Raw genomic sequence first — 143,439 nt, 5'->3', positions numbered from 1 at the left:
GTCTTATATTAGGTCATCTACTCCTTAGCACTGACAAAGTTTTGTTTGTTTAACTTAGATTCAGTTAGCCAACATCTAGTACATCATTAGTTCCAGATGTGGTGTTCAGTAATTCATCAGTTGCATATAGCACACAGTGCTCATCACATCACGTCCCCTCCTTATTGCCCATCACCCAGTTACCTCACCCCCCACCCACCTCCTCTCTAGCAACCCTCAGTTTGTTTCCTAGAGTTAAGAGTCTCTCATGGTTTTTCTCCTTCTCTGAGTTCTTCCCATTCAATTTTTCCTCTCTTCCCCTATGATCCTCTGTACCGTTTCTTATATTCCACACATGAGTGAAACCATATGACAATTGTCTTTCTCTGATTGACTTATTTCGTTCCTCATAATACCCTCCAGTTCCATCCACATTGATGTAAATGGTAAGTAGTCATCTTTCCTGTTGGCTGAGTAATATTCTACTATATATGCCACATCTTCTTTATCCATTACTCTGTTGATGAACTTGGCTATTGTGGACATTGCTGCTATAAACATTGAGGTGTAGGTGCCCCTTCAGATCTACATTTGTATTTTTGGGGTATATACCTTGTAGTGCAATTGCTGGGTCATAGGGCAGCTCCATTTTTAACTTCTTGAGGAACTTCCATACTGTTTTCCAGATTGGCTGTACCAGCTTGCATTCCCACCAACAGTGTAAGAGAGTTTCTCTTTCTCAGCATCCTTGGCAACATTTGTTGTTTCCTGTCTTGTTAATTTTAGCCATTCTGACTGGTGTGAGGTGGTATCTCATTGTGGTTTTGATTTGAATTTCCCTGATGCCGAGTGATGTTGAGCATTTTTTCATGTGTCTGTTGGCCATTTGGATGTCTTCTTTGGAGAAATGTCTGTTCATGTCTTCTGCCCATTTCTTGACTGGATTATTTGTTTTTTGGGTGTTGAGTTTAATAAGCTCTTTATAGATTTTGGATACTAGCCCTTTATCTGATATATCATTTGCAAATATCTTCTCCCATTCTGTAGGTTGCCTTGTAGTTTTATTGACTGTTTCCTTTGCTGTGCAGAAGCTTTTTTTTTTTTTTTTATTTTCAACTATTTTTATTTACATTAATGAAGTAAGGCTTGAGCCTGGGTAGGATACAATTAAATGTCTGGGGGAAGATCTGAAATGGGCTCTACCTGGTTATTTTCTAACTACCATGGTAGGCAGCATTTCTATTCAAAACCAATGGAAGGATAGACATCATTAGAGAAAGATAAATCTCATGGACATCCACATTATTCCAAATGAGTTCATAGTAGGCCCTTGCCTTTTTTATTCTGAGAAAACTGAAGCTGGGCTCCTTGAGAAAAATGATGAATCTAAATTCACCCACCATTAACTAAGGATTTGTTGATTTATACAGACTTGAAGGAAGATATTATCTCTTCTACTAACTTTGTTCTTGACAAGTTCTTAATCCTCAAGCCCAGAAAAAATGGAGTATCTTTCGAGTAAGCTTGGTATAAAATAATTCCACATCATTTTTTCCCACTGCTTTCCAATTTACAGAAAAATAAAGCCGAAGTGAAAGTAACGACATTTATCGTGTGCTTCTACTCTGCCCCGCACTGTGTTATGATGTGGATTCTTTTTTTTTCTTCCATATTTCATGGCGTAAATGCAGGTAAAGTAATTTGCCTGAGGTTCTAAATGCAGTGTGTGATGTCCAGCTCTCTTTTTTTTTTTTTAAATGATTTTTTATTATATTATGTTAGTCACCATACAGTACATCCCCGGTTTCCGATGTAAGGCTCGATGATTCATTAGTTGTGTATAACACCCAGTGCACCATGCAATATGTGCCCTCCTTACTACCCATCACCGGTCTATCCCATTCCCCCACCCCCCTCCCCTCTGAAGTCCTCAGTTTGTTTCTCATAGTCCATAGTCTCTCATGTTTCATTCCCCCTTCTGATTACCCCCCCTTTCTTTATCCCTTTCTTCCCCTACCGATCATCCTAGTTCTTATGTTCCATAGATGAGAGAAATCATATGATAGTTGTCTTTCTCTGCTTGACTTATTTCACTAAGCATTATCTCCTCCAGTGCTGTCCATGTTGTAGCAAATGTTGAGAACTCGTTCTTTCTGATAGCTGAGTAATATTCCATTGTATATATGGACCACAACTTCTTAATCCAGTCATCTGTTGAAGGGCATCTCGGCTCCTTCCACGATTTAGCTATTGTGGACATTGCTGCTATGAACATTGGGGTGCATATGGCCCTTCTCTTCACTACGTCTGTATCTTTGGGGTAAATACCCAGTAGTGCAATGGCTGGATCATAGGGTAGCTCAATTTTTAACTTTTTAAGGGACCTCCACACTGTTTTCCAGAGTGGCTGTACCAACTTGCATTCCCACCAACAATGTAGGAGGGATCCCCTTTCTCCACATCCTCTCCAACAATTGTTGTTTCTTGCCTTGTCTATTTTTGCCATTCTTACTGGCGTAAGGTGGTATCTCAGTGTGGTTTTGATTTGAATTTCCTTGATGGCTAATGATTTTGAACATTTTTTCATGTGTCTGTTAGCCATTTGTATGTCTTCATTGGAAAAGTGTCTGTTCATATCTTCTGCCCATTTTTTGATTTGTTTATTTGTTTCTCGTGTATTGAGTTTGAGAAGTTCTTTGTAGATCTTGGATACCAGTCCTTTATCTGTAGTGTCATTTGCAAATATATTCTCCCATTCCGTGGGCTGCCTCTTAGTTTTTCTGACTGTTTCCTTGGATGTGCAGAAACTTTTAATCTTGATGAAGTCCCATAAATTCATTTTATCTTTTGTTTCTCTTGCCTTTGGGGATGTGTCATGAAAAAGGTTGCTTTGGCCGATGTCGTAGAGGTTGCTGCCTATGTTCTCCTCTAGAATTTTGATGGATTCCTGTCTCACATCGAGGTCTTTCATCCATTTGGAGTTTATTTTTGTGTATGGTGTGAGATAGTGGTCAAGTTTCATTCTCTTGCATGTAGCTGTCCAATTTTCCCAGCACCATTTATTGAAGAGACTGTCTTTTTCCCACCGGATGTTTTTTCCTGCTTTATCAAATATTAGTTGCCCAAAGAGCCGAGGGTCCATTTCTGGGCTCTCTATTCTGTTCCATTGGTCTATGTGTCTGTTTTTGTGCCAGTACCATGCTGTCTTTGTGATCACAGCTTTGTAGTACAGCTCGAAATCCGGCATTGTGATGCCCCCAGCTTTGTTTTTCCTTTTCAACAGTTCCTTGGAGATTCGGGGCCTTTTCTGTTTCCATACAAATTTAAGGACTGTTTGTTCCAGTTCTTTGAAAAATGTCCTTGGTATTTTGATCGGGATAGCATTGAAAGTGTAGATTGCTCTGGGTAGCATGGACATTTTAACTATGTTAATTCTTCTGATCCATGAGCATGGAATATCTTTCCATCTTTTTATGTCTTCCTCAATGTCTTTTAAGAGTGATTTATAGTTTCTAGAATATAGGTCCTTTACGTCTCTGGTTAAGTTAATTCCAAGGTAACGTATGGTTTTTGGTGCTATTGTAAATGGGATGGATTCCCTAATTTCTCTTTCTTCGGTCTCGTTATTCATGTATAGAAATGCAACTGATTTCTGAGCATTTATTTTGTATCCTGCCACGTTACTGAATTGCTCTATAACTTCTAATAGTTTGGGAGTGGCTTCTTTTGGGTTTTCCATATAGAGTATCATGTCATCTGCAAAGAGAGACATTTTGACTTCTTCTTTGCCAATTTGAATACCTTTGATCCCTTTTTGTCGTCTGATTGCTGTTGCAAGGACTTCTAGTACTATGTTGAATAATAGTGGCGAGAGTGGGCATCCTTGTCGAGTTCCTGATCTTAAGGGAAAGGCTTCCAGCTTTTCCCCATTGAGAATAATATTTGCAGTAGGCTTTTCATAGATGGCTTTTATGAGATTGAGGAATGTACCTTCTATTCCTACACTCTGAAGGGTTTTAATCAGGAAAGGATGCTGTATTTTGTCAAATGCTTTTTCGGCATCGATTGAGAGGATCATATGGTTCCTGACTCTTTTCTTGTTGATATGATGTATCACGCTGATTGATTTGCGAATATTGAACCACGCTTGCATCCCAGGTATGAATCCCACTTGATCGTGATGGATAATCCTTTTAATGTACTGTTGGATTCTATTAGCAAGTATCTTGTTGAGGATTTTGGCGTCCATATTCATTAGGGAAATCGGTCTGTAATTCTCCTTTTTGATGGGGTCTTTGCCTGGTTTGGGGATCAAGGTAATATTGGCCTCATAGAATGAGTTTGGTAGCTTTCCTTCTGTTTCTATTTTTTGAAATAGCTTTAGGAGAATAGGTATTATTTCTTCTTTGAATGTTTGGTAGAATTCCCCAGGAAAACCGTCCGGGCCTGGAGTTTTGTTATTTGGAAGGTTGTTTATCACTGACTCAATTTCTTCATAATTAATTGGCCTGTTTAAGGAATCAATTTCTTCCGGTTTCAATCTTGGTAGTTTATAGGTTTCCAGGAAGGATTCCATCTCTTCCAGATTGCTTAGTTTATTGGCATATAGCTGTTGATAAAAATTTCTAATAATCCTTCCAATTTCAATGGTGCTCGTCGTGACCTCTCCTTTTTCATTCATAATTTTAATAATCTGGGTCCTTTCTCTTTTCTTTTCGATAAGTCTTGCCAGTGGTCTGTCAATTTTATTGATTCTCTCAAAGAACCAGCTTCTAGTCCTGTTGATCTGCTCTACTGTACTTCTGGTTTCTGCTTGATTGATTTCAGCTCTAATTTTGGTCAACTGCTTCCTCGTGCGTGGATTAGGCCTGTCCCTCTGTTGCTGTTCCAGCTTCTTGAGGTGAGAATATAAAAACTGCATTTTAGATTTTTCTATTCTTTTGAGTGAGGCTTGGATGGCTATGTATTTCCCCCTTAGGACTGCCTTTGCAGTATCCCATAGGTTTTGGACTGTTGTATTTTCATTCTCATTGGTCTCCATAAATTGTTTAATTTGATTTTTGATTTCCTGGTTTATCGAGTCATTCCTGAGCAGGATGGTTCTTAGTCTCCAAGTGTTTGAGTTTCTTCCAAATTTTTCCTTGTGGTTGAGTTCCAATTTCAGAGCGTTGTGGTCTGAGAATATGCAGGGGATAATTTCAATCTTTTGGTATTGGTTGAGACCTGTTTTGTGTCCCAGAACATGGTCTATTCTCGAGAATGTTCCATGGGCATTAGAATAGAATGAGTATTCTTTGGTTCTGGGGTGTAGTGTTCTATATATATCTATGAGGTCCAACTCATCGAGTATGGCATTCAAAGCCTTTGATTCTTTGCTTAGTTTTTGCCAGGGTGTTCTGTCTATTTCTGATAGTGGAGTGTTGAGGTCCCCTACTATTAATGTATTTTTATTTATATGTCTCTTTATTCTGGTTAAGAGTTGGCTTGTGTATCTTGCTGCTCCCCTGTTGGGGGCATATATATTTATAATTGTCATATCCACTTGTTGAATACTTCCCTTAAGAATAATATAGTGCCCTTCTGCGTCTCTAACTATAGTCTGTAGTTTAAAATCCAATTTATCTGATATGAGAATTGCTACCCCAGCTTTCTTTTGAGGTCCATTTGCGTGAAAGATGGTACTCCATCCCCTTACTCTCAGTCTGAATGCATCTTTGGGTTTGAAATGAGTCTCTTGTAGACAGCAAATGGATGGGTCATTTCTTTTTATCCAATCTGCAACCTTGTGGCGTTTATGCGATGGTTCAAACCGTTTACATTAAGACTGATTACTGAGAGATATGATTTTAATGTTGCCATGTTACCAGTAAAGTCTTTGTTTGTATTGGCTGTGACTTTCTGTTCTGTATCACTCTTGGGGCCTTTTTACTTTTATAGAACCCCCCGTAATATCTCCTGTAGGGCTGGTTTCGTGGTTACAAAATTGGTTAGTGACTGGCGATTCTGAAATGTCTTTATTTCTCCATCAATTCTGAATGACAGCCTTGCTGGATAAAGGATCCTTGGCTGCATGTTTTTCTCTGAAAGAGCTTTAAATATGCTCCCCCAACCCTTTCTCTCATTCCAGGTCTGTGTAGACAGGTCTGACGTAATTCTGATGCTTTTGCCTTGGTACGTGAGAAATTTCTTTGCCCTGGCCGCTTTCAATACTGTATCCTTGCATCTAATATTTGCGAATTGCACTATGACGTGACGTGGCGTAGGTTTGTCGTGGTTGAGCTTGGGAGGGGTCCTCTCTGCCTCTTGGACACGAATGTTTGTTTCCCTTGCTAGATTAGGGAAGTTTTCAGCTACAATTTGTTCAAATATCTCTTCTAGACCTCTGTTTTTCTCCACCCCCTCGGGGATGCCGATGATTCTAACATTGGATCGTTTCATTGAGTCAGTAATCTCCCGTAACCTACATTCGTGGGCGTGGATTTTTTTAAGACCATCTTCTATTTTCATTTTTTCCTCTATTAACCCATCCTCCAATTCACTAACCCGTTCCTCTGCTTCTGCGACCCTGGCCGTCAGTGCCTCTAGTTTTGCCTGCATTTGGCTCATAGAATTTTTAATTTCTGTCAGATTCGCTCTCATTTCTGTCCTTAGGGATTCTATATTCTCAGTAACCTTTTCGTTAATAGTTTTTTCAATTCTACTCATCATTTTGACCATCGTTACTCTGAATTCCATTTCTGATAATTTGGTTACATCCATATCCATTATTTCTGTGGCAGAGGCCACAGAATCACTGTCTTTTCTTTGCTGGGGGGGGCTTCTCCTTCTTGTCATTCTGATGAAGAGAGGTTGCGGGGTTTCCAGAGCCCAAATTATTGACTGGGTCCCAGGCCGTGCCCCTTGTTTTATAGGGATCTTAGGGATGTGGGCTTCTTTAAAGATTTTATTTATTTATTTATGTGGCAGCCAACCAGCGAGAGAGGGAACAGAAGCAGGGGAGTGGGAGAGGAAGAAGCAGGCTCCCAGCGGAGGAGCCCGATGAGGGACTCCTTTCCGGATCGCCGGGATCACGCCCTACGCCGAAGGCAGGCGCTCAATGACGGCGCCACCCAGGCGCCTCGGGCTGTGGGCTTCTTGATTTTTCAGCCTGCCTTCTGGGGGAGGGGCCTGCCGCGCCGATACTCAGGCAGCCCTGTTTGGGTAGAGTCTCGGCGTCCCCTGCGAGGGGGGATGGGGATGGGCACTCCCTGAGCCGGTATTTCCAGGCTTTTGTTCTCTGGCGGCTTTCCCTGGCGGTTTGCTGTGCCTCTTCTGAGAGTCAGAGCAGCAGCGGCCAAATTTCAGCCTCTGTCACAGAACAGAGGGATTGCGGCCCGTTCTCTACTAATGTTCTGGCCACTTTAACTCTGTTTCTGTTGGTGCTGCTCAACCCTGCAGCGTCCGGGATGTGCGCCCCACACCCGGCGTCCCAGCCCTCACTTCCAGGGCCGGCGCGTCTCTGTCCTTTGTGTTTCTAATGCCGCCAGCCGCCAGCTGCCCCGCGCGCTCCCGGATCTCCCGGTCTCAGTCTGGATCCAGTGAGCGCACCGGGATTCCGGTGTTCCTCGAGATGCCTGGTGGCGCGCGCACCCGGCTCACGGTCTCAGTCTGCTGTTTTGCGGGTGCCGTCCGCGAGCCCCGCCCGCTCTCCCGTGCAAGTGGCTACCGCTTCCCGGCGCCCCGAACACGGCGGCTCCCTCCCCCTTCCGTTTATCTTCCGATATCTGTGCACAGTTTCATGGCTCCCCGCTTCGTACCTCAATACTCAGCGCTGGAGATGTTCATTTGTAGAGATCCAGATGCGTCTTCCTGCGTCTCAGGCTGGTTCCGTGGTTGTTTAGGCTGGTCTGGTACCTATCCAGCTCAACTCGGAGGACCGGCTGAAAACGGTGTCTCCTACTCCTCCGCCATCTTAACTCCTCCGATGTGCAGAAGCTTTTTATCTTGATGAAGTCCCAATAGTTCATTTTTGCTTTTGTTTCCCTTGCCTTTGGAGACATGTCTAGTAAGAAGTTGCTGTGGCCGAGGTCACAGAGGTTGCTGCCTGTATTCTTCTCTAGGATATTGATGGATTCCTGTCTCACATTTAGATCTTTGATTGGAGTTTATTGTTGTGTATGGTATAAGAAAATGGTCCAGTTTTATTCTTCTGCCTGTGGCTGTCCAACTTTCCCAGCACCATTTATTGAAGAGACTCTCCTTTTTCCATTGGATATCCTTTCCTGCTTTGTCAAAGATTTGTTAACCAGAGAGTTGAAGGTCCATTTCTGGGTTCTCTATTCTTTTCCATTGATCTGTGTGTCTGTTTTTGTGCCAGTACCATGGTGTCTTGATGATGACAGCTTTGTAATAGAGCTTGAAGTCTGGAATTGTGATGCCACCAGCTTTGGTTTTCTTTTTCAACATTCCTCTGGGTATTCAGGGTCTTTTCTGCTTCCATACAAATTTTAGGATTATTTGTTCCAGCTCTGTGAAAAATGTTGATGGTATTTTGATAGGGATTCCATTGAATGTGTAGATTGTTCTGGGTAGCATAGACATTTTAACAATATTTATTCTTCCAATCCATAAGCATGGAATGTTTTTCCATTTCTTTTTCTTTTCTTTTCTTTCTTTCTTTCTTTTTTTTTTTTTTAATTGAAAGAGAAAGAGAGTAAGTGAGAGAGAGTACAAGCCAGGGGGAGAGGCAGAGGATGAAGCAAACTCCCTGCCACGCAGGGAGCCTGACACAGGGCTTGATCCCAGGACCCCGGGATCATGACCTGAGCTGAAGGCAGATGCTTAACCGACTGAGCCACCCAGGCACCCCTGTTTTTCCATTTCTTTGTGTCTTCCTCAATTTCTTCCATTCTGTAGCTTTTAGAGCACGGATACTGTACCTCATTGGTTAGGTTTATTCCTAGGTATCTTTGGTTTTTGGTGCAATTGTAAATGGGATTGACTCCTTAATTTCTCTTTCTTTTGTTTCATTGTTAGTGTTTAGAAATGCAACTGATTTCTGTGCATTGATTTTATATCCTGCCACATTGCTGATTTCCTATGAGTTCTAGCAACTTTGGGGTGGAGTCTAATGAGTTTTCCGCATAAAATATCATGTCATCTGTGAAGAGTGAGGATGTGACTACTTCTTTGCCAATTTGGATGGCTTTTATTTCTTTTTATTGTCTGATTGCTGAGGCTAGGACTTCTAGCAATATGTTGAATAACAGTGATGAGAGTGGGCATCACAGTCCTGTTCCTGACCTTAGGGGAAAAGATCTCGGGTTTTCCCCATTGAGAATGATATTCACCTTGGGCTTTTTGTATATGGCTTTTATGATACTGAGGTATGTTCCCTCTATCCCCACACTGTGAAGAGTTTTAATCAAGAAAGGATGCTGCATTTTGTCAAATGCTTTTTCTGCATCAGTTGAGAGAATCATATGGTTCTTGTCCTTTCTTTTATTAATGTGATGTATCACATTGATTGATTTGCAAATGTTGAACCACCCTTGCATCCCAGGAATAAATCCCACTTGGTCATGGTGAATAATCCTTTTAATGTACTGTTGCATCCTATTGGCTAGTATCTTGGTGAGAATTTTGGCATCTATGTTCATCATGGATATTGATCTGTAATTCTCCTTTTTGGTGGGCTCTTTGTCTGGACCAAGGCATTGCTGGCCTCATAGATCGAGTTTGGAAGTTTTATTTCCATTTCTATTTTTTGAAACAGCTTCAGAATAATAGATATTAATTCTTCTTTAAATGTTTGGTAGAATTCCTCTGGGGGGACGCCTGGGTGGTACAGCGGTTAAAGCGTCTGCCTTTGGCTCAGGGCGTGATCCCAGCGTTATGGGATCGAGCCCCACATCAGGCTCCTCCGCTATGAGCCTGCTTCTTCCTCTCCCTCTCCCCCCGCTTGTGTTCCCTCTCTAGCTGGCTGTCTCTATCTCTGTCGAATAAATAAATAAAAAAATCTTAAAAAAAAAAAAAAAAGAATTCCCCTGGGAAGCCATCTGGCCTTGGACTCTTGTTTGTTGGGATGTTTTTTATTACTATGTCAATTTCCTTGCTGGTTATGGGTCTGTTCAGGTTTTCTATATCTTCCTGATTCAGTTTTGGTAGTTTTTAAGTTTCCAGGAATGCATCCATTTCTTCCAGATTGCCTAATTTGTTGGCATATAGTTGCTCATAATACATTCTTAAAATTCTATTTCCTTGGTGTTGGTCATGATCTCTCCTCTTTCATTCATGATTTTATTAATTTGGTGTTCTTTCTCTTTTCTTTTAATAAGTCTGGCTAGGGGTTTATCGATCTTATTAATTCTTTCAAAGGACCAGCTTCTAATTTCATTGTTCTGTTCTACTGTACTTTTGGTTTCTATTTCATTAATTTCTGCTCTAATCTTTATTTTTTCTCTTCTCCTGCTTGGTTTAGGCTTTATTTGCGGTTCTTCCTCCAGTTACTTTAGGTGTAAGGTTAGCTTGTGTATTTGAGACTTTTCTAATTTTTTGAGAAAGGTTTGTATTGTTATGTCCTTCCCTCCTAGGACTGCCTCTGCTGTATCCCAAAGGTTTTGAACAGTTGTGTTTTCATTTTCATTTGTGCCCGTGAATTTTTTTAAATTCTTTAATTTCCTGGTTGACCCATTCATTCTTTAGTAGGATGCTCTTCAACCTCCAAGTGTTTGAGTTCCTTCCAAATTTCCTCTTACGATTGAGTTCAAGTTTCAAAGCTTTGTGGTATGAAGATATGCAGGGAATAATCCCAGTCTTTTGGTACCAGTTGAGACCTGATTTGTGACCCAGTATGTGATCTATTCTGAAGAATGTTCCATGTGTACTCAAGAAGAATGTGTATTCTGTTGCTTTAGGATGGAATGCTCTGTATATATCTGTGAAGTCCATCTGGTCCAGTGTGTCATTCAACATCCTTGTTTCCTTATTGATCTTCTGCTGAGCTGATCTGTCCATTGCTGTAAGTGGGGTGTTGAAGTCCCCTACTACTATTGTATTGTTATCAATGTGTTTCTTTACTTTTGTTATCAATTGGTTTATATATGGCTGCTCTCAAGTTAGGAGCATAAGTATTTATAATTGTTAGGTCTTATTAGATAGACCCTTTAAGTATGATATGGTGTCCTTCTTCATCCCTTACTACAGTCTTTGGTTTAAAATATAATTTGTCTGATATGAGGGTTGCTACCCCAGCTTTCTTTTGATAGCCATTGACACGATAAATGGTTTTTCACCCCCTCACTTTCAATCTGAAGGTGTCTTTAGGTCTAAAATGAGTCTCTTATAGACTACATGTGGATGGGTCTTGCATTTTTATCCAGTCCGATACCCTGTGTCTTTTGATTGGGGCATTTAGCCCCTTTACATTCAGAGTACCTACTGAAAGACATCAATTTAGTGCCATTGTATTATCTGTAAAGTCCCTGTTTCTGTAGATTGTCTGTTTCTTTCTTGTCTATGTTACTATTGGGCTCTCTCTTTCCTTATAGGATCCCCTTTAATATTTCTTGCAGGGCTGGTTTAGTGATCACAAATTCTTTTAGTTTCTATTTGTCCTGGAAGCTCCTTATCTCTCTTTCCATTCTGAATGACAGGCTTTACTAGATAAATTATTCTTGGCTGTATGTTTTTCTGATTAAGTACCCTGAATATATCATGCCAGCCCTTGCTGGCCTGCCAGGTCTCTGTGGATTGGTCTGCTGCCAGTCTAATGTTCCTACCCTTATAGGTTAAGGAGTTCTTGTCTCAAGCTGCGTTCAGGATTTTCTCTTTATCTCTGAAATTTGCAAGCTTCAGTATTATATGTCAGTGTATTCATCTATTTTTTATTGATTTTGAGGGGGTTTCTCTCTACCTCCTGGACTTGATCGCCTGTTTCCTTTCCCAGATTTGGGAAGTTCTCAGCTATGATTTGCTCAAATATACCTTCTGTCCCTCTCTCTTCTTCCTCTGGGACCCCAATAATTCTGATATTGTTTTACTTTATGGTATCGCTGATTTCTCAGAGCCTCCCCTCATGGTCCAAGCGTTGTTTTTCTCTCTTTTCCTCAGCTTCTTTCCTTTCCATCATCTTGTCTTCTATGTCACTGACTCTCTTTTTTGCCTCATTTACCCCAGCTGTTAGAGCATCCAATTTAGACTGCATCTCAGTTAAAGCATTTTTAATTTTGGCCTCATTATATTTTATTTCTGTACTAAATGATTCTCTAATCTTTTATTCTTTTTGCAAGCCCAGCTAGTAACTTTATAATCATTATCCTGAATTTCAGCTCTGACATTTTACTTATAACCATATTGATTAGATCCATGACAGAGAGTATTACCTCTGGTTCTTTCTTTGATGTGAATTCCCCCTTCTAGTCATTTTGCTCAGAGAAGAATGGATGAACGAGAGAACAAAATCAAAAATACCAACCACGACCCAAGTGAAATACACCCTAGATGAATCCAAGTCAGAAACCAAAAAGAAAAGGAAAAAAAGGGGGGAAAAGACAGAATGTAATATCCCATGTGGACAAAATAGGATGATCCACTTGCTCTGTGTGTATTTTGGTCTGTTTGTTAACAGACACTGAATCCCAAAATTGTAAATAAAGCAAAACATACATATACAAAAATAAAATTCAATACAGTGAAAGGAAGCCAAAAATGAAAAAAAATCTATGAAATGTAAATGTAAGAATGAAAGTTAAAAAAAGACTTAAAAACAAAGAATTGATAAAATAAAAAACTAGTTGATAAGGGAAAAAAGAAAAAAAGAAAAGGGAAAATTTAAACTGAAAGATAAAAGAATCATGAGAAAAAGCCTCGAATTCTATATACTGTTTTCCCTCAGCACTGGAGTTTTGCAGTTCTGTGTCCTCTGTTAACTTGGTATCGCCTGATGTTGTAGCTGATCTTCCCAGGGAGGAGCCTGCTGCACTGATTCTGAGGTGCCTTTGCCTGGGCGGAGTTGCACCACCCTTTGCCAGGGGGCCAGGCTCAGGGTAAGCTGCTTGGGGTTGCTCTACGTGGCTTTTGTTCCCTGAAGGCTTTCCATTCCACTTTAAAGGATGAAAATAAAAATGGCTGTGCCCCGACCCCCCAGTCCCAGAGCTAAAAGATCATGGCCCCCCTCTCTTCAGTAAACCCTCAGGGAAAAGCAGTCTTCACTTTTGTGTGAACCAAATTCTGCAGACTCCTGTGGTGCACTCCTGTGCTGATCCTCCCAGGGGAGGGAGGAGGGTTGCCCCAGGCCTGCTGCTTGCAGGGCCCCTTCATGGAGAGCAGTCATCCGATTGTGCCATGGTTCATGGTTTATGGCAAACAGAGCTAAGACCCCCCTCCTGGGCTCGCTGACTGTAGCTGGTTTCCTGCTCCAATGCTTGGGAGCTCTGCTGGCTCAGGCACCCCCGTTCTTTCCGTGACCCTGGGGATCCTGTCCCCTAGGATTCTATCCCACTTCATCACCTCAGCACCTTTCAGGCAGGGATGTCTCTCACTGGAGCAGACTTCTAAAAGTTCCAATTTTGCACTCCAGGGCTTTATCACTTTCTGGTAGCTGGCTTATGGAGGCTCCCTCCCCCCACTGTTTATCTTCTGATATATCCCTTCTGATTCACTTCTCCACACCTCCTACCTTGAAAAAAGTGGTCGCTTTTCTATTTGTAGAATTCCAACAATTCTTTTACATCTCAGGTTGAATTCATAAGTGTTCAGAATGATTTGATAGCTATCTAGCTATATTCAAGGGACCAGATGAAATGAGGTCCCCTACTCTTCCACTGTCTTGCCTGCCTCCCTCCCTACTGACAAAGGTTTTGAAATTTTGAGTCTTTCTTCCTTTTCTATTTTAAGTGAAGGTGAGCTTTATATTCTAACTAATATGAATTATGCCATGCTCCCATAGAAAGAAGAAGCGGTTAAAGTCATTTTTATTTAAAATATTTTTCACCCCACTATGCACATTATTCTCTTCATTATTTAATTAAGTAAATAAATAATGTGCACCTATCAGTTCCCAGGCACAGAAAATAGGTATGAGAATACAACAAAGAACAACAAAACATGAGAAAGTCCCTTCCCTCATAAAGTTTACATTCTAGTGAGAGACAGACAGTAAACAGATGGGCAAATTATATAATTACAGTCAATGGTAAATGCTGGGAAGGCAAATGATCTCAGGTAAAGAGCTAAGAAATGATGGTACCATTAGTTTAGATAGGATGGCCAGGAAAGGTCTTTTAGAGAAAATGAATAGATTCCAGAATAAGGCGAGGAAGGGAGCCATGCTCACTTCTTTCAGTTAGCAAAAGAACATTTCAAGTAAGGACATAGTAAGTCCAAAGGCCCTGAGTTGGAGAGGGCCAAGGAACAGCAGGTTGGGCAGAGTTGGCACACATGAGAGATAGCAAGAGTATGTGTGAAGACACTGCAGAGGAAACCCAAGCCCAGAGCACATAGGGTCTTGCTGGCTAAGGACTTGGATTTTATTTTAAGTGTGATGGAAGTCATTGGAGGGTTTCGTGTAGAAGAGTAACAAGATCTGGTTTTATATTTTATTTTTTTATTGTTGAGACATATTTCATATACTGTAAAATTTACCCTTTTAAAGTATACAACTCAGTGGTTTTCATATATTCACAGGATTGTGCAACCTTCACCACTGTAATTCCAGAACATTTTGTGACCCCAAAAGAAACCTTTTTGCAGTACCATTAGCAGTCGTTCCCTTCCCCAGATCCTTGAAATGCCTAACATACTTTCTGTCCTTACGGATTTACTGATTTTGAGCATTTCAACTAAATGGTGTTTTACAACATGTGGTCTTTTGTATCTTTCTCATTTAGCATATTCTCTGGCTTCGTTCATGTTATAGCATGCGTCAATTCTTCATTCCTTTTTCTAGCTGAATAATGTTCTATTATATGGACACACCACATTTTGTTTGTTCATTTATCTGTTGATGGATATCTGGGTTATTTCCAATTTTTGACTATTATGAATAAAGCTGCTATGAGCACTTGTGTATAAATTTTTGTGTGTATGTGTGTTTTCGTTTCTCCTGAATATGTAGCCAGGAGTGAAATTGCTGGATGTGTGGTAACTCCACATTTCACCTTCTGAGGAACTGCCAGACCGTTTCCCTAGCAGTTGTACCAGCAGTATGAGGGTTCTAATTTCTGTCTTTTGATTATAGCCATCTAGTAGTGTGTGTTAAGGGTATCCCATTGTGGTTTTGATTTGCATTTTCCTAATAACCAATGAAGTTGAGCATCTTTTCATGTGCTTATTGGTCATTCAGATATCTTCTTTTGAGACATGTCTACTCAAATGCTTTCCCCATTTTTAAATTGGATTGTGTATTTTCACTGTTCAGTTATAAGAGCTCTTTATATTTTCTCAGTACTAGGGTCTTATCAGATATGTGATCTGCAGATTTTTCCCCCATTTATACTATCAAGATTGTCTTTTCACTGTCTTGATAATATCTACTGAAGCACAAGAATTTTTTATTGTGATTAAGTCCAGTTTATTTTTTCTTTGTGCTTTAGGTATCCTAAGAAGACATTGCCTAACCCAAGGACATGAAGATTTATATTTATTATTATGTTTCCTTCTAATAAGACTTGTATAGTTTTAGCTCTTTATTTAGGTCTTTGACCATTTTGAGTTAGTTTTTGTAAATGTTGTGAGGTAGGGTCCAAATGCAGTCTTATGTATGTAGATATCCAGTTGTCCCAGAATAATTTGTTTAAAAGGCTGTTTCTCCCATTGAATGATCTCTCTTCTGTTGTTAAAAATCAGTTGTCCATGGATGTATGGGTTTATTTCTGGATTCTTACTCTATTCCACTGAGTATATGCTTATCCTTAGGCCAGTACTACAATCTTGAAAACTGTAGCATTGTAGTAGGTTCTGAAATTGGGAAATGTGAGTCTTCCAACTTCGTTCTTCTCTTTCAAGATTTTTTTGGCTATTTGAAGTTTTTTGAAATTCCATATGAATTTTAGAATCACCTCATCAAGTTCTGAAAAAAAACTAAGTAGGATGACTTATGTTTTAAAAGTAACACAATGGCTGTACCGTAGAGAACATATTGTAGAGAAATCAGTTAAGAGGCTATTTTAGTAGTCTAGGTGAAGGATAATATTGGCTCGAAACTAAGTATTAGTCATAGAATTGGTAAGAAGTGGTTGAAATTTGAATATATGATTCCCTAGGTTTGCAGATGAATTGGATATAGGGTGTGAACAAAAGAGAAAAACTAAGGTTAATTAAAGATTTTGACTGAGGTAGCTAAGTGATCACTGTTGCCATTTATTGAGATGAGACCCCTGAGGAAGAGTGGGTTAGGGGACAAAAATCAAGAATTTGTTTTTGGATGTGCTTAATTTTAGATATCTATTAAAAATCCTTATGAAAATGTCAAGTAAAAAAAACTATATATAAGTCTGAAAGAGATCAGAGTTGAAATAAATGTGAATGTACAGATGATATTCAACATCTTGGGACTGAATGAAATGAAAGAAGGAAGGAGTATGCATAAACAAAGGGTAAGTCCTAAAGACTGATTGTGGGGTGCTCCAACCTTTAAAGGTGGAAAATGGAAGAGGAGGCAACAAAAGAGAGGCTGATAGCAGCAAAACCAAGAGCACATGGGTGATATCTTGGGTAAAAAGGAGGAAAAAGTGTTTCAAGATGGAGGGAGTAATTAACTGGTTACAATTTGAGGGTCAGTGAAAGGAAGCCTGAGAATCATGCTGTGGAGGACATTGAAGAGCATGGTTTCCACAATGTTGGGGACAAGAGATTGAAGTGGATTTGAGAAAGCATAGGAAGGAGTGAAGTGGAAACAGAGAAAACTCTTGAGTTTTCTTTCCTTTTTAAAAATTTTTTCTCTTAATTTGTTTTATTTATGGACATTTTCATGAACAAAAATAGCAAGAATAGAGCCTTTCAGCCAAGATTGAGTAACAGGGACTGTATTTACTTTCCCACATGAAACAATTTAAAAATGGGCAAAATACATGAAATAGTGGTTTGAAAGACTGTGAGTGACAAAAGACAGTTATCCTTGAGAGGTAAGAAACAAATCGTGTGAGCCACATGACTGCTGCAGCTTACTGCCATGAGAGAGTTTTGGGGCCTCAGCACAGGAAGGGGGACAGAGCCTGGTGGGGCCCTTGAATTGAGGATGTGGAGCTGAGAGTCTAGGGAGACTAAGGTGACTAGACATCACTGGACAAAATACTGTAGAGGAGAGAGCCACAGAGAGAGAATTTCAAAGATCTGCAGAAAGTCTCACTTTATTGTTAGCTGAATACACACCAGCACATGGTCCCTTTAAAAGGATTAGCAGAAATAGTGTCTGGTGCTCATACAGTGCTGGGAATGGTGTCTTTTTCCTCCAGCCAGAGTGGAATGCAAGATTCACATGGCATTTGTTATGGTACTTAGAAGATTTTGCCTCAGTAGTGAGATTAATTAGCCATAGACTCTGCATTTTTGCCTAACATATATTAAAAGCAAGATCCGAAAAGGTCAAGTCATTGTAACTTAATATCCTAGGATAAAGCTCAAGAATCATTATAGGAATATAAAAATACCCAGTATCCTTCAAGGAAAAATATGTAATGTCTGGTATCCAATAAAAGATCACCAGGCAAGAAAATACTCCTCGTGATAAGGAGATAAGTCAATTGGTCCAAAATCAGCTCAGAACTGACACAGATGTTAGAATTAGCAGACAAAGACTTAAACATGATTGTTATGTCTCTATTGTATATGTTCAAAAATTTAAATAGAAATATGGAAGATAAAAATATACCCAAATACTTATAAAGATGAAAACTACAATATCATAGATTAAAAACATACAGGATGAGGATAAATAGCAGATTAGACACTGTAAAAGAAAAGATTAGTGAACCTGAAGACATAACAATAATGAAACACACTAATGAAAGGAAATAATTATAAAAAATAATAGTGTATCAGTGAGCTGTGGAAGATTTTTGAATGGCCTAATAAATATCTAATTGGGAGACAAGGCTGGACAGAAAAAAATTTTGAAGAAGTAATAATAAGCAATTTTTTTCAAGTTTAATGAAAACTATAAACTCACAGTTTCAAGGCACTCTCAACAAGCCCAAGTTCAAGAAATATGATGAAAATCACACCAAAGCACATCATGACCAGACAGCTCAAAACTACTGATAAAGAGGTAATCTTAAAAACAGAGTAAAAAAGAGGCATATTACGTACAGTAGAACAAAGATAAGGATGACAGTAAATTTCTTGCCAGAAATAATGCAGGTGATAAGACAGTGGAGCAATATCTTTAAAGTATTTTAAAGAATTTAAAAGACTGCCTAGAATTCTGTACCTGGCAAAACTATCTTTGGAAGATGAAATTGTGACAAAGATTTTTTTCAGATATACAAAAGCTGAAGGAATTCAGCACAAGCAGACTCACACTACAAGAAATAATAATGGTAGTCCTTCAAAGAGGAGGAAAATGATAATAGATGGAAACGTGGATCTAAGCAAAGAAAGAAAGAGCACCAGAGATGGAAACTGCATAGGTAAAAATATAAGATTTTTAAAAGTATTTAAATATCGTTAAAAGATAATTGGCTGTTTAAACAAAGATAATAACTATGTACAACATATATAAAACTAAACCATGTGATAATAATAACAAAAAGGTTGGGAGGGGAGAAATGGAGGTATGTTATTTTTAGGTTCTTTATCCTTGTGCTGACTGTTATAGAAAAAAACCTCTTTATTTGCAGATAATATGCTTATCTATCTGGTCTTTATTGTAACTACTCAACCTTACCACTGTAGTGCAAAAGCAGCCATAGACAATATATCACCAATGAGTATGCATGCATTTCAGAAAAACTTTACCTAAAAATCAAGCATCAGATCCCATTTGGCCCATGGGCCACTGTTTCCTAACCCTTGGTCTATGTAGAAAATCCCGTAGAACCTACAAAAAATTTCTAAAACTGATGAGGTTAAAAAGGTTACAGGACACAAGACCAATATAAAAAAATTTGTTTTTATTTAATGACAAAGAACAATCAGGGTAATTACATATATTATTATTAATTATACATATGAAATATGTAATTATTCATTATTATACACTACTAAAAATTGTACATTATTAAACTGTACATATGACAGACATACGATTTACTGTGTTTCAATTATAGCTTAATAAACTTTTCTTGTTAAAAAATGTAGCAAGAATAATGTAACATACATACTCCCATTAGTCCACTTCAGTAATTTTCAGCATTCTTCTGTTCTCTTTCAAAGACTTTTGTCGTAAAGGGGAGCAGAGAAATGGGCCGTATCTAGAAGGGATTATGGGATAAAGCGAGGATTTTTGCTTTTTATTAAGTTGGGAAGCGCTACAGCCTGTCTATAAGCGGATGAGAAGAGAGGACAAATGGAGGCATAGGGAAGTGGACCTGAGTCCTCGAGTGGGCGTGTGTCCTGTGCTCAAGGAAGGCACGGGCCTCGGAGAAGAGCATAGCTCCTCTGTAACACACAAAGACGGATAGGACTTGCTTAATATGCCACAGCGGCTCTTTGTTAGTCATGATGATAATACCAACAATTACAGGATTGCGAGTCATTGGGAGGCCTTTGTATTCATTAATAAAATGAGTCACACAAATTCAGCAATCCTTGATTTTCTTTGATGAAGTTTTCAACCAGCATGCTGAAGAGTACCTTACAGGTACAGATTTCTAGAGGTCTCCAGCTAAGAAAGAATAATGCCCGCAACCCCAACTCTCCCTTGAAGCAATGCTCACTTGGTCTAAATTGGAGGAATCCATTGATAGGGAGGATGGAAAATCCTCTGCCTGTGTATTCAGTGTAGAGTTATATTGCCATTCAAAGTTTGCAGTACTTGAAGTATTTTCATGAACAAAAACCTCTGTCCCTTTCCCTGTTCCCTTGTCAGTCCCACCGCCATGAGTCCCATCACTGTTACTCATGCAGGAAAAAATAGCAGTAGCTTCCGTTTATTAAGTGGTAGTAGGGGCCGCTACCTCACCCCCCTCTTCACAATAGCCCTGTGCAGTAGACAGTATTACTCAAGGAAAATGAGGCTTACAGAGCTTAGGTCAGGGTCTCAAGTCACATCTCAGTAGTACCAGAGCCAGAATTAAAATCCAAGCCCGCGTGACTCCAAAGTCTTTGCTCTTGACAAGGATTGTATGCTATGCCACCTGCCCTTCTGAATGAAAAGTTTCACTCGTGTAGATATATGCATGTTTCCCTCCAATTCTAATTTATCGTAAGGACCACATTTTGACATAATAGAGGGTAAAAATAATTCACGGTTCCAACATCCTGTTGTAGCAACTGTTCATTTTTCTCCATTTCCTTTTGATCTTTACCCATATGTACATGTTTTACATAGCTGTAGATATAATTTTGTATTCTGCTGCTACGGTTAATATGATACCAGGCATCCTCCTTGCTGCTCTTTGGTCTTCAATGGACGCATAATACTCCATTTTGTTAAAGTACCATGATTTCATTAACCAATCCCCACAACGGACAAAGTTGTTTCCATTTTTTTAGGTTGTATAAACTACACTGCAGCAAACAATTTGATCTCCGCCCCTCCATCTTTCTTAATTGTTTTAAGGAACAAATTCCCAGGAGTGAGATTATGAAACAAGAATTGGAACGCGTTTATGGCTTTGACACTTTAAAAGAGAGTCAGATTAAGAAAGTTTGTACCTTCGGTGATAGTAAATAGATATCCTGCCCCACAAGAACAGATTAACTACATGAATCATGGTTTAGGGGGACCAAATTAAAGACAGATAGGGAGTGATTGCTCATGCATACAGGGTTTCTTCTCAGGGTGATGAAATGTTCTGGAATTACATGGTGGTGATGGTTGCACAGGTTTGTGACTATACTAAAAACACGGAATAGTATGTACACTTGAAAAAGGTGAATTGTACGTTGTGTGAATTATATCTCAATAAAGCTGCTATAAAGAATTAAAAAGAATATTTCCAATATTCCAAGTAACAGTTTCAACCATTGCTCTCAAATGTGCTATGTTCGTTTTTATATTTGGAAGCAGCACATCACAGTGCTTGAGTGTCAGACTGCCTGGGTTTGACTCATGGCGTCACCACTCAGCTGCCGTGTGACCCCCCGGCCAGCGCTATAGAAGTTGGGTCCTGCAGAAGCCCACGCTGAGACAGAGTTTGGGGTACAGGATATGTATTGAGGCTCAGCACTTACGAAAGCAGGGCAGAAGCAGGGCTGGGCAGAAGGGGTAGGAATGACACGCAGGTCTGAGACAGCTTCAGTCAACCCTGCGGGGAGCTCCAGGCGGTCAGTGTCCTTCACTGAGCTGCAATGGCCTGACCTTTATACACCGACCTTGTATGGAACTTGATGTGTGTCACCAGGAAGGGCAGGACTGCAGGCCAGGCGTGCTCTGCATCTGTGACCAGCCCTGGGGGGAGCACCCGGCAGGAGGCTGACTGCTCTGCTCCAGCCCCACCACAGGTGAACCACAGGACCAAGCCTCTGGGTGGCATATCTCCATGTCTGTCACAACACGGGGCCCTAACCTCTTGCCTCAATTCCCTCACCTGTAAAATTGGGACAGTAATAGTACCTACCTCTTAGGATTGTTAGAGAATTAAATGAGAAAATATATGGGAAACACTTAGAAGATATATGATATGATATCTGTTCATATGATAACTGTTCAGAAAATTCTAGCTGTTGTTATTTTATTATTATCCTACTGAATAATAAAGTCTGTTTTGCCCAGGATAGCTGAAGAATTTCGATGCAGCATGTATACTGAGAAGGTTCTGAAGACTTCTTTTTTATCGACTCCAGTTTTTAGAGCATTTTCATGTTCATAGCAACATTGAGCAGAAGGTGCAGAGTTCCCATATACTTCTGCCCCTCCCCCTCCTGACAGCATCCCCCACTATTCTGAAGACTTTTAAGAAAAGGAATAATACCTTTCTGTGGTGGCTTGTTTATATTTTGAGGCCAGAATGGGCAGAACCTGCAAGGAATGAGTGGAATGATATTGTGAAAGCTTCCCTGCCCCACATCTCCCCATTGTCTGTCTACTCCGGACTAATATTTCTATCCCGTTCGATCGTTCTTGGTTATTAACACCTCTGTTTGTCAAGCGTGGGTTTAGTAGATCCTTCCTGCTATGGCAACCAGCCGAGAGCAGAACCTCATGTCAAGGAACTGACTTTCGATAAATAGATGAGGGTTATAGCTGTAGAACGCACAAGCTCCCCAGTGCAGGAATCCCAGGGCAGTGGGCCTGGATGTTACCCATAGCAGATCCTGTGCACTTGGGAGGAGGGCAGCATGAGCCCATGGGCACCCTGCTTGCAGGGTTGCAAGAGAGGATCAGGCAAGGAGGGCAGATGCTCAGAAAGGGAGTTGGAAGGGAAAAAGGAGCCTTTGCTTAGTCACGATGTGACCCTGGGTACGGTTTTCCTAGAGAGGAAAGACAGCTTAGACTTTTCAGTTTCTGATTTTTCGGTCAATTTCAGTTTTTATCCATATCGGATGGGAGAAATTTTTTAAGGGTTAAAACAATTTTTCTTCTTTTCCCCCTCCCCCTCCTCCCCCACTCTCCTTCCTCCCCCCCACCCCCCTCCTCCTCCTCTTCCTCCTCCCTCCTCCTCCTCCTCCACTTCCTCCTCCTCCTCCTCCTCTTCCTCCTCCTCCCCTTCCCCTCCTCCTCCTCCTCCTCCTCCTCCTCCTCTTTCTTCTTCTTCCTCTTCTTCTAAATCATCAGAGTAAAATGGACTTTTTGGGGGAATACATTCTGTGAACTTTAACATGTATAAATTTAGGTAGCCACCATCACAATCAGGATACTGAATGATTGTACTACCACACGAAATTTCCTGTGCTATGTCTTTGTAATCACACTAATCTCTGGCAGCCACTGGTCTGTACTCCATTACTATTGTTTGAGACAGCGCTGCTTTTAATAATCTAATGTCTTATCCTCACGGAGTTTGCAAAGATCGTGGGCTTTGGAGTGGGAGAGAAATGCTACCTCTTCCATTACTAAGCATGCAGTTTGGGGAGGTGAACTTCATGAGACATGGAAAGAAAGGTAATGTATCTATAGGGTCACCTCTCCCACCCAATGAGGATAAGCCCATCTTCGCCATCTTGGTAATTGGGCCCCACCTGATAGATCAGGGTAAGAGTAAGGGGCGGGGAGGGTCCAGACTAAATGAGATAATATATATAAAATACTCAGAACAGTGTTTGTCATATGAGAAATGTCCAGAAAATGCTAGCTGTTATTTTATTCCTCTACTGAATAACTCAGTCAGTGTTGTGCAGACGACACCAAAAAACTGTGACGCAGCATATAAACCAAGAAAGCTCTGAAGACTTGTAAAAATAGAGACTTTATTTTTTAGAGTGGTTGTAGGTTCACAGCCAAGTTGATTTACAGTGGAAAGGGCAGAAAGTTACTTGGGGAAAGAATGGATTTGGCAGGGGAAATGGGAGAGGCAAAAAGAAAAAAGAAAAAAAAAAGTCAGCACAGGCTGTGTTTGAAGGGAGAGTTTTGTTTGGTTTTCTTTTGGGGTGGGGAGAGGTTGAGACATAGGCAGACAAAGATGGGACAAAGATGGGAGGTAGTTGCGGGCTTTGATCTGTAGGGCTTTAGGCAGATTCATGCTAGATGAGAAGAATATTACAGACATTTCATTGTGTGTTCTGGATGAAATCCTCCTTGGCATTTTCAAGGGATGATATAAAGATTTGAGTTGCTTTTAAATTATTTGTGGGTATAATTTATTGACATCTTCTATTGTTGTGCAGACCATGAAGCAACACAGCAGTCTTTTCTATATTATTATGTTTAATTAATGTGATATATACATATATATACATTTTTAAATGTGATATATAGACATAGCTTAATATATGTATACATGCACTGTTCAAGTTGCCTTATCAACACTATCTTACTTAACCCTCACAACAACCTGTAGAGGTAGGTATTGTTATTATCATTCCATTTTTCAGAACAGGAAACCCAGATTTAGAGAGGTAGAGTAACCACTCAGAGCTGTTAAGTCGATTTGAATATAGGCTTATTTTTTTAAAGATTTATTTATTTATTTTAGAGAGACAGAGCGTGTGGGTGGTGGGAGGGGCAGAGAGAGAAGGGGACAAGCAGACTCCCTGCTGAACAGGGAGCCCGACTACGACTACACAGGGCTTGATATCAGAACCCTGAGATCCTGACCTGAGCCGAAACCAAGAGTCGGGACACTTAACAGACTGAGCCACCCAGGTGCCCCTGGAATACAGGCTTTTTAAAGGCAGAATCTTTTCTTCTAAGCATTATGCTAATCTGCTACTACTCTGAGCCTCAAATTTCTCATCTGTAAGATAGAGAATAATTCCTGACTCATAAAAGCATTCTGAGGATTAAATGAGATCATTATAAGCTACCTGAAGGGATTTATTTTTATTCTTCTTTGATCCCAATTGTCTGCTACCCTGCCTCGCACATAGGAGAGATTCAATAAAAGCTCTACCATTTTATGACTAAGCATATTCCATGCTGACGCTAGGTTTTATGCAGGACAATTTGGAGTTAATCATCACTGTGCTAGCACTGGAGATACAAGGATGAATAAAACAATCCTTGCCCTCAGGAGCTCATAATCCTGTGGGTTAAAAACATACAAAGACATCATTCCCGTAGACGGGGGGTAGGTGCAGTTACAGAAGCAGTACAGATGTACTGTCTGCCTGAAAGTTGTTTGAAGGGATCATTTGGAGTTGAGAGGGCAGGTGAGAAGAAAAGGATAGGTATAGGAAGGCAAGACACAGTTTGGCGAGTGGAAAACCACTGGTACTCGGTGTTTGTTACTGAGGCATAAAGTGCTGGGCAAGAAATGGCCAGAAATGAAGTTGGAGAGATAAGCACCCTGTGTGCCACGTGGAAAAACCTGAACTTCATCTTGTTGGCCCCTCTTCCCAAAACATCTCTTTTTCCCCAGGCTTTTCAAACGTTTTGCCATATCCGTGTTGTCACTGTAATATTATTTGTTTGATATTAACATCAGCTCACTTTTTACTTGATCTTGCTTAGTGTAATGTCCCTGAAATCACAGTTTCGTTATGATAGTTTTATTTTTCTGATACAGTTTACTTTGCAGTTAAAAATTTAGAAAATATTTATCCACGGATGACTTAAAATCATCTCAGATACTACCCAGGGTATGTGTATCATAGTTAGATTTACTTTCTTTATAAAAAACAGAAATTTAAAATGTTTTCTCAGGAGACGGATGAGCACATTGTTATTTCTCATTACAAAATGTCTTCTTTAAGACTTAGGGTTTATACTTCCCTCTTTCTACTCTGGCTCCCAGACAAAAACTAGTTGGTCAAGTTAAGCCACAGTACTTCTTTTAAGAAGGTTTAAATGGAGCATTTGTTTATTTTTATAAGCAAATACAAGCATTGTGGAAAAACCATTTTATTTGTATGATTTTGTGAACATATTGTTTTTTATTTTAAGAGTTTTCTTTTTTCCCTCTTACTCCAATTCAATCTTGTTTTATAATCATGCTTCTAAAGTAAAATCTACAAAACAAAGTATATTTGAAGAATCTAATTTCTACCTTTCACTTCTAAGCGGTTCCTTCAATTCACTCTATAGGGAGTCATTTTGTTTATTAGTTTTGTGGTTTACCCTTCCATTTAAAAGCATATATAAATTGCATTTCTACCTTGCTTTTTTCACATTGTTTTCTGGGAATCACTCCACGACAATGTAGAGAGATAGTCTTCATTTACAGTGTAGTTTTGAGGAGAAAAGTATGCAATGCAGAAATCCATACATGGTAAGCTTTCTTATCACATACAATTAAAGTATAAATCAATAACAGAGATATCTGGAAAAACTTTAAATATTTGAATATTAATCAACCCTGTCTAAATCACTTATGTTAAAGAAGAAATCACAAAGATGAGGAAATATTATAATTTAATCAATCAATTAAAATTATAACATAATTATAATATGAATGAATGATATGCTATATATATATAAAATTTCTATGATACAATTAAAGCAGAGCTTACAGGGAAACTTATGGCATTAAAAGCTTATATTGGAAAGAAAGTTCTCGAATTATTAACCTAAGCTTGCACCTTAAGATAAAGCCTATAAAGCAAGAACAAGTCAAATCCAAACCAAGCAGAAGAAAAGAAATAATAAAAATAAGAGCAGAAATCAATGTACTGGAAAACAGGGCAGCAAATAGAGAAAATAAATAAGACAAAAAAACTGTTTCTTTGAAAAGATCAATAAAATTGATAACCTCTAGCCAAACTGATAAAGAAGAACAACAACAAACATACAAATGAGCAATATTAGGAATGAAAGAGGGGCATCACTACAAGTCCTGCAGATATGAAAAAGATTTTTTAAAAAAGAAGTAATGTGGTCAACTTTATGCCAATAACTTTGATAGTTAGATACAATGGACCAATTTATTGAAAAAAAGAAAAAAACTCCACAAACTATTAAAGTTCACTCAAGAAAAAAACAACCTGAACAGCCTTCTTTTAAGGACTTGGACTTATAGTTAAAACTTTTTCACAGTAAAATTCCAGACCAGATGACGTCAGTGATGAATTTTACCAAATGTTTAAAAAAGGAATAGTATCAATTCTACATAAATTCTTCCAGAAAATGGGACAACATTGCACTCATACCAAAATAGGAAAAAGATGTAAAAAAAACCCTAGAGATTAATATTTTTCGTCAACACAGATGCAAACATCCTTAACAAAATATTAGGAAATAGAATCCAGCAATATGTAAAAGGAATAATATATCATGACTAAAGAGGGTTTACCTGAGGAATGCAAGGCTCTTTTTTTTAAGTTTATTTATTTATTTTTAAGTAATCCATACACCCAACATAGGGCTTGAACCCATGACTCCTGAGATCGAGAGCTGTGCTCTTCCAGGCACCTCTGCAAACTTCTTTATTTAAATGGTTGAAAATCAATCCATGTAATTCATTTACCAACAGATGGTAAAAGATAAGCCATATGGTAATATGAATAGAAGCAGAGAAGATGGTTTACAACATTTAGCATCAATTTATAATAAAATAAAAAAAAATTCTCAGGAAACAAGGAATAGACTATAACCTCCTTCATCTGATAAGGGACACTAAATTTAACATTATACTTAAGGGTCAAAGTCTCAGTGCTTTACTCTCCAAAATGAGGACAAAGCAAGGATGTCAGTTCTCACCACTTCTGCTCAATATTATTATAGGTCCTGCCCAGTACGCTAAGGAAAGAAAATGATAGTAAGTGCATATCAGTTTGAAAGGGAGAAGAAATAATGTCTTTGTTCACAGGTTATAGGATCACTTGCATAGAAAATCCCAAATAATCTACAAAACCTTCTAGAATAAATAAGTGAGTTTATCATGGTCACAGATGGCAAGGTTATAAACAATTGGATATTTAAATAGAGAAATCATTTCCCATACCTTTTAAAAAGGAAATACTTGGGAGTAAATTTAAGAAAAAAGTAAGACATACACAGAAAATTACAAAATATTGCTCAGATTAGAGAAGGCTTAAATAATGTTCATGGGTTAGAAAACTCAATATTGTTAAGATACAAATTCTGACCAAATTGATCAATAGATACAATACAATCCCAATAAAAAGTCCAGCAGGCTTTTTGTCAAAATCAACAGGCCGATTTTATATCAGATGCAAAATACCTAGAATAGCCACAATGATTTAGAAAAGGAGGGATAGAGAAGTTAGACTACCTGACTGAGACTTATTATAAGTTAGAGTACATAAGACAATGTGGTACTGGCATAAAGGTAAGATATAGATCAATGGAACAGAGCGAAGAGACCTGAAAGAGACCTATACATATATGGTTGATTGATTGATAAGGGTACTAACATAATTTAATGGGGAAAGGGTGGCCTTCTCAAAAATGGTGTTCAAACTATTGGACATCCATAGGCAAAGAAATAAACCTTGGCCCTTACCTTGCATCTTATGGAAGTTAACTCAAAATAGATGAGAGGCCTAAATATAAGAGCTAAAACTATAAAACATCCAGAAGAAAACATAGGAGAAAATTTTTGTGACCCTGGCTTTGGCAAAGATTTCCTAGTAAGAAAGAAAAAGCAAGAATCATTAAAGAAAATAAATCCAGAAATTGTACTAATCAGAACTGAGAACTAATCAGAATTAAGTGTCTTTGAAAGACCCTGTGAAGAAAATGAAAAGTCAAGCCATAGATTTGGAAAGAGTATTTGCAAACATGTATCTAATAAAGACCTTGTATGTGAAATATAAAACTCTCAAAACTCAATAATCAAAAGACCAATTTAAAGAAATGAGTTAACGGTAGATACTTCACTAAAGAAGACAAAGGGATAACATATAAGTACATTAAATAGATTCTCAACATCACTAGTCATTAGGGAAATGCAAATAGAAACCGTAATGAGATACCACTATATACATACTAACATGGCTAAAATTTAGAAGCCTGGCAATACTAAGTGCTGAGAAGGATTTAGGGTACCTAGAACTCTCATTCATTGCTGGTTGGTATGCAAGGTTATATAGCCTCTTTGGAAAACCAGTTTGAGAGATTCTTAAAAAGTCAAACACACACATACATTTTCTATATGACCCATAACCCCATTCCTATATATTTATTTAACCAAGAGAAAGGAAAACATGTATTCATACAAAGACCTACATGTGACTATTTCTAGAAGCTTTATTCACAGTAGCCCCAAACTAGAAACAATTCAAATGTCCTTTATCTGGGAAATGGATAAGCCAGCAGCGGTGCGTCCATGCAAAGGAATATACTCAACCATAAAAGGGACCAAGCTATTCATACCCACAGCAACATGGATGAAGTCAAAAGCTTTATGTAAGTGAAGGTAGCCAGATGCCAAAGGTTATACACCATGTCATTCCATTTACGTTACATTATTTATTTTTTTATATTGCTAATTCTGTATTTTTATTTTCATATTTTTTATCTATTTACATTTTATTATTTTTTTATAATTTTTTTATTATGTTAGTCACCATCATTTACGTTACATTCTTTAAAAGGCAAAACGATAGAGGGAAAAATCAGACTAATAATTGTCAAAGTCCAGAACCAGGAAAGGGCTTGACTCATAAAAGGTCAAGAAGAGCTTTTTGGGGTGCTGGAAACTACTGTATAATTTGTCAAAACTCATCAAACTGTACTGAAAAGGGGTGAATTTTATTTTTATATATTATACCTTTATATACGTGACTTTAAAAAATAAAATAAAGGTAAAAAAACGAACAGGGGAAAGAAAAGAGTGAAGGCAGAGAGACAATAAGAGGACAGAGGGAGATACAGAACTTAAACCAGGACAGTCATTGTTAAGCTAGAGGCATAAGGTTTGTAACCCCTGGTCTTTGTAATTGGAGAAACCCGAGCTTGAATATTGGCTTTGCCATTTAATAGTGTGTGAACTTGGACAAGTTGTTTATCCTCTGTAGCCCTATTCATTCATCTGTAAAATGGGGTGATAATAGTACCCATCTATGAATGCCTAGTGTGATGTCTACAGAAGAGATCACATATTTTTTGAGTAGTGCTTAAAACGTTAAAGTGATCTGATGTTGACAACTGAAGTGATTTTGGAAGTGAGGGAGTAGAGGGAGGTAAGGCGGGTGCACAGGTTTGGATTCGGGGGCGATTGACGGCCGCCAGCTGACCTACAGATGGGGAGGGCAGACAATGAGTTCAGGTTTAAAGAGCCTCTCTGACAGACATCTCGGTGAGCATTCTGCTGAGAGTTGCATATAGGCACCCAGACCTCAGTGAAAGTGAAAGGCTGTAGTCCGTGTGGATCTCACTTTCAGAGCAAAGAGATTAAAAGAAAAAATTCACGAAGTAGAAAACGAGTTACATTTTTAATTTGGGCTCATATGCGTCTTTGGGGTTCCCACTAATAGTCCAGGGGTTAATTTTATTAGGCTGATACACCAACTTTTGCGATCATAATCCCTTGTGTCTCTGTGCTGAAACATGGTAGGCACTCAACAAATATTTGTTGAATGCATCTGTTGAACATTTCCAGTTGCAAAGTATTGGAGGCTTCTGGAGTCCCTGGACTCGGACTGCACAGAGGCAGCTAAGACCCCTTTAAATTCACGGAGTCGCGTGGAAGGATGGGAGGAGCTGGTGCTACTTGCTACTTGGAGACTTTGCACCAAATTGATGGTTTCTTTTTGTCATGTCTTCCCCCAATTGTCTCTTAAATGCAGCTGCAATTCTGCTTTATGCATTCATTGCATTTTTTATTGCACTGGCAGTTGGAACTATGCAGGAAAAGACTGGAACCTTCTCTGATTTTTTTTTTAACGTTCCTTTTGTGACTTTGGCCACAGGTCCTGGAAGTGTCACAGGGAGAAGAAGTTTGAGCATCATGACTTTATGGCTGAAAACCATTTCAGCTCATTGTTACCAGCTCAGTCCGCCTTGGGCACCAAAGTATCCTGTTCCCAATCCTGCAGGAGCCTGCAAATTCAATTAAAATCTGGTGTGACTTCCTGAAAATCACCAGTTAGGATGACTGCATTCCCTTAATTGAGCAGGATGGCTCATGTCCTAAAACTTGCTGCTGTATCTTATTAGTAGTTATTTCTTACTCCCCACGGTCCAAGGAAAAAGTCCTTGCTCTGTGGTCATCATTTCTTCTGTGGACCTTCAGCTCTCACTGTGTGTTTTCTCAGTATCTTGTGCATGGAGCGGGTTGCCTTTGAATGTCATAGTTATTGAGCAAATTTGAAAATAAGTGGGTTTGTAGGAGTCAGAGTGAGAAGTTAACGGACTGTAGGAGGCATGAGTCATAGCTGCTCTGAGCTTCAGAAACAGCTCAGCATGGCCAGCTGTGGGCACTTGCCTCACCGTTTTAGCAAGTGAATCTATCCGTACTCCCCCAAAAGGGGTGGGACAGGAGTGAGTTGGGAAGTCCTGAATAGGAAAGTCCACGTTTAAAAACTGTACCTTAGTATCTCAGTTTCACTCAAGGACAGTCTTTGAGGGCTGGTCAACCGTCTGAGCTCGCAGGAGTGACCGGAAGCAGGAACTACAGGTCATGGAGGCTGGAATACAGAGTCTCACTTTTTCTGGTAGAGGTGCCCTGAAGGGTCTGCTGGTAGCGCATATTAAAAACTGGGACATCCTTCATGCTTCATCCTTTTTCTTAATTCCGACATCAGAAAATTCACATGTTACGTTTACACACCATGCCCTCAAATGTCTTAGGAGGAAAAAGTTTGTAATAGAAAGAAGCTGAAAAAAGAGGCATAGCCACGGGGTGAGGTTCCATTTGTACCATAATGATCGCACCAGAAAGAAGTTCAGACATGTCAGAGATGCAGAGAGAAGAAAAGGCAAGCAGTTCCAGGTTGGATCCACCATTCGGCACAACAAGGGCATCTTCAAACAGGAGTTGTCGCAAGAGACTCCTGGATTTCGTAGCTCCCTGAAGAATGCTGTGACCGGTGATCTTGGTGAGGCTTGGAGGCTAGGTATAGAGCAGGGGAGTAGATGGAGGAACGTTCCTTTTTTTCTGCTTCATTGCCCTCCTTCTTTTCTGTGTCCTTTTAGCATACCTTACAAGGATCCCAAATCGTCACTCCCTTTATGGTTGAAGCACTGACTCTACTATAAAAGGCCCTTCAGCTCTTGGACAAGTGCAGTAAGTACGCATGCCTCTGAGTCACAGCTCTGTGTTAAGATATTTGCCCTTGGGATCCCAGTGTCGAACTCTGGGAACTGTGCGGGCTCTCATACCCCTGTGTCTAAGCTGCTTGGCACTAAAGGTACATAGATAGATACTAGCTAGCCCTCACATGAGAAAACCCAGCAAGGTTGGCTTTATCAGGCCCATATCTAGTTTCCTGTGAACATTACAGTATGACAAGTCCCAGGGTCTCTTCTTCTGAATAAGAGCCTCAGGGTTGGGACAAGGAGAGAGAAGGAGTCAGCAGTAGCATCTCCGTGCACCAAATCCTCTGTGTAACCTTGCATCCCAGGCCCCAAAGGTCACCTCCGTCAAGGACATCATGGTTTGGGGGAAAGTAAATATTTTTCTGAAAAGTTGCCACTTGCCACCTGGGTCTCATCTGGGAGGAGAAAAATTAAATTGATACATACGACAACCCAGTGGCAAAAACAAGACCTTGACATTTTGTTTCTATTCTATCTTTATGACAGAAACAAAAGCAAGACAGCGGGTTTGAATAGATAATAGAAGATCATGGCAATCATACCCATTATGTCTGTTTTCTAATTCTAGAACCTATAACCATTACTCAAATATTCCTCCAGAACACAACTAAATACCATTGTTTTACACTTAGTGTTAAAAATATTTGGTGCAAGTATTTGGAATGTAACCAACTCTAGTGTGGTCAAATCCTAAACAATTTGAAAAGAAAAACAAATGTTAGCCTAGCAATGATCCAGGGTCTAATGGCCACCAGAATGGAAATGCATGGATAGAAAAGGACACAGGGTATAAAGGATATCTGCTGGGACCTCTCTCACCCCATTGGTTTCACTAATCTAGCTTGCCAAGTCAGGTTTGGTTCAACTAATCTGGCATGCCAGGAGCATACACCCTTCCCCGCTCTGTGGGTGCCCCTCCCAGAGCGGTGTTACAACCTTGCAGCCATGTATTTTTAGAATTTGAAGGAAAGACTTGGACTTGGACAGAAGAAATTTTATAAAGGAAATCCTCCCTAAAGTTATGGTGTTCACTAATTACTTCATTCAACGAACAAGTTATCGTCCATCCGCGATGCATACCGCTTGTTTGTCAGGCATTCACTTCCAGATGTTGACCATTCGATAACAGCACAGAAAAATCCACAAACTTTTCCCTCTCGTTTTGCCTGGAGGGAATGAGGGCTTTGCACTCCCCCTGCATGCAGGTGTTTCCTTATTCAGAAAGAGGGCTGAGGGCTGCTCCAAACATCATCGAGCTTTGTCATCTCAAGAACAGCCTTTTTTTTTTTTTTTTTTTTTTTTTTTTTAGAGCAACGCTACTAACTCCTTGTCTCTTTCTTCTCACATTCAAAACTGACTCTCTAGGTCTGGGGCTTAATTGGAGAAATATTTTAAATTCCACTGATAGGTGGCCCTTCACTGGTTCTTGGAAGTGGAAAATGCTTTGCTTTGGTTTTGAAGTAGCTCCAGGGACAATGCAGGACATTCAGCCTCTTGCAGAGAGTTGTCAAACAGCTGGAGGTTATTACAGGAGCCGGAGAATATTCTGTGTTTCAGCTGAAATCTGTGCACATGACAGCAGCTGCGGAAGCCACTATGCATCAGGGGAAAGGGGCTCCCACGAGTGAGGGCCTGGGAAACGCTAGGCACCGGGACCAAGCCCTCCTACTGTAAGGCAGGGTGAAATCTGCCTGCATCCCGCAATCGTTCCATGTGAAATCTCTAATTAAATTTACTTATTTGGGTCTCCCAATTTTCTTCTCCAAGCAAGCACAAGGGTTTGCTTGCCATCCGCCTACTCTTGCTTTTGCAAAAGCCTGTCACGCGAAGAACCATAACTATTAATGAAGATACTCACGAAACAAAGTAATATATATTTAGAATATTCATCCCTGCTGAACTTTCCTCCATTAGCATCAAAATGGTTGGAAAAGAGAAAAAGCCGTAAGAATTCCAGAGAGGGCTTTAATCCTAAAGCACAGAAAACCAAGTGAATTGTATTTCCAAGGCACTCGAGGGCATATTTCTCCTGCCTTGCAAAAATATAATCCTGGTCCCTAAGAATCTTACACCTGACATTTCTCTTGATTTAATTAGATACAAGAAAGGAACAAAGCCACATTTAAATGAATGAACATGAATGCCTAATTATTTGTGTTGCAAATGACTGCATGTTTTCCTTACATTTGTGTGGCTTGCCAAGCCTTTCGCAGTATTTTTAGCTATATGCTCTTATTTGAATTTCACAGCAATCTTGTGAAGAAGACAGGTGACAAAAGGGACTGTCACCATTTTGCAGGTGAGGAAATTGAGGCCCCAAGAAGTCTCCCGGCTGAGAATTGGCAGTGGAGCTGTGCACCGGAAGCAAGGATTTCATCTTTGCTGCTCTCCAGAAGGAAGTGAGGCAGTTTGTCAGGGCAGCTAATAGCTGTGTGTAAGCGCCGTGGTACAAATATGTGGGAGCAAAGTAGCCAAGAGATTCAAAAAGAAGGAAACAAATGGAAAGTGGACTAAGGGAGGGGAGGTGGGAATAAGTGGAGAAATTATGCTAAAGGGTGTTTCAGTGCAGCAAAATCAGCCCCATGTGCCACAGGGTGGAAAAAGTCCCAAGCGAGCAACTGTAATGTGTGTTAACCTTCATGATTTCCCCAAATCAGGTCAGTGAGAATTCTCTGGGTGGCACCCAAGCGAGTCACTAGGCATTGCTTCTAGAAGATTCTGTAGTCAGTGCATGACACAGCTTTGAGATAAAGTTCATCTCTGGGGCTAAGCCAGGAAGTATCAAAAGATAGCGAGTGAAGTCAGGCTAAGGATAGTCGGTAAATTATTGACTAAGGAAATAGAGATGCCCCATACTAATCAATGTGTTATAGCAGGACATCTATATAAGCCTATCTGAGATGGGACATCCTAAGTGTTATTACCATGGAGGAATAGGAATCACTTGTGTTTGCTCTATGTAGGGAAGGACGAGTGTTAATAGGAGAGGGATGGCTGAAAGACAGCGCTTTCAAGTGAGGAGCTGGACAGCTGAATTCAGCAGCGGGCGGGGATGGGGGGTGAGAAGTAAGTGGTAGTCACAGATCCCCTTTTGTGAGCAGGATTTTTGTCAGGTCTCACAGAGCCTGGGGTGCTCTGATTTCACGCTCCTCAGGTTAGCCCCTAAGGGATCTGGATGACTGGAAGGGGCTGCTGAAGATGGAGGAAATAGTCCTGGGGAAGTCCTACCCGCTTATAAAGGAATAAATTGGTGTTCTGGTTTATATTTCAGGTCTTTGGCGACAGCTGGTGTGAGTTTGTCCTCCCATGATGCAACCAATTCTGGGGTTTCTGGATCAGCAAAGCAGAACCCTGATCTTTAAATGTGATGTGTATGCCAAGGCCCTTTGCCCATTTTGAGCTTCCTGCCTGGTGGCCAGCCAGACTTCTTGGACTACAGCCCTGCTGATTTCCCTTTGTGACAGTGGACATGGTGCTTTTTTTTCTTTTGTTGTTTAAATGAGTAATTTACTCATGGCAGGCAGGGCAGTAGTCTGGTTCCAGGGCAGTGGCAGCCTCATACTGACAATGGAGAGAACAGGGGCTGTAGTCTTGGTGTTACCACTAGCCATGGCTTCGATATTTCAAACTGCTTAACCCCAGTCTAGGCTCCTCATGGATACAGTGAAGGGACTTCATTAGATGATATTTGTAATTTGCTCAAGGTCACTTAGCCGATGAGTGACAAACAGGCCTTTACTCCATTACCCTTCCCCTACCTTAGTCTACTTCTCCCCACATAAATTTGGGAGTAAAGCCTAGATTGAGGGAGGATTCCACGTGGATAGTAAAGTAGTTTGAAGTGGATTTCCCTTCTCCTTACCTAGCATGGAATCAGGGTAGATTATGCATAGACTTGTTACCTACAAGAAGGCCTTGCCAATAAATGATCAACTCAACTACAACTCCCAACTTTCTCCACCTCACTGGACACATATAGAAAATCACAGTGATACAAAATGTTTGTATATTGCATGTTGGGGTAAATGCACGGGGTTGCACGTGGCCACTCCCAGGGATAAGGGACTCAATATTTTGGCCCACTCGTACCCCATTTGCTCAAGCACACTGGCTGGAATGTTCCATCAAATATCCTCTCAAACCAGGGTGCTATGAGAAGTAAAGCCAGATTATGTTATATCTTCTCTTGGGATCTGTCTCAGATTAGTAGGATGATTTTTTTTTCTCGCTCAAGGGCTATAGGTAGGAAAGAACATGCTTCTTTGGTTGGGTGTCTTGCTGTAAAGTGGGGCCACATTCTAGAGACCGTTGCTTTCTATCGTACTGCTTAGTTTGTTATTGCTTTTCTTGACCTCTGTCATGGCTCGCATTTTCTTGCAGCATGATTTATTTAATGGTCGAGCATGCTTTGTTCCTTAATGATTATCACCCTAACATAGGTCGGGAAGCCAACTTCCATCCTGCAGTATTCCACATCAGTGTTGTACATACCGTTGAAAGCAGAGTCGTCCTTATCAGATCTCTTCCTCTAATACACTCAAAATTTTAGGTCTCATCTCCAAATCTCATAGTTTTGCATTATTATTAGATATATAACTGACTTGAATGTCAAGATCAGTGTACATTAGTCCAGTTAGGGCTGTTTTTTTCTTCATGACATAGAGTAAAGTGCTAGCACATTTTTTGCACAACACCTTGGCTGTCTCGGAGCTCCACACATGTCTGTATGCCTCAGCACATCTTTTCAGCTATCTCTCAAGCATTAGGCACTGTCCTGGGTCTCTGCCCTCATTTTCCATTTCTCACCTCCTGATCTTATCTCTTCCCCCCATTTCTCAGAACCCTGTGTCTATTTTTCCCATGCTCTTGCCATGTCCCTTTTATTTCCTCTTTTCTCTTCTTCTGATTTTTCTTTCTTCTCTTTAGGATTTATTCTGTATTTTTGACATTTCTTTAGATTTCTGTAGTATGATAATTACGGTAATTATACTCATTACTCTCTCTCACTTTCGCAAGGGGCTACTAAGCTTCTGACCTCTCTAGGCTTATTATCCCCAAGTCATGACAGGTCCTCCTTCCTGCTCTGCTGGTCCCACATCTGAAGGGTGAGGCTTGAGGGTGGATCTTAGAGGCAATGCCTAGTGTCGGTGTCTGGGCTACGGGGTTTCCCAGTCATTGAGGATCAAGATGAGAAGTGTGAACCACAGTGTGAGAACGACAGGGTGGGAAGCTTTGGCAATCAATATGCAGGGCTGGGTGTTCCAAGTGGGAGGTAGGAGAATAGACTTGGAGAAAGTCCAAAGAGCTGTTGAGCAAGAAACTGGAACAGCTATTTTCATGGTTCCTGTTCTAGTTACCTATTGCCATATAACAAACCACCCCAAATTCAGTGGCATAAAACAACAAAAAAATACTTTCTATTATTAGCTCTTACAATTGTAGGGGTTGATCTGGCTTTGGTAGGCGGTTCTTGCTTGGGGTCCTCCATGTGGTTGAAGTCTGGTGGTGGCTGGGCCTGGAATTTGAGGTTAACACTTCCTATCAGCAGGGATTTCAGCTGGCGCTGCCGTGAAACACTCACGCATGGCTTCTCCATGTGCTGTGGGCTTCCACACAGCATGGCAGCTGGCCTCCAAAAGCACGTGTCCAAAGAAAAAGCCAGGAGCAAACTGCATTGCCTTTTATGATGGAGCCTTGGAAGTTCCACAGTATCACTTCTGTCATACTGTATTGGCTGAGGTAGTCACAAAGGTCCACTCAGATTCAAGGGGAAGAGATACAGACTTCACCTCTTAATGGAGATGATAAGATCACATTGTCAAAAGAGTACGTGGGATGGGGGATACTGTTATGGTCGTCTTTGGGTGATACAGTCAGCTATAGTCTGCCCTCTGGCCTCAATGACTCACACCCCTCCCACAAGCAAAATATACCCATCCCCTCCCCAAGACCCCTAAGTCTCAATGCTTTATGGAATCAGGACAGGTCAGAAGGAAACAAAAACAGATCCCTAATGACTCTCTCTTTTATGCAGGGACTACCCTTTCTATTCTTTTTTTTTTTTTTTTTTTTTTTTTTTTTGAGAGCGAGAAAGAGAGCCCACCCGAGCTGGGGTAAGGAGCCAAGGGAGAGGGAGAGATCTCTAAGCAGACTCCCTGCTGCGCATGGAGCCCTACATGGGGATCAATATCAAAACCCTGAGATCATGACCTGAGCCAAAATCAAGAGTCAGACCCTCAATGGACTGAGCCTCCCAGGTGCTCCACCCTCCCTATTCTTTTGATCAGAAAGAAAGGGTTTCTCTTGGATCTTTTCTGCCTGTGCAACTTAAGCTGTTCTGAGTTTCAAATTGCCGTGAGTTTATGCCAAGAGATGGAGAAGGAAAAACACCCCAGACTTCTCAGCACTTTATTGGCCTTTCTTGGAGTTTTGATTTCCCTCCCCAATTCTCCTGCTATTATTACCTTTCAGAGTTCTCCTTAGTTGTTTTATGTGTTCCGTCTAGTGTTTTTAGATGTAACCAGTGGGAGAGAGACTATGGAATCTGCTCACTCCGTCTTTACTGGAACCAGATCCAGAAGCCATTTCTTAATTTTAGATTTGTTTGCCATCTGGGAACGAGAAGCCATTTTGTTTTCAAACTCAAGAAGTCCTGTCACCTTTATAATTAATTGTTTGTTCTTTAGCTTATCTTTATAACGCTCTCATTTTATTGTAGGCAGCTGGAAGAGGCCAGGTGGCACTTTCAACACAGTGCCTGGAAATTTCCCGGGCCAGCTCACACGTTCATTGGTACGTTTTCTATTTTCCAAGTTACCGTGGGTGTCAATGTTGCTAAACTTCCCTAAGCCACTCCATAAAAATGTCTCCTTTCTTTCAGGTTCCAATAATATTTTCCTCATGTTTATTTAAGTCTTTGCTGACAGACTTTTCAAGGCCAGCCCCAAAGCCAGTGCACGTGTTTTAGGTTTTTATTACAGCAGCCCCACTCTGGTTCCAAAATCTGTATCAATTAAAGTTAGATTGGAGAAGCAAAAGCACTTTGAGTGAAACAAGGAGTTTATTGTAGGGATTAGAATGTACATGATTATGGGAGCTGGTTAAGCAGTCTGTGCAATCTGTTGTCCCTCCGACAAGACGTGGGTCTGAAGTCAGTGGGCTGGGCTAGCTTCAGGAGGGGAACACGGACGCAGAGTGGAGCTGTGAGGAGCGCAGGCACGGACTGGAACCTGCGTCGAGGAGGTGGGACCTGTAGGTCCCACACTGCGCTTTTACGCCTCCCGTCCTGACTTCGACGATAAAGCACACTTGCAGAAAAGCTGGTGCACCTCGTCATGGAGTTATTCACAGACCTAGCCAGGATTCAGAGAAGGTGGAGAAGCAGCGAGCCAGCAGACACACGGCATTGTGTGCGAGCTGCCACTTACGCCGATCTTCTGCTACAATCATGGCTGCCGCGTCACTTCCGCCTTCCAAAGGTTGCTCCTATTTTCTGGGAAACATGGTTCTGGCTTAGCTCTATCGGTGTGGTACAAAGCCACCACAGTCCCAAGGGCCCCGGCTAGGAATTAGGAGTACAGCCCGAGAATGCGCCGTTTGTCTCTAATGGCAAAGCCTACCCCTTTGAGCATTTGCGTGAATCCAGGGAAAAGAACTCACACAAAGCTAGGGAAAGTTAGTGCTTATAAACCAGGGCTACTAGGTAACCAATGCATAAAAATGAATAAATGTCCACAATAAATTTTAATATAATAGTATTGCAATGATTATTCATGCTATTTCAGCATATCCCAAACTGATCATTAAGATATTAGTTTGCTAGGCCTACTACAACCAAGGGCCACAGACCGGGTGGCTTCAACAACAGAAGCGTATTTTCTCATAGCTCTGGAGGCTTGAAGTCTGAGACCAAGGTGTTGGCAAGGTTGGTCTCTTCTGAGGCCTCTCTCCTTGGCTTGTAACTACCTTCTCGCTGTGTGTCCAAATGGTTGTCTCTCTGTGCCTGGACCTGTTTGGTATCTCTCTCTGTCTGCGTCCTAATGTCCTCTTTTTATAAAGACACCAGTCATTGTAGTAGGGCCCACTCTGATGCCTCCACTTGAACTTAATTTCCTCTTTACAGGCCCTATCTCCAAATACAGTTACATTCTGAGGTACTGGCGACTCAGGCTTCAACATATGAATTAGGAAGCCCATAATATTTTCTATTAGTATAATAAAGTTTTATAAATGCTACATGATATCTTTTCTCGGAAATTCACAAAGTACATTTGTAATGAAAGATTACACAAATTCCAGTATTTGTCTTTTACACACCCCATTGTTTTATACATTATTGGTAATCCTAAATTGTCTTTCATCTTCTATACATTGGGAATATTGAACTACTGCGTGGTGACCTTCTCTGCCGGCTGGTGCCAGTGGTCAGGAAGGGAAGCTGGACATGAGGTGGAGGAAAGGCCTCACACACTGGACCCCAGGTCTGTGAAGTTGGTCTGTCACCACCTCCAAGTCTTTAGAGATGCTTGGTGAGATTCTACAGAGATCTGTGCGGAGGGAATTGGGTTTGTAGGTGGACAAGGGAATTGGCCTTTGATACGTAGACCTGCCCCCTCCATCGTACCAAGGAGACCTTCCAGATTGCTAGGGGCCTGGACCTTCCTTGCTCACCTACAGTTGCTGGCCAGTGTGAGCAACCTCTCACCTGGCCCAACCTCTGCTCCCTACTCTCTTCTTTTGTTCTTTACAGGTGAGAACAAGAGCAGAGCTGTGGATGTCGTTGGGGTGTGACAGACAGTGGGGCAAGGGTCCATCCAGGAAGGTGTGGGCAGGTTGGCTAGCTCTGCAGTGGCATGGAAGAAAGAGCCCCACCACACCCTAGCGTGGACACCCCATGTCAACCATCTACAGGTACCACCTGCTTAGGCCTCTCCTGGGTCGTGGCCTACTTTCTGCTTCCTACTCCTACCTTTCCAACCACCTGGAGCTCAGTTCAGCTTTTCTGGCTCAGGCTTTGGTTTTCCTTCTTAACTACAGTGAGGGTTGCTTCTCTAGGCCTGTGGCCCCATGCTGTACAATCCCTGCGGCATCAGTCTTGCACGAATTATCTAAGTCAGACCCTGGACACTTCACTCTTCAGTCACGTGAAGATCCTCACCGTGAGGCTGGCCCAGGAAGAAGCTGAGGGTTCCGTCTATTCTTGCAGTACTCTTACCGCGAATCATCTCCAGGGCCCCAGATAAGACTTGTCAGCTTCTAACGTTGGCTATGCTTTAACACTAGTAGCTTTGCAACCTAGTGAGGACAGGACTTTTTTTTTTTTTTTAGATTTTATTTATTTGAGAGAGACAGCACAAGCAGGGGGAGAGGGAGAAGCAGACTCCCCACTGAGCAGGGAGCCCGATGCGGGGCTTGATCCCAGGATCCAAGGATCATGACCTGAGCGGAAGGCAAATGCTTAACCAACTGAGCCACCCAGGTGCCCCTGAAGACGGGACTGTTTTAACAAGTGTACATCTCTGTGGTTAGTGACCCGGCCCATTCGAACAGCAGCAATAGCTTCCCTTTGAGCAGCGCGCAGAGTGCTTATCTCTACTCACAACCACCCTGAAAGATAGAGCATATTGTCCCAATTTCACAGATGAGAAAGCTGGCTCCCAGAGAGCAACTTCATACGGCTAGAAGGCGCCAGAGCGTTCACTGGGACCTGCATCTCCTGACCCCAGGGACGGGGCCCTCACGCAGGCTGTAACAGACATACGGTGTTGATGTTAAAACCCGCTCTTGGCCCAGCACTGTCCCCACTGACTATGGATTTATTGCGTGTTTCTTTATTTTCCAATTCACACTTTCCCTTGGTAGCCTCTGTCAGATGCTCCCCGGGGCGGTGGGTACACTCAGTTGCACGGCAGCGCTTCCCAAGGCACACCCCATTCGCTGACTTGCTTTGAGAAATATATTGTTTTTAAATTAAAACTGCCACATAAATGTGAGAGGAGGTACCATGCATTTCTCCCTCCCACTTGACCTTGATCTGTTATCTCTGTGGCTTTCTTTTTCAGAATCTCCTGTCCTCATCTCACCTCAGGCAGGCTGCCCCCTGCATCTCACTGAATGTACTTGCATTTTAAGCTGACAACCCCTAAAATCTTACATGTATCTTTTCTTTATCTGTTTTTCAAAAGATTTATTTATTTATTTTAGAGAGAGAAAGAGCATAAGCCGTGGGGTGAGGGCAGAGGTAGAGGGAGAGAGAGAATCTCAAGCAGACTCCGAGCTGAGCACGGAGCCCGAGTCGGGCCCGATCTCACGACCCTGAGATCATGACCTGAGCCGAAATCAAGAGTCAGACACTCAGCTGATTGTACCACCCAGGTGCCCCTTCTTTATCTATTTTGAGAACAAAATAATACATTTAAGGACATACCAATTTAATTAAAAAGTCTTAAAATACGCACAAAATTGTGGGAGTTGTCACCGTGGGATTTATTAAGCAGAATAAGGTGTTCTTGTTCTATGGTATTAAGAGAGGGCTCATGAAATTCTTTCTATTCTTTAAGACTTAGTTTGCAAAGCAGTTTTACAAATGTTTTCTCATTTGATCCTTAGGACTCTGAAAGAGGATTAGGCAAGTTGGTATTTTGCAGAAGAGGAAGCTGGCTCCGAGTGGGCCAATGACAGGTATGGTCCTGCAGCTGATCTGGAGAGGGGAGGTCTCTTGATCCAAGATCTGTGCACTTTGACGACACCGCAAACTCAATGTCTTTACCTTTAATCCCGAGGGCGACGGTCTTCCGCGCACCAGTGTGCTGTAAGGACAGAAACCTCATCCTCCTTTGCATTCCTGCGTCCACAGATTACACCAAGAATTCTGGACCTGCTTTGCTGGCTATAATGGGACGGAAGTGTGGCTGAAACAGCATGAGAAGAGTCTCTGAAGCCGCCTTTGTTCCCTTGAGTCCGGAAGATGGGACACACAGTCTCTCCTCCAGCGTCTTAGAATCTTGAGTGCGACAGGCGAGGCACAGCCATTCGCACTGGCTGCGGAGAGAACCATCAGGTCAGTGGAGTCCAGAGCCGACCCTGGCCTCCAAAAAGTTTGTTTCCTTTTCGATGCCAGACAGGAAGGGACAAGTCTGAAATCCGATCTCTTTATCCAGGGATCGGAGACTGACCCTTTCATAGGTGAGAGATACAATCGAACAGTACGTGACTTTCTGCTGGTTTTGTCCATGATAATGAGACCCTGTGAGAACACACCAACCATGCGGAAAGCTGGAGAACATTCCAGGAGGAGGGAACAGGAAATAGAAAGCCCCGAGGAAAGAACGCACAGGGCAAGTTTCAGGAACAGAAAGGAGACCAGTGTGACTAACACAGGGTCCAGCAAACTTTTCTTGCCAAGGACCACCTAGTAGAGATTTTAAGCCTTTGTGAGTGGCAGCTACTCAGCTCTTTGTTGCACAAAAGCCGCCCCGATAATGCCTACACGAATGAGCATGGCTGGGTTCCAATAAAACTTTATTTATGGACCCTGCGATTTGAATCGCCCATCATTTCCACGTGTCACCAAATCTTGTTCTTCTGGTTCTTTCCAACCTTTTACAAATGTAAAATCCATTCTTAGCCCAGGGGCTGCTCCGAAACTGGTGGTCAGCTGTTTGCCAGTGGGCTGCTGTGGGCGGCCCGCTGAGCTGAGGCGCCGGGAGGGAGGGGGAAGGAGGGTCGTCCTGGATGAAGCCAGACAGAGCTAAGTAGGTGCGGGCCGACCCCATGCCAAGGTTTTGTAGGCATTGAAGGGAGTGTGGGTTTCATTCTAATTGCTGTGGGAAATGCCCAAAGGGGCTGAGGCAGGAAAGCGAGGCGATCTATTTTAATCACACCCGGGTGCCTCTGAGTCCAGAATGGGCTGTCTGGAAACCGAAGCCGAGGCAGTAAGGAGCCTGCTCCAGCAGACCAGGCAGAGATGATAGAATCCTGACACGGAATTAGGGCCTCAACCTCAAGGGCAATGGCCTATCAGGGTGACAGGGCGGTTAAGCATCCAGCAGAGTGCCTGGCTCCGAGTAGCCTCAGTAAAGGTTAGTTCTGTGCACTTCCTTCCTTCTTTGGTGGTCCAAAACCCGGGAATACTGGTTTGGTCTAAGTCTCTCAGAAAAATGGGTCATTCTAGGAAAAACCGGTCAGATAATCTCATTAAAGCGAGTGTTTGAGTTTTGTTAATGAGTCCGTGATGGGATACGTGTGGGGGTGCTCGAGGTGCATTCATATTTTTATTGAGACACAGGGAATAGCTAAAATGTGTCTACTGATGAGGTTTTATCAAGATCCCTGGCCTTGCTGTGGCTCTGAAAACACATTTAATCTATTTAGTTGTCCTCATTGAAAGTATTAATATATCAAAAAGATTTTAGAAAATTATTCTTAGGTATAGAGAGAAAAAAAATCAGAGCAAAAACTATGTGTCGTTCCATATATGTGCCATTCCATTTTCTCCCAATCTCTTGATCTTTCCTGGCATTGAATAGGCATAAAGATGTAAAAAACACCAAGGTCAGAAATTTGTCCCATAGTGACAACTGATCAACTTGGAAAGGGGATAAATCACCCAGAACCCCATATGGGACCACATGGGCCCATGAAGTTGAGATGAGGTTTGATGAAATTCTAACCAACCCAGAATCTGGGTGTCAAATGACATAATGTAGACGCTGTAGGGTTAAAGATCTTACATCTATTTGATTTCGTGTACTTTGAAAGGTAGGGGTGCTTAATCAGTAGTTAGTAACATTATATATATAGCAAAAGCATCAAAACGACCATAGTTCTTCGCCTCCAAAGTTCTGGAGGAGAAGCCTTCTCTGCCTCTTTTTTTTTCTGGTGCTCCAAGCATCCCCTGTGCAATCTCTCTCTGTCTTTGTCTTCCTGACACTTTTTGTTCCGTGAGCATGTCTTCTCCTCTTCTGTCTCTCACCAGGACACTTGTCTTTGGATTTAGGCCCACTAGAATAATCTCGAATGATCTTATTTCAATTTACTGACCTTAACCATGTCCGCAAAGGCCCAGTCTCCAATAAGATCATATTCACAGGTTCTGGGTGTCAGGACATGAACATGTCTTTTGGGGAGCCACAATTTAACCCATCAACGGTGGACTCCGTCTTTTTTAAAAAGTTACGTTCGGGGGTCAATAGCATACCTTGCCTACATATAATGCGCAAGTTGATACAGTGCCCTAGGATTATTTCCTAATTGATTCCAGTATGTAAATCTTGTCTTTTCAACTAAATTCGAAGTTTTATGTCCACTACAGGGTTTTTTATTTTTTTAAGTTTTGGATTATTTACACATTTTTAGATGAACAACACTGCTGCCATGAATACCACCACATGCCTTAGCTTATATCTACAAAGATAGCAATACAATGAATATCCAGAAATGCTGCGTTCGAGGTTATGGGAATTTACACTAAGGTACGTATTGTCAAGTTGCCCTCCAAAGGGGTGGCACCAATTTCTGTCCTACGACAGCTGTGTGAGAGCATCTTTTTCCCTTGAACTTGCAGAAAATTATTTCCTAGCAGGCCCTTTGATCTTTGCCAAAATCATTTATTAAAAATTCTTATTTCAAGGGTCAGTTATTTAATTATAGCTGCAGTAAATATCTTTATAAAGTGTCTGTTACCCATTTTTTATCTACGAAATCTCTCCCTTTGTTTATGTACGTGCCCATTTTCCTTTTGGAGTTTTGGTCTTTTTATAAGTAGACTTTGGAAGAAATCTCATTATTTTTTATTTCACAGAAATTAGGACCTTGTTATATATGTTGCAAATATTTGTTTTCAGTTTGCCATTTGTCTTATTATTTTGTTTTTTTTTTTCATGTTGAATTTAAAAATATTTATATGTAGTTAAATTTATTCCTTTTTTTTATTCAGTGATTTCCAAGATTTTTATTTTATCCACTCCAAGATATTTTCTTCTTATTGTTTTATAATATCATTTTTTAAAAACTTTAATTTCCACTTTCTGGTTTTTAAAATGTCCATTTATTTAAACAAAAAAACAAAGAACAGTTCCCTATGTCTTCCACCCCTATGCCTTGCCTCTGGCAATCACCAATTTGTTCTCTGTGATCTATGAGCTTGTTTTGTTTTCTTTTGTTTTGTTTTAGACTCCACCTGTAAGAGAGATCATGCAGTATTTCTTCTTCTCTGACTTACCTCACTTGGGATAATGCCCTTGAGGTCCATCCATATATTTGCAAATGGCAGGATTTCACTCTCTTTCATGGATAAACAGCATTCCATTGTATATATATCATAATTTTCTCATCCATCCATTGATAGACACTTAGACTGTTTCCGTATCTTGGCTATCATAAATAATGCTGCAATGAGCATGAGGATGCACACATATTTTTGAGTTAGTGTTTTAATTTTTTTCAGATAAATTCCCAGAAGTGGAATTCCTGCATCATATAATAGTTCTATTTTTAATTTTTTGAGGAACCTCTATACCATTTTCCATTCCCAGCACAGGGCTCCCTTTTCTCCACATCCTCGCCAACACTTGTTATCCTTGTCTTTTCGATACTAGGCATCCTCACGGGGGTGAGATGATATCTCATTGTGGTTTTGATTTGCATTCCCTTGATGATTAATGATGTAGAGGATCTTTTCATGTGTCTGTTGGCCATCTGTATTTTCTTTGGATAAATATCTATTTAAATCTTCTGCCCATTTAATTGGATTGTTTGATTTTTTTTTCCTTTTGAGTTATGGGAGTTCTTTATATATTGGATATTAGCCCCTTACATGATACAAGATTTGCAATTATTTTCTCCCATTTCAATAGGTTGATGGTTTCCTTTGCTGTGCAGAGGATTTTTAGTTGTAGTTCCACTCGTTTAATTATGCTTTTTGCTTTGTGCTGCCTTATAAATTGAATTCATCAATCTGATTATTACCTAGTACCATTCCATTGTCTTCTGGGCTTGCAAAGTTCTCATGAGAAATCTGCGGTCTTCTTTATTTCTGTTCTTCTCTGTATAATATTTTTTCTTCTCTTGCTGCTTTTAAGATTTTTCTCTTTATCATGTGTTTTCAAAATGTGATTATAATATGCCTTACATGTTTCTTGCTTGTTTGGTTGGTTATTTTCCTTAGCGTTTGCTGAGCTTCTTGCATTTGAGGGTTTCATCAAACTTTGAAAACTTTTGGTCATTATTCTTTAAAGATTTTTTTTTCTGGCCTTCTTTCTCCTCACCTTCTGGGGCTTCCCTTACGCATGTGTCAGGTTGCTTTGCATTTTCCCAAAGATCACTCAGTCTCTGTTTATTTCTTCTTTCAGTTTTTTTTTTTTGTTTTTTTTTAAGAGAGGGAAAGAAAGAGAGAGAGCCCATGTGAGCAATGGGGGGGGGGGCACAGGGAGAGGGAGAGAGAATCTCAAGCAGAATCAGTGCTGAGCGTGGAGCCCGATACAGGGCTCGATGTCACGACCCTGTGATCATGACCTAAGGTGAAATCAAGAGTTGGATGCTCAACCGAATGAGCCACCCAGGCACCCTTTTTGGTCTTTTTTTTCCCCTTAATTTCAGTGCTTTATTTTGGATAGGTGGTATTGCTACGACTTCATATTGCCTTGTCTTCTGTTTTTAAACTGCTGTTAATCCTATCCAGTGTATTTTTTAAAGCTTATTTTAGTACATTTTTTTGATTTATATAAAAATTGCAAAGACAGTGCAGAGCGTTCCTGTATATTTCTCACCCAGTTTCCCTTTTTGTTAACTTTTTACATTACTGTAGTACATTTGTTACAAATATAATGACTCAATATTGATGCATTACTATTAACTAAAGCCCATGCTTTATTCACATTTCCTTTGTTTTTCTCCAAGGGCATTTTCCCCATCTAGGATATGACATTACATGTAGTTATTATGTCTCCCTAGGTTCCTCTAGGTTGTGAGTTTTTCAGACTTTCTTTGTTTTTGATGATCTTTTTTTTTTTTTAAGATTTTTTATTTTATTTATTTATTTGACAGAGAGAGAGAGACAGCCAACGAGAGAGGGAATGCAAGCAGGGGAAGTGGGAGAGGAAGAAGCAGGCTCCCAGCGGAGGAGCCTGATGTGGGGCTAGATCCCAGAATGCCAGGATCACGCCCTGAGCCGAAGGCAGATGCTTAATGACTGAGGCACCCAGGCGCCCCTGTTTTTGATGATCTTGACAGTTTTGAGGAGGTATCTTGTGGGATGTCTTTCATTTTGGGTTTGTCTGATGTTTTTCTCATGGTTAGACTTAACGTATGTGTTTTTTATTGCTGTGGTAACAAATTACTCCAAACCTAGTGGCTTAAATAGCACAAATTTATTCCTTATGATTCTGTATGTCAGAAGTCGGACATGAGTCTCACTGGGCCAAAACCAGGGTGTCAGCATGGCTGTGACCCTTTCTGGCAGCTCTGGGGAGACTCTGTGTCCTTGTCTTTAGCAGCTAAAGGCCATCTACAATTTCTTGGCTGGTAGTTTCATCCTCCTTCTACAAACCTAGGAGCTCTCTCTGACCCTTCCATCTCTCTGACCCTTTTCCACTGTCACGTCTTTCTCTCTCTCTCCCTTACTGACCACAGAGCAGTAAAAGGTCTCCACTTTTAAGGACTCATGGAATTCGATTGGGTCTGGCCAGATAATCCAGAATCATCTCTCCACCTCAAAGTTTGTATCCTTAATCTCATCTCTGAAGTCCCTTTTGCCATGGGTAATATATTCACAGGTTCTGGGCTTTGAAAGGTGAACGTTTTGGGGGCCATTGTTTTGCTTGCCACATTGGAGTTATGGGTTTGGGGGAGGAAGACCACAGAGGTAAAGTGCCATTCTCATCATATCATATTAAGGATGTATGCTATCAACATGACTTATGACCAACAATGGTAATTTTGACCACCAAGGAGCCCTGGTTTCTCCTGTTGGAGAATGGATTTGGAAGCCAAGATCTGCGTGTGGGTTCATCTAAGCCTTCTTTTCACATGGTGTACTTTTTATCTTAGAAATTTCACTATTTGGTTCTTTTTGATATCTTCCATGTATTTCCTCATTAGGTTCATATTTTCCTTTAAATATGTGTTCACAATTCTAATAGCTTAAAAAAATCCTTTCTGCTAGTTCTATCGTCTGTGGCTTTTATTTGTATCTGTTCCTATTCCTTGATTCCCCCCCTCCCCGCCCCTTGATTATGGGTCACATTTTCTTAACTTCTTGGCACGTTTGGTAATTTTTTATTTGACTTTAGACACTGTGTATTTCATGTTGTCGAATGTCTGGATTTTGTTCGTGTTTTGTCTTACCTTAATGAGTCTTTGACTTTGTCTGAGCAAGTAGTTTTACTTGCATATCAGCTCTATCCCTTTAAGTCCTGTTTTTAAGCTTTGCTGAGACATACAGGAAGTAACCTTTACTCCAGGGATTGTTCAGTCCTACCTGAGAGGCATAAATGCCTTGGATGATCAGTAAGGCCTCTTCATCCTGCCTGTTGGGGGATGAATGTTCAATTTCAAGGTCTGTGTGAGCTCTGGGAATATTTAGTTTGCCAGTCATCCTTTGTTCAGCATTTTGGAGTCCTGGTTTCCACATGTCTGGTTCAGGAGTCAGCAAACACTAAAGGGGACCATACAAATTTCTGGGCCTTTTTTCTATATAACTACCTCTTTTGAGAGCTTTGCCTCACAACTCCTGGCCCCTCAGCCTCTGTGACCTGTCATATTTGTTTCCTTCCTTCCTTCCCTGGTTCTGTTGGGTTCCCCCCGCCCCCATCACTGCAACCACAGTTAGAAATGGCCTCTAACAGAAAGCACAGCAGCGCTGGCTTATTTGTTTCCTTTTTTCTCAAGGATTCTAGTCAATGCCTGAAACCAGTTGTTTCATGTTTTGTCCAGGTTTCTAGTTGCTTACTGCAGGAGGTCAAGTATAGTCCTTGTTACTTTTTCATTGCCAAATGGTCTCTTCAGTTCTTCATCGTGATGGTAAAATTGGTATGGATCTTCACATATCTTCCTTTACACATTGTGCTAGACACTGGGGTACCTTTTAAATTTGGGAAATCACGTTCCTCAGAATGTCCCGAGGAATTTTCTTATGCTTTTACTAATTTTCTGTCCACTGTTATCTTAATTATAATTTTTCTGGAATTTCTTCTAGATATTGGATATCTTGGATGAAGCATTCATTTTTCATATTTTTTCCTATTTTCCATTTCTCTTATTTTATTATACTTTTTGTGAGATTTACTTGACTTTATCTTCCAATTATTCTATAGAATTTTAAACATTCTTATTTTTAATTTCTAGGAACGTTTTCTTGTTCTCTGATGGTTCCCTTTTATATCATTTTGTTCTTATTATATAGATGTAAAATCTTTTCTCATATCTTTAATGATGTTAATGAAAGGTTTTTTAAAGTTTTCTCTCCTGCATCACCTTTGTTGGAGGAATTCTTTATTTTTTTTGTTTTCACTGTGGTTATGTTAAGGCATTCACTCTTAAGATTAAGGCACCAAAAAGCCGACCCAGCCAGAAGCTCTTTGGACAGGAGCTTATACACCGGTGGTCTTCACTGAGGCAAACTGGGGGGACCATTTGTTTTTCTACTGAGGCCCTCCAAATATCACTGTTGGCCAGTATCTCCTCTGGGGTCGCATCCAATCTCCAATCTCGGAATTTTACTCTGCATGTGGGTGTTCTGGGTCTGAGCAGTGGAAGGGAGATGGAGATTTCATGTTCAGCATACAGACTACCTCAATTCACTTGCTTTGGAAGGAAGTCCGTCTCTGCCCATTTCAGTATTTGGAGGGAAAGGAGAAGTCAACAAACTGTTTGGGAACTAGATGAGGGTGGAGAACTGTAAGGATCTAACTGCTCCTCAGATAGACTTGGAAATTAATCCTGCTGCCCCTGTCCACTTTTTCCTTTTCCTGTGTCTTTTCTGTGGAAAATTAGCCCACTTCTCATAGATATCCCTCCAGTTCCCTTTGCAGGTGTTAAGGTTGGACTTTCCTTCTCTTTGCTCAGCCTTTGCTCCTTGCTCTTTGTTATTCCTCTTTCCAAAATCTGTTTCCTTATATTGTGGGTATGGACATCACTTAGTTTCCCACTAATGGATATACATTTCTGTTACCCGTTCTCCCTGAAATTTCTTGATGAATTTTGATAAAAGGTGGTTGGTTTGGTATATGTTTACTCTGTGATTCTGAACTCAAGAGTGTCTCACATTTTTATAGCAGAAAACATGACTCACCATACATGGATTCTTAGAATTCCTTTATTTTTGTTTAAAGCCTAAACTTGGAGATAAATTGAATTTTAATCTAATTTGGGCTTTATAATGGCTAACAGGAAGAAATAAAGTATATAGTGAAAGGGTCATAGGCACACACCATCAAACATCTGGATAAAATACTAGGTCAGTGCACAGGTGTTTTGCCCACATGAGCACAAGCTAAACATCTAGACAATAAGTATTAAGTTTCCCACAGCTGTTTGGTATCATGGACGAGACACAGACTTGTAATCAAAGTCACTTGTGCGTGGAATGCCGAGTTGATAAGTAAGTTGAAACTATTCTTCTATACGTCCCGAACACGGCCGGGAATAGGTTCACCCCCATCATTGTAGCAGCTGCCCACTGCGGCGCGCCCTCAGAGCAGCCAAGAAATTCACATCCACAGGCACGGACCTGGTGACTGTAACTTTTCTCTTTCATTTCTAAGGAATCCGTTGAAGTATCACAGGGAAATAGTTTTCCATCTATAGTTTGAGAGGTGAAAGATCTGCTTTAGAGATCTTAGTAAACACACATATTTCTTCCACATGTGGGACCTAGGGGTCTTCCTCCTCACCCCCATCTCTAATTTTTAGTGGAAAAAGTTAGTTCCTAACCCTACCAATGCATTTAATGTATAATTCAACAAAATTTCTTTGGCTTAAATACAGAACTAGCTTGGACTATAGGCCCTGATGAGTTTGTTAGATGGGTGTTCTCTGTGGGATGAGAGGACATTTTAAAGTCTGAAAGCTTTGTCAAGGTTTTTTAAAGCTGGCTATTAATCACACACACACAAATATATGTTTTTAATTACTCTATTTTTAACCTATTCTTTAAGGTACAGCTCAAATCCTACTACTTCGGGGAAGTCTTCTGAATTTTTCCTTTGGTAGTGCTGGTTACGCTTTGTTGTTTACTATCTGGAATTTTTCGTTTTTGTGCTGATGAAAGTGTCATATTGATATAATGGATGTCTATTTCCTGGTGAATAATTCTTCAGAAAAAATACAGAGAAAACTGGACTAAGCTACTCACTTTTTCAGAGGCCACTGAACTAGTGTCATGGACTTACAAGTAATATTGAGCAGAAATGTATACACCATTTTCTTAAAATGTAGTTAGCGGACCGACTCTATTATCTGCTTGCTTCCTTCCTGTGAGTACATTCAGCTTGCCTGGTGGGAAGCCATGTTGGTTCTTTAAGATGAATTTTGGAAAATTCATGAGTATAAAGCAGAGAACCCTTAACAAGAGCAGGGCTCATACTGGCGTGAGAACAACACCCTTTATTCTCACATTTTTACACTTTAGGAATTCTTCCTTTCTCTTCAGGTAGGAGAGATACACAGAAGATGGGCCATTCCCACAGGGAGAGTAGGCAGATCCCAAAGGGAACTGAATTGCCTTCCTGCTTAAAAGTGTCTCCATTGTGGGTCTATTGGGTGGCTTTGGATTAAAGCAGTTTTGCCAGAAGTTCCTTGAAGCGACGTAAACATAGCGGACAGTCAAGAAAAATCTACTTACAATGAATTATCCAGAGTAGTTCTCACACACACACACACACACACACACACACACACTCTCTCTCTCTCTCTCTCTCTACCCTAACAAAATAAAAATCAAAGTGATTTTAATTTTTTTCTTTAATCTGCTCTGTATTTCCAGATTTTCATCTTAAATTTTTCATTTTCTTCTCAATACAAAGGTAAATTAAGAAAAATAGTAACCCACTTGTCCTCAAGGTGGCCAATATTTACAGCTTTGTATATATATCTGTATCCTTTTTAATTCAAACACTTTTTTGGGAGAAGGGGGGGTCACTGTTGTCTTTGTAAAAATAAGATCATAATATGAACATTTCTTTACATCATCTTTTTCTCTTTAAAATACAGCCTGGTCTCCTTTCTAGATCAACAGAAAGGCTTAATGTGTTCTTTTTTATTTGTGCATAACATCCCATAGAATAGATCAACCACGGTTTATTCAATCATTTAGTTACCAATAGACATTCAAGTGCTTTCTGATTTTGTCACTACAAAATAGGCCTGTATTGCTCTAATACTCTACTATAATCACGTAATACTTATATTAGAAAATACTATGTAAAATATAAAAAGAGATAATTAATACAGAGTCAAGAAGCACACTGAATCTGTTTGCTGAACAAACAGTAAATAAATGTATTAAAATGTTACCTGGGTGTGGAGCCACCAACCATTTCTGTCTTGAAATAATCATTTCATTGCAGGCCCTGTCTCCCAATGGAGCCTGCAAATGCACTGAGGTCAGGAACCACGCCTCCTTCCTCCTTGTCTCTTCCAAACTGCCGAGCACAGCCCTGCAGAGGGCAGGCAGTCCCAGACCCACACAATCCAACGTGCTCCAACACTGGGCTTGAAAGACAGCTGTTAAGATTTCAGAATGAAAATTTCCCATGTGTATAGTGTTGTAAAACTGGATTCCCAGGCCACATATATATTTATTTATTAAAATAAATTCTTATTTTAACCCACAATGAAGGTAAACTATATTACTTATATTGTCATAGTTTATTATTATTTCTGTGGTTAAAATATATTCTGAATTCCAAATGCGCATTTGCATGCAAAGAACCCTCCTCTCCTGTGTGTGTGTGTGTTTGCGCGAGAGCATGTAGGAGAGAGGGAGAGAGAGAGGGATAGATAAAGAGAGATTCTTTCCTTCACTGCCCTCAAATGAGATGTTTTCCCTCCCCTTCTGCTGATCTGGTTGTATGTGGAAACTGAGCAAGCAGAATAGGAAATGTGATGACTAAATATGAAAGTGCCAGAAAGACGAAATGCAAAAAGAACAAATTTAACAGAGAAGTTTGATATTTTTCTTAGAGTCCTCATTCATGTTTGAGATCTAAGAATTTGAATTTGATTGCTAAGAATATAGTAACGGAAATTTGCATATAAGTGAAATGAAAATTTATAATTAGAAAAATTTCTTTAGTTGTAGTAGATTTCCCTTAATTCTTATTCTTTTTCACATACCATATTTAAGCCATGATGTGAATCAAAGCAAAGGGTTATTTAAAAATTAATGATCATGGGATTTATCATTTATTAATAGCTATTTATCTGGACACATTATAAGAGACACATATGTCTTTTATATGTTCATTTGGAGAGTCAATATTTGAATTGTTAGGATAAAAACACAAATGCATTTGAAAAGATGAATGTTTTGATAAAATAAAAGATTAGGAGAAACTCCACGGCATTTGTAGGAAAAAATTATCTTCCATGTAACTTAAAGAGACATAGGTTTAAAAATTCTTAAAAGAATGTAGTGTAAGATATAAGATATGTTAATCAGTGCTTTCTTTTTGGAAGTTCCATGGAAAAAACTAGCTAAGACTCACAAGTCATTTATATAAACATCATATATCAAGAAATACTTTTCTGAAGTCACCTATACAAATTATTTAAAATTTTACATTAATAAAAGTAAAATCTGTTCTCAAAAAATGTCAACTTTTCAAAAGGAGAAAAAAATCATCCCTAGTTCCATCACCCAAAGACAACCGCTGCTAATGTTTGATGTAGTTCCATTTGGTTTTATTTACAAGACATCTTCGGGGTGGTCACACTGTACATATAAACTTTATTTTCCTTCTCCCCTCAATGTGGAGTAAATATTTCCTACTATCTACTTAAGTTCATCATAAGCAAAAATACCAACAAAGGAAAAGTGCGTATGCGGTAAAACACGTACGAACATTGTGAAAGATGACAGGCTTGGGGGTCACGTTTCTCCAGTTTCTCAATGAGGGAAAAAGGTCTGTCCAAACCTCAACTTTCATGAATGACCTCAACTGCACACATGAAAACCAGTAGTCATGATTCTTTGGTTCTGCATCACTGAAAAGATGAGAAGTTCTGATCAAGATGGGAAATAAAAACAAAGAAAAATGGGAGACAACTGAGCAAGTCAAGTGATGATGAGCCTGTAACGTTGGTACCTCTAAGATGGCCGGCTCTGCTCTATGGACGCTCACAACTGCCTCCCATCTCTTGGTGTCTGTATTCTTTCTCTCCTTCAATCTTTAGTGGTTTTCCACTTACAGTTGGTTGTGTTTTCTTTTTTCTCTCCGATTATCTGAAAATGAAGTAAAACTAACAGCCAGTTTTTGTGGCTGTTAGTTTTTAAATTAAAAAAAAAAAATTTTTAAAGCAACAGGACCTTCTCCCTAAATTAAGTCTTATTCAGAACCTCAATACATAAAACAGAAAAAAAGTTGACCTTTTTTGGTTGTCAAGAGAGGAGTGGTGCAGAAACCAGGATCCACAGCTTGAGGTTGCAAAAATACGTGATGGGCTGTTTAAACCAATATTTGCTTTCAAATTACAAAACGTTCAAGGCAAACCATGAAGTTTTACTTACGTCGATTGTTCTGCCAACAAAAATTCAGTCTTGTGAAAACGATTTATTACACAGGAGTTTCTGACAGAAAAAAAATTGGAAAATTTTTAGAAATTAAAAAACTGAAATACTTTGGAGCCATTGAACTTTGGAATGAATATTGATTTTTGTGGTGACACAATCTCTGAAAATGATCACTGTTCACTCAAAACAGTCTGAGGAAAATGCCTGGAATTTATAGTTGAATATTTCTTCTCTTTTTCTTTCTTTTTTAAGGAGAGTTTCTTTAGGGGTAAAAAGAATGAAGTAAAAACTTCATTTCTGGAGATGGAAATCAGGGAGAAAGTTAACAGGAAATAAATATTTTAACTGAGGAATTAAAAATGAATATTAAATAGACAAAACTGGGGACGCCTGGGTGGCTCAGTCAGTTAAGCGTGGGCTTTTGGCCCAGGTCACCATCCCAGCGTCCTGGGATGGAGTCCCATGTCAGGCTCCTTGCTCAGCAGGAAGCCTGCTTCTCCCTCCTCCTGCTTGTGCTCTCTCTCTCTCTGACAAATAAATAAAATCTTTAAAAAAATAAAAAAGACAAAACTGTTTCAGAATATCTTAAGTGTGTTGTATTTCCTCAGTAAATTCAACATGTAATGAATTGAGAGGGCAAAGAAAGAACAGTTGTCAACTCTCCTAAGAAACCAACAAATTAAGAAACCCTTGCATTGCACTACTGAAGTGACAACTGGGAAATTTATAACATGACCTTTTAAAACCACAGAACTTGTGGAAATCTTCCCATTGATCCCAGAATAAAACCCAAACTCCTTGATCTGGTGTCTGCTCGCCTGCCTCTGCTCCAGTCCTTCTTACCCTCATTTGCAACTCTGAAGTCACATCTTCCCTTCAGTTTTCCAGAATTCCCCAGACCCTTTCCCTTCTAGAGCCTTTGTCCCCACTCCTTCCTCTGCCCCAGGGCTTTAGGGCACAATTGGTACCTGTTATGTGTTGCACTGCGTCCTCCCCATTCCCCCAACCAAATTCATATGCCCAAGTCCTAACCTTCAGTACCTCAGAATGCGACCTTACGCAGAAACAGGTCTCTGCAGATGTCATCAGTAAGATGAGGCGATACTGGAGTACTGTGGGCCTCTAATCCAATGACTGGTGTCCTTATAAAAAGGAGAAGTCTGGACACAGGCACACTCCCCGGAGAACACCGTATGAAGATGAAGGCAGAGAGCAGAGCTCATCTGTAAGCCAAACAATGCCCAAGACCCCTGGCAAACCACCAGCAGCCAGAAGGCACGGAGCAAATCCCTCCCTCAGCCGCAGAAGGACCCGACCTGTGCCACCTTGATCTTGGCCTATCAGCTCTCACAACTGCGAGACGATACATTTCTGTTCATTGAAGTTGCCTGGTTTGTGGTGCTTTGTTATGGCGGCCCTAGGAAACTAACACAGCATCCTGTAGTTCTTCTTCTTCTTCTTCTTATTTTTTAAGATTTTATTTATTTATTTGAGCAGGGGGAGGAGCAGAGGGAGAGGGAGAAGCAAACTCCCCGCTGAGCAGGGAGCCTGACGTGGGGTTCCATCCCAGGACCCAGAGCTCATGACCTGAGCCGAAGGCAGATGCCCAACCGACTGAGCCACCCAGGCGCCCCTATCTTCTTGTTCTTCAAGCTTTGACTTACCTGTCACTTTCTCCGAGGAACAGTCCTTGACCACCTAGACCCGCCAGTATTTTCAGTCAAAGCTCTTGTTTCTTTCCTTCAAAAACACCAAGACACATCTGTAACTTTGTTGGTTGGGTTGTCTGGAACGTAAGCTCCGGGAGACCAGGGCTTGCCTTGTTCCTACCGCCCTCCCAGCGGCTCGAGTGTCCGCAGCATGGCCAAGCTCCGCACACAGGCCTGCGAAACGTCGCCCTCTCGCCTCGAGGCCAAGGAGGCAGCGCCAAGAGTCCTGTGTTGTCAACTGTCACGCACGTTTTGGATTTAGCGGAGGGGAAGTTTTTGGAAGAAGTCAGAGACTTAAAAACACTGGCAATGCTTTGTGTCATGACACTCTTCTGTCTTTCTGACTGGCAAATTTCCAAACATTTGCAAATAGAACGAAGGGGTGTCATTCAGAATGCGGGGACGTTTGGGAAGAAAGAGAACAGGCTGAGTGTCATCGAGCTTCATACACTGGAAGTGAGGAGCTGACAGAGAAAGACTGGAAGCTGTAACACAAAATTCTTCAAATATCCAGATCCAGTGAATTGTGTGGTTTGCTGAATTTACGTCAAAAACTTGAAATTTATTTCTCGTTTAAAATATTTTTAATACTTGAAACTATTATAGTAATTCTTTTCTAAAGAACCTCAAGACAGAACTATGGACGCCTTTTCCTTCTGACTTTCTTTTTTTTTAAGGATTTTGTTTATTTATTTGCCAGAGAGAGAGTGAGGGAGAGAGAGAGAGAGAGAGTGAGAGTCCAAGCAGGGGAGTGGTAGGCAGGGGGAGAAGCAGGCTCCCCGCCGAGCAAGGAACCAGATGTGGGACTAGATCCCAGGACCCTGGGATCATGACCTGAACCCAAGGCAGACGCTTAACCCACTGAGCCACCCAGGGCCCCGTCCCACTTTTTAAAAAAGATTTTTATTTATTTTAGCAAAATTTTAGCAAAAAACAATGTATAAAGTTTACAAAATTGTAAACCTTCCTTTTAGACAAGATAATATCTTTCTCCCCACCCCAACACAAATACCCTGGCAATTTTCTTTGCTTTTATTTATTTACTTTAAAAGATTTTATTTTTAAGTAATCTCCACACCAAATGGGGGGCTTGAACTTGCAACCCCGAGATCAAGAGTCACACCCTACACTGACTGAGCCAGCCAGGCACCCCTATCCTGGCAATTTTAAAGAATATTTTTTCCCTTACTTCATCAGAACAGGACAAAATTAATATTTATTACTAAGGACTGGGCAATAGATCACTCAATTGAAATTCATAATTTTCAGAGGATAATTGCAACAAAATGAACCTCATTTCAGAGTTTCTAGTAAAGTGGGAGAAACCATTACATGAGGTAATAGTTAAGAATTTCTCCAACCTGATGCTTCTGATCCTTGAACTTTGATTGAAGGTTTTTTCTTTTTTTTATTATTATGGTATGTTAGTCACTATACAGTACATCATTCGTTTTTGATGTAACGTTCCATGATTCATTATTTGTGTGGCTTTTTCAATGTCATTAACAGTTCTGTTGTCTCAATTAAAATCTAACTCCACTGTATATTCAATGTGGACTTCACAATAATATTCTTTGGAGTTCAGGACTATAGTCTATGCCTCTGTATTGGTCCAACTGCTCTTGCAAGTGTGGAATATTCATTTTCTATGATTTTATAATCCCCTGAATTATAGCACCATGGGGGAGAGCCTCTGTGGCCAGGACAGAGTGGTACTGATAAGGTGAGAAGACTGGGCATCAATTGACAGATGGATGATGGGCTACTGATTTAATCAAAACTATAAATACTTAACAGTTTAGTGAGAGAGCCATTGTATTGCACATTCTTAACTTTAACGTACATTTCTAGAGGCTGTGGTTACGGATGGAGGGGATGCTGGGATACTGGGATGATGTAACGGAAATTAACATGCCTAAATACTAGACTGTAAGAACCCGACTCAGGAGCCAGAGATTTCCCATGTTTTTGGTTAGGTGCTGTGTTCCCAGTGCTGAGAAGGGATTGTGGGCACTTCATAAATGTTTGCTATTTGAATGATTATTTTATGAAACTGTTCTTGTTAGAAAAATAAATGAAAAACCCATCTGAAAGGGGTTAACCTTGAATGTATCTTTAAATTTCTGCCTTAGTTGAAATCCTTCAGGGCAAGATCAATCACTACGTGCCCAACTAATCACCACTCTTCCTCAACTTCCTTGAAAAGAAATTAGTCCTAACGCGTGTAGGTAGATCTTCTTTTAGAAGGTCCCATGCCACAGGTGAACATCAGCAGGCCTCACTCAGGAGATCACTCTGCTTTCATCATATAAGACTGCTTGAACAATGGTTTTTGTATTAGATCAAGGTGTCTGGTCAGATTTCTTTGGTATGGCAAAGGTTACTTTTTTTCAGAGACTTTCGAAAAGGTTATATTTTGCTATACTGGTCCATTTTCCACAGAGATTTATGACTGTATGTATCTAATCAAAGGGCTAAGATATATTTCTTGACTGTGTATCAATACCACATGGATTCTGGGGGCGTATTTACACTTTGGGTCTGTAGCGATAGGTCATCGAGGTCACAAGAACAGAGCGAAATTCATTCTACGCTTTATGTGTTTAGGGGCCTGAAAAATTGGAAACAGTACCCATGCCTCAGGGAGCTTCACGGGGCTCAGGAAAGGCAGGAGTCAGTGATGTCTGCCAGTTTGCTGGTGGGTCAGTGAGGTGACAAATATACAAGGTTGTTGGGAAAGATGTGATGAGTTTAGTTTTAGACATGCATAATTTGTTGAGCCCGAGAAACATCTAGGAGGTAATGCAACCAGCCCTCAGAAGCTACAGACTTTGGAGCTAACGCCAAATAGAGCTAGCTGAAGCTTTGGGCACGAGTGAGAGCACTCAAAGAGAAAGCACGTGGAATGAGAAAATGGAAGGGTTTAAGATGGAATGTCTGGAAACACCATAATTGAGTGGGCTGGCAGCAGAAGAGGAGCCAGCCAAGAAAGAGAACAGGATACAGGGAAGTCACACAGACATGGAAAATGGGCAGCACAACCGGCATTACTACATGAGACACAGAGACTGCGTCGATGAGGCCTGGAAATGGCCCTTTAGAAAAATTAAAGAAGGAAATACACAAAAATATCAACAGCTCAATTCCTGACTGGTGAGATTCCAGCTGGCTTCTTTTCCTCTTCCAATTTTGCTGCATTTTCTGCATTCTGTACAATAAATATCAGTTATAATATATTAAAAAATAAAATACTCTAATAAAGTCTAAAATATTTCATGAGAAAAAAAGGGCAATCATTAATTACAAAGGGTAATTATTAATTCACCAGTATTTGAGCACCTGTGTGCTGGGTACCACGTGAAGGATAAAACGACGCACAAGAGGCTGGCTCTGTTGTTTTACAGGAAGGAATGGCAGCTGGTTTGATAAGGGACGAGTGAGGGCTCGTGGGGCCCAGTGGCAGGAGATGAGGCTGGCAAAGTAGCTTGGTGCCGGATCATAATGGATTTTATATGTTTTGTTAAATAATATGGACTTTATGGGGTGCCTGGGTGGCTCAGTCGGTTAAGTGACTCTTGATTTTGGCTCAGGTCATGATCTCAGGTCATGAGATGGAGCCCTGCGTCTGGCCCCGTGCTGGGTGTGCAGCCTGCTTAAGATTCTCTCTCTCTCTGCCCTACCCCCTTCCCACCTGTGCTCACTCTAGCGCGTTCTCTCTAAAAAAATCAAAAATATATGGACTTCATTCTGAAAGCTACAGAGACGCTTATGAGAGGTAGATTTAGGGCTGGAATCGTGCTTTATTTGAAGTTAATTTCCCACTGAATTGGACGGCAGTGTGGCCAGTAGCCCGGAGGAGCACAACGGTGGGCAGGGCTGGAAGCAGCTGCATAAGGCAGGTACAGCGGGGAGGGAAAAGGGGCCGGGTCCACACGTTTGGGAGTAAAATCAACAGGTCAGGAGGATGCTACCGACTGGATATATGTTGGGGAAAGAAGACATCAGGAATGACTACTGGGGTTTTCAACTTGGGTCCCTAGGTGGGTAAAGAGTGACAGCTGCCATACAGACTTTGTCTATAATGACTCTCAGTGCCTGTAGCGGCCAGTGTTCTATGAAATGAGAAAGCAAGTGTCTGTGTCAGTATTATAGGAGAGGGGAGAAGCAGCAATGTGTGTACATGAGATCTATTTCTGACATCACAGCCACAAAACAGAATCCTAAACACTCAGCTGTCTCCTCATCACATATGCATAGTCAGAGACTTTTCTTTTTTCCAATCCATAGAAATCAATACTTCTGTGGCAAAGAGGGAAGTTGGAGCCATGTGTTTAGAAGTGTTCACATATAAATAGCTATGGCCTCCCAGGAAGGGTCTTTCTGGGTTGGGTAGAGAAGTTTGGGGGAAGGCTGATTAAATTGCATGTGGGGGAAGAAAGAGGTGTAATTATATGAGAATTGATACTGTTAAGCCAAGGGACCCAGAAGTGGTAGGTCCCAAATGAATTGTATGAGCATGAACGAACACACCTTGAAGGTGACAGGTGCTGTACTTGTATGCTTGCATTGTGTCATGCATCTAGGTTTCACGGCATGGAAAACTGAGGCCTTAGGTCATGCCACTTGGCGGAGCGTGCCCAGCTGCTAAGTTGAAGAGGTCAAATCTGAATCTGGCCGAAGGTGTCGCAGTATGAAGCCCCTGTCCTGGACGGGCCACGATGAAGACATCAGAAGTACAGTTAACTCACACCCTTTAGCATCTCCTCCTGCAGTAAAGTACTTTCTGTTGCGCGGGCGATAATTCAGTCCCGGGTGCGCTGCTGTAGACCGACCAGGGCAGGGCCTCCCTTATCGCCCTCGCCCCCAAACAGAGAGCCAGGTGGTGCCCGAGATGGCGGCAGCCCTCAAAACGGTTACACCCTCAATTCCCGATGAGGGTTCAACTAAGGTTAGGGTCGCGAGTCCTCGCCTGGCCCAGTTCTTGCATCCGTATCTAAGTAATGCTGTCTCGCCAGTTCATTGTTCCTTAATCCTCGGAGGCGGGCATGTTAAGCGAATTCTTACCCACTCTGAAAACAGCGGTGCTACACACCCCTTACACCTGCCCCCCACCTGGATGACAAGCGCCCCCTCTGCTCCCCTGCCGCCCTCCTCCTCCTTCCTCCCCACCTTCGGGTAACCCCGAGGAGGGAGGCTCAGGTACCCGCCTTCCTCTCCCACCGCCGCGAGCTTCTGGCCTGAAACGGTGCTGGCGCCGGGTCGCCCCCGGCCCCCCACCCCTGGCCCCCCACCCGGCTCCGAGTGCGTGCGCGGCGAGGGTGAGCGTCCCGGGGTGCCAACAACAGACTCACGAGCAGCCGCTTGTTGCTCCCGCTGCCGCGACGTGGGGAAGTGAAAATGAAATTGACTTTTCCGAGAAATGATGACAGCGGCGCGGGCCGCCAATGAGCGGCCGCGGCGAACTTCCGCACCTCCCGGCCGGCCGCTCGCGCCCTCCCTCCGCCTCCACCGCCCGCTTGCACAAGCTCGAAACAAACACTGGGGAGGAAGGGCGGAGGGAGGAGGGCGGAGGGGGGAGGCGAGGGAGGGAGGGAGCCAGGCCCGGAGGAGGGCGGGGGGTGGGGGGATTTCCAGCCTCAGCGCTTCGCAGTTTCCTCTCCTTGTTTTGCTTTCGATCTGGACTGTTCTCAGGCAAGCCGGGGAGTAACTTTTAGTTTTGCTCCTGCGATTATTCAACTGACGGGCTTTCGTTTCCATTTCACACACCCTAGCAACACTTAAACCTTGCGGAATTGTATTGGTAGTGTGAAAAAGCACACTGAGAGGTAACATTTTTCAAATAATGGTTGTGACTGTGCGTGTGTGTTTTTCTCGAGGGCATGTTTGTGAGGACTGGAGGGGATGTGTGTGCGCGCGTCCTGGTGCTTTGACACAGTGTTTTGCAGACGGAAAATGCTGGGGTTCATAAATATTAATACGGATGTTTGGAGGGACAGTCGGCGCTCCTCGGGATCATCTGATTTTAGGGGAAGCAGGTTCTGCTGCTGCTGCTGCTGCTGGGGCTGCTAAGGCTGCGAGGAGGAGGAGGAGGAGGAGGTAGAGAGGGAGGCGGAGGAGGAGGAGGTTGGTGGAGGTTTAATTTCACTTTTGGATTTGCAGATGCGGAGAGGTGGCTCCATGGACGCAGACCTGCTCTGTGTGATTCTGCGCCCCAGGTGCTGTGTGTGTGTGGGTGCAGGTCCGCTGGAGTCGGGCCTCCTTTTACAACAGAATTGTCGTGTGCATGTGTGTGCGTGTTTACAGACGCCGTCGCCACCAGATCCGAAGGAGGGGAGCGGGTCTTTCTCCGGGTCCGGCAGCGGCGCCTCTCGCCGGGCAGTCCCAGCGTAAATAAGCCGGAGCCCGCCGTCCGCCCCGCTGCCTGCGCCCCGCGCCCGGGCCGGGAGAGGTGCCTTGCGCCGCGGCGAGACGAAACTTGGTGGGGCGCCCCGCAGCGGCCCCAGGGCTCGTCCGTCCGCCGGACTGGGGGAGCGGCCGCGGGCGTCGGGTGCCAGCGGCCGGAGGCGGCGGGCGGGCTCCGAGCGGGGCTGGGCGCCGGGCCTGGGCGGCCCGGCCGGCTTCCTGGGAGCTGGGCCGCTGCCGCCGCCGCCGCTCCGGAGGGACGCCGGGTCCTCCTTTCCGCCGGCCACCGTCCGGCCTGGCCCTGGGGCTTTGTCACTGCACTTGTCCAGGCGCGCTGGGGGCTCCGGCGGCGCGTCCCGGGAGGGCGCCGCGCGGAGGGGGTCATCCGCCCCGGCCGCGGCCTAGCGCCGGGCGCCGGGCGCCGCCGGGTCCCCGCAGGCGCCCCCGGGGCCGGCCTGGCGCGCTGGGCCTGACCCGCCTCGGCTACGGAGCGAGCGAGGTGGGGGCGGGGAGCCTCCGGGGACCGAGCGGCGCCCTGCTGGCAGGCGTGGGGGCGGGCGTCCCCTGGGGGTCCAGGGGCGCGGGCAGCGGCGGGGTGGGGACGCGAGTGCCCGCCCCGCGCCCTCCGACCCCGCTCTGGGCGCCGAGTGGCATTCGCCCGCCGGCCGAACGTGGTTGGTGCACAGCCGTGGCCGCCACTTCCTTTCCGCCTCGCCGGCCGGGCTCGCCCACCGAGCGCTGCCCGCCGCGGCCAATCGTGGCGCCCGCCCGCCCGCGGCCGCGCTCAGTGCCCCGGCCTGGGGGCCGGCCCCCGAGAGGGGCTCGGGAAGCCTCCGCAAGTTCCAAGGGCCTCTGGATGTAACTACATCCCCTCGCCAGGACGCGCCGGCTTCTGTCTTTGGCCCCAGGTCTCGGTACGTTTGCAGCCCTACCCCCTTGCCCTGTTAGAGGGGGAGAAGGGAAGGAGGCTGGCAGCCCGAGCTGGGCGCGGAGACCGTGTTCCCGGCGCCCGCTGAGGCGCCCCGGTCCGTGGGTGTAGGCAGAAGCCTCGGGCATCAGCTGTGGATGTGCCCCCTGGGACTGGCAGTCGGGGTGGTCAGAGAGGAGCGGCGCGGCTTTCACTCGTTTGCAACCCCTTAGAGGAGTGTTTGGAACTTGGGAACGTTTTTACCCGCTCCGTCCTTCTTCAGCCTCCTCCCTCCAGCGCGGGCGGTGGGTAGTGCTCCCCGTCCTTGGTTAGGGAACAAGAAAACGCAGAGTCTTTCTAGGGGAGGAAAAGTGCTGGCATTTGCCTTCTTCCCCTGGCCTCCCTGTTGCTGTGACTTGGTCTGCTTTTGATGAATGGCTAGGGAGGGTGGAGGATAGTTACATTTCCTGTTGTGGATTTTCAGGAATCACCAAGGCTGCTGTCAAGCCTGCAGTCATTTATTAGTTTTCAGACCGGTTGCAAATTGCATTGGCGCTTAGGACCCTGCACTTTTTGGTGCTCGCAGGGCAGGTGCAGACAGGGGTCTGGTGACAGACTGAGTTCGAAAGGTGGATCGTCTTGATGTTAGACAGATGCGCGCTCCCCTTCCAGGACGTGGAGGGTGAGCCCTGTTTCACTTCAGGGTGCGCACAGATTCAGGATTCTCTAGTTTTCCCAACGCCCCATCCTTCCTTTTTGAAGGGGGAAGGGGTAGAAATAGAAACCTAAAATATCCTGGAAAAAATGGTCTTTTCTAAGGAAACTTTGGAGATGGAATATTTAGCAATTAAATGGGCATTTCTGTGGGGTAACCTTGGAACATCTATTGATTGATAGATGGCAAAGTCCAGAATTTCGCTGTAATTAGTGAATGATTATAATTTATAACTCAGCCTGTTGTGTAAGAAGTTAGATTTTGGCCTCTTGGATTCAGGAGTTCTGTTCTATGATGATTCGTAATTGCTTCCAAATATTAAACATTTATATACTTCATCCTTGGTGAGTTGTCTTTTTTCTTTTGATCTTCAAAAGTTGAAGATAATTTTGCATATTTCAGACTGACTTACCTGTAAAAATGTCATCTTAATCAAAAGTGAGGGTTTGTAGTTAAATTGGAAGCAAATTATTTTGGCAAAGAAATTGCCCTAGAGTACTGACAGTTCTATGACCCATGGCCCCAGTTTTCTCTTACTCTGCCTTCCGAAGTAGTTTATTAGGCAGATACTCAATATACCAAAGCTAGTTAAGGCCGTTAAACTCAAAACTAGTAGTGGAACACTCGAGACTTCGGATACTTAACTTTTGATGTGCATCCATTGCTTCGTGTTTGCAAGGACACTGTACTTTTATTCTTAGGATTGTCGAATATGAGCTCTGTTGTTTCTAGAACATTTTCACACAGTTTCCTTTTGATAGAGAGCAGAACTCTAAATGGGGTATCTGGGACATGGTTCTGTTTTGTGCTTTGTACCAAAAAGGGCGTGAAGCAGATGAAGGACGTCATTTATTCATTTAATAATATTCCTGGGACATTCACTAGGCACCAGACACAGTGCTAGGCTCTGTGGGTTCAACTGGGAACAGGAAAACAACTTCCTCACCCACTGGGGAAGTTGTATTGTGGTTGGTGAGCTGGTAATACACAACCAAAAGATAAATAACAGTGATTACCTTTTGGGGTTAGTTCTATGGAAGGTGATTATGATAGTTAACTGCCTATCTGATAGGGTTACTTTGGGGAACAGATGAGATCCTGTGTATGAAAGAAGGTGGTGTAAGTTACAGCAGTCTGCTAATGTGTAAGGCACTAACTTTCAGAATCCTGTCATTATTATTAATAGGAAAAGGCCAGGAAATCGGGACTGTGGATTGAACACTGACTTTCTCTTACAGAATTTGCGGCGAAAAGGGATTTACTTCTTCCAAGAGTATATGGATAATGGCAAGGAATTAAACACAGAATAGCTGTTTTTTATGTAAAACATCAAGGAATTTAACAGTGAAATATAATATTGTCAGTGAATTTTTTCCTGTCAGAAGAGAAGTTAGATGGTATCCATGGAGATGAAATGATATGGAAATAACAGTGATACCAATGTATTTTTTTCCTCTCTCCATATATATATATATATTATATATATGTATGTATGTATATGTATATGTATATGTATATGTATATATGTATATTTATATATATAAATCTTTTCAGGCTCAGTGTGCTTTAGTCTGAATTTCCTTCGTTGCTTCAGACTCTTTAATTCATTATCTTTATTACAGGTACGCCCCTAGCTGATTGTAGTATTTTGCTATAACATCTTTAAGGGAATTGGGTTAACTTTAATTTATTGAATGCTTAGTGTATGCCCAACACTACATATGTGAAAATAAATATAATAAACATATATATTTTTTATAAAATATAACCTCTAAAAAGTACATAAAGTAATACATAAAGAGAATGTAAATTGCTGTGACGTGTCAGTATTATTAATAATCAGTTCTTCTCTTCGTCAGTATGGGACATAAGGTTCTTCTCTCACAGGGGATAGCAGGTCAGGGCTTTCTGCGCATTTGGCCCAGATGTGTCCTGTTTTTGTCCTGAGTGTGATCAATATCGGACGCATAATGTCTGCCCAAGGCAGGGTTGAGGGATGGCCCTCAAGGAAGTGGCTGGTGGGAATGGAAGCGAGGAAGTTTGAATAAACCTCGATTTTTCAGCAAAGATTGATAAATTCTCTCTAGGCTCCAGATTTCAACGTGACGCCAGTATTTTGTGTAATATACCAAGGGACATACACCGGCAGCAGATCCAGCTGTCTGGCACCTGATGCCAAGCCCTAGCCTGTCCTGAGGACTCCACCAGGCCCCGTGGGCTGCAGGCAGCAGGCCCCCAGCTGCCAACATTTTACCTTCAAGCATCCTTTTTAAATGATTTTCTCCCTCACCAGTTCCATCTTTTGACAAACTGTCACTGAAATAGATTGTGTTTGGTTAGGAAGACTGATGCCTGTTTTTATTATTAGAATTGCATAAGACTTCCAGGCAGAACTCCTGGTTGACCTGGGAGAATTAGCATCCTCGACTCTGGTTGATCTAATTCCAATCCAAAGTAGAGAAACTTGACATTTTAGATCCCGGGCAGCCTTTTTTTTTAGATGAACTCATAGTCCCCGTAGGATTTCTGAGTTCTGAAACAAGCCCAGGACCCCTGCTGGCAGCAGGCGCTTTGAATTCTGCTGGGGATCCAGGGATCCCAGGATGTGAACCATTGTAGTAACCCGGGAAATTATTTTATTGAATGAACACAAACCTGTACCCTTCTATCACTAATTTCTTAAATACTTGTTGACAGCCAGCTGTGTTCAAGGCTCTGTGTAGTGCAAGGTTCATGAACTCAAGCGTCCAGAGGCCTGGAGTTGACTTTCGGCCCTTCCATTCGCTCTCCCAATCACTTCTCCTTTTGGCACCTTAGTTTTCATGTCTGTAAAATGGGGTGCGTAGTGCTGTTAGCTATGGGGTGTGGGGCTCGTGTGCGTCTCAACATCACCTGGGCAGAGGGGGCTCTCAGAAGCCACTAGGATCTTCTAGACTTAAGACTGTCTACAATGCCTTCCTCTCCTTGATTCTTTCACCCAAAGTACCCCCACCCCCCCCATAGCCAGCCTCTCTTATCTGCCAGGGCCTTCTGGATCCCTGTCCCTCAGATGTGTGGGCCAGAGTGAAGGCAGAGAACCACCGAATCAAGGATTCCTTCTAAGGGCCAGATCGTTTATTTCTCTATTATCTCAGGCCATGCTATGCAGACCTGTGTTCCACATTTTAGACAGGGCTTTGAGTTGGGAATCCGTGGTCACTCTCCATTGGCTCTGCTTTTGTTGACCTTGGTTGTCATATGAAAGAGATATTAGTGTGATGGTTGTAATCCTTTGAATTTTCCATTCTGAAGAGGCAAGAAGGACTTTGTTTTATGGGTATGTCTCTTGGTCTGGGAAGGCCATAAAGAGTTATGGGTCTGTTTTTTGTTTGTTTCTGTTTCAGCTCATATTCCGCTTTATCGGTGTAGTATTCAGCTCTGATAAACAAGAGAAAACTGGAGTCGAGCATCGTCCCCATTTTTATGAGAGACAAGGCTTGTGCGATTCTTTCCGATGAGGGATTCTGAGCATGTTTATCTCAAGGGCAAGGCCAGTGTCGTTCAACAAAATATCATAATTTAGGATTTTGTGTGATAAAGTTCTGTCGAATTTTATTATACCAATATTTTTGGGAGTTAAGTACTTGCTATGTAATTTTCATAAGTAATTTCTTTTCAGGCATACTTAGCAATCTGTTGCTGCACTCGCACACCCAGTGTGATGCAAGCAAAGATGAGCTTCCACTTTAATTTGTTCTTATTGAGCTTATAAATGTCAGGTTTGTGTAGGATCTAAAGAAATGTTTTATAGATCGAATACACTGTCCTGGCCCCGTAATCTTAGAATCCTACTGACTTGCCCATTTCATGAGGTTGACATTTTGACTTAGAAGGGACTGCATACAAATTGCTTTTTTTCAAGTAATATCTAATGTGTTTTTTTGAAGAGAGCTTTTTTAGTTCTCCTTACCCTAGAATTATTGAACCGGATGAGAAGAATTACAGTGTTGAGAAGAGTGTCCTAACACCTGGGTCGGGTGTTAGCGGGTGTGTGGATGGGTGGGATAGGAGTGGGAGGGCATTGGAAGGTGACATTTTTGGGGGGTGAGGTGATGAAAAGAGACAATAAGGTGTAGGGTGGAATAGTGCCTCCTGAATTCTGGAGTGGGAGGGGAGAAAAGAGGGAATCAGGCAGGTGGATTTTCTGTCTCGTTAACCAATTTCGGGGTAGCAGGGAGCAAGTCGGTAGTTAATTGATAGGAACTCAAGGTCATGTTGGCATACTAGAGGACCCCCCCCCCCCAATCCGACTTTGGAATTAAGCTTTTTTATCCTGCGGGAGGTAAAGTCTGATGGGAAACCGCTAGGCATCAGCTGACTTTAGGCAGGCGAACAGGAGGTTGCGGGTAGTTATCCCTTGGGCATGGTTGAAGCTTTTTGAGGTAGGAGTGCTGGGCCTGGAGTGGGTGGAGGAATTGCTACCCCCTACTGGAGGCCTCAGACTCCATCCAGAATTGCCTTTGGAGGCAACCATGGGCCCCGAAAGGAAGATACGTGGTGATACAAATTTTTAGAAATATTGTCATCGCTCTCTTAGACCCATGCTGGTCTTCCTCCCTGCTGTTTTATCTTCTGTCAGGTTGTAGGAGGTGACTAGGCATCAGGAAAGCAGAATGGGCCGATTCTGTGTTCCCCTAAAGAACAGGTGACAAAGTTAAGGTGAGCTGCCAGTGCCATCACTGGGTCAGTCCCGTAGGTCACTGATGGTGAAACTAAGTACTCTGTGGCAGTTGGGATTGTATGTTGAAATGAACCTTCTGGAATTCAATTTGGTGTTACACACGCAAAAAAAAAAATGTGAAACTCTTTGTTCCAGTAATCCCACTTGTAGGAACATACTCATGTGAAGTGACCAGAGATGGGACAAGGATTTATTTTTGAGGATGTTTATTGAATTAGCTTTTGTTATATTGAAAATTTGGAAACACTCTAAATGGCCACAATGGGAATACATGTAAATGAATTCCGGCACATCTGGACGATGAGGATGGACAGCTCATAAAATTCATGTTTTTGCATTTAATGATGGAAAGATGCTTGCGATATATGTTGAGTGGAGGAAAACAGATACTTAATTGTGACCTTAATTTTATTTTAGAAATGTGTGTGTATTCGTATATTATCATTAAAAAAAAAACTGGCAGAAAACATTTGCATGGTGGGATCAAGGGTGCTTGGCTTTCTTTTTTTTTTTTTTTAATGATTTTTTATTATATTATGTTAGTCACCATACAGTACATCCCCGGGTGCTTGGCTTTTTTTTCTCCCTTGAAACACTTGGATTTTTCCAAATTAATATAGCAGTACGATTGCTTTTATAACCAGAAAAATCATCTCGAGACAACTCTGAAGTGTCCCCTCTGACCTCACCTTGATAAATGTAAGATCAGGACATTGCTGAGGACGGTGCTGTTCGTGGACGTGGCCATTCTTTTTTTTTTTTTTTTTTAAGTAGGCTCCACATCCAAGCATGGAGCCCAACACAGGGCTTGAACTGATGACACTGAGATCAAGATCTGAGCTGAAATCAAGAGTCAGATGCTTAACTGACCAAGCCCCCCAGGCGCCCTTGGATGGGGCCATTCTCGAGCTCTTTCTGCCTTGGCGTATGGAGCCAGGCTCCAGAATCCGGGCTTTCCTCGCTCGTGCTAAGAGATACCCTTGTCCCGATGCAGCGCTTGCTACTTAAGCCACCGAGATTGAGGGCTCCTTGGTGAGGGTGGGACACGCTGTTTTGTCAAAAACTGTTGGGGGGGCACAGATGTTACCCTACTTCACAGATATCTCCTTTATGTACGTGAATACCGCAGAAACGAGACACTGGGGTGGGAGCAAAGAGTTCTTTGTCGATCCTTGCGGCCAGGTCAGCAGCCAGAGCGATGTTGCAGCAATGGAGGAACACGAGTTTGGGCTACACTCTGTGGATGACGTCAGAGCAACCCAAGGGAGAAACAGAAGGAAAAAAAACCCCACCTTTGCTCAGAGCTGATGGAAAGGATTCAGGGTTCTCATCCCAACCTTTTGGAATGTAAGGCTCTTTTTAGAAGTATTCCTGAGATCTGGGCTTCATCCCCTTTGAAACGTTCATGCTTAGAGACAGGTCTTCCTGGCACCCTGGGAACTTAACCCAGGGTCCTAGTCCTGGCTGTCACCAGTTGGCCCTCTAGAGTGGATAAGAGTAAAATTATCCTCTTGGATCAGAGCAATTAATATAGACAGATGGCTACGGATCCAATTCTCATGGCAGAGTGAGGAATAAAGTGTTTCTAGGGGACGTGAATGCAGACATGTCCTGTCTTTAGGTCCTATTCATTCTCTGTATTGCATACGTTCCCGGGTCTCGGGTGGTGGAAGTGTCTCACGGGAGCACTGAGGGATCCGGGGAAGTTCTATTTCTTCACGCAACCACCTTTATTGGAGAATGACTTCGTGTGAGTCCATCAGAGTGTGACTTAAGATTTTTCACAACTGCAGAAACCTCCAAATCCCTGATTTGTATCCGAAAAAAAAATTTAGAATAGTTTTGATCCCTTTGTAGATCCTGGAGACCTTTTTGGGTTGTTACGAGCTAGTGTTGGATATAACCGTTACCCGTTTAGAGACAGAGTGCCAAAGCACAACTTTAAAAAAAAATACTGACTGGACAACACTGTCCAATACAAATAAAACATGAGCCGCATGCATAATTTTTAATTTTCTAGTAGCCATGTTAGGAAGGTAGAAAGAAAGCGGAGAAATTCATTTTAATATTTTATAAAGCTCAGTGTGTCCAAAATATGATCATTTCAACATGTGATTTATAGGAAAATACTGATGAGGTCATTTACGTTCTTTTTCCCGTACCGAATCCTCAAGATCCAATGTGTCTGTTATGCCTGGAGCGCATCTGAATTCAGCCTGGCCACATTTCAAGAGGGCAGTGGCCACGTATGGCTGCCACGTTAGGTGTGGTGCAGGATGAGGACATGAAGAGAAGTGTGGGGAAAAGTTGTCACCCAAGGACTGAACCTAACAGGCCCGAGCGAAAGCAGGTTTGAGCGGTCATTTAGGTGTTGTGGTCATTCGGTGGTAACTGCACGTCCCCCCCCCCCCCCCCGCCTCCCTGGACAAACCCCACCTTGATCTCTTCAGCCTGAGACAACAAAATGCTCTGGATTCTTTAGAAGCAACACATGGCACCTTTGGCGATCAGCCTCAAACATCTAGAACCTTTTTGGCCCCTTGAACTGTTCAGAAAATTGTCGATTCGTTGGGTTTTTCCGTTGATAACACTTACAGGGCGAGTGATTTGGGAGCTGGGCTGGTGTTGTCTTCCTTTGCATTCCCCACCAGGACTTGATACCCAGTAGGAACTAGATAAATATTTGTTGATTTGATTTTCAGCGCTGAAGCAAAGGTTAGCTCAGACGGCGGGATTCCAGTGCCGGGTGGATGGCGCGGAGCTGCTTTGGGTTAGAGACCTAATGGTATAAGTCCTGGGCACATACGCATTGGCTTTGTCGCTTTGTGTTAGGATTTGTCACTTTGTGTTAGGGGTTCAACATCCAGAAGGTGAAAAAAACTTTTTTTTTCTTCTCCTTTGTACCTAGAACTTTCAAACAATCTTACCAGCCGCTTTCTTTGACATTCAAGTTCCATCGAGTTTACTAATACCTCCCTGTACATATAAATAAGCTACAGTCACCGATAAACCTGAGATGGTATTTGGGTGCTGCTACTTTCTTGGTGGGTTAGTTATTGACAGTCACTTTATCATGAACAAACACTTAGCCGTGACGTATACGCAGTGAAATTCTTTTAAAATCAAGTACAATATTTGACAGTTACCATTATTTGTCCCCTCTGCCTATAACTGTTGGGTTGAAGCGACAGACTTCTTCTCCCCAGAGCCAAGGCGATTTATTTTTACTGAAGCCTACCTAAGAACTGCTTCGGTAGCTTTTCTGCACGAGATTAAATACGACCTTCACTGAATCATGTTAGCAGGGCCAGCAGCTAGAAAAATAAAGACTAAACCAAACCCTCAGCATAGAAATTCCCAGCTGCTCAGTGGGTCAGAGCTTTCCTGATTGCTTTCTACCAATGAAAACACTGTAGATTAGTTTTAAGTGAATTCTAGTAGGTTTGGGGATTTGCAACTGACAGAAGTACAGGAAAGTATAATCTCACTTTAAAATAGTAATCCTGAAGGTAAATCTTTATTGACTCTTTTTGGGGAATGTTGGGATTTTGTTCATATGGGAAAACTTAACCCATGTGCACTGTTTAGCTGACCTTGGAAGTTAAGGTCCTCGGGGTAGAGAAGTTGGACATGAGGCTCTTGCCCCAAAAGGACACTGTGGGCTTGTGGGATGTTCTGGGTACTCCCAGGGACCAACACAGATGGCAGTGCTCCCTTTTCTTCTGTCGGTTATAAAATGAAAGTAGAAATGGGGAGCCTGCCAAGAAGGCCCCAGTAGGGAACGCATAGATAGATGAACTGTATTCCAGTTCTGGGTGCGCTCATGCTGGTGAGTCGAGAAGTCAGCATGAATTTACGATATTATTGGGGAAGATTTGCCTCTCTTACGGGTGCTTTTCATACATTAAGACTTTTAAAAAATTATTTTTTATTTTTTTTAAAGTCAGGTTGCAGTTTGGTTTGAGATGGGTCATTCAGCCGGAACAGTTGGCTGTTTTGGTCCTTCACTTGTTCGGTTATGTATCTCACAGACATTTAATCGTGCTGACTATACGGGAAGGGAGGTACAAACAGGTAAAAAGGCAGTAAGCTTGGGTTTGGGTTAGCCGGGTAGAGGGTCTGCACTCCCCCCTACAGGGAAACGACTGCAAAGATACCACTAATTTTAACAGCTGCGTAAAACAGAGTCAAGCACTTGGGCAAGGAGGACCCCAGTTCCGGAAGGTGCTATTAGATATGGGTGAATCCCCTCTAGAGGTCTTCATGGGCCACATGGCCTTGTCTCAGAGCGTAGAGGAAGCCACGGTGCTGATACGACACCATTTTGGCCAGGTGTATACATTTTAATTCCTAACAGATTCTTAATAAATTATATAATAGGCATAAAACAACATATTGCTTGGTTGTCACCATTTTTCTACCATTGTTCCACACTTCGTTTGGCCTGTAGAGTTCAACTGTTGCTTGGTATCTTTTATCATTCAGGAAAACCATGTGGGTAAGTCCTGATGGCTATCTCTGCTCTCTACTTCCCTTTCCCCTCAAGGTAGGCTCTGGGACTAGCAGTGCTGCTAGTAAATTTTGCTGCTCTCATCCCTCCCCTGCCATTGGTGCTGGGAGAACCTAGCCCTTTGCATGTCCACGAGAGGCTTTCTCCTCATTTGGCTGGAGGTGTCATCACCATGAACAGGAAATTGGCACTTACTTGATTTTGAAAATCCTCATTTTCCCTCACTTCCCTCGTTTCCTCTCATGCTTTGTGTGTGTGCGCGTGTCTGTGCGTGTCTGTGTGTGGCCCGCAAGTGCACGTGGGCGTGCGCACACGCATTTGGCTAGTGAATACTTCAAGTTGCCTGGAATCAGGGAATACCTACCACCCAGGACAGGCCTGAAGGAAACGGTGGAACCTGCAGTGAATTCATAAATGCCTGTCTACTAATTTTTTTATTGTGATAAAAGTTACATAACATAAAATTTACCATTATAAACCTCTTTAAGTGTAGAATCTGGAGGCGTTAAGTGCGTTGGCGATGCTGTGCAGCCATCACTGCTCTCCACCCCAGAACGTACTTACCGTATCAAACAGAAACTCTGCACTCATTAAGCAATAACCCCACCGCCCTCAACCCCTGGCGACAGCCATTCTACCCTCCATGAGCTCGATCCCCCAGCTCCCTCATAGACGTGGAATCACACAATATCTGTACCTTCGTGTTTGTTTTTCTTCACTTAGCGAGCACTTTCCAGGTGCATCCCTGTCGGAGCAGGTGCCAGAACTCCTTCCTTTTTAGGCCTGGCTAGTGTCCCCGCACTTTGTTTGCCATTCACCTGTTGATGGTCGCTCGGGTTATGATGACCATCTAGCTGTTGTGAAGAATGCTGCTGTGATCGTCCGTCTAAAAAGTAGCAGTTTGAGTCCCTGCTTCCCATTCTCTCAATCCAGCGGATCATATGGTAATTCCATGTTTTAAAAATTTGAGAAACTACCAAACTTTCCCACAGTGGCTATACCATTCGGCATCCTTCTAGGAATGCATGAAAGTTGCAGTTTCTCCACATCCTGGCCAGCATTTGTTACTTTCTGTTTTTGTGTTGTGTTGTGTTTTGATACTAGCCCTCCTAATGGGCGTGAAGGAGTATCTCATTTGCTTATTCATTTCTTAGAGGGGGGGGGCACTAGAGAGAGCACGAATGGTGGGGAGGGGCAAAGAGAGAGGGTGAAGCAGACTCCCTGCTGACTGGGGAGCCAGTCTGGGGCTCGATCCCAGGGCCCTGGGATCATGACCTGAGCTGAAAGCAGTCGCTTAACTGCTTAACTGACTGAGCCACCCAGGCTCCCCTCTCATTGTGCTTTTGATTTGTATTTCTTTAATAGCTGGTGATGTTCTTGTCCATTTGTATGTTTCCTTTGGAGAAATGTCTATTCGAATCTTTTGCCCATTTTTGATTTGGTTATTTGGGTTTTTTTTGTTGCTGAGTTGTAGGATTATGTCATTCTTTTCTGTGGGTTCCAAAATGACATGCTAGCTGGTCTGAAAAGCGCACCATGATTCCCCTCCTGTGTAGCTCGTGGCACAAAATCCTTCGTAACGTTTTGCGATGTTGTACAGTCGATAAAGAGCGCGTGGAGGAACTCAGTTACACTGCACGAGGTAAATCAGGGTGGATCGGCGCAAACGGGGTCAGATAGAAGGATTTAATCTTTTCACCGAATACTGAAATTGGAAGTTTCCATAGAGAGTATAGTCTGCTGCTTCAGTTTTTTTAGCTGGAGACATTGAATGACCTGCCCAGGATCTTGTGGCCACGTGAAGTACTCGGTGTGTTGTGCTGAACTCTGTAGTAAAGAATTCATGTTTTTTTGTGTTGTATTTTGAATTTTAAAATTTCTGGTACAAGGAAACACCTAGCAGCGCTTGACTACGGTAATGAATTAATTGTAGGGGGCTGCTCCGTGGTGTTTGTGAAAGAGACCCCCAGGTTCATCAGCGTGTGGTACTAGGACACAAGTGGGTAGCAGCAGTCTTAGAATAACACTTGGGGCATGTGAGTTTAAACAGAATACATCCAGGAACGTTTTAATACTGCTACTTGTGTGGATGGAAAAAAAGTATTGCTGTAGTAGCAGATGTGTAAAGTAAAATGAAAGCATTTGTATATTTATTTGTGAATTATCGACCAAATGAGGAACCATTTGTTTGTTCTTACGCAAGCTATAGGAGATGAGGAAATTCAGTGAAGTATCACAAATGTGCCGCAGCGAATTTATCGTTGGTCTGCTTTTACGTTGTGCCCAGATTTTTCATTTCACTTGATCCTTTTGCAGAGTTGGTCTTTATTAAATCAAACAGCCTGGCAAGGTAACGGGTTATAACTAGGAGCGAGTTGGGACTAATTGGGAAGAAGATACATAATGTCTCTGACATAAGGCGGAGGGGGGGCATTTATATTCTCTTCAGGTTGGGGGCCCAGGCTTTTTAAAAAGAGGCCTCAAACTTGGCCGCAAGGACTATGAAAACAAATATAATCATGATGAAATGAAGTTGAAGACTCCCTTTTGCAAGCACGTATTTTAAGTGAGACTCTCAGGAGAATTAATTCCTTAAACAGACCTTTTTGAACGGCTGTGTGCGGCGCCTGGTGCTTGTGGAGACGTGAAGTTGACAATTTCGTGTTCTCAAAGAGCTTATCATTTACTTAGAGAGACAGGCGGTAGATAACCATCTGTCATAACAAAAAGAATGAAATATGTGCTTAATAAAAGCACAGCAAGCCAAAGGATCTGTGTCTTTGCCCAGAGAAATGGGGGTGTGCTTCACCGTGGACTTTGCACCTGCCACAGGAGGATGGCCATGGCCACTGGTGGCAAATAGTGAGCAGGGCGCCTTTGGTTGAAAGCACAGAGCGAAGAGAAGACGGGCTGAAGATTCCCTTCCACTCTTGGCGCGTGGAGAGTTGTCCGGTGGGGCGGGAGCAGATGGATCACGGCAGTGACCGCGTCAGTCCGGGTGACCACAGCTACCTCAAGGCATGTGCTCCCTTGGTAAGGAAAGGCTTTGTTCTGAGCGTAGAGCAAGTTTTCGTGGGGGGAAAGGTGACTGAGGATTTGGAACACTGTCCCCTTACATGTTAGTGAGAGCTCGACGATGACTGTCGGCCGGGGGGGGCAGAGCTGTGAGCTGCCACATTGGAGAGGAGGTGAAGGGGGTGTGCGTTCGTCATTTCTACGCATGATGGGCATTGCAGAAAGGACCAGATTGTGCTTTTGATGAGAACCAGGCCTGCCTTTGAGGTGCTTTCATAGGTTCCCAAGAGGAAGTAGTACACAGGTATGAAAATACTTCTCTGTGCTTTCTTTTGTTTGTTGCGATCTGGGTTATAAAGAGAGTGAGTGGTTATGAACAGGTTTATCGTAGATGCTTGTCCTTAATACGGATGAGAAAGCCGAGTCAGAGAACCAAGACAGCGGGTGCCGGGCGCCCCGGAACAGTGCGTTAGCACAGCAGAAGTTTTCAGGCTAGGGTGTCCTGTTGGCTTAAAGAGTGATGGGGATCTCGCTCTCCCCTCGGGAGTGAGACTGGCAGCTGGCGGTTGGGTTAGGACGCTCCTCCCTGCTCGGGCATGACGTATGCTTGGTCACGTTCTCTGAGTTATGCCCGTGGGAGGCCATGGATCGTTAGGGTCAAGCCTAAACTACAGGGACTCAGGCAGCCCAGAGGAACTGGTGAGATCGGCTGCAGCACGTGGCGGCTCCTTCCCATCTGCATTCCCTCAGCATGGGTGAAGTCAAAATGGCACCTGGCATGTCAGGTGTGGGGAGGCCATGTCAGCCTGGTTGACTGGCTGCCTTGACAGCATATCATGGATATTTGCTGGGCTCTCCACTTCACTGTAGGGATAAGGTTTGAAGATCTTATTCAGCAGCCCTAGCTTTTTCTGGGTTATATTACAATATATCACGTTCTACATCTATTATTAATGACTGCCTTCTCGACCATGCTGATAAATTTTGGAGTGCTGTCATGTGTTCCTCAGGGCTCAGCAAAATGACTTGCATATACCCAATACTCAATAAGTGTTGACTGCATTAAGCTGTAATGACTGACCTAGTTCTCCGTTTGTTATTTCCTGTCCAGACATGGGCCCATCTGTAGTACCTTAGAGCCAATAGGACTTGTGTGCTGTGTTGCCTAGTAAGGAACAGGACCAGACGGCAGGTGGAGAGCACATCAGCCATGTTTGCATGTGTCGTGGGGTGTATCGGGGTGTTTCCCCTCATTAGTCAACAGGGACCCTGGTTAAGGTGCAAGGACAAATGGCGCTCTGTAACGAGCCAGCCTTAGACAAGCCTTCCAGCTGTTTCTCTGCCACTTCCACCCTCTCCCTGGGGCACAGCTTCTCCCTGTTACTAATGGTTCAAACATGCCATGCACACTTCCTCCCTCTTGCCTTTATTTGTTATTCTCCCTTTTGTCTGGAATATTCTTCCTTGCTTTTCACCTGAGGATCCCTTACCTCTCCCGGCCCAGTTCAGATGCCCCCTCTTCTTGGAAGTCTTCCAGAGTTAGCTCTTCTGGGATTTTACGTAATACAGTAGAACTCCCCCAGAATGCCTTGCAATAAAAATCCACCTGTCTAAAACTCAGGGTCACACTATTGTGAGGCTAATGAAATGGTGCTGAGGGCAGGGGAGTCTGATGATGCAGGGAATGAGCCGTGACCCAGTGGTGCTGAATGCCCCTGTCCAGTTATCAGGGGCTCTCTCAGATCCTGAAGCGCAGCATCGAAAGTTTTACTGTCCTTAGTTTGTTTCTCTCGTGTTACCTTCAGGACAAGATACCTCATTTTGGACTTGGTTGCTTAGGTGCATGGGTCCATTATTGCTGGGTCAACGGTGAGGTTGGAGATCGTGTCCTCATCTCCTTTGTAACCCCCCCCCCCCCGCAACGTTTGTCCTGGTGCTTGGCACATAAGACTCTTTACAGTCCTGGCTCAATACGATTTTTTGAATGAAAAGTTGAGTAAATGTAATTCAGAAGTTTGTTAACATACTAAGTTCAATTCATCTGGAAAATGTCATGAAAATAGTAGTTCTCTTTTTTAGGTTACATGCTTTTTGTAATCATTCCCCCACCCCCACCCCGGCTTGTTTATCACTTATTTGTAACAAGTTCCTTCCATCACAACATGAGTTCATATCATCTGCTTTTTCCTCCCCATCCCCTGCCCACCGTGGAGGGATCCGTCCACTTCCTTATCGCTGGGTCGCAACCTTCTCGGCGCTTCCCCCCTGTAATCTGAAACCGGCCCCTCTACTTAGAGGGCAGAGGGAGATGGAGGAAGAAGCAGCCGCTCCAGGTTGGTAGGTGGTGGTTTCAATAGAGCAAAGGCAACTTGCATATGAGGCTTGTCTCGGAGGCAGCAAGACGATTGGATCTCTGCACCTACCCACCAACCGTACCAGTTTCTCTAGAGGCCGTAACTGGGTTCGGTCACATATACCGTGCAGGTGTTCTCAACATCACTTCGCTATCTCAAGGCTGTGACCTTGGAGGAGCTTCTGGGAGCAGGAAGGGCAAGGAGAACCCATATTCCAAGGACAGGGGATGGGGCGAGGAGTGTCCTACTGCTGGGGTCCCGCTCACAGTTCAGCCAGCAGTTCCGTCTTTTCCGTGACGTTCTCCAACATTTATCAGTAAACAGTTCCTACATATTATTTGCAAGGCACTGTGCTTGAGATCTGGGGAGGCTTAAAGATGAATAAGATGAGATTCTTGCTCCCACGGACTTTATACAGAGATAGGTCTATTTTCAAATTCACGAAGCTATGAGCTTCGGAAGGAATCGGTGGGTGGGATACGGAGTGGGGAAGGAGGGGCAGGCTGAGTTCTGGCTCAGATTTTATTCAGGGGGCCTTTTGGAGCCTCTGGAGGACGTTGTACGAGGTGATATAATAACAACAAGAAGAAGAGGACAAGGAGGAGGAGGGGGAGGAGGGGAGAGGGAGGGAGAGGAAGGAGGAGGAAGAGGAGAGGAGGAGAGAGATGGAGAAGGAGGAGGAGAAGAAGAAGTAAGGGGAAATCTTCAAAGGAAAAGTGGCTGCAGGAAGGAGGCTTTCGTGGCCCCAGGACACATAACAAGGACCTGAGCCACAGCAGCCATTGGGGGAGTTCAGGTCCTTTCTGTCTCCAGACGTGCCGCGCTCCTCCTCCCCACGCGAGTGTGCGCGGCTCACTGACCCACTGGTTGTGCACACTTTGCTGGCACACACCACCTTCCTCCCCACGCGAGTGTGCGCGGCTCACTGACCCACTGGTTGTGCACACTTTGCTGGCACGCACCGCCTTCCTCCCCACGCGAGTGTGCGCGGCTCACTGACCCACTGGTTGTGCACACTTTGCTGGCACGCACCGCCTTCCTCCCCACGCGAGTGTGCTCGGCTCACTGACCCACTGGTTGTGCACACTTTGCTGGCACGCACCGCCTTCCTCCCCACGCGAGTGTGCGCGGCTCACTGACCCACTGGTTGTGCACACTTTGCTGGCACGCACCGCCTTTCTGAACATCTTCCCTGCTTTCCTGGCATCCTTGAGGACCCAGATGTCCTTCCCGGGCTTTCGTTTCGCTGGCTTGCACGCGTAGCCCCGGGGACAGCAGCCTATTCATGGAAAGAGGGACAGTTTGGAGTGAACGGTTCCCTCGACTCCCCAGAGAAGCCATGCCTCTCAGATGTTACACTTCTGTGCCGCAAAGGCAGCGCTCAGAGGACATGCTGATTAAGGGAAAATTAGGGTCGCTTGTTTTCCTGTTTTCCATATGGAAAGAAGGTTTGAACATGCAGGATGCGCCCGAGTCCATATGCTTGGAAATCTGTCCATGATTCTTGCTTTGCTGAATTGCAGAATCCGTGCCATCTAGGTACTGAGGTCCGGGCCCACACTCACCCAGCAGCCCAGCGTGATGTCTGCCCTTTGAGGTCCTTATTGCCTTCTGTGAATTCTTCTGGAAAATACTTGAAAAAGGGTGATGGATTTAAAAATGCTCATAGATGTTCGTAATTTAGGTGTATCTGGGGATTAATTTATCTGTGCAGCTGCACACCACTTTCTTATCTTATGTTTTTAATACGAAGGAGTATTACCTTGCATCTGTAACAGATTTCATGATTGTTGTAGGTTTTTTTTTTTTTTTTTTAAAGAAAGCATGTTTCATACAGCCTTGTTTAAAGAGCTTGGGAAACATTCCTAGAAGTGGCGTGGTTGGGTCAAAGGATGTCGTCTAAAATTTTTGATACCAGGATTCCTGGGTGGCTCAATAGGTTAAGCGTCTGCCTTCAGCTCAGGTCATGATCCCAGGGTCCTGGGATCGAGTCCCATATCGGGCTCCTTGCAGGGAGCCTGCTTCTCCCTCTCACTCTGCCTGCCGCTCCCCCTGCGTGTGCTCTCTCTCTGATAAATAAATAAAATCTTTAAAAATAAAATAAAATTTTTGATACCTATGGCCAAGCTATCTGGAAATTTTGTACTTTTTTATACTCTAAACCATGTGAAATAGAGCTGTTCTAGAAGTTTTACATGTTTCCTCATCTAATCTTTGCAAAGGCCTGTGAGAACAGATAGGGTGAGTAACCTGCCCAAGGTCACACAGGGAAGAAGCGACAGAGCTAGAGTTGGGAACGAGGCATCTCCGCCAGACTCCATATTGCACACTGTTGCCTTTTCTGCTCTGTTACCTCCATGGCAGCTGGGGGGGGGGGGCAATGAACAAAGTCATGCTGCGATGAGACTCTTCCAGCCTCCTGTGAGTCCCTAGGTATGGATATAATCTCCTTCGGCCTCATTCTTGACGCAGCACATAGGACAGGTGCAGAATGATTTCCCCGGACCAGAACCTTTGGTCTGTACGTTCGTGATGGAACTGTGTAATTCAGAAGCAGTCACTTTGAGGAAGGAAGCCCCAGGCCTTGCCTCATTCCTCCCCGCCTTGTTTTGTAAGCTGCAGGCTAAAAAAGGGGCCAGGGGCAGCATTCAACCTCGGACCCTGACGACCCCTCTCCATGCCTCTGTCGTCATGTGGTTTGCCCACAGCACCCGCTGGGCAGTCGTCAGGTGGAGATGGGAAGGGTCTACGAGGTTCTGTGTAGGGACGTCAGGTGTTAAACCCCTGCTCATCTCTGCTGCTGGATCGGTGCGATAGATCGCACACCCCGAAAAGTGTTTTCGTCAGCGCAGCCCTGGGTCGTACAGGGCCAAACCGCCCCCTCCTTTAGAAGAAGCCCCAGACGGCTCATTTATCTCCTTGTCCCATCCTTGTTTGTGGGTGATCTGCAGTCTTAATTGTACCTCCCTCAGAACAAAGAGCAAGTGAAACGAAGTGTTGGGAAATGCTCGAGTTCTGGCTCTGGGTTTTCTTTCTGATCCGCAAGCCCCGGGTGGCTGACTGAAGGCTCCCGTTCCTGAACGTTCCTGACTTGAGGCGGCAACTGTCCGACGGAGGGAGGAGTCCCAAGTTAAGCTCGGGACACCCGCCAGCTTTCTAGCTGTGATGCTGGAGGACCCCGCGGGCACGTGAGGAGGAGTGCTGTCTGCTCGGGCTCGGCGCCTGGGTTGCGGCCTCGGTTCCCAGGCTAGTGGAGCTCAGTGGTGGGCCGTCAGCTCGGGCGGGGGCCCAGCCGCGGCTTCCTCTCCCCCGAATGGCAGTGATGGCAGCGCCTGCCCCACGGGGTTCCTGTGACGGCTAATGAGATCGTGCGCAGAAAGCAGAGAATTCAATCCCAGGGGCACCGTGGGTGCCCTGTAAGCAGTCATTGCCCTCCGGCGCCACCACCGTCGTGATCTGCTTTTTTTTTTTTTTTTTGAGGCAAGTTTTGACTTTTTAGTGTGGATATTTATAAACAGTTCAAGTCAGTAAATGTAAACGCTAGGATGAGTGTTTTGGCCCTTAAAGTAGGAAGGTCTCTGGGGGCTCTTCACCTTGACCGTCGTTAGCCGTTAGTGTGTTTTCTTTCTTCACGCCTCACGCAGGAGAAACTGTGTGCCCCAGGACCTCTGAACTGACTTTCTGCCCAAGTTCCCCGGGACCGGAACAGTCTAGCGTGTATCGTACTTCTCACATGGCAATGGGAGCGAGGCTCTTTCAAAGTTATTTTACGTGATTAAAAAAAAAAAGAAGCAGGTAAACGTTCCAGACAATTCTTTGAGTAAATGTGCATTTGTGCCACTATAAGTATTTAGTGTTTTTGGTTCCTACGATGGTTGCCACAGAGCAGTCGAGCTTAAACGAAATGGAAGCATGGGTCCTGTACCCATCTCTGTGGATGGTGCCGTTCTCGCTCAGTCGACACAAACAATAATAAAACGAATAAACTTGTTCTAACCTGACACACCTAAAAGTATTTTTTGTCATAAAGTTCATCTTGGAAATGAAATATTTAAAATGTTATAGTAGAAGGAACAGTGTCATGACAAATACCATTGTAAAGGGATGGATATTTGAAAGACCTTTTGCATTTTATTTAAGGCTTTTCTTATTTTATAAATATTTTGTGTATTAGATTGGTAAAGTGAAAATAGGTCCATATTGTCAGGGAGGTCTAACATAAAGGCAAGAATAATTTTTAAATGGCTGCTTAAGATTTCGAATTTTATAAAAATATTCCGCAGAAGTATTTCCCTGCTTTTTAATGTGCAAAAGAAGTTTGCATGAAACTTTTCCATTTTGGGACTAAAACAGTGCTATTATTATTCACTAATTTAAGCATAGTGCCTGCCAGATTGATTTATAATGTAGCTACAGTTTAAGGAAGAGGATGCTGATTTCCTTGTATAATATGGGAACACTGATATATTCCAAGGGTAGAAATAACTTGAAATTAATTACAGATCCCACATCTCTTATTTGCAACCCAAAAAGCCCTGGAAACTGGAAGTTTTTATCATGACTCACTCGGCAGGATGGTGTGGCCTGAACTGTCATGCAGCTTATTCGTAGCTTTCACTCATCCCAGTCAGTGCGAACGTTCACGTTTTCCTGCGGAAATATTGCTGGGCTGGAAACGGGGTTCTGCTCTGGATAATCCTGGGGGTGTTCTCGTTCCGTGTGGCATATGCGTCGTATTCTCTAACACCCCCGCATGGCTGAATTCTGAAACCTCCCTGGTCCGAGGATTTTGAATAAAAGAGCAATATTCCGGGACGCCTGGGTGGCTCAGTCAGTGAAGTGTCTTACCTTCGGCTCAGGTCATGATCCCAGGGTCCTGGGATCGAGTCCCGCATCGGGCTCCGGGCTCAGCACGGAGCCTGCTTCTCCCTCTGCCTGTTACTCCCCTCCTGCTTGTTCTCTCACGCTCTCTCTCTGACAAATCAATAAATACAATCTTAAAAAAAAAAAAGCACAACATTCTCCTATAACCAGAACACCCCCATGTCCTGGTTTTTCTGGGTACAGTCCTTCTTTTCATCTGTTCAGAGGCAAGGTCTGACTCTTAGTAAGGCCCTGTTCACACTTAGAAGTGTTCCGTTTTGGACAGTAAATGAGTTGGTCACCATACTGACCATGGATGAGTTCTTGGTAACGAGCGGTGCGCGGGGCTCATGGGCATTGATAAGTTTCTAGTGAGCTGTCCTATATACAGCTTTGAAATAAACAAGGTTCCACATTACGTCTTGAAACCCTATGATAATTTGAAGCATTGCTTATAAGAAAGAAGTTTAAAGGGTGTGTACCCCCCTGCTTTCTTAGACGGGATTCCCCACAGCGTGTACGGGTTCCTTTTTATTCTGGTAGGTCCTCGCTTTCCTTGCTGTGATCGCTTGTGCCCCAGCCTTCTTCGCAAGCCCCTCTCTGTTGCCCTCGTGGTCGTTGGTGCCGGCATACGTAGGAAGTTCACGGTTTATTTATGAAGCCTCCGCCTTTGCCGTGCTCGAGGACCTGGGAACAGAGCGCGGTGAGCAAGCAGAAATGCTCTGGGGCCTCATGGAGATTCTGATCAAGTGGGGCACACGGATTTGGGGGCCTGGCCCAGAGAGCCTAAGGAAGCTTGCTCGGGAAGTGGTTTGGGGAGCTAGGATGGGAAGAATGGGAGGTCAGGCAGTGAAAGGGGACGCTGGTGAGGCGAAGGGGGACAATCGGGGCAGAGGCCTTGGGGGAGCCCCACGGGCTGGAGGTCTGGGGAGGAAGGACGGTGGAGGGAGAGGAAGCAGGAGCCAGCCCTCTTGGCAGCAGTGGTCTTCAAACAGATCTTATCTGTGCTCTCGCAGGGAGGGTTTGTGGCTGCAGGGTAGCTGTGGGATTGGGGCCGGAGCCTGGGGCGGAGCTCACAGAATGGCTGCTTGGGCCTGGCTCGGCTGAAGGAAGGAATTGTTCCTGACCCACTGGTGGCACTGTCTGTTCTCGCAGTGTGAGTTGCTCTCTTGCAAATCTGTGCTCGTTGCTGCCCTGTTCCGCCAAGTCAGAGCAAGGAGAGCTGAAGGTTATTCAGGCTTCCGAATTCTGCAAGTTGAGGAGAAGTTGTAAATGAGAGGCAAGCAGCAAAACCCTTACTCACGGTGGGCGTTTCTGGAGCCAAGTGCCTGACGGGCCGAGGGAGGGGGGCCCGTCTTCACCAGAGGGACGAAACTATGCCGGGAATGCCAGCTTTGGGGGCACCGGCTGACAACCAAGGGCTGGCCTGAAATGTCCTCCAGAGGATATGCTGGTATGGGGCCTCTGAAGGCTGAACTGTCTGGAAAAGGCGGTCGGTGGCAGCCCAGGCATGGGGGCTTCTGACTGCTTTCCTTTGCTGCTCACTTCACCGATGGGGTGAGGCAATGTCGCTGGGAAAGCACCCTCGAGTTTTCAAGTTTGGATAACCGTTAACTGCTGTTAAATATTAGTACAAAAGTTAGGAGGTCAGTGTTTCATGCTTAACTCCGAGAGCCTTCTCCAAAATATGCAGGCGAGCTCCTGGTCACTTCTGGTTTTCCCAACAACCTGCAATTTAAGTGAATTATGGACCATCACTCCTCATCTTCCCCAGGAAATGAAGCTTCTAGGCTCCTCATTGAGATAATTGTTGCTTGATTGCACTGCCCCTGATGGCTGGACGGATATCGTGATTGATGCGTTGACTTAATCCAGTCGTGGTGCCCAGACTGAGAAAAAACTGCTGGCAGTTTGATTGAAGCACCAGAGAGGGACTTTTCTAGAATTTGTTGTGTTTGCAGAAAAATGTCCTCTTTGCTGTTGTTTCCCCCTCTGGACGGTAAATCACTCATGTACTTTGCTCTTGTCTTTCTCACCAAGTCTTTTTCCTTGCAACTAATTTCAGACTTACACTGAAGTTGCGAGAACACTGCAAAGCATTTTTTTTTCCCTGAAGAGAGTCACTTGCCGCCACGACGTCCCATCGCTCCTGGATGCTCGAGTGTGTCTTTCCTGCACACGAGGGCACGCTCCCACATGACCACCGTGCAGAAGCAGACCATTAGCATTAGTGCCACCTAATCCACAGAGCCCATTCAGGTCCACCAGTGACCCTCATGGCACAGGGATCCCACCCAGGCCGGTGTCCTGCCTCCTCCATCTTTGCCTAACTTCTGTGATCTTAAGATTTTTGACAGTGACAAGCCTAGTATCTTAGAGAATGCCCATCCATTAGGGCTTGCTGGCAGTTCACTCGTGATTACATTGAGGTTGCATATTTTCTGCAGAGTATCACAGACACGGTGCTCCGTTCTCACTGCATCCTCTACGTGGTCAATGACGTTGACTTGTTCCTTCACTGGTGATGTTCATTTGATCATTTGGCTTAAAGAGGTATCTGCCAGGCTTCTCCTTTGTAAGGTTATTCTTTTTCCCTTTGAAATAAGGAAATATTTTGTGGGTGGGGCACCTGGGTGGCTCGGTCGGTTAAGCGTCCGACGCTTGATTTCAGCTCAGGTCATGATCTCAGGGTCGTGCGATGGAGTCCGGCTCCGGCTTCACGCTGGGCATGGAGGCTGCTTAAGATTCTGTCTCTCTCCCTCCACCCCTACCCCCTTCTTAAAAAAATATTTTGTGGGCCGTACTTCAAGACCCTGTAAGTGTCCCAGTGGTAGTGAGCCGTTCCCTCCCCGGTGTTAGCATCCATTGACGTTCCCTGGTGGTGTGGTTACTTCTTCGATAGCTGCCAGATGGTGATTTCTGGTTCCGCACTCTGTCCACACTTACTACTTGGCATTCTGCTTTAGAGAAAAGCTTTCTCTTCTCCCTGTTTCCTTTTTCATTGATTCCTGTTTCATTCAATGGACCTTAACATACTTTTATCAGTATTTCGATGTTCAGATCGTCCCTGATGGGGCTGGTGGGAGCCCCTTGGCTGCTGTGCCCTCTTGTGTGCCCCCAGAGTTCTTGGGGCACTTTCTTGCTTTCTGGCCCCGCAGAGTGGTTCACGCTCATCTTTGGTCTTCTCTGCCCTAGACCTGCCCTCAGCCATTTTCCCAGGAAGCCTTTTAGTGGAGAATGGTATTTAGAAACTAAGATTTGGGCATGATATGTGCTCACCACCAGTGGCATGTGGCCACCCCCAGACCCTCTTAGTGGGCAGGGGATATATGTGCTGTACACAGATTTTTACATCTATATTTATTTCTGTATTTATCGAGATATATGATGAACTATGAACTCAGCCCTTATTCTCTTCCAACAACCAGGGTTTTTCTAGATTTCTTCCTCTGTTTGAACTTTCTTCTCCAAAGTCGAGAAACCCAGCTCCCATTATCCTAATGTATCAATTAATTTACTCAGTTGTTTGTATGTATCTAATCTCGCATCTCCACGGCCTCTTCACGGCAGTGAAGCTGCCTGCCCCCTCCCCCACCTTATTCCCCCCGCCCCCCACCTCATTCCTTGGCTCTGGATGGGACTGCTGCCCCTGGACAGGAGCCCAGCTACCCCACTTGGCCCTGACACCCCACTCTAGGCTGTCGTCTCCTCCAGTGTCTATCCTCGCTGCCCCACATGGGCTTCAGTACTCCGCATGCTACGTGCCACTGCTTCCTCCCCTCCCCAAAGGGGACACCCTCTCTATGCCAGGACCCCACACCAGCATGCTTCTGTGCTGCTCCCCGAATGTCTACTATTTTCAGACTGTTAGGGCTGCTGTAACAGAGTGCCACAAACGGGGTGATTTAAACAACAGAAATGTATTGTCTGTGTTCTGGACGCTGGAGGTCTGCAATCAGGGTGTTGGCAGGGTTGGTTTCTTCTGGGGGCTCTAAGGGAGAATCTGCTCCCTGCTTCTCCCCTCGCTTTGGTGGCGGCTGGTGGTCTTTGGCCTTCCTTGGCTTGTGGACGCATCCCCCCAACCCGTCTCTGTCTTCACACGGCCTTCTCCTCTCCGTGTATGTGTCCAGATTTCCCTCTTCTTGTAAGGACACCAGTCACCAGATTTCCCTCTTCTTGTAAGGACACCAGAGGGATTTAGGGCCCATCCCAACCAGTATGGCCTTATTTTAACTTGGTAATCCAAATAAGGTTATCTCTAGCCACAGGTTCTGGGTGGGCATGAATTTTGGGGCCACACTCTTCAACACAGTACACCTGCTTTGCACAGTTCCAGCGAATGGGCTTTTGGACTCCATCATCCAGGAAGGGAGGGAGAGGGGAGGAAGGATAGATGGAGGCTCAGTCGTTCTGAGAACAATGTTCTTTACTGCCATATTATACTTATTCTCGAATCTAAAATTAGAGCACTGTGCTGCCATCAGGGCTGTTGGAAACCTCAGGTTTTGGACTGAACACAGGATGGCACTCATTACGGTGTGGCTTTATGATTCCTACTGTGCCCCCTCCCCCCCGCCCCGAGACACCCTATGCTGTAATGGACGGCAGCTTTTTACTCAGCGTTGGGCGAATTTCCTCCCCTGATCTGGGGCCTCTGGGGTTGGGGTGCTCCCCTGGCCCCTGGGAACCCAGTTCCAGGCCAGACATCTGTGTCTTGGTCCGTGTTGTCAGTCCTGTACCAGATGGTTCCAGCCTCAGTGAGAGTGGGCTGGAGTGTTTGTGCGGGTGAGCTCTGGCGGTCGTCAAGAAGGGCACCTGTGTCAGCACCCCGACTCAGCAGCCGTGCCCAGCATATCCTGGAAGTGTGGTGCCCTGCTTTTTTTTCACTTACTAACTTGTATTATATTCTGAACTATGTTAACTTACATATTACTTACGTGGACTATAGACAAATACATAGAATATATACTTATGTATATATGCTGATCACTTTCCCATGCAAATGAAATACTCCTCTAGAGTCCCGGTTTTTCATTATTTGTGTCTTCCCCGTGTTGTGTAACCATCTCCCTACTGTCTAGTATTTGGATCAATTTAAATTTTTTGCTGTTGTAAATGATGCCCCGTCAGATATCCTTGACCAAATTTTGTGTCTCTGGAAACTATTAATTATTATATCCACCGTTGACCAGATGGTAGGCGAGGCACTTTACACATCTTATTAATCCTACTGCAAACTCTAAGGAAGTTATTATCCCCATTTTACAGACGAGAATACTGAGGCTTAAGGATTTGGGGTTCTGCTACCCTCTGCATTTGGTTCCTGAGGGAGTGCCCTGGAGAGTGGCCGGGGTCGCTGAGGGAAATACCCCTAGACCTGCATGGCTCCTCCAATCGTGGAGAAAGTGGCAGAGACTAAGAGATTTCTGAGTTTTTAGGGGAATGGCAGGTTGAACTCTCAGGGTCGCAATTCCTCAATTCTAGTCTCTTATAGGGCATGGTGTTAAGGAGGTGGCCCTAGGTCCTTAGGACACAGGAGACTCCAAGGCCTTCTTCCCTGGTCTCCATCCTGCTCATGGGTGGCCGTGCTGTCCCTGAGTCATGGTGCCTGTCAGCCCTGCACTGTGGCCACTGTGCTATTTGGTGACAAATACCAGTGCTAGGACGTGTGGGGATCATAATCACTTACTCGGAAGTTCCAGGTCAACTTAATTAGTGAAGAGTCACACACGATCAATTGTCATTAACATCCAGCTGTTTCCAACATCCAACTATATTCCGTGAGTATGAGCAGGAAGGCTGTCGTGGGAGGAGTTGAACCTACATGGTCAGGGAAAGCATTTTGGGAAGGGTAGATTTAAAACCAGCCCTTCATTCCAAGAGGGAAGTGAGTTGGTGTGGACAGATGTGGGATACACAGGGTGCGGAGGGATGTACAGATGTAAGCAGGTTGGCCTGCCGTTTTGGGGGCATGAGGGTTGGCACTCGTTAGAGGTCCTGGTACTAAAAATGACGGAGAAGCAAAATGCCCTCCTAGCCCGTGTTTGCTCTGCATACACACTGACGGGGTGGAGATTGACAGGTACCCCGAACGCTTACCACCTGACTCGTTTTCAGTACCTTACACGAATGTTCGTGCAAAGTGTGCGTTGAGCCCACCTGACTCGTTTTCAGTACCTTACACGAATGTTCGTGCAAAGTGTGCGTTGAGCCCACCTGACTCGTTTTCAGTACCTTACACGAATGTTCGTGCAAAGTGTGCGTTGAGCTGGTGAAGCATCTGTGGGTCTTCTGCGTGCTGCTGAAATAGTTCTCGGGGCTCATCAAGAAACCTTCGTATGTGGAATTTAAGGAACAAAACAGATGAGCATAGGAGAAGGAAAGGAAAAATAAGATGAAATCAGAGAGGGAGACAAACCATAAGAGACTCAACTCTGGGAAACAAACTGAGGGTTGCTGGAGGGGAGGGGCGGGGGGGATGGGGTAACTGGGTGACAGGCTTTAAGGAGGGCACGTGATGTGATGAGCACTGGGTGTTGTATATAAGTGATGACTCTCTAAATTCTACTCCTGAAACTAATAATACATTATATCTTAATTAATTGATTAAAAGAAAAAGGAAGAAGAAGAAGAAACAAGTGTAGGCTGGGCAGGGCGCACTTTCTCCGCCCCGCCCCCCCTTCCCACTTTCTAAAGATGGCCCTGGGACCCAGGTGGCCATGCTCTGGGCCAGGTGACCCTGCCTTAGGGCAGAAGCAGACAGCTGGAGAACACACCCAGTGACAAGCACACAGGTACAAACCCTCGGGTTCTCTCCTGTTGATTTCTGAAAGAGGAGATGGGGGTGAAGGGGTGGAACGGAGGAGGGTGGTTTCATTTTGGAGCGGGGAAATACTGTTTTCCTAGTACAAATTACAAAAATAAAGCTCTAGCTGGACAGGATACGCAGTGCAGCCTGCTGATCTCCACCAGCCAGGAAGGCACCAAGAGGGGCAGGAAGTACGAATTAATGGGGGTGGGGTGGGGTGGTGCTGGGGAATGGAGGTCGGGAAGCTGCTTTCTATGCACGGGGCCCCGCCAGTGTGGCTGGAGCAGAGCTTACTGGCCACGGGGCTCTGTTGGCTCTGGGAGCCCCCTCAGCACAGGCTCCCCGTGCGGACACTGCGTCAGACGGGGAGGTCCTGGGCCCTCCATGCCTCTTCATGTGGACCCCACTTTGGCCTCGTGGTCCAAAGGTCAAGTAAGGGCCTAAGACCCCTTGTGTTTAAATGTGAACTCGGCCACTCCGTAGCTCTGTGACCTTGGGCAAGTTACCTACCAGCCTTACATGGCTCCGTTCCTTCGTCTCTAGAATGGAGATTTTAGGAGCACCTGCCTTACAGGATGGTGGTAAATCAAGTGAACTAACTCATAACAAGCTGAGAACTTGCCTGACACTGGCGAGCACTTAAGACTCCTGAGCTATTGCTCAGATCGTTGTCACGTGGCCTGAGATACTGGGCGCTCTGGACCTGCCAGCTGGTGGTGTGTTCAAGGGCCTGCAGGTCTAAACAGGGATACGAATTACTCACACAGAAGCTCCCCCATTTACCAACAGGTTGCCTTCCAAAAGGTGATTAAGCTTGGAGAGCATTGGTCAGGCCTTTTAAAACCAGGTTTTTCTCCAAAAACAAAACAAAACAAAACAAAACACAAACAAAACAAAAAAACAGAAAAAACAAACAAGCAAAAAAAAAAAAAAAAAAACCCAGGCTTTTCTCAAAACAAAACAGTTTCAAGGTCAGGTGGCTAACCTGCCTCTTCTAAGAACACCACCAAGGTGTCCTAGGCAGACGCTTGTTTTGACCAGACACCTGACTACTCACTATGATTTGGAAAAACTAGAACTGGCCTTGAAACTCCATGTCCATCTTTGGGGACAAATGGTTCCTCATTCACACGAGCCCCAGTTCAGGTGTTCAGCAGCCACATGTGGCTGGTGGCTCCTTGTTGACTGTGGGTACAGAACGTGGGCAGAATTGCCGGTTAGGGCAGGTCTGTATTTATCAGGTGCCAGCTGGATGCAAAGTACAAGACAACACAGGTGTCCATACTAACTTACGTAGCAGTGTTCACGCAGGTGTCCGGCTCGAAAGGAGCATAGGATATATACTGAAGGCAGTGTTTCAGGAATTCAAGGGAAGTTTTGGCTGGCTATTTCCAGACCAGGCCTTTCTCCTGAGCTCTAGCCTCGATGGATCTAATGGCCCACCCAACACCTGTTTTTTTTTTTTTTTTGGTATCTCAAAGATCTCTCAAAGCCAGTAGACCCAAAGCCAATCTCAGTATTTCTCCTCTTGAGCCTTCCACATTCCCCTCGCAGAGAGCCGCATCACCACCCGCCTGGTCTGAAGAAGGAACGAAGGAGGGCATGGAAGTCCAGACACGTTTGAAGAGGGAGAGGAGTCAGAAATTCAGAAAGAAGAGCCCCGTGGCTTCTGTTTTCCTCTCTCAAGTGCGAGGCAAGAGCCTTTGCTGGGATTGATGAGTGTGGCTGTGAATTAGGCAGCGTGAGGCTGGAAAGTTCCGAGACCGCTCCTGTGGGGAATGGCCACGGGGGCCGATGAGGGAGAAGCAAAAAAGATGTGCAGAAATTTGAATGCTCGGGTGAGGTGATGAACCATCCCCGTGTCGTGGTGGAGTCGGGACTGGGCGTTCCTCGGCCCCAACGTGAGTTTGTGCCGCACAAGCAAGCAGGAGGGAGGAAGTGAGACCCGTTTGTAATGGAGAAGGACTAGAGCTGCTGTGTTGGGCAGAGAGTGGGCGCTGGGGACAGGGGACAGGGGAGCGGGGCTCGTTGGGTGGGGATGGACGGCAGGGCCCTGGGCCCCCTCTCTGAAAAGCGCATGTCTGCATAGACGGGGCGTGGCCCGTGTTTTTTCCAGGCTTGCTCTCTGGAAGGAGAGAACTCCTGCTGTCTTTAGGCTGCATTGAGAACTGTTTCCTAGAATGACCGTTGGCTCGCCGACATACGGAAAAGCAGTGATGTATTTTGGTGTCTTTCGAGCACACATGTGGAGGCCAGAAGTGAGTTTCGGTGGCAATGATGCAGCGCAAGTTACTATCAGAGGCCCAATCACGCTGTTTCAGGTACCAGAGTAGCTTGTGGTCAGAGACAGGGAAATTTTTGTGAAGCAGCTATGGTAATATCTTTTGAAAGGATATAAAAAACACGTCCAATAAGAAAATTGTGGGTAGAATGGCGAATATGCAAAACTATAATTTGGATGATTCTCAGTATGGCAAACTTGTTCCGTGGTATTTAAAGGCATTTTAGAATTCTAATTTCATATGTATTTATATTCTATTCATGATGAAATCTATTCACCATTGGCGTCCCCGTTTTCCTGTGACTCATTTGGAGATGTTTATTATACATTTGGGATCTGGAAGGCCGTTGAGCTCGTGGTGCTGAATGGCAGTGATATCCACACGTAGCCATATACCCGAATTTTCCTGGGATAATAAAAAAAAAAATTCCTGGTTCCTAATCCCTGAAAATTCTTATTCAGTGAGTCTAAGATGGGACCAAGGAGTCTTTTTTTTTTTTTTTTTTAATTTTCCAGGTAATAATATAGCTTAGGCGGTTTGGGGATGCTGGTATAGGTGAATGGAAAAGTATAGAAAAGTATTACTAGGGGTAATGATACATTGAGGGTAGCGATTTCTGGCAACCCTGCCCCCATTATTCAAGGTTGAGGTCTTTTTTTTTTTTTAAAGATTTATTTATTTGAGAGAAAAAGAGAAAGAATGAGCAGGGAGGAGGGGCAGAGGGAGAGAGAGAGAGAGAAGCTGAGCAGGGAGCCTGATGCGGGGCTGGATCCCAGGATCCAGTGATCATAATCTGAGCCGAAGGCAGACACTTCACTGACTGAGCCACCCAGGTGCCCCAAGGTTGAGCTCTTGAAAAACCCACATAGTAGTAGAATTCATGGTTGAATTGTTTAAAACCTTGAGAAGAACTGGGCTAGACACTAAAATTATTAAATGAATCTTTGTGACCACGCATCTTCCCTAAGTTCAATAAAATAAAACAGCAAGTGCATGGAATGAGGATTACATCACTGATAACAGTGGATATCCCACAATCGATTTCCCTTGCATATTAATGCTCCTGAGGTTTAATCACACTTTTTGAAATTGGTTTTGCATTGGTGCAGGTAACATGTACACTGAGAGGCATGCTTTTTCTGGGTCTGGCCTCATCTCAGTGTTAAAATGTCTTCCTGACTTCAAGACTGGTAATCGTTGACTTCATCCTCCAGGGTCCCACCAGAGTGTGCAGAGTGATGTGGATACCGTAGCTGGGCGGGTCTCAAACCCCACCCTCAGATACAGACAGAGTCCTAGTGTCTTAGCTCTGAACACGGTATTTTCATGCTGGGCACTTGCTGTCAAACTTCTCTCGTGCTTTTCACTTCTGTCTTCCAGGAATCCTTAGGGTTCTGAGATTCGCTGTATCCTTCTCTTCCGCTTCCTTCTTTCTACTCTGACCTCGCCCTCCCCCTGCCACCCACAGGCGCGCACACATCTGGGCACACACCTGGGGAGAGGTTCGGCCGAGTAAAATGCTTTCTGTACCCTTTTTGACCACAATACTAGGATAATATGATATAAAATTGAAAACAAAAAGCTTAATCAAACAACTGTACCCTTACTGGGGCCTCACAGTTTGTATTCTGTGTGCACACACATTAAAACTGAAGTACCATCAATTGACTTCATGACCCAGTGTTTGAAAAACCCTGGCCTGGGGGTTTTTGGCATCTTCTCTGGAATCAGGTGGATCCAGATCTGAATCCTGGCTTCACCACTTAATAGCTCTGTAAGCAGCTTCATTTCCTCATCTGTAGATTGCAGATAAGATTCTCTACCTCATATAGCTTGTTTGAAGATTAAATGCAGTAGCGCATGAAAAGCCCCTGGCCCAGGGTCTGATTCCTGGAAATCAGACGGGGACAAGGATGGCGATGATGATGGCCGGGATTTTCAGTTTTCAACTCCAGCTTCCCCTCAGTTCACATAATTTTGAACTGGAATTTTTGACTTTTGCCAAAAGGGTAGAGAGGGCGGTGTGAGGAGTATAGAACATCATGCAAAGATTACCGGGGGTTCAGGAAGAGTTACTACTAAATATTGCTAGTACTTTCTTACACGGGATTTGCCCCTTGTGGTACTTCCTGGGCGTCCCCGCAGCCCCCACCCTGGATCAGAGCAGTAGCCTCTGGCTCGTCTCCTTGCCTCCGTTTGCCCCTGTGTCACTGCTGCACAGGATAATCTCAGGCGCGCGCCCAGCCTTTTGGCAGCCTCTCTGCACCAGCTGGGCGATGGCGGAACAAGCCGTGGTCCCTTCTCCAGGGGCTTGGGTGACTGGGACGTGGTTTTCTTTTTTTCTTTTTAAATTACCTTTTCAAGCCATGCTTTTCCTCCTCCCTAAAATGGGGACAACAGTATTTAACTGATAAGGGCCGGTGTGTGGGTTACCATGATTTCTGTAACCCACCCAGCCCGCGCTGCTCACCTGCTCACCTGCTCGCGGACTCTCACGAAGCTCCACCCACGCTGGTGCCTAAGTCAGTTGCTCCGCCCGCATCAGCGAACCCACCTTTCCCCGTCCTGCCTCTGCCCTTTGTACCAGGCTTCATCTTTGCCTGGCTTGCGTGCCACCCTCTCGTGCCTGGACCCTTCTTCCCCATCCTAGAAGGTCTTCCCCGGGCCGCAAAGCTTTCCCTTACCAACCCGTCCAATCACGATTTATGGATTCCGCATGAACTGGTTCGCGTAGTGAGCAATTAATCGTATACTGCCTTCTGACCTCTAGCGTAGTTTTTTATTCTCATAATTACAGTATTATGAGGTCGCTTTATAGGATTTATGTCTCATACCCCCGGTTAACTTATTAATTCCTGGAGGGTAGTGATCGTGGCTCACCCATCTCCGAATCCTCCCTAGCACTTAGCAGAGTTTCTTGCAATGACGTGTGTTTAATAGAATAGTGTCCGTACATGGACGACTGGGTACTGCAGACTGTCCCTGCTGTAGGGTTAGAGGGGTCCGCTGGTCGGAGCTGTGAGAGGTTTTGTGGATGAAAGGAGGTTGGAGCTAGCTTTGGTTAGGAGGGCTGCATTTCCTTGGGTTGGTAAGAGGGGTGGGCACGTGGCTGCACGGGGAGGGCTATTAGGTAACAAGAGCCCTCGCAGGGTACTTGTAAAACAAATCAGTGTGGCAGGTGGCAGAGAAAGGGGATGGAGCGCTGCTGTGGTCAGCGCCTGCGACAGGGACTCAAAGTGAAGCCCTCTTCTTAGCTCCCCAGTGCCCGGACTCTTCGCCTTCCCTCTTCCCCGATTTTGACCCACCTCCGGTGCCCCTGCAACTGGGGATGGAGGAGCTGTGGGGCTGCTGGTGGAAATTCTCTCTTCTTCTCTGGGTGAAGACGCTTTTATTTCCACTTCATTCTCGAAGGAAATTTTTGCTGTAGCTCCGCTTTTAAAAAATAGCAGCTTTTTCTTTCAGTCCTTTACAGGCACCTTTCCATTGTCTTCCGCCTTCCCTGGTTTCTGTTGGGTAGCCACCGTAGGTCTGCGGGGTCTTGGGGATTTTGTTATTTGTTCCTTGAAGGTGACGCCAGTTTTTTTTTCCTCTGGCTTTTCCGGTTTTTTGCTATGGTTTTGGTTTTTGGCACGCGACTGTAGTGTGGTGGTGTTTGTATTTGTCTGTTTGGGGTTTGTAGTGAGTTTGAATAATTTTATTCAATCTGTGGTTGGAAGATAATTGGTCATTGTCTCCAATATCGCTTTTGCCTCATACTTTCTCTTACCTTCGTGGAACTACAAACCGCTCCATTTTAGATCTTTTTACCTCTAAGATAAAATCTGCTTTGGATTTTATGTTCTTTTTAACATTTTCCACCCTTTTGTCTCTTAAGTGCTTCACTCTGTTTATTTCCTTCTGACCTGTCTTCTCCTTCTTCTTTTTTTATCGTGGTGTCTAATCGATTAGTAAACCCATCTGTTGAGTTCTTAATTTTAATTATTTGCCCTTTAGTTTTAGAATTTCTCTTTCAGTTTCTAGTTCTCTGGCAGCATTGTCCATTTTGTCTTTTATGTAGGCATACATGTTTAAAGGCTGTTGAACAAGTTAGGTATACTTGTCTTAAAGGCTGTGTCTGAAAACTTCTGATATCTGTGTATCCCTTACGTCGGTGTAAGACCCGTGTCTGAATCCCTGTGGGTCTGTTTTTGTTGTCCATATTTCATTGATTTGTTGTGTTGTTGTCTTTTATTCTTGTATTCTCAGCTATATTGATTGTGTGTATGAAAACCTCCAGAGATAATATAAATCCTAGGATAATGTTGTCTTCCTCAAGATATGATTACGTTTACTTCTGGGAGTTCCAGATCATTTTAATTTGATCAGGTATTGAGGTGATTCAAAGCTAGTCTTCAGTCTTTGAGGGTTAGTCTATTTCCATTTAGTTTTATCCCAAGCGACGCTTGTGTGTGTGTGTGTGTGTGTGTGTGTGTTGCTTCCAGGATTCCCTTTTCCCAGTTAGGTCCTGATCTTCAACTCTTGTCCCCCTAGTCACCCGAATGTCTCAGAAGCTTTGCTCAGCTGCTGTGCCCTGCAACCTTCTATTCAGGAATCGGCAGAGGCCCCCAGGCTAGGAGAAGAACGCCCCAAATGTCAGGCTTACCTGCTTGGGTTTCTTTCTTCTCCCAGATCCTGCTCTCCTAATTCTTTACTACTTGGTTAGCTCTCGGATTCTTCTAAACAGATTTTTAAAAAACATGTTTTGTGTAGGTTTTCTTGTTATTCACCTTGGGAGTTGGGTCTGAATTACCTATTGTGTCATTACCAGAAGCATACCGCCCCCCTCTCAGCCAAGGATTTTAATATCTTAAATCCAGCAGGGATGTTTAGAAGTCTCTGGAACAGAACATTAACATGATTTAAGGGGTATTTTAGGAAATTTAATATGTCAGTGGTATGCAAAACAGACAGGAGTTGGGAAAGGCTCAGTAAGAAGAAAAGTTAAAAAAACCATCATAACCGAGTGCTTTCTAGAGTAAGAAAAAACCAGGGGTTAGGGTTTCTGAAGCTGGGCATTTCCGAGAAATCCGAATGAGAGTCTTGGCTCTCCTACTTACTAGCAGATTGCCTGTAAGCAGTTCCTTTACCTAGCCCGTCGTCTGTAGTACGGAATACTAAAGTCCCTACCTTCTAGGATTATAAGAATTACATGAGAAACTCGGAAAAACTCTGGTTTTAATGGGTTGGCATATAGTATGTGCTCAGTAAATAGTAGCCATTGCTGTTACTATTCCAAGATCCAACATTCAGTTATTTAGGTTAAAATTCAAGATCACTGTTACTGGCTCTGAGCATAACCATACTATTGTCAACGTCATGGGGGACTGTTCACTTCCTGTGTATCACAGGGAAGAGCTTGCATGCGTTTATGCAGGTCACTGGTGCCAGTAGTATTCTAAATACCCACCACGTACTGAACTGATTTAAAGGCTGATGCCAGGGTTTTCAAGATGATGCCAAGCCCACATCTCAAAGGTGTAATGATAGGTGGTTTTAGAAAGTGCCTTTTGTCGGGCTTGAGGGTACATGCTTCATATTTTAGGCTTAAAGAGCCATAATTTTAGCATTTCACTTAAAAATAAAAGATTTATTTATTTGAGAGAGAGAAAGAGCACACATGAGGGGGGTGGAGGGAGAGGGAGAGAGAATCCTTGAGAAGACTCCTTGCTGAGTGAGGAGCCAGACGTGGGACTCGATCGCAGGATCCTGAGATCATGACCTGAACCGAAATCAGGAGTTGGACCCTTAACTGACTGAGCCACCCAGGTGCCCCAAGCATTTCACTCTTAAAAACAACCCACTGCATAAGCATAGAAGCTTATAAAAAAGATAAATCAGATTATGAGCCTTCATGTCACAAAAGGATTCTTAGAGTCATAGATCCCTTGAGAAATTATCTTTGTGAAACCTGTCATTTTCCTAGATGACCGAAGTGCAGACCGGAGGGTTTGAGTGACTAGCCCAAGGACACACGCTAGTACTGGCAAGGTCAGGACTGGAACACGAGTGTCTCGATTTCTGGCGGATTATGGTTCTCTTGCCGAAAATAGCACCTCTTTGTCTTTTCTAACCTGTTCCACGCCTTCCCCAACTCTGTTCGAGTTTTCTGTGGCCTATGGGACTGGGTGCCTATGGGAAACTTGCCTTCCAGAAGGAAGACCCATCTGTCACTGTGAATTTCATTGACAGAGCTAGAAAATGTATGCCAAGGAAGCCTCTTTTCTCAGTATCTAGTCTCTGACCCTCTGTGACTGTCCTCTCAGCTTTTTAATCTCTGGAAATCTCATTTATTTTTTGTATCAAACTAAGTGATGAGTTTCTGGCGCTAGGCTCAATATAGAATTTCACCTTCATTTTCTTCCGCACAAGTCAGGATGTGTAGTCAACTTGTGATAGTCATGGGAAACTTATGTCAAATGGCAGCTGTTTTCTTCTGCATCGTGCGGCGAGACCACTGGTCATTCATTACCTGTGTAGTGTGTGGGACGTGGGGCAGGGCTGTAAGATCAAGTATACATAGAGGAAGTATCTTCATGTAAAAGGATTAGTTTTTTTTCGGTGTGTAATATCGGGGAAGTCCTAGATGTTTCAAACAAAGCAAAACGTAGAACCTGAAATAAGAGAAGCCCTTTGGAACAGAGTTTGTCCTACTCTGATAAGGTGATACTTGCTATCTTTGCTTTTCCTAAAAATCTGCTTAGGATTAATGACTCAAGATTTAGAACATTTTTACATATGTGATTTCCACAGTATTTTGGCTAGGTGAGTGATAGACCGAGGTTTGGCTAAGCTGTGTCCTTGTTAGAAAGGCACAGCATGGAAATGAGGGATGGACCGATGGATAGGTGATACAGAACATGATACACTGAGCCTAATGGGGAGCGTCTGCCTGCCAGAATGACCAGACTCTGCAGGAAGAGCACAGAAGAGCAGGTGGCTCATAATTAAAAATAGAAGGCAATCTAGAGCCTTGCTGTTCAGAGTCTGGTCCAAGGACTTTGGAGCTTATTAGAAATAGAGAATCACAGGGTTCACCTAGACCTGCCAAATCAAGATTTGTGTGCCCATTAAAGTTGGTAACGTCCCGGTCTGGATTTTATAATCAGCTCTTCCCTTTCCTGTCAGCAGAATCAATGGTGTCATTCATCTGCATCAATCCCCAGTTCCCCCTCCAGTCTTGGGATGAAGACCACAATCCCTAGGCATGGTTTTCCAGGCTCTGTGTCGCTGGCACTCTCTCCGTTGCCAGCTGCTTTCTAGTATCATTCCATACACAGGACTCTGCGTGTGGTTTGGTAATCTCTTCCTTCCCGTCTCCTATTAAACTAGGAGTTTCTAGATGCTAGAGGATGTCTTGCCTTTTCCTGTTCCTGGAATATCATTCTCAATAAATGATCTTGAAAGGGTGGGTGAATGCATGAGGGACTGGAATGACTTGTGAACCACTAAGAGCAGCGGTGTTGGGGGCCCCTTTGGGCCTGTCCCTGAGCTTCCTGTTACTTATGTCAAAGAATGGTGGCCTGAAGCCTCTGCAAGAGTGGACAGGGCCAACCAGCAATGGCAGCCCAGCTTGGCTGACCTTCAGAGCTGGCCTGGATCTTGTTTGAATATCTCCTGGGTGGAAGGCAGCATTTGGGCTTTGTGGGAATATAAAAAGACCTATGAAGGGTAGAGTTCCTGCTCTCAAAGAACTTACGGTTTGGTTAGGAAGGGAAGTATTCGCAGTGGAAGAGTTTATAGTTACGGCAAGAGTTGGGTAAGAATAAAAACAGCATAGAATGGCTGCTCTCAAGCAATTTTTGATTCTCAAACGAGCAATGTAAGATCAGTGAGTATTGGGGAAGTCCAGGAGGAGAATTTCTTCAGGCTGGAGTGGTCTGGGAAGGCCTGTGGAGAAGGAGGGCAGAAACTGGGTCTCGGAGGGTGGGGAAGGATGGGCAAGTCCTGAGAAGGAGGAGCAGAGAGCGTAGTGTGAGCAAGGATTCCGAGGAGGCATCTGCAAGAGAGTGGATCTGAACGGAGTGAGAGGTGCGGGTTCTAGAATAGAGTTCTAGAATGTCATTAGGCTCTCAAGGCCAAGGCTGTGGTCCCACGTGGTTCACGTAGTGATGCTCGCACACTGGCATGAGCTGGGGGAGGCACAGAGAAGAGAGAAGTCCTTTGCAAGCTGGAAGAGAGAGTGACTGAGACTTTGATCACCACAATCCAAATTCATCTCATTAGACTTTTCGGAGCTCATTTTTGTAGGAGGAAATGAGTAAAAGAAGGAAGATACAGCTAAGGATTGAAAAGAGGATGATATCACACTGCCCATGAAGTTTATTGATAGAGTGGAGGCTTGAATGGATCTCATCTTTGCTTTTGAATCCCACATTCAACTTAAATTAACATGCAAATAAGATGAAGATGAGTGCTAGACAGTTCTTTGTTCGTGCTTGCGCTCTGGATGTATTTCAGCGGACAAGGGAAAGACTATCTAGAAATGTATCTGGAGGGGCGCCTGGGTGGCACAGAGGTTAAGCGTCTGCCTTCGGCTCAGGGCGTGATCCCGGCGTTATGGGATCGAGCCCCACATCAGACTCCTCCGCTATGAGCCTGCTTCTTCCTCTCCCACTCCCCCTGCTTGTGTTCTCTCTCTCGCTGGCTGTCTCTATCTCTGTCGAATAAATAAATAAAATCTTAAAAAAAAAAAAAAGAAAGAAATGTATCTGGAAGGAGGGAAGAGAGGCAGTATGTGGGCTGGTGGAGGAACTGTGTTTAGACCAGGCAGCTATTTTCAGAGGGAAGGTTGGTTAAAGGAAAGGGAGGACAATCTCAGGTCAGAGGGAGGTGGCCTTGATGGGAGACCCTTCAGGGAGGGAGCAAGAGAGTGCGTGAACGTGAGCACTGAGCTGAAGCCGGAGCAAGATGCTGCTGGGCTCTGAAAGTAGATAGGCTGCGTCTGACGGGAATAGCTAGTTGGTCAAAGACCTTGGAACCAAAGTACATAGCATATCAAGTGAATTGATGCATTTAGACTTTCAGGTGCAGAAATTGGTGGTTCAAAACATTTGTCATCCTGATACCCAAAGCCACGAATTGGTTCTAAGCACTGTTTCCCAAAACTGTTGTTCTCTGACCACCCTGGGCTCTTGGAAGGGTAACACCCAAAGGTCTTTGTAAACTACTGGTCCTCCCACTACCCACCTAATACACCGAAGGGGTCTGCTACACAGCCGGGTTGGGCTGGGGCTAAGACCTCTCTTTAGGCCAGGTCACTTGGGTGTCCAGGCCCTCGAGCTAGCAGGGTTTCTGCCAGTCCAGGCTTCCTACACCCATGGGACCTTCTCAGCTGAGAGCAGGCTTGGCCCGCACCATTGCCTCACTGAGATGGCTCCTCAGGACTGAGTGTGCTCCGGTGGGTTCAGAGCCCCTCATGCCCGCCCTGGCCCTCGATGCCCGTCCACGTCAGCTGTGTGGTTTTTGGGGAAGGGGACAATGGAAGAGGGTCAGGCAGGGCTGTAGAATTTTATGATTCAGACCTGACAGTCACTAGTAGAATTACCTGATGCTGTTTCTCTTCTGCAAAGGGTACCATGCCGGTGGAAAGGATGCGGATGCGCCCGTGGCTGGAGGAACAGATAAACTCGAATACGATACCAGGGCTAAAGTGGCTTAACAAGGTAAGCGTGCTGGGTGCCTGTGTGTGTGTGGAGGTGGGGGGTCCTTACTAAAAGACGTGCATGGGGACGGCCAAAAAGTAAAATTGTGTTCTTTGTGTTTGAAATCTTATGCTTATTAATTACAAAACCAACCAACCAAAAATGATCTGTGTTCTTCTTTAATGATTCTTACCCCCTTCCTTCTCTAAATGCCTCTCTTGCTTCTCCTTTCTTCTAGGATTAGAGGGCGTGGAAACCCTTGCTCCATTCCCAAATGGAGCATATTGGCTTTCTTCTCAGGATTGTCTGTGTAAAGAAAACTTTTTGTTTTTTCTCTTAAAGAAAGTCTTCTCTTTATATCATGAAACACTGTTAGTGTGCCTACCGGTCCTAAAAAAACAGGCTGTCATTTACAACCCCCACATATGTACACACACACACACACACACACACACACACACACACACACACACAGGTCCTCTCTTACTTGATCAACCTCAAATTCTCAATCTAATTGATCCTACTTGTTAGGAGTGAATCAGGAAGGGAGTGGACGTCAAAGAACACCTGAAAATATACAGTTATCACCTGGAAAAGCAACTAATATATCGTGCCTTCTTTAAGAGGGCCCAAGGGAGAGGTTTCCCTCCCGCTACCAGGAATATCACAGTTCTTCTGAGTAAATTTCCTTTTCCTCTTCTGCCTCCCCCTCCTTTTAATCTTAAGGACCCCATGAATAATTCAGCTGGTCAGGCTTTATCTTCACATGGCGTGCCTGAGAGCTTAGAGCCCGATCGTGGCCCACTTGTCACAAGTGTGGAGGGTCCTGCGGCATCATCGTGCCTACTCATACCACTCCTGGCTTCATCTTATCTTTTCAGATATCTCTCAAGCCTCATTTCTTGTTCCCTCACCCACTAATTTTTTTTCACTTATTTTAAATGTAATGGTATTGTATTGGAGTGCCTCGGTTTCAGTGGGCCCTTTTCTGCAACAAGGTGGGGTAAGAAATGAATAGAAATAACTAAACCACATGCTTGTTTCATGGGAACTGGTCTATATCTTCAGGTCTTACGGCAAATAATTTCTTTTCCTAGGCTTGCTATATCCAAAGTGTTTCAGATTTGTATCCTGGAGGGGGTTCGCAGTTAGTCTGCTCCAAAGACGCAGACCAGAAGTCAGGTTGGGTCTTGGCTAGCAGGGCCACGGGTGGTGGTATAAGGAAGGGGTGACTGTCGTCAAGCAGAAGGGAGGAAACACAGGGTACTCAATAGTGATCGTCATCATAAAAACGAACGTCGACGAAGTGCCTGGTGCTCCTCTAAGCAAGACACGTGCATTAACTCACATAAGCCCCACAATGGGGGGTCTGCTATGATGTTTTCCACTTTACAGGCAAGGAAGCCAAGGCCGGGACATTAAGCAGGATTATATTTTAAAGACCAAGATAACATTGTCTATATTGATGTAGAGTGTCTCATTAAAACAAAAGTTCTGAGTTCTGAAGAGAAGTAATTTTTTTTTCTTTTTAAAAAATATACCCACCAATTTCGGCTGGCTTGATGCAGGAGCAAACTTACATGTTACTGCGTCCCCTCTACGAGCAGGCACTCGGTATGGGGCGGTCAACTGTCCTTCGAGTAGGTTGAGCTGTGCACCCACCCCGCTCCTCACAAACAGTATATCCACGCCTAACCCCCAGGACCTGTGGATGTGTCCTTACTTGGGAAAAGGGTCTTTGGAAAAAGTGCAGGATCTCAGGATTATCCTGGATTATCCAGCTGGGCTGGTCCGATGACGAGCGTCTGTATGAGACAGAAGAGCAGAGGCCACGTGAAGACAGACGTAGAGATCCCAGTGATGCTGCCATGAGCCGAGGAGCACCCGGGGCCACCAGAAGCCGGAAGTGTCGGGAGAGGTTGTCTTTACAGCCTCGGAAGGGAATGCGGCCCTGCCGACATCTTGGTTCTAGATCTCCGGCCTCCACAGCTGCGGAGCGTAGATTTCTGGGGTCGTAAGCTGCCCACTTGGTGGCAGTTTGTCATGACAGCCCTGGGAAGCGAACACGCCCTCTTAGGGTGCTTCCTCCCCAGGGCTCTCCATTCAGACACCTTTTCTTCCACCCACTTTGTCCGTGTTTTTCTGATAGGCTACTGGAAAGGGAATGAGAACGCTTGGCCCCTCGCAGGTGGCCCTCCCCGCTGAGCTTCACTCAGCCGGCTCTTGGCTTGTGAGTTCTCTTCCCTAGTGCGGAGGGACAGGAGACCCCTTACCCACCTGGTCTGGCTGCTCTGCCTGCTCACCTCTCAGGGCACCGCTGGCACAGGAGGCCGTGGGCGCCAGGGCCGGTCGGGCAGGTGGCCGACGTGCCTGGGTGGAGTGTGCATGTGGCTGTGTCTGTGCGCGAGGGCAGGGCCGTCCCGGTCACTGTGGACCTTGGATGGCGTCAGGGACGTTTTCTCTCCACACCCACACCTCCTCAGGCCATCTTTTTATATGTTTCTGTTAACTTAGGCTTTGGCATTCATCTGCCCACATAAATATTTCACTGGAGACCTTACTGTTATTTCCTTCTTTTTTAAGATTTTATTTATTTATTTGAAAGAGAGAGAGAGAGCACAGCCACAGGGAGGGGCAGAGGGAGAGGGAGAAGCTGGCTCCCCGCTGAGCAGGGAGCCCAGTGTGGGACTCGATCCCAGGACCCTGGGATCATGACCTGAGCCGAGGGCAGATGCCGAACCGACTGAGCCACCCAGGCGCCCCCTGTTACTTCCTTCTTATTCAGAAGCCTTCTGCCTCAGAATCCCTGCTTGTGAGCGCAGTGGTTTGAGGTCATTGTAACATCTCTTCTCCCACGGAAGACTGGCTGCAACTCCGAAAACGGCACTGTCTGCGGGGCTTTATTACTCGCTCATGTCTTAGCTGCCTCGTTCAGAACGTGGTGGTGTTGGCGGAGAAGTGCCCCGTGTTGGAAGGCCCCGGCGGGCAGGCCAGGGATGTCTTGATGGTTGCTGCTCGCTGGCTCGGTGCTAGGCCACTTTAGAACGTACCAGGTGGGTGCTGTTCCTGCGTAAATGGGAGAAGGATGTGTACTTGAAGAGAACAATGCCGATGACCGTGTCCTTGTTCTGTTAAGATAATCGGACTTAAGAACATCGGGTTGGCAGTCGTCATGTTTCTCTCAAGTGGAGAGCCCATCATACTGGGGACAGTCTCAGTAAGAGACAGATAGGCGGTGAATGAGTGCCTTAGCCCGTTTCCATCTCTTATTCTCCGTACGTGTTGAGGACGGTGGTGACAGCGTGTGTCCTCCGAAGGAGCAGTGAGGAGGTCTGGTGAGGCGGCATTATCACGAGCTCCTGCAGGGGCCGTGGCTTGGGCCCGTTCCTTTCTATTATGAGTGTTTGCAAACAGACAGCAGGTTTGAATAGCCTAATGCCTAGAAAGAATAGTATAGCCAATTCTCATGTAGTTTCAGAATTCACATCCAGATTTAAAAATTATTAACCTTTAAAATCTGTGTGTGTGTGTGTCATTTGAAAACAACTCCATGACAGCATACATCTCTAAGACTTAAGACCGTTTTCTGTATATTCACAATACCATTATCAATTGAATAACCATAAATTACTCATCATTAATCTTAATTTGTATTATCATCGCTGCTCCGTCCGTATGCAGAATGCCTTGCGTATTCCCCAGCATGTGTTTTTACGATTGGTTTGTTCAGTCAGAATCCGGAAGGCTGTTCCTACTTGAAGTGTCTCCTGCTTGTCCTCATTATGACAGTAGCCCCTTCTTGCCTTTGACTTGTCGAAGAGACCAGGTCCGTGCTGGACCAGTCCAAATGCTTGCTTGTGGTTTTTCTGGGCCGTCTTGAGGAAGGAAGGAGGCAGCCACAGCCAGGTTCATCGTTTCTCTCGTAGCTCTGATTGATTCCCACTCTGGTTCTTGACACGCTCATTGCACATGGGAGATCGGCCTGGACCCCGGGGCCGAGGCCACTTCCCAAGCGTCCGGTGTCACCACGTAGTTTCAGACCTTATCCTTCTGTTCACTTTGAAAGGAGGCTTGTGCTTGTGTACATGTCAGGCCGTCTCAGAACAAGGTAAGGAGTCCAAGCAAAAATAGCAGAGTAAATTGGAACATCTTACGAGTACTGGGGGAGAGAAGAGGCAGAGGAAGTGAAGAGAGCTCGTGGCCACTTGGGGCCAAGGTACGTTCTTCATTCCTCAAGATAATCTTAAATGTTCTTCTCACCTCAAGCACTGCTTACTCTCTCCTTCCCTCAGGTGGCCAGAGTCCTCCCTCTGAAAACACGGGCAGGGTCTGGAACATGCTGTCCCTCCAGACACGATGTGCACAGACCATGTGGATGGGGCGCTCAGGGCTTCACAGAGTCTGCGCAGACACAGAGTGACGCCGTCCCCATCCCATAGGACACACTGATCGATGACCAGAATATGTGCTAGTCAGAATCTCTTCCAGTTTTAAAACGAGTCTCACCTTCTTTATCTTTCCGCATCGTCTTAAAAAAAAAAAGATACATGTGATGCGTTTATTAGCAGTTTATTTTTTGCAATACGAAAAACTAGTTAAAAGTTACATGTGGTTTCTTTTTAATTTACCACTCTATTTTTAAATGTACAGTTCAGTGGCATTGTTTACTCACAGTGTTATGTACAACCATCACCACCGTAATGCCATAATTGTCATCACCCCAAAAGGAAACACTTGGGGTTTGGCCATTAAGCAGTCACTTTCCATTGCAAAGCATTTCAGATCCTTTCGTTGTGCAAGGCGTCCACTAATCTGCTCTCTGGCTCTTTGGATTTGCCTTTTCTGCTCATTTCACATAAATGGAGCCATTCGGTATGTGGCCTTTTGTAGGAAGCTTCTTTGTCTTAGCGTGATGTTCAAGGTTCATTCGTGTTGTGGCACCTTTCAATACTGCATTCCTTTTTGTGGCTGAATAATATTCCATTTTATGCATGTACAACGTTTCCTTTATCCATTCACCAGTTGACGGACACTTGGCTATTGAGAGTAGTGCTGTTACGAACATTCATGTATGAATACTTGTGTCAACGCCTATTTGTAAGACTCTGAGTGAAGTTACCGGGTCACGTGGGCACTCTGTGTTTAGCTTTTTGAGGAGTAGCCAAATTGATTTCCGCAGCGTCTACACGGGGTGGCATTCCCACCAGCAATGTAGGAAGGCTCCAGTTTCTCCACATCCTTACCACCAGCTACTTATTTACTTATTTAAATACTTTACGCTAGCCACCCTGGGGGTAGGAAATGGTATCTTGTTGTTTTAATTCGCGTTGGCCTGATGATTCGTGATGTTGGGTGTCTCCATGTGCTTATTGGCCATTTATTTGTCTTCTTTCGAGAAGGTCCATTCAGACCTTTTGCCCAGGAAAGAGGATCCATGGATGTATGGTGGATAATTGCTAGGTTTAGTCATTATGTTTGTGGGTTCGTGGTTTGGGCATAGTTTCTGTGAGACTAGATTTGGTAGGGGGTGTGTGTGCACCCGTGTGTGCTCACGCAGCTGCCGGCATGCAGATGCTGAAAAAGATCTTATCAGAATCAACTTTGTGTTTTATGAGATAGACTTTAGATCGTGTCCCGTCTGGAACTCCTCTGACCTGCAGAAATGTGCCAAAAATGTGCCACACCAGATTCTGTGAAAGGTCTGCATCTTTACGCGCAAACCTTTAGCTCCGGTTGAACTTTCGGGAGAAGTTCTTTCACCGAAATAAATTTATTTTTTTCATTTTCACGTAAACATCAAAAAGTGCCGGAAATGACTCTGCTCTCTGATTTTCATCTACATTAAAAAATAAAATTTCACTCAGCCCTCGGCTGATCCCTGCCCTTTGGAAATGGCTAACCTGAAACCGTGCTCTCTCAGTGCATGATGCAGAATGAACAAGGAGGGCTTTATGAAAAGTCTCGCGCTTTCAGTTCTTTATTAGCTGAGTTTTAAATACAGTAGAATTTTCCCTTTTAACAGTTTTTGGGGAACTCTCAAATATTCTGAAATATTTTTAGTTCAGGCTTCTACAGAGGCATTGAGTCCCTTTGGGGTCAGTTGGGACCCTTTCTGTCTTTCATTGGGTGAGACCAACATGGTGGAAAATCCCTACTGACATTCTCTTTCCTTCCTCAGAGCCCCGTACCTAGAAACTACCTGAACTAACTATAGGGCTTAAAAATACACAGTTTTCCTGGGCTTGGTTTCCACAGAAGTCAAGACAACAGATGTGTCATAGGGTGGGAAATCTCAATCTGACCTCTGGGAGACAATGTGTGGTGTGATGATGTGATGGAATATGGGGTCACATGGCCTGGTTTTGAATGTAGACACTTGCTAAACAAGTTCCTCGGCTGTAGAATCAAATTCTGTTCCTCAGTTTCCTCAACTGTAAGGCAGAGATAATTACATACATGGAGCTCAGTAGGTTCTCGCAAAAAACGAAACCGAGACCATGTGAACACGTGGGCAGTCACGTGTAAAGTGCCTTGGGAACTTAGTAACTGCTGGGACTGTTGGGAGAGCTGGTTGAAGAAGTTGCACGTGAGTGAGACTTTATTTCCAAAGCGCTAGTTTCTAATCCTGTGTTTAAGCGCCAGGGTTGATTGAAGCTATTTTGAGTTACCTCTTGGGCGGGCGCTAAGAGAGATGGAAGGGGTCTACTGTAAGAATTGTACCAAGAGACTTTTCTCTAGAAAAGTAGCACCGTCTCCACACACTTAATACATCTTTTGTGTACTTCCCGCTGTCTCATGCAGGGCAGTAGACCAGATCTTCTTCTTCTGTTGGCCACCCAGTCGATTGAGGTATTTGATCTCTGTGGCAGTGACCTCAGAGAACCCCGATTTCCCTTCAGCGGCACAAATGGGTGTAATTTTGGAAAGTCGCCAAAGTTTTCATTTACCTAAGGCAACTAGAGTTCCTCTCTAGCAAATGGTGGAAATCAATGATAATAATAAGCATTAGAAGTTTCAGTCCATGGGCAGTTCTCGGTGGTCCTTTAAGAAAAAATGGCACAAATAATGGAACACATTAGGCATATCCCAAAATCAGCTCCTTTGACCTCGGAATGCATTCCTATTCTGCCAGACTCCACACGACTCTGAATCTTTCCAGAATAGACTGTCAAGATCTGGGGCCCAGTGGCAAAGTGGGGTTGGTTCCTAGTGGATTTTATTGTAGACACTCGGCAAACCCAGTGTCACTTAACAGAGAATCTTACTGGCTAGGATGTAAGGACCTTTGGTAAAGGTGGTCTGAATCCCATGGCTACAGTCTTTTTTTTTTTTTTTTTTTTTTCAGGAAAAGAAGATTTTCCAGATCCCTTGGATGCACGCGGCTAGACATGGGTGGGATGTGGAAAAAGATGCACCACTCTTTAGAAACTGGGCGATCCATACAGGTATTAAAGCCCCCCCCCTTCGCGTATAGAAGCAGACCCTGTTTGTTGGTGCTTTCATACCTCCTTCTTTTTTTTTTTTTTCTTTTAAAGATTTTATTTATTTATTTGAGAGGGAGAGAGAACAAGTGGGTTGGGGGGAAGGGGCAGAAGGAGAGGGAGAAGCAGGCTCTCTTCTGAGCAGGGAGCCTGATGCGGGCACTCGATCCCAGGACCCCGGGATCATGACCTGAGCTGAAGGCAGATGCTTCACTGACTGAGCCACCCAGGCGCCCGGGTACCTTCTTCTTTTTTAACTGACGTATAATGGACAAATAAAATCGTAAGATACTTAAGGCCTCCCATGATTTGATGTATGCACTGTGAAAAGATTCCCCCCATCAAATTAATTAACACATCTGTCACCTCTCATATTTGCCTTTGATTGCTTTTGGTTTTGGTGAGAAGGTCCATGTTCTACTCTCTCAACAAATTTCGATTATACAATACAGTGGTAGCCATTTGAAAAAGTTTTTTTTTTTTACTACTACTCATGAAGATAGCTCTCAAAAACCTGTGGCGTGTCCCCAGACACATCCAGGACACGTGGGGCACAAACTCCATCACTCAGAAGTGATGCTTTGCCCATCCTATGGAAACTGTCCTTAAATTTCCTGTAAATGTGGGATTCTGATTATGTTCCCCATGAACTTACTTGTTCTGGAGTGGTAAACTTGGTTTGAATTTATCTCTCCAAAACGTAGTCAAGAATATATTCATTTATAACAGAATTTGAGTAGGGAGCGCTGTTTACAAGCATAGACTTTTTACTAATATTTGAGAGTCATTTGGAAAAGGGACACTCTAGTTATCTGGGCTTGAAGGCGTCCCTAGCCTGCCGGCTTTCTCTGTTACTTACCTTGATTCTCCGTTCAACCATTATTAATTTTTTCTCAAGCTCTTAGGTAGAGCTGGGGTGACCAGTTTGTCCCAATTTGCCCAGAACTGTCCAGGTTTTAAAACAAAAATTCTCACATCCCAGGAATTCGGTGTCGGTCCCAGGTAAACCAAAACAGTTTGTCACTGTCGTAGCCTGAAATTAAACAGGGATCTCTGTACTACCCATCCAGCAAGCCTATGTTTCCAGAAACTTCTCTCTATTTTTCCCCCTCTTTTTCTTAACCTTCGTTCTTTTGGCTATTTTGTTAGGAAAGCATCAACCAGGAGTAGATAAACCTGACCCAAAAACATGGAAGGCGAATTTTCGATGTGCCATGAACTCTCTGCCCGACATCGAAGAAGTCAAGGATAAAAGTATAAAGAAGGGGAACAATGCATTCAGAGTGTACCGGATGTTGCCCTTATCTGAGCGACCTTCTAAGAAAGGTAGGTATTTGCTGACTAAAACAATGGGCATGTAATATATATCGTCATACCTCTGAGGTTTCTTTAGTTCCACATCTGTGGTCGCTCTGAGGTGAGAACACTTGTCCACACTGTGGTTGACAGTCTTCCCTTTGCCTGGCTGGGGGAAGTGACCGTCGGGTCACCAAAGGCGGTCAGGGAAACATGTGGAATTTTGACCACATGTGGATTAAAGCGTGTACGGGTTCCTCGAGAATTCCAGAAAGAATTGCGGGGAAATGGTTCTCTGTACGTTCCTCATGAATTAACCCCAAACTATTGTTTTTGTTGTTGTTGCCACAGGAAAGAAACCAAAGACAGAAAAAGAAGACAGAGTTAAGCACATCAAGGTAATCTTTGGTTGTTCAGAGAGAAAGCCAAAGTTGTGACCATTTTAATGATTCCTGTTCTGTCTCATAAAACCAAGTAACGTGATCTCTGGGAAGTATTTAATCTTTCTTCTTTGGCTCTTGTGTTTTATGTGCTTTTCATGTCTTCTCTTTGGCTTGTCCCCTCGAGCAGACTCCGGTACACGTATCCCCTGCTTAATCCAGTTTCACTGAGCAGTTTATGAATGAAATCACAAAGTCACACTGAGCTGGACCCCAACCTCCATCTGGTCCCCACGACGGTGGCCAGCTGGTCCCTTCGTTCTTGCTGAGCTCCAGCAGCCAGCTACTCTCTGATCACATTATTAGGTTTTCAGGCTATTAAATAGATCTGAAAGTCTACGAAGTATTATATACTTATATTAAAGTGTATCAGCTCTGTGTTATGCTTGTATGCCATGACAGGCCCTCAGGGTGGAGGCATGGAGGTCCGTGTGAACACCCTATTAGTGTGGTTCTCACTAGCTCTCTCTGCCCCACCGCAGAACTAGCTCTCGCGACTCCCCAGGCCCTTCCGTAGGGATGTGTGTGCGTGCGTGTGTGTGAGCCTCCCAGTAGGGCTGTTGTGGTCTGGAGTCCCCTGCGGTATGAGGATCCTTGTGCCTAGATGGCGTGGCCCTTGTCAAAGAGTCAGAGAACAGCCAAATACCTGTGCAAAATTGAGGACGAGCTCCGGTTGCTAAGGGAAGAGCAGACACCACGCTCCCGGGCCTGCAGACCGTCAGAGAGAAGGTCGTCAGATTGTCTTAGGGTTCACGGCACTTGGTTTGCAGATGGAGAAACTGAGGTTCAAGGGAGTTGAGTGACGTGGGCCCAAGGGCGGTGGACATGTGGCCAGAGTCACGTGGTCATGCCAAGTATTCTGATTCCTAACCCAAAATCGCTGTCGAAGGAGCAACCCAAACTGTCCAGACAGCACGATGTTTAAAAACAAGCTGGTTGGTCCAAATAGTCAGACAACATACAACAATATTTACTTCTGATCTAAAGTCAGACTTGTGAAGGTAGATAGAATTTGAGGGGCAGCTGAGATAAAACTGTTAAAGTTTCAGAAATATTCACCTTCCCTTCAAAGTGGAAAACAAATATTTTCAGCAGAATATTTCAGTAGTGACACGTCCAGTTTCACTCTAAATATTTTTAGTTTGCGACTTATTTTAAATATAGCACAGTACTGAGACCTAATTTCATTTTAACTTTTTTATTGTGGATGAATTTTATGCACACAGGAAGGAAACGACTGAGGAGAATTTTCTCTGTGACCGTCACCCCAGTTTCCACATGAATAGCTCGTGGCTATTTTGTTTCAGGAGTGGGTGCCTCCATCCTTGTCCCTCCAGCCCGTAGGGATGACCAATATTCGGCCATTTTTGACTCACAAAAACCATTTCATATGGTTCAGCGCACTATTCGAAGCAAATCCCACATTGTATCATCTTTCCCCCATAACTATTTCAGTATATACCTTCAAAATATGGGCACTCTCTAAAAATAACACAGTATCATTATTGCATCTGAAGAATTAACAGTAATTCCTCAATCTCGTCAAATATCCAGTCAGGGTTCAGATTGCCAGTTGACTCATGAATGATGTCATTTTTATACAGTCTGTTTATTTGAATTAAAATCCATATAAGGTTCACATATTGTGATTTGCAGGTATGTCTCTTACATTTTTGTATTTTATTTTATTTTTAATTTTTTAAAAAGATTTTGTTTATTCATGAGAGACAGAGAAAGAGAGGGAGGCAGAGGCAGGGGGAGAAGCAGGCTCCCCACAGAGCAGGGAACCCAATGTGGAACTCGATCCCAGGACCCTGGGATCATGACCTGAGCCAAAGACAGACACTTAACTGACTGAGCCACCCAGGCGTCCCTCTTACGGTTTTTCTTAATCTATAGGTCTCCTTTGACATCACTTTTTTAAAAATTTATTTTTCCTTGCAGTTAAAAAAAAAAACAACTAGTTATTAGTTGTATCAAGTTTCTCAGAGTTTGGATTTTTTTCTGGGGCCTACATTTTAGTGAGTGTTGTTTAGTCAGAAAAGTGTGACTTCCCCACAAATAGGTGACTTTGAAGAGTTTGCTACAATCTTGAGTATGACTATGTCATATTTACTACTATTTTTGTAGCATTTAGCTCAACGCCTGGTACAGAACAGATAATACACTTTCGATAACTAAATTGGTGTACAAATAAATAGAACGTGTGAGGCACGAGCGGGGGTTTTACACGGCAGCGCAGGTTCAATTTCCCAATCTCAGTTAATAGACAGTGAGAGTGGGGTCACCGAGGTTCACTTTCAGCAAATGTTGCTCAAACGTACCTTCCATACCCCATCGGATATCAGATGCCAATAATAAGAGAATACCACTAGTTTAGGTATGTCTAAGCAAGAAAAACTGCTTGCAATGAAACCACGGCCCATAATTGATTACGAGGCACGTCCTATTTTAGGGCTGTGGACATTCGAGGAGACGCGCAGTTTAGAATTGATGACACGGGCTGTTCTCAGAAGCCCAGGACATGGCAGTGTCTTCCCTATGGCTGCTCCGTTGAGCAAGCTGTGGAAGGGGCAGCCCCGGGTGAGGCATGGCCGTGGTGGCCCAGGGAAGCAAGTGAGAGCTTCCTTCTCAGATGGAAGTGTGTGGGTCAAGTTCCGTCCCGGCAAAGTGTCTGTTGTGAAATCCTCCGGTGACGACAGTATGGTCAGTACCTGAGACTTGTCCCTCAGAGGGACGCTGTTGCTTCAGCAGAAAGCAGGCGATTCAACGTAGAGAAGGCCAGTAGCCTTCCCGAGCTCTGTGGTTGCGGACAGCTAAGGCCATAGTGTTCATCAGATGTTTCCGTAGAACGTTTCCCAAGAGAACTCTCCAGCTTGTCCGGAATTGTACGGTTGAAGGACTTTATCCTTACCGAGCTGTTAATATGTTACTTTTCGTTGTCGCAGCGCCTCAGCTCTGAGTTAATACGCCCTGTGCAGATGTGCGACAGGAGAGACTAGACGGGCTTCCTCCGCTGAGAACGTGTGTCTCGTGTGTAGGAACCCGGTGGGAAAATTTGCTATTGGGACAAGCTCCTCCCAGTCTTCATTCAGTTCCAGCTGAAGTTTTAACTAGCAAATGATGTTTAGACCATGTGGGCTACGTGTCAGAATTTTTTGGGGGGGTCACTCAGGCAATTTATCTCCATGCTGCTGTGTTCCCTCAGCAGATAGCTTCCCCAAGACTGGGAAACTGAGGCCTACTGGCCATGGAGTAGGTGCAGAAACTCGGCCTCCATATACCTCAGTGTTCTCTTTGTGGCTAGATAGGCTCTGAACTCAGTGAGCTGTGTTTTGCTTGAGCCGGGCCTTGCCTGTGTGGGGGTCACTGGCCATCGAAGGAAATAAGACGAAGACACACTATATGGTGTGTCATCAGTGCATGCACATGTTCCAGAAAAATGTCACAGGGCCAAGATCAGTAAGGAGAGAAGGGGATAAACAGAGGGGTGGTAGCGGACATTTTTGAGCGCCTACCAAGTTCTGAGCTCTAATTAATATGTCATCTAGCTCTTCCTGGGGTGGGCAGGTCATCTCCTGTTTGCATATAGGAATTAGAGGCACAGGGAGGTGAGTAATTTCTCCAAGGTGGCACTTCCAGGATTTGAATCCAGGTCAGTCCAGCTCCCAAACCCACACTTTCACCACACCTGGTGGCTCTGGGCCTTTAGGAAGCCGTGGGACCGAGCCAGGCTTTGGGGCATGGATTGAGTCACATGGTGGTCTGTCCCCAGCTCCAGAAGCATCACAGGAAGGCCAGGAAGTTAGAGTTGCTGTTTGGTCTTCCCTGGATGAGTCAGGAAGCTGGCTTAATTAGAGCAGGAGTCTGCGTGAGGCAACAGTGGGAAACAAAAGACCGTGGGCGGGGAGGATCAGAAATGAATACTTCCCGCCTCCTAGGATTGTTTGCAGATGAAGCATGCACGCTTTGGAACTAAAAAGTGCTTCCAGATCAAAGCATGGGTGCTGTGATGGGAACTGTATTTGAGGAGGGACAATTGAGAGCAGGTCACCTGGCAGAGAGCAGGTCCGGTCTGTATTAGTTCTGAACACAGACCTCTGGGTGGAAGTTACAGAAAAGCAGGTACTGGTTTTTAGCAGAACTTTCTAATTGAGCTGTGGGCTCTAACGGTGACTTGAGCGGGTCGAAAGCAACATGCTCCCTGTCACTGTCCGAAGACCACCTGCCAGGGCTGGTACTGGAGCAATCCTGTCATTGGTTGGAAGAGGGCTTCAGTTTTCAAACGTTAATCAGATGGAAACACACACTGGCAGCCCCGGTGAAACACAGACGGGGTCAGAGCTGCCCCAGATGGAGCAGGAGAGAGGGCTTGCCTGCCTCCTGGTGCTGGCCCCCACTCCCCCCCCCCGCCCCTGGCGGCTCGGGAGGGTACTGCTCAGGGCTCAGCCCGAAGGCTGGGGGGCTGAAGAAGCTCTATGGGTGATGTTGTGCAGTAAGGCTTGGCTGAACTCCTCAGGCAGAGCGGAGCATGACAGAGTTGATATTTAAGGGGGAAGGGCTTTCTCCTGGCGGTAGGAAGGGAAGGAGGGGAGAAGAGCGCAGTGGCAAGTTAGATGAAGATGGTGGCCCTCAGAACGGAGCGGGGGAGACGTTGGAGAGGATGCAGAGGGTGTAGACAGGAGTGGATCATGAGCGAACGTTGGGAGTGGAGCACGGTGTGTGAGGAGGAGGGTGAGTTTAACTTGGAACGTGTTGAGTGTGAGATGACTGAGAGCTCTCTGAAGCAGATGTCAGGTAGAAAGTGGGAAATAGTGGGCCCAGAGCTCAGGTAAGTGTGGGAGCGCAGGGGTGTGGTCACGTACGCAGGAATGGTACCGCAGGCCTTGACCGCAGGTGCCTCGTCCAAGGAGAAGCTGTGTGAGAGGGACACGGAGACTCAAGCACAAGACGAAGAGGAAGGGGAACCAAGGAGAGAAGTCACAGGGAGGTTGCAATGAGAGTAGGAAGAGAATGAAGACGATCTAGTTCCAGGGAAGGGAGGGAGGGAAGAAGGAAGGGAGGGAGGGAGGGAGGAAGGGAGGAAGGAAGGAAGGTAGGTGTCATAGGACCGGGCAGGAAGTGTCAGCCTGTTTTACTAGCGGCCTCATGATGTGGAATGTGCATTCCCTCTGGGCTACTTTTATTTATTTTTATTTTTATTTTTTTAAGTAGGCTCCACACTGGGCTTGAACTCACAACCCTGAGATCAAGACCTGAGCTGAGATCAAGAGTTGGGTGCTCAACCGACTGAGCCACGCAGGCGCCCCACCCCTGGGCTACTTTTATGAAGCCCAGCTGTCAGCCTGAAGTTTCAGTTAGTAGACAGACCTAGAGGTGTCCTTAAATTTGGCTGCAAGGAGACCGGCTTTGCACAGATGACTTAGGGCATCTCCGGCAGCGGGGGCTGGGTTGCAGATGGAAAAGTTCCGACGGCCATTGCATTTTGCCTCAAGGAAAGGGACATCTAGACAAGGGGCTGTGGCACAGGGATGAGGTGGAGTGGACTGGGAGTAGAGGCCCAGTGGCCCTTTCTGTCCTCTGACTCGGGCCCACCCCAAATCCTCCAGCAAGTGCAGCTTTTGAGACCAGTCGAGGATGTGTTCCGTTAGAGGTCTCAAGGGAGTGGCTTCTGTCCTTGGACTGACTCTCTTGTGTCAGTGTGCTTTTGCCCCAAACCCTTAAACTGCAGGCCAAACTTTAGAGAAAAGGTGCTTGGGCATAAAGATTTGGCAGAGTGAATGCGCCGGGAAGGGTCTGAACCTCCGCATAGTCTCTGTTTGGTTTTCTTTGGGGCAGAAACCAGAGTAGTTGACTGGAAACCAAAACTAGTTGACTCACGGGAGGGCCGATGTCTAAAGTCAGAAAGGGAACAGAAAGAGGAGGCCGGCTGAGGGTGAATCCAGGCCAGGCCATGGGACAGCAAGGTAGGGGACAGGGTGGGAGTGGGCACCATACAGGGCCGGGAGACGCTGGACAAAGAGCTGTCTGCACAGGTTCCGTAGAGAACTGGGCACCCCCCCTTTTTTTTTTTTAAAGATTTTATTTATTTATTTGACAGAGATAGAGACAGCCAGCGAGAGAGGGAACACAAGCAGGGGGAGTGGGAGAGGAAGAAGCAGGCTCCCAACGGAGGAGCCTGATGTGGGGCTCGATCCCAGAACGCCGGGATCACGCCGAGCCGAAGGCAGATGCTTAACCGCTGTGCCACCCAGGCGCCCCGTGCACCCCTTTTCTTAAGTTGAGTTCCTTGCTTAAAAAAAAGGTATGTAGTTGAGGTTTCACTGAGTACAGTGAAGGTCCTTGTTCTGCACCCCGAGTGGAGCCCTTTTGAAGAGATGCTGACTACATCTCACTGGGCAGTTGACTCTCCTGGCCTTGCAGAGTGACCGTACCCACGAGATGGTTTGCACTGAAGACTTCAGAAGCAACAGGGCATTTTTTTGAAGTGGGATGGGAGGAGTGAAACCATGTCCGAAGTAGTCCGACTCGGTCTCCATTGGTAGACTTCTCTCAGAGAAGGAGTGCAGGACTCAAGGGAGGGATGGGGTGGCAGGAAGACCAATAGTTCTGTCTGAATCTCTGTTGGGATTCGGGCGGGCTCCGTGAAGGCAGAAAGCTCCTGGAATAGGCTCGTGTTGCGGAACCAAAGACTGAGTTCAGTTCTTGTCTCTCCTTAGGCTAGAAGTAGTGTGATCTTGGAAAATTAATTTAGTCTCTGAGTCATAGTTTTCTCAAGTGGAAAGTGGTAGAAGTATCACTTGCCACTAATTAAACGGTAGATCATGTGAAACTCAGAGGCCTTCAGTTGAGATCAGAATAATTTAGGTTTTTAAATATATGCAAGTCTGACTGCCTCATTACTTTTATCAGAAACATAGAAGCAGAATGAGTAAAATAAATAAATAAATAAATAACTTGACAACAAAAGAAACCCATACAGATTAGCAGGTCTTTTGATAATTCCTTCAGATGTTCTGTACGTGTCTCCTTTTGGGCAATCGAGGAAAAGGAAGTGGCGGAATGAAATCAGGGGCATGACCAGGGGGCGGGGGGAGACATGGGAAAGGAGCCCCGAGGAGGCAGCGAGAGAGGCAGGTGCCGTGAGAAGGCAGAGAATTGTAGTAACATCGGACAGTCATGTTGTCAAGAGGGACAGTGCAGTCCTTCCTCCCTGTTGGATGTGGGGTTGAGGGACAGAACTTGAGGACAGGTCACCGTACTTGAGAGCAGTTTTATTGGCCGTCTTTATTTACGCTTGCGTAATGGAAAGCATTAACTTGAGAGTAAGTGCCAGGTGCCTATTTATCGCATTTAATCCTCACATCATCCCTGGGAGGTGGGTCCGTTCTGTCCTCAGTTTACCACTGTCTGCAGGGCCCTGGAAGAGGCTCCGAGAGGGTTCAGTCAGGTCCTGCATCCAGCGTGCGGTGGAGGAGCCAGGCTCTGACCCCTGTGCGACTGCAAAGCCTGACAGACAACAGGCTTGTCATGCCAGCCCTGCAGGAGCCCGGAGCTTGAGGCTGAGGCTGGAGTGGCGGCCAGAGCAACCGCAGGCTCTAACACCGGCGTAGGGGAGGAGGCGAAGGTGGGAAGGGCAGACCCTTGTTCAGAAGTTCAGCTATAAAGGAAGAGGAGGGATGGAGACTCAAGTCACAGGCACACGACTTTCCCCAGAAAGGCCTCGTAAAAGGTGGAAATGCAAGGTGCTCCAGGAGAAAGGGGGGCTGGCCTGGGCCCCTCCTCTGTTTGCCCTTTGGTGCCTCCTGTCAGCCATGCACGTGGGAGTTGTGTGAGCACCGAGCTACGTACTGAAGTGATGTCTTCCACGCTACAGTTGGTTATCATGTGGGAGTTTGCCGGGGTGGGGTCGTGCAGGAGCAGGTAACTCCCCCTCCTTCCCTCTGTGGCTTCCCCAAGATTTGGGGTGGGTGGAGGGGGTTCATCACTGATTGCAGGCAGCACAGAAATAGACTGGTAAGTACACCCCACATGCCTTAGAGATGCCCACCACTCTGGATTTTTCAAAGCACAGGCATATCTCCCTCTGACGATCTTCTGCTCCCGTCTTGTGTTCTTTCTGCCCCACTCTCCATCTTGGTTTCCCAAAGGAGCTGTGCTGTGTGGCTTTTGTTGTCTGACTCGATTGCTATCATAGATGCAGGTGCAATCTTACCTTGAGGAAAAGCTCTCTGATCAACATGCTGAAGGTCAATGTGTACCTCGGGACTGGCTCCCCCACAGGTGCTTGGCTCTGTCAGAGGTTGGAGGGTTCAGGGACTTGAATAAACACAAGTGAGAGCTACACTAAGGACGAGGTGCTTGTTGCTTCATTAGTTAGGAATGAGTAGCCTCTCGGGCCCGCTGGGACATTCAGACACTCGAACACTCGAAAGGCATTTGTGTGAAGCCACGGGGTGGGGTTGCCCAACTGGACTCCGCTGGGGGAGGTGGCCTTCTGCGCAGTCTGGCCCATGTTACCGGGCACCCGCCCAGTGACAGGTGCTCAAGTGGCCAGGGTCCAGGGCAAACCTTACCTGAGGAGAAGTCATTCACAGAGTCCCCTGACTTCCTGTTCTTGGCCCAATGGTGGAGGCAGACCTTTTCCTCGGAAGTCATGGTAAAAGAAGTGGCAGGATTCCTTCCTTAGAAAGCGGGAGTTGACCCTTGTGAGCGCTCCCTCCCTCCGAGAAGGAGGAGCTGGCAGCTAGACACGAGGTTCTTTCCACAGTTACACAGCCCCGCTGAACCCCCAAACTGTCATCTACAGGTGTAAGCCTTTCATAAAAGCAAACCAGATGTGCTCTTACCCTTTCCTCAAAGGAAAACGAAAGTAGGCAAATACCTGGCAGCATATTCCGTGCAGAAATGTGCTGCTTTAGCTCCAGTCTGATTTAAATTCGTAGGGAATGCATTCAGGGAATGATCGTGACTCCAGCAGTGAGAAGGAAAAAAAAAAAAAGTAGACAGAGGGTAGAATTTAAGCTAAGAAAAAGGAGGGGAAAGGAAGTATTCTCAATTCTTTTTTCTTTTCTTCTTCCTAGCAAGAACCAGTTGAGTCATCTTTGGGGCTTAGTAATGGAGTGAGTGATCTTTCTCCTGAGTATGCCGTCCTGACCTCAGCTATAAAAAATGAAGTGGATAGTACGGTGAACATCATAGGTAAACTGTTTTGACATCTCATTTTTTCTCTACACGAGCAGCCCCTGGGGTCTAAAATTTGTAAAACGTGATTTGAAGTAACATAGTCAGTGGGAGGAGGTCTTGGAACCATCTCAAAATGCAAAGTTCCAGCCCCCAGACTTCAGGGCTGAGAATAAAGGCCTTTGAGGATCAGATAAAGGAACTTTTGATGGGTCAGCCTCAAGAAAATAGGCCAAGAGTGACTTCCCAGGAGACTCCAGTAGATGAAATGGGTTTTCCCCCCCAGTGATTCCCCCCCTTGATTAGTGGTTCTCCAGCTTTCAGTAAGTGGCCACATGGACAAAAGTGTTATTCTTCACTTGGGAACAAGGAGACGGGAGACCTGACCTCACGGGTCCCCTCAGAACCTGCCACGAACGTGGCGCTCATCTTATAAATGAAGGTACTGAGGCTCAGAGACCTGTGGCCAACGGCACGCTCTGATTCCCCAAAGATTCTCGAGCGCCTTCCCCAGACCAGACTCGGTGCTAGAAATAGGTTGCGGAACAGGACAGGCCCCATCCCTGGTTCCGTGGAAGGAGACAGCAAACAAATATGGCCGCAGATAACTACAGCGCTAGCACGTGTGGAACATGCTGCGAAGAACAGAACAAGGGAGGATGTCGGGGCCGGAGTTAGATGGGACGCTTCTCGAAGGACTGGCATGTCCTCTGAAGTGGGTGGGTGAGGGGGAGCCCCGGACTGCTAGCCGTGGACCCCCACGTAGGAACCCGCTTGGAGGGCTAAGGCAGTCCAGAGTGGCGGAGCAGGGGTGAGCCTGGGGAGAGGGCACGGTGGTCTGTCAGGGAGGGACGAAGGGTGGGGCCCTGGGACTTTTCCCCAGGGAGAGGACACTGGGCTTTGTTCCCAAACCGCTGGAGGGTGTGTTTCAAAACAAAATCTTTTTTTGTTGAAGTACAAGAAACAGTCAAGTGCGCAACTGTTTTACACACACACACACACACACACACACACACACACACACACACTGTAAGCCCCAGCCCTTGGAGGGTTTTAGGCAGGAAGGGGGCCAGAGTGAACTTCATCTCAGCCAGATGCCACTGGGCCACGGCGCTGAGTGATGGTGGAGGCCCTGTGGTGAGCTCGTCTTGCAGCTCCAGCCCCAGAATCCAGAACCGGGCTTTGCCCTCGGGCACCTTGTGGTCCATTAAACTCTTCTCCACTTTGTAGACTGTCAGGGCTTCCGATGCTGGTAAGAACCAGCGAGATCACGCAGAACTAGGAGAACAAACCTCCCACCCAGGTGCCTTCATTTCCTGATCCTCGGCCGAGTACGGACAGGAGGCTGCAGATGCTACGAATGTTAGCCCCCACCTCCTCGCCTGGGCTTTGGCGTTTGGGAAGTAGGGTGATGTATGCAGGGACTCCCTCGAACGCTGAGGGCTTTGGCAGAGCGCAGAGTGAGGGAAGCACGGGAGCATGTGCCTGCGGGTCCCGCTCACCTCAGTGTCGCTGAGGTCTTACAGACGCAGTGTTCTTCCCGCGTCCCCAGGGGAGTGAGGCCTTGCCTGACCAGCACTCCCGCCCCCCGGAGCGGCTTCACCCCCCCTGGGTTCTCGGCTGTCTTCCTGTCCTCAGCGGGGGCAGCCTCTGGAAAGCCTTGCCCATTCAGCCCTTTAAAAAAAAAAGAAAATATTGGCCAAGACTCCAGGCACTTTTTCTTAAGATTCAGCTGTTTTGACTGAGCTGGTTGGTTTTGAGCTCTCCTTCATTTATGAGGTGAATTCAGCCTCAGATAAAATGGCAAACCAAAGTCACAGTGGTACAGAGGTTTCTTCACTTTTTGTTTTAAACATCTGGTTGAGTCTATGGCATGTAAATTCTGTCGGGGTGATTGTTCTTTGCGCTTCCATACGATTGCTGCTGTCAGGATTGGTGCTAACTTAATGAGTCCTTAGCTCCAGGGCAAAGGCGGATGCCCAGTCTGGTTAGAAAATCACCTGCTGGATTCAGTGGGTCTCTTCCTTGGCGTAATAATAAAATAATAACAGATGGCAGTACGAGGAATCTGAATATCTCTAATTAGTTGGTGGCCCTTACAAAGGTGTGTAATACACCAAGTGCATCCGTGCAAGTATTTTAAAGAAGGGGTAATTTGTGATCATTGTTAACAGTAGCACGACCTCGGATTTTAAACCCTCCACACCGCTTTTGTCTCCACTCCCACGGTGACCATTAATTAGCCGTCCCCAGCCTTTGTGATTTGGGGACAGAGGTGAGGAACACACGGATTCTGACTCCAAGGCCAAGACAGCGGAATTTGAAAGACTCTGTCTTGACCTTTTATAAAAGTGCTTTATTTGAAATGATACCATTTCTTGCTTTCAGTTCCTGTGTCTCTGAGCCCGGAGTTCATTCCAGTTATGTGTTCAGGCACCAAGAAGAAAGCCTCCAGGTGTTTCTTTCTGCTTTTATAAGCATATATGTGGATAAGTGTTTCAAAACACTGAAATGAGTGTTTTATATGGTAACAGTTTTTCACATGATCTGTCGGTTCTTAGTGAGGGAAATAGATTGAAAACCGGTAAATTAATCCGGCGAAGGCCAGCCTCCTGGTGCGTTTTTATTCCAGACGGGGCGAAGGTCATTGTGAGTGAATCCAGTAAGTGGACAAAACGGGGAGTGTACAGTGGTCCCGACATGGGAACTCTTGCTTGATGGCTGCTGTGGTTTACTTTTGTTCTTGCCGTGAGTGATACAGCACGCACGCACACACACACACACACACACACACACACGCACACACAAGCAGGCACACGCACACAGGCACACACACGCATGCACACACACGCACACACACACACGCACACACAAGCAGGCACACGCACACAGGCACACACACACACGCACACACACACACACACGCACACAGGCAGGCACACGCACACAGGCACACACACACGCACACACACACACAGGCAGGCACACGCACACAGGCACACGCACACACGCACACACGCACACACACACGCACACACACACACACGCACGCACACACACGCACACACAAGCAGGCACATACACACGCGCACACACACACACACACGCACACACAAGCAGGCACACACACGCATGCACACACACACGCACACACAGGCAGGCACACGCACACAGGCACACACACACACGCACACACACACACACACGCACGCACACAGGCAGGCACACGCACACAGGCACACACACACACGCACACACACACACGCACACACAGGCAGGCACACGCACACAGGCACACGCACACACGCACACACGCACACACACGCACACACACACACGCACACACACACGCACACACAAGCAGGCACACGCACACAGGCACACACACACACACACACGCACACACAAGCAGGCACACACACGCATGCACACACACACGCACACACAGGCAGGCACACGCACACAGGCACACATTTGTGGCTGTCAGCCGGCTGGGCCCGGGTCTTGCCGTCGTCTTGTCCTTAACAGCTCAGCGAACTTTCCGACTGAGCCAGTTGTGCTGAGACACCAAAAAGCAGCGCGGTGTCTCAGCACTTAAGACTTCTCTTCCCATGTTCCTTCTCTCCTGGATGATTAAATGGCCCAGGCGAGCACGCCCAAAGACCTAACCCTGCTTTCCTTTGAAGGGTGGCAGAAAAAGAAAAATACTCCTTATTTTTATTTTTACTTTTCTTTAGCATTGAATTCTTTTCTGTATGCGGTGACTTCTGTTTTTAGGAAGCGGAAGACGCCAGCAACATGTTGAATTGTTCTGACAATACCCTGCTGGCATCCTGCCCAGGTTAGCAGTGCTTTTGCTGAGCTGTATTGAAATCTTCTCCAGGCCAGTGTAGAAAGTTTGCAGGTGTGGACGCTCTGTCTGAGTTGCCCAGGCAGTGCTTTATAACCCCATTGTGTTTCTTGATAAAAGGTAACCCCGCCCTTCAATAAAGCAAAGACTGCCATGAAACAGGGAGGCTATTCATTACTCCCAAGTCAATCAGGCAATCCTTAGTGACTAGACATATAGCCATTAGGAAATAATGCAATTGGAATTTTGTCTGCCCACAATGCACCTTATAGGATGTGCTTTTTTTTTTTTTTTTTTTTTTTGGTAATGGCTTCCACATTTGACTGACTTGAAAAGTAAAGCTTGAGTAGCTCTTTCAGACAAGCTTAGAAACTCAGCTATCACCAGGGAGGACTTGCAGTTGCAAGAGAACAGATTCACAGCGTAGAGACCACCTTGGGGTCCCCGCGAGGGCCTCATGGTTATGACTCAAGGTTGGCAGCCTCTGGCACCAGAATTCGTCATGATTTGGGGGTGGTCAGAGGTGACGCGAGGCTGTAGACCTGTGTCTTCATCTTTTTCCGGTCCGTTTGTTCACTCTTCTTTTTTGCTATTTTTCCTGGTGCTTAAGATGTAAAAACTCCATCTACAAGATAAATAAGAGCTTGAGGTGGATCTTTAGATGAAAGGCCCCCCCTCATCAGGGGGAGGGAGTGAAGGTCTTCGATGCTCCTTCTCGGTGGGCTGTGTGCCGTGCTTCGTGCCTTCTTTGGGGAGGGCTGAGCTCTTTGCGTCTCAGGAGACAAAACATCCAATTGGACCAGAACTCCTAGAAAACTGTGAGCACCATGAAACTCCATGTGGGATGTGAAACCCAAATGTCCCTATATATCCAGACTCAGACCCGATAGTGCACCTTATTTTTCTTCAGGGGACTGGAGCTGGGGAAGCCTGGTCACAGAGGTGGGATGGCACGGGACACTCTCAGTTGCCATGTGCCAGCACGAGCCTTGGCAGTAGTTTGGCTATTGCCTTTCAACCTTGAGAAGTTTTTATTTGCCCAAGAAAACTGCCATGTTTTTTTATGAGGCTATATATTTCTCACCCTCCCCTCTCCTTTGCCCCCCACCTCCTTCATAATTAACCATCAGCTCCTCCTGTCTCCCCTCATATTTCTCAAATCCAGCTCCTTTTTTCTCCTTTTGGTATTTCCCCGTCACCTTCACCCTTGCCAAGGCTCTGCTTCCATTCTGCCCCCTCCCCATTCACTCACTACATGGAGGGATTTTTTTTTTTAATTTTTAATTTTTTAAAATTTCTTAAAAAGATTTTATTTATTTATTTGAGAGAGAGAGCACGAGCACGGGGGCGGGGGGCAAAGAGAGAGGGAGAAGCAGACTCCCTGCTGAGCAGCGAGCCAAACTCGGGACTCGATCCCAGGACCCCGAGATCATGACCTGAGCCAAAGGCAGACGCTTAACTGACTGAGCCACACAGGCGCCCAGGATTTTTTTTTTTTTAATGCCTGTCTCACCATGTCACCATTGCCCCCAGGATGAAGACCCAAGTCTCTCGTGTCCCCAGAGTCCTGCTGACCTGTTCCCTGCTGACCCCTTTTATATTTGTTTTTGAACTTGAATTTTTCTGAACATTTTGACTTCCGTGTACCTTTCTCTTGAGAAAGCGAGGTGGGCTGTGTGTGTTGTCCTCGGGGAGCAGCCGTGAGGGCTCGTCCACACAGCACAGAAAGACGTGCACGTTTGCCAGGGAGGGTAAGCTGCCACCCCGAGAAGTCTCACCCACATGTCCTCTCCCAGACCATCGACCCTTGAGATGTATTGATTAACTCGACTGAGATTTTATTGGGACAGATTATTTGCTCGCCTTTATGATAGCGCGTGGCACTGTTTTCTCATGGGAGTGCAGGCTGTGTACTGCCCCAGCCCCGCTCTTGCTTCGCCCTGACCTAGGTGGGCACCAGCTGCAGCTGGGGCGGGCTGGCCTGTGCAAGGCCCGAAGTCCATGCTCTGACATCATTCACCCCATGGTAACTGTCTTTCCTATCGTTTCTCCTGGGCATCTCACCCAAATCATGGCTGAATTTTATTAAAACAAAACAAAAAAAACCACACAGATTAGAAGTTAAAAGACATAGGTTCTAGACCTACTTCTGCAGTTTTTTACTTACCACATGACCCTGGGCAAACTCCCTAGCCTCTCTGAGACTCGATGTCCTGAAATATAAAATGGAAATAATGATACTGCTCCTGCCTGCCTCCCAGGGTTGTTGGGAGCACAAAGTGAGCGTAATGGAAACATCACTGTGTAGTTAGAAGGTGGTAAGATAATATGGTTATGATATTATCAAAGTCATATTAAACTATATTTGAGTAAGGAAAGTAGCCTCCATCTGTGCTGCATCTTCAACGCTAATATGAACAGTTTCAGTTCTCGAACTTTCGGGTGGGATCAAGAAGAAATTTCTCTCCCTAGGACTGTGGGTAGCCTGATTTTCTATGCCCACTGATAAGCTTTATGCTCAACCCTACAGACCCCTGAGTGACCTTGGCGGTCTACCTGGCTTCTCTGGGTTTCAGCTTTCCTTAGCTATAAAGTAGTAGGACCCCCGCCACCCCCCCACCCCTCTCCAGAGCCCCTTGTTTTCGTTTCTAATAGTCTCTGCTCTGAAGAGCTTTCTGTGAGGCATGGGGGCACTGCTTTCTCAGGGGGAGGCCTACATTAAGTCAGCAATTGTTCCTAAAGTTGGAATGACCTTTTAAGGAACCAAACTGGTTCATCAGTAAGCAGCCATGAATAATATTGTTGTAATTCTTAGCAACTAGGTCCAGATAAAATTACATTCCTGTGGGTGACTCTTTTCCTGATGCGCTGACCTGATGTGCCGGAGACGCTTAGTGGATTGCTAGCCCCCTAACCATTGGAGAATTTCCCTGGCACCCAATACAGAGCTGCTGAAAAGCAATTTCACTACTGGTGACGAGCCCAGAGTCTCATTGAGGTGAGATTCCTAAGTTTTTATCCTCAGATGGGCTTAGAAGGGCAGGAGCAGCCCGGTGGGAACTTGGTGAGCTCTTCCGGTTGGGGAGACCACCCTGCAGCGTGTTCGAGTCGAGCCTCCGGGTCAGGGAGAGTGGAATTTGGTTCCAGGTTCTGCCACTTACCGGCTATCTGACTTTGAATTAATATTTAACTCTCCACGATGCCTTTCCGCATGTCTAGAATGGGGACGATAATTGTACCTTCCTTGTGGGGTCATGGAGTCTTCCAGGTGGGAGGTCAGGGGTGAGTGGGAAAGGCCATGATGAGTGCTCGGGAAGCATTCGGTGTCGTTACTATTATTTCTCAGTCAGGGTACTTGGGCGCCCCTCATGGTGCCACTTTTTTTTTTTTTTAAGATTTTATTTATTTAAGAGGGAGGGAGGGAGAGAGAGAGAGAGAGCACAAGCAGGGGGAGTGGCAGAGGGAGAGGGAGAAGCAGGCTCCCCGCTGAGCAGGGAGCCCAACACGGACCCGATCCCAGGACCCCAGGATCCTGACCTGAGCCGAAGGCAGACGCTTCACGGACGGAGCTCCCCGGGCGCCCGCACGGCGCCCTCCTGACTCGTTTGCTGTAGCAGATTGCGGACAGTTGGCTACGTGTGTGTCTTTTTGACTGTCAGGAGTCAGTGTTACCGTGTGGGTTGTCACTTGGGGCAAAGGCTGGTGGTTTGGGGAGCTCATCAGTGAGAGAGAGAGATCGGTCAGATGACTAGGGCTAGTGCCGAAAGCATCCAGGGAGCATCTCGGATGTTGGGAATTCCTTGCTTTTCCTTTGGGCTTGCAGCTTGTGAGTTGGGCTCCCAGTGATGTTCAGATATTAAGTGAAATAGAGGAAAATGAGCCCCTTTTCGGTGTACAGTTCTGTGAATTTTGACAGAAGCACTCAGTTGTGTAACCACCACTATCTATATTCAAGACCCAGGACATTTTACCACCCCCAAACATTTCCTCCTCTCCCCCCGGCTTCTGGCGACGATGGCCCACTCTGTCTCCATCACTTCATCTAGGTTCTGGAAAGCCCCCTTGCCGGAAGTCTTGACATTTGCTAGGAAGCGCTCATTGTCACATCCGGTGTTAGCAAGTGGTCGTCATCTCCTGCGGGACTCCGGCTCCGGTCGCTGAGCCTCGGTCTGCCCCCTGGTCGGTTTGTTCAGCAGATCTTCCATGGAGCTGCTCGCGGGCGTAGGCCATGAGCCTGTGCTGGGACTTGGTACAGAAAGTTCTAATCCCGGTTCTCAAATCTCTCAGGAGCTGCAACTTGGTGGGGAGATGACGCACCCAAAGAAAAAGTTAAAGGGAGATACATAGACTTAACTTGCGGTATGAGGCAGAAGGTCAGGCAGTGTGACAAGGTTGTGCCATGTTGCTGTTAGGGCCGAGCAGTGGGGACAGTGAGGGAGAGGCGCTCTGGAAGGAGAGGTCCGTCTGTTGTGAGGTGGTCAGGAGAAGGCTCCAGAAAGACAGAGGCATTCAGAATACTGCCTGTTGCTCCCCCTCCCCTTCCAACCCGTGTGTTACTGCCTCAGTGAAGCCTTTGAGTACTCAGACTGGAGAAAAATAATCCGCTTTCTCAACTCTTTTCATGTGGCCTCTCCCCGGCCCCCTTCCCTTCTTTTTCTCTTCACAACTGTCCTGAACTTAACCTCTAGAGCGTTCTGTGCTGGCCCGGAGCCCTACCAGAGTTCTCACAAACCAGGCCCTTGACTGGATTGATCGTGCTCTGCCCGTCCTCCTGCTTGACAACAATGTCTCCCACAAGTAGGTGCTCGGTCAATCTTCCATGAGCTGAATGAATGACTGAGCTGGGCGTTGTGGGGAAGAGCAGCGAGGGCGAGAATTGCTGGTCAGAGCAAGGGGCTCTGTTAGGGTAGGAAGACATTGGAGCTGCAGCCGTTGTGTAGACCCCCAGCTCGCTTGCTATCTACTCGAAACGACAGGGCAAAAGAGAATTGAATTTTGGAGTATTGGAAGTTAGAGCGGCTTGGATTTAAATCGAATTTATAGAAGAGCTTTATAGCCTTCGTGGGTAGGGTATCTCTTGTAGCCAGCCCCTCCTCAGACACACGTATGCGCCCACACGCACGCGCCCCATTTGGTTTCTGTCCGCCAGCTGCTCAGGACTTGGGAAATCTTGTGTTCCTGCCATTTTATCTTCCGTGGGAGAAAAGGCAGAAGAGGCTTGAGAGAGGTCAGTGTCGGCGCTGTCTGTGTCTGGTGAACTGCATAATTGATGCCCTTCGTGCTCAAGTAGGGTAGTCCAAAGGATAAAATAAGACTTCGGGAGTCGGCCTGCCATATATAGCCTGCCTTCCTTCTTTAATTTTATCCCGTCCAGGAGAACCTAAACAACATTCCATTTCCCTTCCTCTCTGAATGCTGCGGCCTTGTGGAGGGTTATCACATCCCACATCTCCTTCCCCCAGCCTCTCGGTGCCTTCCCTCTCTTCATTCCAGAACTCGAGAATTCTCACTCCCCTCTCGAGCCTTCTCTGAATAGAATCAGGTCATGTTCTCTCTACCTCGTGCTAGTCATTTCACTTCTGTCCAAAAAGCAATTAAAACAGGAACTCATTTTTAAACAAAAATACTGGAGCAATTAAAATACCGAGCAGTTAAGACCAGAGCTTGTCCGTGGTGGCAAAGTTCTCGAGAAGATCGGGACGTGGTGGCCTTTTTGTGCCTAACCCGATGGTCGAGAAACCATGAGGGACAGAGAGCCCTGCCCATAACCCGAACTGTGTGACTTTGGGGAAGTTAATCTCCTTCTCTGTGCCTGAGCTTCTTAATGGATAAAAGGATTAGGACGGCTTGCCTGTCGTTCTCGCAGGGGAAATGTTAAAATAACTTACACAGGCATGAGTAAAACGTCGATTATGATGCAAAGTATTTTGAGACCCTTGGGAAAACATTGTTATTCCTTTGTTGTTTCCATTTGTTTGTTGGTACCCGTTTTCAGGGATATTTCATTCAGTCAGTTGCCAACAGAAGTACAAGGTCCGTTCTGTTTAAAAGCAGGGGGAGGGCGTTAGGGGCTTTCAGATTAAAACCACACTGAGACACCACTCGAGGTAGCACAGTAGCGACGACACCAAGGGCTGGTGAGCATGCGCGTGAACTAGGTCATCCATATGTCGCTGGCAACGGGAAACAGGATAGCCACGCCAAGCAGTAGCTGGCAATTTCCAGTAAAATGGAACATGAACTTACCATGATCCAGCAGTTGCACTCTTGGGCGTTTATCCCGGAGAAACGGGAACTTGCATTTCTACAAAGCCTGTACACGAATGCCCGTGGCAGCCTGGTTTGTAATTGCCCGAGAGCGGAGACAACCCGGAAGGCCTTCCGTGGGCGAACCGGTAAACAGACGGCGGTGCCGCCGCACCGGGAGCATTACTCAGCAGTGGACAGGAGCCGGCTGTTGACAGCACGACACCGCCGCGTGCGTGACTCTCCAGGGAGTTATGCTGCGTGAGAAGAGCTCCTCCCACAAGGTTACTGTGCGAGCTCATTTTTGAAACATCTTTGAAAGGACAAAAATCATGGAACTGGGGACAGATGAGTGGATGTCAGGGGTTAGAGACGGTGGGGAGGGGAGGCTGACGGGAGGCGGGTAGAGGAGATGCTTGTGTTGATGGCCCTGGTTTGTATTTTGACCATGCTGCCGGACACATGAAATGACATGTGTGAGAAAATTGCATGAAACTAATTGCACGCACACACACACACACCCGCAGAGCAGTACGAGTGAGACTGCGGACATCTGAACAAGATGTGTAGAATGTTATTGGTATCAGTGTCCCGATACAGTGCTAGAGTTTTCCAAGATGTCTCCATTGAAGGAAACTGGATAAAGGACACCCAGGATCTGTCTCTGTTATTTCTTGCAACTGTATGTGCTATCTACTACAACGAACTCCAACTAAAATGTCTAACTCGAGGCAGGATTCAGAACCAAGGTGGTGGGGATTCATCTTATCCGTGTCCTGGGGAGCTGGTGGGCTCATCTGTGTGAGGCTTGGGGAAGCGTTCTGTCCCGTTGTTCTGATACTTCCTCCCTTGGTCACATTGCCTGGAGGGTAGGAAAGGGCTGGGAGCATGAACAGAGCCCCCACGCTGGAAAGGATACAGTGGAGTGGCTTTTGGTGGTCCTTTCTCCTTAGTAAGATTTGATTATGTCTCCCTGGACCCAGGACCTGGAAAACAGCACAGCAGTCTTCCTTTGGAGCAAGAGCAGGAGACAGAAATGGGTCAAGTTTCAAAGCACTGTCTTTCTGGCCCTGGGGATATGGCTCTGGATATGGCCTCTGGTCCTGCAGGCTTGGCTATGACTGGGTTGAGTTTGGGACATTGCCACATGGAAGCACCGCTGGCCAGCCTGCTAGAAATAGCCCCGGGGAACCAGGTTCCTGGCAAATGTCTCCTGCTTCTCTGGAGACATTAACCCAGAGCTAAGGCCGTTCTTCGGTTTCACGGCCGATGACATGTGGTGACTGAGGATCTGATTCGGCTCTTTTGGGAAAGGTGGTCTTTCTTGAGAGTGCATGCTAGAACGCTGAGTCGGGCCTTGGTGCTTGACTGCTGTCTTTTCTTTGAAGTTGTAGGACAGTCACATCTGGACAGCAACATCGAGGATCAAGAGATTGTCACGAACCCTCCGGACATCTGCCAGGTTGTAGAGGTGACCACCGAGAGTGACGAACAGCCGGTCAGCATGAGTGAGCTCTACCCTCTGCAGATTTCCCCCGTGTCTTCCTATGCAGGTAAGAGGGTAGGAGGGAGCCTTTGGAGCTGAGCAAGGATTGGGGAGGAAGGGGTAGCCCCTCAGTGTGGGGCCACCCGCTTGACTGCACAGCCAAGAACCTCTCCTCTGTCCTGGGGATTATTCTTGCTTTATTTTCCCCACGAACATCTTCTTGGGTACTTGTGTTCTCAGAAGACATGGCCACAGCATTTCTTGACTTGATCACCCATAATGTTTTCGTGCATGACTAACAATATTTCTTTGGAGAAGTAGTTCATTGAAGTCTGTTTTATTTGCATAAATTATCGGAAATCCAGAAGGGTGTTTTCAATGGAATCTGAGTTTAACCAAGCTGGAGAGAACCTTGAAGACCATTCCTTCCAGCTTCTTCAGATTTTTTGGAAGTGAAGGCCCATATTCTGGGTCACATGGCCAGTGAGCATTTGGGTCAGGACTTGAACTCAACCTTTAGACCTGGAGCCTCATTCCATCCCGCCATGTTTACTTGTTTCCACTTATTTTGCCTTTCTCTTTCAATTCAGTGCAGCTTCGAATCAGGCCAGGTGCCTGAGCCCAGATCTGATTCCCCAGGGAACAACCATAGAACGACCCAGGAATTGACCCAGACAGTCCTAGGATTAGAACCAGAGTCAGGTGGTGCTTCCATCTTTACAGAACAAAGTGGTGGCTTCTTTGTCTGCCACCATTACATCATCTTACGCTGTCCGATGAGCTCCGTTTAATTTTCCAGGAGTCGACTATAATTAGAAATATAAATTCTGAGTCAATGTTATTGCTTACAAACATTAAAAATAGAAAGCAGAGGCCCTCTCCTGAGGAACCACAGTCAGCTCTAATACGCGTTCAGGAATCTTCCCAGTGAGCTCTATGTGCGTCCAGGCAGTGTCCTCCAGCTAGGGCGCCGCCCCGTCCCTGGCACACAGTATTAGAATTAGGTTGATTTAAATGACAGGTTCTTGGTGAATTATCAGCCACTCACCTAACCTTCTATTTTCTGAGCACGAACTTTCTATATTTTTAGCTTATTTTTTAAAATTGCGGTTAAGTGGACATAGCCCAGAATTTGCCATTTTTGCTATTTTTAAGCACACATTTTGTGGCAGTGAGCGCATTTGCATTGTTGTGCAATCATCACCACCATCCAGCTCTCTAACTTTCTCATCTTGCAAAACTAAAACTCTGTCCCCATGAAACACTCAGCCCCCCTCCCCCTCCCCGCAGCCCCTGGCAACCGCCCCGCTCTACTTTCTGCCTCCGTGAATTTGGCTACTCTCGGTAACTCACGGGAGTGGAATCATACCGTGCTTGTCCTTTTGTGATGGGCTGATTTCATCCAAGGTCCTCAAGATCCTGACTCCCTTCTATGCCAGGAGCATCGAAGGCACGTGAGAGCAAGCCTTGGCTACAAGAAGCTTATAATCTGTCAAAGAGGATAAGCTGGTCATGGGTTGTTTCGTCCTCCCCTACCTGGGCGAGATCCTTGGTGGTCTTTGCCAGGCCCCAGTGATAATAACTACTATCTGCTGCGTGGTTACGGTGCCCTGGGAACTGTGCTCCAGGCTTGGAGGCAGCCGACTTGCTTCATCATCAGGAGAATAACTCGGTCAGCCTGGGGATCATCGTTATTCCCTCTCTAAAAATTAGGACCCTAAGGCCAGTGTGGGTAAGGCGCTGTGTCTGGGGAAGAACGGTGGCACCACCCACATGTGGCTCAGCCCTCCCCCGGAACGCTGCCCTAGACCTTGCCCGGGCTCTGTGGTGCAGAACGCATCCGCCCCGCTGATCTCCAGGGCCCTCCGAAGGAGGCAGAGTGGCGGCGTGTTTATGCCTTCGCTTTACAGTTGAGATAACACCGGGCTACTTGGCTTATGTTTACACAGCCACGGCTGAAAATGCGTGACTTTCCCCTACGTCGTGCTGCTGCGGGCGTTCTGCCCCGGACAGCTTTGGTCATTGTTTTAAGGGTTGGAGCTTCAGAACAGACTTTTCTGTTTATCTGTTGAAGACTTCCTGAAGCCTTCTCGAGGCTTCTGCAAAGACGGCGTCTTGCTGTTTTGCCCTGGGTGGCATTTTGCCTCAGCAGCAGAATCCCAAGGACAGCTGATACTGTGCAGAGAGAGATGAAAATTTCAGTACCCTTTTCAGGACATTTGCATAGATTTGAAAAGAAGGATCGCAGTGCCAGGCTGGCAGGGAGCGGGAGTTTTGTTGGAGGCTGGCTCTTCAGTCTGGCCTTTGGTTCTCTCCCTTGTTTTCATTGTCTGAATTCTCCAGAACCTTCTGGAATGAGGCTCATTGGTTGGAGCCAAGATGTTTCATCACTGCTGCTTTTCCAGAGCTTACAGACCCGAAATTGACCTGCGAGGGACTGTGGTTGAGGTCTTTTGGTCAAGGAACTTCATAGCGTTCTGCTAGGAAAGGCAGCTCTTGGGTCGTCTTTCACCCTTCTTACTTGATGTTCCCCGATAGGATAGGCTGCTTGTCTGTTTTTTTGTGATAAGTTTCCTTGTTTTGGACTGAAATTCAACTGAATTTCAACTTCCTCTCACCATTTCATTCACTTGCTTAGGAAACTGGTATTTGGAGGCTGTTGTTAGTGATTTTTTTTTTACCCTTACCGATCATTGAAATACAATCCAGTAGTGTTCCAAAACCACAGTCCGTTTTGCAAGTCCGTCTTCTCTATGGTCTACGTTTTGTGGTGAGCAAGAAAAGAGGAGGTTTCTTTGAGTGGATGTACTTGCATGGGATGTTCTAAGACAATATAAATTTCTCGTTGGATTCTTACAACTTTCATCCTGCAGAGAGATATCCCAGAGCCCAACCGTAGGAGACTCCGGAGGACAGTCTTTTTCTATTTAAAGGTCTAAATATGGTGGCCTCTTGCCTGATGTATGTATGGCATCAGGATTTTACTAGGTTATTGATGGTTTAGTAAAAAAAAGCCATGGTAGTATTTTGTGGAAGGCTGGACGAGAGGATGGAGAAGAGAGCGTAACAGAAAAGATTAATAGGTCATAACCGAGAAAATGGAGATTGCCTACTGACCAGCAACTGGCTGTAGCGACTTTGGGTCCTCATGGAAACCATCGCAGCCTTGCATTTTGTTGGGTGGACAAAGGTAAAAGTGCTTTGAAACCAAGAAGACTCTGATTTGAACCTTCTGATTGAGCTTTCTGGTGAGTTGAGGAAAGGATCGAGGGAAGGAAATCCTTGTCAATCTTATTACTAAAACTTGTTGAACAAGAACCTTCCAGAATATGTAGTAGGGTGTCCGAATGCAAAAAAGGCTTTGACATGAAACCTCCTGTCTCCCTCCCCGGAATGTTCCCGAGGTGATTTGACAATAAAACCTGGTCTGAAGTGGCGTGTGAAGCTGAGACTAGTGTCCCCCTAGAACCACAGGTCGGGAAGAAGAATCTCTGAGACCCGCCTGTCCCAGGGTTGATCCCCGTCCCTCCCAGCAGTCACCTGCAGGGAGACTGGGACCACAGTGTTGAAAGGAGCGACTCGTGGACCTGTTACTGCTCTGCAGATACTTTCCGCTTAGTCACGCCCCGCTAGTGAGGCAGCTCCCGTTTTTTTTTATTCCATTGTATTCACCACCAATAAAAAGACAAATCTAAAGTCTTCAAAAGGGACAGTGAAATAACAGGGCAGACGCATGCTCAGCGGTGGTATTGATCTGGACGCAGCAGCTGCAGGGAACTCATTTGTGACATAAGAAGGGATCTTGAGAATGGCAACAGTGAAGGAAAACCAAGGAAACGGAGGAAGATGGGCCTGTGTGCACCCAACAAAGCCGTGAGCCGGTGATGTCAGGGCAGCTGTGAGAGCCACGCTTATTCCGGAGAGAAGGGTCTCGGGTCCTCAGGCTGGAGCTGAGATGGCTCAGTGCTCCTGGGTGAAAGGCACTCAGGGCCATTCTTTTAAACAGCGAAAACTAGCAATCTCAGCTTGCTAATATGGAGAGCCTTTAGCCTGCCTTCAGAAGCAGGTGATCTTAATGTGGAAGCCAGGCTCTCGGCGCACGTTTGCGTCAGCTGGAAATGTCAGTTCAGAACATATACGTCTTTTCTTGTCTCAGACTGGTTCCCTGCAGTTTTGAAAACTGGGTCCTTAAGGGCAGTGAGCCTTCCGATCTTGTTCATGGTCTCTGCGAGGTCTTAGCAAGGAGTCTGCCCAGGAGCTGCCTGCCACCCCCTCCCATAGCTGGGGCTGGGGCAGAAGGAATCCCAGAACCTTGGTGTTAACTGCTCATTTCCGTGGATTTCCAGCCCCCCCCCCCACCCCACATGTCTGTTGGCGTCTGTTTGTTTCTATTTGAAGGCGAAAAGGAACAGAAGATGATGGTGTTTACGGAAGGTAGTTAGGAGCAAGGAGGGTCTAGACATGTGTGAAAGGAAGAGGAACCCTGGCTTTAGAGCACAGAGAGAGCTAAACATAAAAATGGAAAGGGGATCTTGACATTTCAGCCGGAGCGGCAGGAGGGGGTGCGGGCAGCGCGGCTGCTCTGTGTCCAGCACCCAGAGCCCCGGAGTCAGACGGGCAGTTTTGTTTTCTCTCCTCTGCGCTGACTCAGGCCACAACTTTGGCAGGTTTCTCAACATCTCTGTTCCTCATTCTGCTTGGGAGTGGCCATATGGATTCCTGCCTCCTTGGGATACTGAGCCAGCACGGGGGCTATGTGAGCAGGGTTTTTACCTTGTTTGTGTGCGGAAGCATTGCTTGTGGCTGCTGTCGCCCGTCGGCCTTGAGAGCTAGGGTCACCGTCCGCCGAGGCGAGGCCTGCTCGGGGGCCACTGTTGCTCCCAGCTGGGGATGCTTTGGGGAAGTCTGCTCAGTCTGAGGAGAGGAGAGGCCAGGCCCGAGCTCTGGGTGCTCCCGGTCGGCCCTCGGGAATCACTCATGCCCTGGGGGGAACGTCACTGGAGAAAGGCTCCAGGGCAGGCCCAGGGTGGTCAGCATTCTCCGTTGTGTGTTGAAGGGATGAACTGTGGCTCAGTTTATCCATTTGTTAGCCTGTTAAGTCATAAGAGATCCTGCTCTGGGGCTAGGGCTCCGAATGGGCGAAAGGGCTCGGTCTGGGCTGGAGGCATCCGGTCCCAGCTGTACCACCAGCCAGATGTGAGCCTGGAGGTCAGCCGATCTGTAGGTTTGGGACAGAAGAGGTAGAAGGTGCTAGAACACCTGAGCTCTTCTGCATGAAGCGGGGCGATAGGAGCTGCTTCCCACCGAGGATCTCTGCGGGGGCTAAACAAGGCCTCTATAAACGCTCGCTGTGATGCTCTCTCTAGGCCTCGTGTAGAGAAATGGCCCAGACTTAGGGATCTCTAGGGCTCAGTGTATTTCTCTACCCTCTGTGCTTTCATTTCTCAATGCTGTAAACACTGAGGAGCTGCACACCATCCATTTTTTATTTTAAAAAATTAAAAACATTTTACTTAAAAAAATAAAAATTTTAACTTAAAAGATTATTATTTTTTTATTTTTTTAAAAATCTGGTATTATATGCACAGGTGCTGTGTGATCGCTAGCTATCGACTTAGACTCTGTCAGTGTAGCCTGTTGTGCAAATCCAGTGTTGAGCAAGGCCCATGAGCTCAGGACAGAGGCGTGCTGTCATTTGAGTGTACGCTGTGGGCCAGGCCCTGTGCTGGGCTTTTTCCCACACATCCTCTCACTGATTCACCACTTAATCCTCTTTGGGAGGTGTTAATGCTCCCATCGTACAGATGAGGAAGCTACCCTTCGCGAAGTTAGGGACCTGCTCCGTGTCTCGCAGCTGGGAGACGGAATCAGGATGGTAAGCGAATTAGTTACCTGTTGCTGCGTTACAACATAACCACAGGCTCAGTGGCTTAAGACGACACACATGTATTATCCCACCCCAGATTCTGGGGGTCAGGAGTGCAGGCACGGCTTAGCTGGGCTCCCTGCTCAGCATATTGCCTGCACAGACCTGTGGTCAAGGTATGGTCCGAGGCTGCTGACTCGTCTGAGGGCGGAATGGCGGGGAGGAGGTCTACTTCTAAGCTCACGTGATTTGGGGTGGAATGGAGTTCTCTGTGGGGTGTCAGACTGAGAACCTCAGTTTCTTGCTGGCTCTTGGCTGGAAGCAGCTCTTAGTTTTTTTGTCATGCAAACCCAACATGGCTCCTTGTTTCCTCAAAGCCAACAAGGGAGAAAGTCTCTTCACAAGACAGGATTCAGTCTTACTTAACGTAGTCACATATATCCCATCGCTCACTCTGTTCTGTTGCTTCAAACCAAGTCACAGGTGCCACCTACGTTCTGGAGGAGGGCATCCCAACATGCAAGTAAACACCAGGAGATGAGGATCCTGGGAGCCACCCTAGAATCTCTCCACCACCGTAACCCTGGTGGAGAATGCAATTTTATAAACCCAAGCTCTGAGTATGAAAGGGATATGAGGGAAAGGAGGGATCCGAGTAAGTGGGGGTGACCCAGCAAGACTCTGAATTGGGATTGAAATGAACTAACCCACAGGGATTGGAAGAAAGCATGAGTGGGGTGTGTGGATAGAGCAGCCCTGAGGAAAGGGGGTGACGTGGATGCAAGAGAGAGCAGAGGTCCTGGGGAGCAGAGAGCAGATTGGCACCGTGGGGGCCAGCACCCCAATCCTGGGAAGTAGCGGCCGGGAGAAATCATAGCCCGGCCCTTGGAGAGGGAGCTTCCTCCGACTCTAAAACCTTTCTCGGACGAAGGGCCAAAATCAGGGAAAGAAAATCTGCTCTAGCGTCTCCCAAGTGCAGATGTTCACTGAGCCTCACAAAGAGGGTGAAGGTCATGAGTTCGCTGACCCATTTCTCTTTTGAAAACAAGAAGTGCTGATGTATTTTTTAAACACTGCCTGAGCCTCACCACAGTCTGAGCGGCAGGAATGATGGCCCTGTGTTTTTCTCTCTGTGAACAGAAAGCGAAACTACCGATAGTGTGCCCAGTGATGAAGAGAGCGTTGAGGTAAGCATGGCGGCCGCCACTCGGCTCCACCAGACGCGGTGGGAAAGCCTCCCCACCAGCACCTCGGGGGCCCTGCGGCTAGTTACGTTTCTCTACGTCTGATCACGAGTTCTACTGGAGGAGTCTGTGCATGCCGTAAAATAGACATAACATGAACTTTTACCGTCCTTTTGCATTTTGAATGATACATTTAAGCTTTGGGAGCTGAACGGGAGGAAAGAGAGTAAAGTGTTCCTACTAGAAAAAGAGGCTATGACGGCAGGAAATGGAGACTGAAGTGGAGGCCGGGAATCGTTGCTATTGTCACCACTATACACATCCCAATTCACCAGCAGAAACGGAAGGGCCAGGTGGCCAAAAGCAGTGACCGGAAGTCACCGTCAGAAAGTGCTAAGCAAAAGAATCTCCGTGTTTACCCAGAGTCCCCTCCCTCTGTGGTCCATGCCCAGAGGTTAGGTGTGTGTTCAGTCTGGATTTGGAGTCGCCTGCTTCCCATTCCCCTGCTCCAGGCTGGGCTCACACAATGGCAGGAAATGGCTGTAACCGCCTGCTTTGTGTCTGTGTTTGAGAGAGAGAGAGACTGACTGACTAATGGTTGTTTCAATTCGTGATTTCCCAGTGTACTAAATTCTTCAAGTGGAGTCCAGGAACTCTGAAAAGACAGAAAGTGTAGATGCTCACAGACAGTCCAACCCTGTTTCGTCAAGGTCAGAAATTCCAGCTCCTTCTTTGAGTGAAGCCACCCCCGAGACCCCGTTTGCTTGGCACGCTGGAGCCCTAAGCCGTACCCACTTAAAAGCAGTGGAAAGGCATTCACCCTCTGGGTTCCTCACTTCCCTTTCTCTTAAAGCACATATTTGACTCAAAAGACTGGATTGGGCCATGAGTGAGGAAGCAAGACTCTATGACAAACCAGCCGTGATGACCTAAAACCTACTTCATGATCAGGCTGGGGGGCTGGGGGAGAGGGGAACCAGAAACCAAGTTGCTATCTTGTTTTCCTGCCTTCATAGAACACTTTGGGCCATTTTTCTGGGAGGTAGCAAATGGGAATTGATAAAAAGGGAAGAGAAACCGTTGCTTGGGATGTGAACAGCTGGGTGTGGATCTCAGTTGAGGGATGTCGAGTCGCTAAGCTTCTGTTCATTCCACGCCTCTTAAGAAACTCAGTTAACACACCAACATGTGGGAACAGGGGTGCATTTTTTTTTTAAGCCATTCGATAGACGGCAAAGAAAAAAAGTACATATCTTGATTCTTTTCTTTGAAAGGGACGACCACACTGGCGGAAGAGGAGCATCGAAGGCAAACAGTACCTCAGCAACATGGGGACGCGAAGCACCTACCTGCTGCCCAGCATGGCGACCTTCGTTACTTCCAACAAACCTGACCTCCAGGTCACCATCAAAGAGGAGAGCTGTCCGGTGCCTTTCAACAGCTCGTGGCCCACTTTACCAGACCTCCCCCTCCCTCCCTCCGTGACCCCAGCGCCCAGCAGCAGTCGGCCGGACCGGGAGACTCGGGCCAGCGTCATCAAGAAGACGTCAGACATCACCCAGGCCCGCGTCAAGAGCTGTTAAGCCTTTGACTTCCCCCGGTGGTTGTTGGGATTTCTTGGCTTTGTTTTCTTGTTTGTTTGTATTTTATTTTTCTCTCTGATACCTACTTTAGACAAATCTAAGGGAAAAAGCCTTGATAATAGAACATTGATTGCTGTGTCCAACTCCGTACTGGCGCTTCTTTTTAACTCAGGACTCCAGCCCCTTGGTAGACGCGTATCTCTAGAGCCTGCTGGATCTCCCAGGGCTGCTCCCTCAAGTTCAAGGACGTCATAGGACCAACACTCACACGGGCAGCGAGGTGCTGCATTGCCTGCGGTCAAGGCCAGCATGGTGGAGTGGATGCCTCAGAACGGATGAGAAAATGTGAACTAGCTGGAATTTTTTATTCTTGTGAATATGTACATAGGGCAGTACTAGCGACGTTGCAGTCTGCTTCTGCACCTTATCTTAAAGCACTTACAGATAGACCTTCTCCTTGTGATCTTGCTCTATTTCTCAGCACATTCAGCGCCCCCAGCCCCCTTTGCGGTCCTTTGTCCCGCTTCCTGGCCCATCCCCTCCAGTTCCTTTCCTCCTTTTCCTCCCCGCAAAGGCTGTATTCCACACCCCTGAGGAGGAGAAGAAGAAAATGAGCTTCTCCACAGATGTCCCATTTTTAAGACTGCTTAAAAAAAAAAAAAAAAAAGAAAAAGAAAATCTAATCTGCTGTGCTTGAATGCCACGCGGTACAAAGGAAAACTATCATGGAGATATTATGCAAATTCCAAGATTTGAAGACAAAAATATTCTAATTCTAACCAGAGCAAGCTTTTTTATTTTTTATACAGGGGAATATTTTATTCAAGGTAAAATTCTAAAGAAAATATAATTGTTTTTTATCTTTTCTACAGCAAATTTATAATTTTAAGATTCCTTTTCTTGTTTATCAGCAATTGTTATTACATCCTTGTGGCACATTTTTTTTTAATTTTGTAAAGGTGAAAAAGCTTTTATGAGCTCATGTAGCAATCAAATTATCCTGTGGATTGATAATAAATGAATATGATATATAGTTAAATTTTTAATGGGCATCATGCCTGACTTTGTCTGTGTCTACTTGAGAGTACCACCGTGGGACAGGGCTGGCAAAGTGTCATTGCTTCTTGGGGATCAGAACTTTCTCCCATTTCAACCACAAGGAACCCTGAAGGGTTCGCACCATGAAGATCGAATGGCCGCCTCTTTCGAGTACTCACCCCGAGCCAGGCGCTCGGCTGCATGTTTAAATGAACTA

The 143,439-nt window shown here is 45.2% G+C and overlaps 1 protein-coding gene and 2 long non-coding RNA genes across 22 annotated transcripts; 2 read left to right on the top strand and 1 right to left on the bottom strand.

The window, feature by feature from the left end:
* The first annotated feature begins 35,147 nt into the window (after nucleotides 1-35,147).
* Nucleotides 35,148-45,348, top strand: LOC113262258 (uncharacterized). 2 transcript variants are annotated; one of them, XR_008956017.1, is made up of 5 exons: nucleotides 35,148-35,348; nucleotides 38,595-40,356; nucleotides 40,626-40,786; nucleotides 42,485-42,556; nucleotides 42,732-43,404. It is a non-coding gene; the product is annotated as an uncharacterized LOC113262258 (long non-coding RNA). The 2 variants fall into 2 exon arrangements; XR_003318727.4 differs by lacking the exon at nucleotides 35,148-35,348 and adding an exon at nucleotides 45,233-45,348 and having other exon boundaries at nucleotides 42,732-42,935.
* Nucleotides 45,349-51,170: 5,822 nt separating this feature from the next.
* On the bottom strand, nucleotides 51,171-62,706 carry LOC113262256 (uncharacterized). 12 transcript variants are annotated; one of them, XR_008956014.1, is made up of 8 exons: nucleotides 62,665-62,706; nucleotides 57,269-57,344; nucleotides 56,646-56,827; nucleotides 55,602-55,661; nucleotides 55,180-55,353; nucleotides 54,937-55,078; nucleotides 53,387-53,596; nucleotides 51,171-51,673 (listed from the first exon to the last, which is right to left on the bottom strand). It is a non-coding gene; the product is annotated as an uncharacterized LOC113262256 (long non-coding RNA). The 12 variants fall into 12 exon arrangements; XR_008956013.1 differs by lacking the exon at nucleotides 62,665-62,706 and adding an exon at nucleotides 61,844-62,446; XR_008956016.1 differs by lacking the exon at nucleotides 56,646-56,827 and having other exon boundaries at nucleotides 62,665-62,699.
* A 753-nt stretch (nucleotides 62,707-63,459) lies between these two features.
* IRF2 (interferon regulatory factor 2) lies at nucleotides 63,460-143,230 on the top strand. Of its 8 annotated transcripts, none has more exons than XM_026508578.4 (9): nucleotides 63,460-63,528; nucleotides 103,498-103,590; nucleotides 110,915-111,014; nucleotides 112,200-112,376; nucleotides 112,698-112,744; nucleotides 121,870-121,987; nucleotides 133,454-133,618; nucleotides 140,558-140,604; nucleotides 141,876-143,230. In XM_026508578.4, the coding sequence occupies exons 2-9, from the start codon at nucleotides 103,504-103,506 to the stop codon at nucleotides 142,182-142,184; spliced, it is 1,050 nt and encodes a 349-aa protein (XP_026364363.1). In that variant the 5' UTR covers nucleotides 63,460-63,528; nucleotides 103,498-103,503; the 3' UTR covers nucleotides 142,185-143,230. The 8 variants fall into 8 exon arrangements, with proteins under 8 accessions (XP_026364363.1, XP_048082187.1, XP_048082186.1 ...); XM_048226230.2 differs by having other exon boundaries at nucleotides 63,470-63,528; nucleotides 133,460-133,618; XM_048226229.2 differs by lacking the exon at nucleotides 63,460-63,528 and adding an exon at nucleotides 64,305-64,629 and having other exon boundaries at nucleotides 133,460-133,618.
* The last annotated feature ends 209 nt before the right edge of the window (nucleotides 143,231-143,439 follow it).

This window comes from Ursus arctos, unplaced genomic scaffold (assembly GCF_023065955.2).
Source record: "Ursus arctos isolate Adak ecotype North America unplaced genomic scaffold, UrsArc2.0 scaffold_27, whole genome shotgun sequence".
NCBI classification, from domain to species: Eukaryota; Metazoa; Chordata; class Mammalia; order Carnivora; family Ursidae; genus Ursus; species Ursus arctos.
This window is presented reverse-complemented; position numbering and strand designations above follow the sequence as displayed.

Excerpts from the sequence above, each read along its gene's own strand:
- IRF2 (XM_044387598.3), top strand. The coding sequence starts at position 93,788 with ATGACCGTTGGCTCGCCGACATACGGAAAAGCAGTGATGTATTTTGGT. Across the intron at positions 133,619-140,557 it reads CCCCGTGTCTTCCTATGCAG|AAAGCGAAACTACCGATAGT; the intron begins GTAAGAGGGTAG and ends CTCTGTGAACAG. Across the intron at positions 140,605-141,875 it reads GTGATGAAGAGAGCGTTGAG|GGACGACCACACTGGCGGAA; the intron begins GTAAGCATGGCG and ends TTTCTTTGAAAG.